The sequence below is a fragment of the Polypterus senegalus genome, chromosome 1 (assembly GCF_016835505.1).
Source record: "Polypterus senegalus isolate Bchr_013 chromosome 1, ASM1683550v1, whole genome shotgun sequence".
Classification (NCBI taxonomy): domain Eukaryota; kingdom Metazoa; phylum Chordata; class Cladistia; order Polypteriformes; family Polypteridae; genus Polypterus; species Polypterus senegalus.
This window is the reverse complement of record NC_053154.1, coordinates 275,880,802-276,024,980: the sequence shown is the minus strand read 5'-3', so window position 1 is coordinate 276,024,980 and position 144,179 is coordinate 275,880,802. Positions and strand designations below refer to the sequence as shown.

At 38.3% G+C, this 144,179-nt stretch overlaps 5 protein-coding genes across 14 annotated transcripts in view; 2 read left to right on the top strand and 3 right to left on the bottom strand.

Moving 5' to 3' along the window:
* hoga1 (4-hydroxy-2-oxoglutarate aldolase 1) overlaps positions 1-4,492 on the bottom strand; it is a 25,592-nt gene extending 21,100 nt beyond the window's left edge. The window contains exons 1-3 of one of the 3 annotated variants that reach the window (XM_039774921.1): positions 4,405-4,492; positions 3,646-3,856; positions 153-281 (exon numbers count right to left, since the gene is read on the bottom strand). In XM_039774921.1, coding sequence (XP_039630855.1) covers positions 153-281; positions 3,646-3,853 — 337 coding nt within the window. In that variant the 5' untranslated portion in view covers positions 3,854-3,856; positions 4,405-4,492. The other 2 variants (XM_039774929.1, XM_039774913.1) reach the window with 2 other exon arrangements.
* The window catches only part of morn4 (MORN repeat containing 4), a 121,453-nt gene extending 103,267 nt beyond the window's left edge, over positions 1-18,186 (top strand). Inside the window, exon 6 of the mRNA XM_039774951.1 lies at positions 17,839-18,186. The gene's annotated coding sequence lies outside the window, so the exon portion shown is untranslated. The remainder of the gene's footprint in view (positions 1-17,838) is intronic.
* Positions 18,187-31,466: 13,280 nt separating this feature from the next.
* On the bottom strand, positions 31,467-58,752 carry LOC120542409 (ankyrin repeat domain-containing protein 2). 4 transcript variants are annotated; one of them, XM_039774880.1, is made up of 9 exons: positions 58,436-58,749; positions 56,978-57,088; positions 47,127-47,282; positions 46,333-46,440; positions 44,707-44,805; positions 42,762-42,860; positions 42,377-42,475; positions 34,690-34,788; positions 31,467-33,684 (listed from the first exon to the last, which is right to left on the bottom strand). In XM_039774880.1, exons 1-9 carry the CDS (start codon positions 58,502-58,504, stop codon positions 33,568-33,570), a joined length of 957 nt encoding a protein of 318 aa, XP_039630814.1. In that variant the 5' UTR covers positions 58,505-58,749; the 3' UTR covers positions 31,467-33,567. The 4 variants fall into 4 exon arrangements, with proteins under 4 accessions (XP_039630814.1, XP_039630835.1, XP_039630820.1 ...); XM_039774886.1 differs by having other exon boundaries at positions 33,563-33,684; positions 34,629-34,788; positions 58,436-58,752; XM_039774894.1 differs by having other exon boundaries at positions 33,563-33,684; positions 34,685-34,788; positions 58,436-58,751.
* A 12,218-nt stretch (positions 58,753-70,970) lies between these two features.
* On the top strand, positions 70,971-97,199 carry st3gal7 (ST3 beta-galactoside alpha-2,3-sialyltransferase 7). Of its 4 annotated transcripts, XM_039774858.1 has the most exons (9): positions 70,971-71,099; positions 76,527-76,673; positions 78,533-78,669; positions 80,116-80,191; positions 83,196-83,322; positions 91,220-91,569; positions 92,947-93,133; positions 96,066-96,224; positions 96,874-97,199. In XM_039774858.1, the coding sequence occupies exons 4-9, from the start codon at positions 80,154-80,156 to the stop codon at positions 97,108-97,110; spliced, it is 1,098 nt and encodes a 365-aa protein (XP_039630792.1). In that variant the 5' UTR covers positions 70,971-71,099; positions 76,527-76,673; positions 78,533-78,669; positions 80,116-80,153; the 3' UTR covers positions 97,111-97,199. The 4 variants fall into 4 exon arrangements, with proteins under 4 accessions (XP_039630792.1, XP_039630782.1, XP_039630773.1 ...); XM_039774848.1 differs by lacking the exon at positions 78,533-78,669 and having other exon boundaries at positions 76,532-76,673; XM_039774839.1 differs by lacking the exon at positions 78,533-78,669.
* hps1 (HPS1 biogenesis of lysosomal organelles complex 3 subunit 1) lies at positions 94,569-139,025 on the bottom strand. Of its 2 annotated transcripts, XM_039774819.1 has the most exons (20): positions 138,846-139,025; positions 134,605-134,721; positions 129,107-129,241; positions 127,183-127,325; positions 122,524-122,632; positions 122,213-122,373; positions 121,550-121,652; positions 120,025-120,129; positions 119,550-119,619; positions 117,232-117,293; positions 115,363-115,530; positions 112,465-112,653; positions 106,397-106,464; positions 105,950-106,081; positions 104,177-104,242; positions 103,848-103,992; positions 99,111-99,224; positions 98,166-98,248; positions 97,662-97,869; positions 94,569-94,935 (listed from the first exon to the last, which is right to left on the bottom strand). In XM_039774819.1, the coding sequence occupies exons 2-19, from the start codon at positions 134,719-134,721 to the stop codon at positions 97,707-97,709; spliced, it is 2,133 nt and encodes a 710-aa protein (XP_039630753.1). In that variant the 5' UTR covers positions 138,846-139,025; the 3' UTR covers positions 94,569-94,935; positions 97,662-97,706. The 2 variants fall into 2 exon arrangements, with proteins under 2 accessions (XP_039630753.1, XP_039630761.1); XM_039774827.1 differs by lacking the exon at positions 120,025-120,129.
* Between the last annotated feature and the right edge of the window lie 5,154 nt (positions 139,026-144,179).

Sequence of the window (144,179 nt, the reverse complement as noted above, 5' to 3'; positions counted from 1 at the left end):
ATCTATAGAAATGCTTGGATATAAAGGAAAAAAACAATGAATACAAAATATATTTAAAAAAGGAAAATCGCCTGGACTGAGGTCAGGTCTTTGAATGTGTTGTATAGCAAGGCTTAAATCAAATTATTCTGTAAATAAAACATTATTCTTACACTCGCAGCCAGAACCAGCAATCACAAGCTTGTCTTTTGTAACAGACTTGGAAACACTCTTCACCACCTCAATTCGTTCTTCACTTGTCAGATACACATATTCACCATTGGAGCCCTGGACAACAAAGCCTATTACAGAAAAAAGGAAGAGATTATAAAAAGAATACATACAAATGACTTAAGTACAACATCTTTATATATATAACATAGCAGAGACATAGTTCTTGTAGTTTGGACCAAACACATTTTTCAAACGTATTTTCATTTTTTTGTGCATAGCAAATACAGGTGCCGATCATAAAATTAGAATATCATGACAAAGTTGATTTATTTCAGTAATTCCAATCAAAAAGTGAAACTTGTATATTAGATTCATTCATTTACACACAGACTGATGTATTTCAAATGTTTATTTCTTTTAATTTTGGTGATTATAACTGAAAACTAATGAAAGTCCCAAGTTCAGTATCTCAGAAAATTAGAATATCAATTAAGACCAATGCAAAAAATGGATTTTTTAGAAATGTTGGCCAACTGAAAGGTATGAACATGAAAAGTATGAGCATGTACAGCGCTCAATATTTAGTTGGGGCTCCTTTGGCCTGGATTACTGCAGCAATGCAGTGTGGCATGGAGTCGATCAGTCTGTGGCACTGCTCAGGTGTTATGAAAGCCCATGTTGCTCTGATAGTGGCCTTCAGCTCTTCTGAATTGTTGGGTCCGGCGTACTGCATCTTCCTCTTCACAATACCCCATAGATTTTCTATGGGGTTAAGGTCAGGCGAGTTTGCTGGCCAATCAAGAACAGGGATACCATGGTCCTTAAACCACGTACTGGTAGCTTTGGCACTGTGTGCAGGTGCCAGGTCCTGTTGGAAAATGAAATCTGCATCTCCATAAAGTTCGTCAGCAGCAGGAAGCATGAAGTGGCCTAAAACTTCCTGGTAGATGGCTGCGTTGACCTTGGACCTCAGAAAACACAATGGACAAACACCAGCAGATGACATGGCACCCCAAACCATCACTGATTGTGGAAACTTTACACTGGACCTCAAGCAACATGGATTCTGTGCCTCTCCTCTCTTCCTCCAAACTCTGGGACCTTGATTTCCAAAGGAAATGCAAAATTTACTTTCATCAGAGAACATAACTTTGGACCACTCAGCAGCAGTTTTGTCTTTAGCCCAGGCGAGACGCTTCTGACGCTGTCTCTTGTTCATGAGTGGCTTGACACAAGGAATGCGACAGCTGTAACCCATGTCTTGCATACGTCTGTGCGTGGTGGTTTTTAAAGCACTGACTCTAGCTGCAGTCCACTCTTTGTGAATCTCCCCCACAGTTTTGAATGGGTTTTGTTTCACAATCCTCTCCAGGGTGCGGGTATCCCTATTGCTTGTACACTTTTTTCTACCACATCATCTCCTTCCCTTCGCCTCTCTATTAATGTGCTTGGACACAGAATTCTGTGAACAGCCAGCCTCTTTAGCAATGACCTTTTGTGTCTTGCCCTCGTTGTGCAAGGTGTGAGTGGTCGTCTTTTGGACTGTCAAGTCAGCAGTCTTTCCCATGATTGTGTAGCCTACAGAACTAGACTGAGAGACCATTTAAAGGCTTTTGCAGGTGTTTGGAGTTAATTAGCTGATTAGAGTGTGGCACCAGGTGTCTTCAATATTGAACCTCTTCACGATATTCTAATTTTCCGAGATACTGAATTTGGGACTTTCATTAGTTGTCAGTTATAATCATCAAAATTAAAAGAAAAAAACATTTGAAATACATCAGTCTGTGTGTAATGAATGAATCTAAAATACAAGTTTCACTTTTTGAATGGAATTACTGAAATAAATGAACTTTGTCATGATATTCTAATTTTATGACCAGCACCCGTACATCCACCCATCCACTTTACAAGCCACTTACAGAATCATGAGAACCTGAAGCCTATTGCTGCAGCCAAAGAAAGACCCAGTTCTTAATGGACAGGAGTGTACACTTATAGGAGCTCACTAATGGGTTGGCACAAACACACGCATGGTGCAATTAACAGTGGCCAATCAAGCTAACATACAGGTCTCTATGATTCACTTTTTTATCATAACAGCAAACAACAGTGACATACATCCTTTGTTTAAAAATGACAAAAATGTTGTTTCTAACATACGGTTTATATCTATAACAATTAAACAAACAAATTTCCAATGGATGACATTCTTGAATTTGGTTTTATCTGGACTGAATAAACTATTGCCAAACTGCTCAGCAATATTTCTAAAACATGAAAGATAAAATATAGAACTATTTACTTTAATTTCACTCAGCATGGGAAAGCAGAAAAGCAATTCCATATGCTGATCAGTACAGTTTCAAGATAACTCTATTTCCCTTTACAGTGTTATGACATTTTACTAAGACATAATAAGAGTGGTTTGGATTTTATAACTTAGCAGACAATTAATTGGTAATAACAGGATTTGGAATTCATTACAAAGTACAGTTTGTCTTCCTTAATAAAGAACAAGTATGCCATGCTAAGTGTTTCAACTAATTGTTAAAATAATAACACCAAAAGTAAATAAACATTGTTAGAATCACCCAAAAAGAAAATATGGCAATCTGAATAATACGGCTCACCTACAATTACATTACAAACAATACAGCTGGCGTTTTTTCCACTAAATTATCACTATTCTCTGTGTCACATGCACATAAATCATACATTTTCTAAACCAGCATTTCCCTGTTAAAAAAATCCATCTCAGCTGGTTAGAATTAAAAAAAGAAATCCAAAATTGAAAAAAGCAGTGAAATCATCCAGATTTACTGCTGTAGTACTTACACGGCACTAGATGTTGTATATGACACCCGAATTACTTTGGTTTATCAAATTGCTCGATTCCTTTGCCCTCCACTGTCATGCATGCATTCTTCTGCCTTATGACCTCCTAAATATACCTTTTCAAGGCATTCACAACATTTTGCTGCCATATCCAAACACTGCCTTCACCCCTCTCTCTTGTAGTAAAACCCCACCTGACCGTTATCATCTTGCTCTTTGCATCTCTGCTTCACATTCCATCTTCATCAGACATTTCCCTCTCTTAAACAGCTTCCCACTCTGAGTGTCCTAATTAAGTGTGAATATAATTATAATTCAAATAAAGCTAAAACTAATCAGTGGCGTGACTCCTGTTAGTTTACTTATAGTGATAAAATTCTCATGAATAATTATTTTTTGAGCAACTATAACTTGGCTGTTTGGACAGCTGTGGGGGTATGAATTACTGCATCCTGTTACAGACTGTCCTCTGATTCCATCTTGGCTCTTGTTACTTTGTGCTGCTAGAAACGAACATTAAAAATTACAAATCAATCTTGGAAACTGAATGGATATTCTCAAAGTATTTTTTCAAACGCGGGGCTGAGTGCAGAACCCAGTTTCTATGAAAACTGCCTTAATTGCGATTCACTTCAGGGTACATACACAGGGACCTACCTCTGAAAGGTACCTTCGAGTACTTGTTCAGGTTTTCTTCCAGTTTATTATAATCCACCTGTTCATTTTGGTTGAAAGGGGTCGTAATCGGGGGATAAATGCCCCGAATATCAAGGTTTGCAGAGATTCCCGAAGTTCGGCTGCGCCTGGCCGTCTTCAAACACCCTGTAACCAAGCCGGGCACTCGAAGACGCCTCACAAGATGCATTATCTTAACAAATAAATAAAACCAGAATGAGAAGCCGTATATTATTAAATGCAAAGAAAGACAGGCAAGTATATACTACTGGACACACGCTCTCATCTACGTTTAACCTCTACCTTAGAATACTTTCATCAGACTCTATTAATATTTAACGAGATTTTTAAATATTGACATTTCGTAAGGCGCACTGATATCTGCCTAAACTGAAGAGTGTCTCTGCTAAATTACATAAATTAATAACGGCATTAGGTTGTGTCCCCTCTCGTTTACAGTTATGCATAGTACAATGCATCAAAGAAACACAGAGCTTGACAATATGAGTAGCCTGAATTGATTTTCGAATAGTTACTTAGTCAGCAGTGACTGCAAAAGTCGCCGTTTCACTTTGACCCAACTTTAGAAAGTGACACGACAACCTTTCTCATTTGCACCACAGCCATATCTTACCACATAAATGAATCAAGTGTTTTATACCACACACACTGTATAATAATCGAATACTTTCACGTTAAACTCCAGTTGCGGCTGCACTGGGCAGTGGCTTGTCATTTTACCTGTCCGCGAGGGCGCGTGCGTACAGAAGGACTCAGTCTCGCCTCGTCAGCCTACGCGCCAACCGCTCAGGGGGCGTCGCCAAACTCCGTCTCCTCTGCAATAGTGAAAGCGGGTGGTCTGAACCCACGTCGCCCTTATTTCGGTCATCTCAGCGGTTCCCAAACTCGGTCCTGGAGACACACTGTGGCTGCAGGTTTTTCACTGGACTCCTAGCCTAATTAAGTGAGCCACTATTTCCCAGTTTCTGTGTTTTGGAGTCAATGTAGAAATTACAGACATAGTTTGGTAGATTTTTATTAAAATGTAATAAGCAGTTATATCTGGAATATGTCGTTTTTTTAAGTCGTTAACAGTATTTTCAACCTAATTTTCATTCTGCTTTTCTAGGTTTTCTGTTTTTTTTAATTCATTATTTACTAATTAGCGAGTCTGACACTGAAGTCGTTGCAGCTTTCATCATCCCGGGTGTCTGCTGTGCTGGTTGCTAATTGTCACTATTAGGGTTAAATGAAGGGAGCAAACTACACAGGAAAAGGGGAGAATAATACGAAAACAAAAAAAAGAGAGTTAAGCATTTATAGCTTTAGAAAAAATATGATGTCTTATAATGTAAAAAAACATACTTTTGTGTTTTTCTGAATGCAGAATAAGAAAAGAGTAAAAAAGACCAGCTAATTAAACGAGATCAGTTGTTATTGATTATTATCACCGATTGTGAAACTGGTTGGAACAAAAACCTGCAGCCACAGTGGGCCCCCAAGACCGAGTTTGGGACCCTCTGGTTTAACTGCAGGCTGCAATACCTGTGACATAGGTCAGGTGATGCCCCCTAACGTCAGTCACAAAACGCCCTTTGAGTCAGATAACCCTCCCACAACCCGAATCTTAATTAATACGACGGGTGTTATGTGACTGACATTGAGGGCATTTTGTGATTTTTGGAGCATTACATGACTGACCTCATAGGTACTGCGGTCTGCAATTACAGTTTCCGATGATCACATTCAGAGGTTATTCAGCATCATCGGTAGTATTCAGTATCACTCGTGATGAGACAGAAACAAATCCTGATTTTTCACTCTAGAAATGGAGCAAGATTGCTTTCCTTTTTGGCTGAAATTGCATTTTTTCTGTAAAGTTCCTTAAAGCAGCCTTGGAATTTTATTGTACAGTTGACCACATCATTACAAAGAAAAAGTGAAGACTTACTGATTGTTCCTGGAGTTAGTGGAAATATGGCTATATACTAATACCAAACAAAGCAGTTAAAAGAGGGAACCAAAAGACTGAAAATTAACATAAATTATAAATAAATTAAGAAGTAGGAAAAACAATTAATCGAAACAAACTGAGCTATGTGTTTTTTTAAGCTGCCAATAATATAGTGATGGTAAAATGAAGTCTCTTGAAGCTTTGAGGTTTTCTTTCTATTTGTGCAGAAAACCTCAGCCCCAGTATGAGCAGCGACATCTGGTGGTTAACTGAGGTCAAGGCAAGCTCTCAAGAGCACAAGTGAAGCAACACTCACTGTTTCAGTCTCATGTCACCAGTAAAAGGTCAGAAAAGCCTATGTTTATCTCATTCTGCTAGGGTCCTTGTCCATTTATACTATTTAACTTTTGAACGCCGTACTCTGCTGTTAGTCACCATCTGTCACCAAAGCTCTCCAAATCTCTCTCTCCTCACAACCGAACATTGTTGAATGAGAATGATGCATTTTATATAGGCTACCAGTTAATTTAGCGCCAAAGCTGTCAAACCAATGAAATGTTGTCAAACCAATAACGCGTGCTGTGAAGCACTGATGATGTTCGAAGCTTCAAATGTCACAGGTCACATGATGGACTCAGAGTCCCTTCTGCACACACTTGAGCTCATGCTAATTACCGTCTTTAAAAGCCCTTTTCTTCTGGTTCAAAAGGCCTTTGATGTCACTTGTAATCCATGTCTTGTTGTTAGCATAGCAGCGTACTGTTCTTACTGGAACTACAATGTCCATACAGAAGTGATGTAATCAGTTGTGCATTCAACAGCGTCTTCAATGTTCTGACTATGTGACCCCAGCAGGATATCACAGTCTGTTGTTCCAAAGCAGTCTCTCAGAGCCTGCTCTGCCTCAGGGGACCACTTCCTGAATGAGCGTATAGTTGTAGGTAGCGCCATCACTCTTGATTTGTATTGAGGCTGAAGCAGAACCAGGTTATGATCTGCTTTTCCAAGCGCAGGCAGCAGGGTGGCGCTGTATGCGTCTTTAACGTTTGCATACAGTTATATATATATATTTGTGTACTTTTTAAAATGGCATTTATGGAGTAAATTACCGTGGTGATAATTATTCCTGTTTTCCTTTTTTATACTCTTTTATTTTACTTGGCACAGTTCTATACTATGCAAATTCTTATTTTTTTGCCAACTTCTTTCCCTCTTGCCTATATGTAGTACTTTTTTATGGACCGGTTTTCACACCATTCATAGTACAGATGCAGTACTAACTAGCATTATTGAGGATATTCCACTATCCTCTGATGAATGTAACTGTTCATATTTAAGCACAACTTTAACAAAATTGACCACTCTATTTTGTTACATAATGATGGAAAGTTGTGTTGGATTCTCGGGCACTGCCTTTGCATGGTTTAGTTCACATTTATCATATTGATTTCAATATGTACACAAATGTAGCTGACATTACAGTACACACCCTTCCATCTAATGAACTCTCTTAATTCAGTTCTGGTTCGAGGTAGCAAAGGCCTATTCTAGCAGCTGTGAAAGCTGGCCCGGACACAGACAGACGGACAGCATGTTTTGCACCCAACACACTTTATTTACACTATTTACAACACTACAAACAGTCACGTGCACTCACAAAACCCCAGTGCCTTCTGCACTGATTCCCCCAAGTCCAGGGCCCACAGTTCTGTGCCTTGCTTCCTGGCCGCCTCCTGTCCTCGCTCTCCAGCTCAGTCCTTCTGCCTCCCGACTTACACCAATGACTGGAGGGAGGCGGCCCCTTAAATAATGCCCCGGATGAGCCCCAGGTGTTTCCGTCCTTAGCCACGCCCAAGCGTGGCGGAAGTATCGGCCGTCTTCCTGGCAGCTCTCCGGGTGCCACACAAAGTCTTCCCCCCGGCACTTCCTGGTGTGGCGGAAGTGCCGGGCTCCCGGGATAATTAGGCACCGGGGCGCCGCCTGGCGGTGGCCACGGGTCCCTACAGGGCTGGGCTTCAAAGCCCTGTACCCGAGGCCCCTGCCTAACCAGGACGGACGCCCCACTCTGTCTGGAGGAGGCACTCCAAGGCACTCCAAGTCCTCCAAGGCGTCCCGGCCGGGCTCCCGCCCCGACCGGCAACCGCACGGGATAAACCGGCATCGGGTGCGCCTGGCGGTGACCACGGGCCCCTACAGGGAAGGGCTTCCATGCCCTCAACCTGTGGCCCCCAATAGAACCAGGACGGACGCCCCCTCGCGGTCTGGAGGAGGCACAAGCCCTCCTCACGTCCTCCTGGGCCCGGCGGGCTCCAGCCCGGCCGGGGCCACAGTGCCCCACCGCTAGCGAGGACACGTGGTCCGAGCGGCACAACCGAAAGGGCAGCACGTCCCCAGCGAGGGCCTACTATGTCCCCAGGGTCCAACACGGCACCCTGGGACATCTGTCTTCGGCACCCTCGCCCGGCGCAAACGTCCCCTGTGGTCTGCGCGCTCTCGCCCGCTGTTCCCCAGCGGGTCACTGTAGGCCTCCCGGCGTGGAGCACTCCAGCGAGCGCCCGTTCCAGGCGGGCAGGTCCCGCTGACGCCGGCCTCAGCGTTCGCCGGGCTTCGGGCCTGTAAAATAAAGGAACAGAGGGCCAGAAGCACAGCCAGGACACTCACCCGGCGCCCGTCGGTCTCCGTATCGACCGTGCTCCTGCCCCCTCCGACAGCCCCAACTTGCCTGCTGAAGTCCTCCGCCGCAGGTTCCATGCCCGTCCGCTCGCCGGCCTCGGCACCGCTCTCGCAGGCAGCTCGCCCAGCCGCCCAGTAGATCTCCTCTGTCCATCCAGAGGACGGCCCTTCTCCGGACGCGCGCACCCAGCGCCGCGTCCTCTCCTATCGGAGGAACCGGCATTCACCGCCGGTTCCTCCTTCTTTTCTTAGACGCTGACGGTCTGGGTCTGAGCACAGCAAAGCTCAAATCCAGCCCGTCTGCGTCCAGGCAGAGCGACAGGAGACAGCTGCAGGCTTGAAGCTCAGGGCGCTAGGACCCAGGGCACTCAGCAGCCCGATCCTACCAGCCCTTGCGTGTTCGAGCTCCTCGCCGCTAGCTGTCTGCACCGCCGCATCCGCTGTTGGGAGGTCGCCTACCGAGGCGGTCGTCCCGTAATCGGTCACGGCCATGTTGGCGAACCCCCACTTGCTCTACGGGAGCGGCAACACTCACCACTCCCGCCGTGTTCTGCCTGCCTCCGGTTCCAGCGCGCGCCGATCCTCCGTCTCACTCGGTGTCTTTTCGACGCGACCGCCATCTCCATCAGCTGCTCACACTGGCGGCGAGAACACGTAGCAGCTCCTCTAAGGACGGCTTGGCGGGCGAAGGACTCCTCCGACGCACGCCGAGCCGCTGGTGAGAGAGAGAGACAGGCGTCGGTGGGCTTACCTGTCCATCAGCTCCACGCGACGCCTGCCTCCTCGGGCCACTCCCTCTGGCCCAATCGGGTCTCGGTTTGGCACGAGACTGGCATTCCTTAGGCCCGCCTCTATCCAATCATCGGCGGGCACGCAAGACACACCGGCCAATCCCGTGCCTGTCAGCGGCGGGACATCCGCCCGCGGCCATCTTGCCTTCCCTGCTCGAGTGCGGAGGCGTGCCTCTTCGCGCGTTGTGGCTGCGGCGATTCCTTGAGCCGCAGCGGCCCCGTTTCCGCAGCCTTCTTTGCTGCCGCCCGTCGCAGCGCTGCCGACAGCCCGTGGCCCGGCGTGCTTCTGCCACGGACGCGGATCCGGTTCGTCCCTCCCTGTAAGGATAGAGGTAAGACCGACCCCGAAGGGCCGATGATTGCAGGGCAGGGCACTTACCTCCCGGATCCCGTCATGCCGAGGCCCCCGCCTCGGTGTGGCCTTCGGTGCTGCCACGCCGGCCTGGCTGTCCGTCTCGACAGCGCGACTGGAGCCCGCTGCGCTCCGGCGATGTCGGGTTCTCCTCCGCACTGGGAAAGCCATTCCGCTGTCGGGCGGTTTCTGGGGTAAACGCTCCGCTGGGTGCGGGCGCTCCCGCGGCCAGTGTGTGGGGTCCGCTGCTGCGCCGGGCCGTTCACAGAATATTTTTGTTTGAACTCAGGTCCCCGCCTTGAACCAGGCGGAGTATCCTGCCGGCTACGCCACTGTGAAAGCTGGCCCGGACACAGACAGACGGACAGCATGTTTTGCACCCAACACACTTTATTTACACTATTTACAACACTACAAACAGTCACGTGCACTCACAAAACCCCAGTGCCTTCTGCACTGATTCCCCCAAGTCCAGGGCCCACAGTTCTGTGCCTTGCTTCCTGGCCGCCTCCTGTCCTCGCTCTCCAGCTCAGTCCTTCTGCCTCCCGACTTCCACCAATGACTGGAGGGAGGCGGCCCCTTAAATAATGCCCCGGATGAGCCCCAGGTGTTTCCGTCCTTACCCGCCCAAGCGTGGCGGAAGTATCGGCCGTCTTCCTGGCAGCTCTCCGGGTGCCACACAAAGTCTTCCCCCCGGCACTTCCTGGTGTGGCGGAAGTGCCGGGCTCCCGGGATAATTAGGCACCGGGGCGCCGCCTGGCGGTGGCCACGGGTCCCTACAGGGCTGGGCTTCAAAGCCCTGTACCGAGGCCCCTGCCTAACCAGGACGGACGCCCCACTCTGTCTGGAGGAGGCACTCGCCCTCCTCCGGTCCTCCAGCGCCCCGGCGGGCTCCCGCCCGACCGGCAACCGCGACGGGATAAACCGGCATCGGGTGCCGCCTGGCGGTGACCACGGGCCCCTACAGGAAGGGCTTCCATGCCCTCAACCTGTGGCCCCCAATAGAACCAGGACGGACGCCTCGCGGTCTGGAGGAGGCACAAGCCCTCCTCACGTCCTCCTGGGCGTCCCGGCCGGGCTCCAGCCCGGGGGCCACACAGCATTAAGTGCAAAACAAGAGCCAGCTCTAGACTGAGCAATGATCCAGTTCATCGCAGCATGTGCAAACACACACACACATCTGTGGCATCTTTAATTAACTTAACCTAAAAGGGTTTCTAATTAATAAATCACCTTGTGTGATCACTTACATTTACAAAAGTATACACATATAACAATTTGGCAAGAAGTGATGTTTCCAGTGTGATCAATACAGTTGCAGCTATAATGCAGAAAACAATAATATCAGAGGAATAGGAAGCAAAAGAGGTTCTTATCTTGCAGGTTTGGAACTCTGAATGGGCTAGTGATATTCCAGGTGGCAGGAAAGTCTATGGTTTTCTGTCTATAGTAGTAGCAAAGACATAATACTTACTAAAGAATGCAGTCATACCAGCTGCACACAGGCTTTGAAGCTTACAGAAGCTTTGTTAGTGCATGCAAACGATAATCTTTCCTAATGGTAGAGGCTTCTCTTTTACAAACTAAACCAGTGTAACAGGGAAAGCATTGTTGAATATGTTGCAGCTTTTGAAGCAAATAGTACAAAAATGAAGTTTCAGAGGTAGTGGAAGCCCTATGATTTACTATAGGTTAGTAAGTTAAACATTTTGTTAAAGACTAATGTCTGAAATAGATTTAACTTTTCTGGTTCTAACAGTTCAGCTACTGTATAGACTCAAAAGAGGGAAGAAAACTGAACCAGAGTGAGAAATAATTGTAAGAAATGTTTTCATAAAATGTTACCAATCCTCATTTTTCCATCTGACCTCAGAGAGGGTGGAAAAACACCTATTCTTTTGGGCCTGTACAAGGTAGGGTCCTGCAACAACACAGCATTTTCATAAACAAATTACATTTTTTTTTCATCACAAAAAACTTTAAATAAATGCTTGCATATTTTACATACGTGGGATACACACTAGCACCTTGCAATCTTGAATTCAATTGAGCAGAGTCAGGAAATACACTTATCAAAAGTAAATGCTGAGTACACAAAGATAAATGAGAAATTTTTAGATATTAGTGGGAAAAGAGAGTTTTTTTATATAGATGATGCCTGCCCTTTTGAGTAGATGGGATGATATTTCATGTAAATATGCTTATCTCTTTAGTGCTCAAAAGAAGGGAGAGGTAGAGAGCATACACTGATACAGTGCATTGCTACACCCGCCACACAAGGAGCCACCTCATGATCCCAAATTAGTACCCAAGCACAACCATGCAATGGATGGCACCTCTGCACCACACTAGTTCAAATGGAATGGAACAGTGTGAGTTTTGTTTACAGTGGCTGGGATGCCAGTCCTGCCACCAACCCCCAGGTTTTCCCTGCAAGTTAGAAGACCTGCTTGCAGGGCTGGATGTAGGTTAATGACATACCCAGGACAGAGCAATTGCAGGTTTGTCAACGGTGTGGAATCATTTCTGGCATTTATGAGATTTGAAGCATTAACCTTACGATTTCCAGCACAGATCCCTTTCCTCAGAGACACTACTCACCACCTACTTTAGTGCTCAAGCTAAAGGAAAAAAGTAACAGTAAAAATCAGCAAAGTCTACCAGCCATTTATGTGGCAATGTCTTGGCAAGTCATTCTCCTTTGTCAGAGTATGCATTCAACCACCCTAGTGTGAAGAGGACATTACACTAGACTAAAGTTATTGTATCGTGGTGCAGAGGATTCTGAAAAAATGTTGTCTACTAGGGAAAGCAAAGAAAGAGGAGCCCTCCAGTTGTAATTGATTGCAACCTTGAGATTAATACATGAAGAAAAATAAAAGATTATTGGGAGTCTGTCATCCATGATTTATTCTAAATTCATTTTTTAAAATTTTCAGACTTTCTGTTGGAAGAAGATCTTTTAAGTATACATTGCTGGAATAATAAAGTAACACATCCACTTGCGGCAAAATCACAGTTTGAGAATAAAACTTACTATTACTGATAAACATACAGGTGAGGTGAGGTGAACTGTAACCTGGTTGGCAATACTTCCTTTTGAATGAGGACTTACCCCATGCTGTTCTCAAAGATTCTGCTATTTTTTTTAGGTAAGGAAGACTGAGGTTTCATTTCAAGATAACCAAACTCGCTGATCATGACACCATTGAGTGGCGACATGTATGTTTATCAGTAATAGTAAGTTTTATTCTCAAACTGTGATTTTGTTGCAAGTGGATGTGTTATGTTGATTTTGCAGTGAACTGTAACAAAACACCCACTGTTTATGTGTCATTACTTAAAATATCACTTAGTTAAAATGTGACATTCACCACATCAGTCAAGCATCATTAATCACTAATTACCGAAGTGTGTTCACTATGTATATGGAGAGACGTTTTTGAAGAGCAAAAATCCATGGTTGCACACAATCTATTAGAGGACATCACAAACAACATGTTACACAGAAAATGCATTTTCATAGATTCACAGATTGGCTTGACTTTTTTTCGCTCATTATCCATTTTCAGATATCAAGGGCCATTATAATGTACCTCTGCAAGCAGATGAATCCCATCCTCGACAGCTCCGCTACATGAAATCATGATATTCAAGAGGAAGTGCAAGTTCTCTCCACATATTGGCTCCTTGTAAGAGGGGTCTTTCAGAGTGCATGCAGACAGATTGGGAGTCCAGCTGCCTGCTGTTGTGAAGGCTTTCATTCCCATGTCTCAATTGTTTATCAGTTTCCTCTACAATGAAAGAGCTCAAGGTTAAAATTAAGAGCGGATCTGACCAGAAGGTGGAATTCTCAATCATTATCTGTGTAGCAGATTACCTCCATGTTGCCATACCAGCAGTTTCAGTGAATAAACATGTATATGTGAACAAGCAACACTAATATTCAATAAATGTTCAAATCATCTGCCATTTTACATGCCATTTTAATAAAGTCGGCCATGAATAGTTTCTTGCCATTTATATGATGTTAGATCTTTTTATATAAAGATATACTGTAAGGAGAGAGTGCTTTTTGGGTGAAGATAACTTGAACAAATGTGAGATGATTTTTGATTTATAAACAGACCCTGAGGTGGACGGATTTAGGAACATTTATTTGTGCATACTAAGTTAATATTTATAGTTCAAATTTAAGATCATTCTATGTATTTGTTTATAAAGAGGACCCATTTCATATTAGGTTTAATCAGGTTCAGTTTAATGGCTTCGAACCACTTTGCATTATTGTAAAAGCTACCACCTTATTTTTGTTTGAAAAGGCAATGCCCACTCAGCTTTAGCTCTGTTGTGTAGCAGCAGTGATCCACAAGGAATACATGTATACATGATGTGCTGGAAGAAATAGAAGCTGTTGATCCACTTGTGGAGGCTTAACAGCGGAAACATTGCCTTTCTAACATTTTGTTATTTTTTTGGGTAAAATGAACTTTGATGTATTATTTTCATTTAGTTGATGCTCACTAATGAGCCCTTTATGCAGTTTTTATAGACATAAATTGTGTATTATGAGAGCAGTAGGTGTCACCATTCTTGAAGCCTGACTACAATATATTGTGAATGAAGAACACACATTTTCATAATGCTGTCAATGGAGAACTGGTATCAAACCCATCCAAAAAATTCATTAATAAGCAACTGGGCAAGTTGACTGAGGATTGAGCAATTTAGAGACAGGTATAGTATAAAATTTAGGTGGCAGCACAAGTTCCTTTATACATCTATAGAGTAGGTTATGGGAAGAATAAGGGAGCCACAGATGTCACAGGTTAAAGTTTTGAACCACAATAGAAATTGGAAAGCTGGCATCAGGTTGGGCAGCATGGTGGAAAGGGTATAATACATTTAGACTGGATTTGTCCAATGGGTCTTGTACTGGACAGGCCAAGATGTGCATTGGCATTATGATGAGGACCACAAGAGTATGTGGAATGACCAGATAGGTATGAAAGGCACTATTAAATAGATATATGTGAAAGTCACTATATAATAGAGAAGTGCTGTTTCAGTTTACCCCCAAAAACTTCACCCCCACCCAAATATTTTTCACCAGCTGCCACTGAATACCTCATCACTACTATTGTATCTAATGTACACAAATCTGTCTCAATACCTAGTCCTTCAAATGATACATAAGAAATGTACACTGAAAGTTCCCACCTGACGAAGGAATGTAAGAATTCTGTTAATTGTAAACCCTCTGGAACCGCAGATCTAAATCGGGAATTCCCAGTCTCAGTGCTGAACCACCACAAGAGTTAATGGCATTCATTCTGACAAGATCTTAATTAATAATATTTTCAATGCTGCAATTGATATTTCTAATACTGTAGAAACTTTTACAAGTATAACAAAATAAACAAAAGTGATAAAACTGCTCAATATGTGCTAAAGATTTATGCTGTAGAACAAATATATGTTGTAGATATCTCATAACTCAGTTCTTAAAAAGTAAGTTGGATATTTTTCAAGTCAAAGTTATTTCTTCAAAGTCATGGTATATATTAATGTGCTACAAGGAATTGAATTCTAAACTGAAACATATCCATTTAAAAAAAATAGCTAGTCTGCTCTTGAATTTTATATTGAGCTTATGGGTTCTGGGGTCCCATTCTGAAAAAAAGCCTTAAAACATACTGAATACATCCACTGTGAGGAGGCAAAGGTTTTGATGTTAAAAAGTGCCTTCTATGTTTCTGAGGCATACATGCTTATGATAACAAAAGTAAACTAGAAATAATGCATTTTATCACATACTCTTTTACTTGATAAGGATACGTTTCTTGCTTGCCTGCTCACAGCTGTAAACCCCAATTTGCCAAGTAATATTCTGCTTATCCTACTTTTGCTTATGCAGTTTTGTTTCTTTAGCAATTGTGGTCTGACATAGCTTGTAATAAAAAAAGATATTTTTTCCTACGTGGCGCCCCCTTTTTGCCTATTACATTTGGTGTTATTTTAAAAGTCTGCAGTGAAGATGTGACAAGGGAGCGACTGACCACATGAACCTTCAGAAGCGGCCTGGCACTTGACATAATAGAAGACAAAATGTGGTCACACCACCTATTGATCTCATTTAGGTCGTATTCTGTTTATAGCACTATTATATTTTCTCATTAGTAACAACTATTCATGGCACTATTTTTGGAAGCGTTTGTTTGCAAATATGTAAGAATTTTTCACAGGATTTTAGATTTTTTTTCCCAAAGGTGCCCATATAAAATTTGGTATTTGGATGTAGGAGATGGGCACTGACTCCCCAGAGCTAGATACAGTTGGGTCCATAAATATTTGGACAGAGACAACTTTTTTCTAATTTTGGTTCTGTACATTACCACAATGAATTTTAAATGAAACAACTCAGATGCAGTTGAAGTGCAGACTTTCAGCTTTAATTCAGTGGGTTGAACAAAACGATTGCATAAAAATGTGAGGCAACTGAAGTTTTTTTTTTAACACAATCCCTTCATTTCAGGGGCTCAAAAGTATTTGGACAAATTAAATAACTGGAAATAAAATGTTCATTTCTAATGCTTGGTTGAAACCCCTTTGCTGGCAATGACAGCCTGAAGTCTTGAACTCATGGACATCACCAGATGCTGGGTTTCCTCCTTTTTAATGCTCTGCCAGGCCTTTACTGCAGCGGCTTTCAGTTGCTGTTTGTTTGTAGGCCTTTCTGTCTGAAGTTTAGTCTTCAACAAGTGAAATGCATGCTCAATTGGGTTAAGATCAGGTGACTGACTTGGCCATTCAAGAATTTTCCACTTCTTTGCTTTAATAAACTCCTGGGTTGCTTTGGCTGTATGTTTTGGGTCATTGTCCATCTGTATCATGAAACGCCACCCAATCAATTTGACTGCATTTAGCTGGATTTGAGCAGACAGTATGTCTCTGAACACCTCAGAATTCATTCGGCTGCTTCTGTCCTGTGTCACATCATCAATGAACACTAGTGTCCCAGTGCCACTGGCAGCCATGCACGCCCAAGCCATCACACTGCCTCCACCGTGTGTTACAGATGATGTGATATGCTTTGTATAATGAGCTGTTCCACGCCTTCTCTATACTTTTTTCTTGCCATCATTCTGGTAGAGGCTGATCTTGGTTTCATCTGTCCAAAAAATGTTTTTCCAGAACTGTGCTGGCTTTTTTAGATGTTCTTTAGCAAAGTCCAATCTAGCCTTTCTATTCTTGAGGCTTATGAGTGGCTTGCACATTGCAGTGCACCCTCTGTATTTACTTTCATGCAGTCTTCTCTTTATGGTGGACTTGGATATCGATACTCCTACCCCCTGGAGAGTGTTGTTCACTTGCTTGGCTGTTGTGAAGGGTTTCTCTTCACCTTGGAAATGATTCTCCGATCATCCACCACTGCTGTCTTCTGTGTGCGTCCAGGTCTTTCTGCGTTGCCGAGGTCACCAGTGCTTGCTTTCTTTCTAATGATGTATCAAACTGTAGATTTTGCCACTCGTAATATTGTAGCAATTTCTCGGATAGGTTTTTTCTGTTTTCGCAGCTTAAGGATGGCTTCTTTCACCTGCAAGGAGAGCTCCTTTGACCGCATGTCTGTTCACATCAAAATCTTCCACATGCAAGCAGCACACCTCAAATCAACTCCAGGACTTTTATCTGCTTAATTTATAATGACATAACGACAGACTTGAACACACCTGCCCATGAAACAGCCTTTGAGTCAATTGTCCAATTACTTTTGAGCCCCTGAAATGAAGGGATTGTGTTAAAAAATGCTTTAGTTGCCTCACATTTTTATGCAATCTTTTTGTTCAACCCACTGAATTAAAGCTGAAAGTCTGCACTTCAGCTGCATCTGAGTTGTTTCATTTAAAATTCATTGTGGTAATGTACAGAACCAAAATTAGAAAAAAGTTGTCTCTGTCCAAATATTTATGGACCTAACTGTATGCAAAGTGTTGCATTGAGATGAGAGCAGAGGGCTTGGCAAGTTAAAGTGAGCTGTGGATGGGCAGGGAATCCCTTCTTTAAACTCTAATATATGTTCTTGTTTTAAAGAGTCTCAAATACCTTTTGGTGAGAAAAAAAATCCAAAAATGTAAGTATTTTTCTATCCAGATACACCTTGTTGTCCAATGTTTTGACTCTTTTGTCTGGTGCAGTCTAAGCCTCATTTAATGATTAAAGCTTTTTATTCTGTTAACTGGAAGCTTGGAATCTTGACATTGTTGCACCGTTTAATTGTGTCATTCTACACACCTGGTGTCACACACGTGCACTTAGGAGGCAGTCAACAAGCCCAGAGGTGAGTGATACTGTAACAGATGGGGGGTTGAATTGTGGTAATGATGCGTTTCTCTCTGCCTTTATAGAAATAAAGAAGAAAAATAAACAGACCCACACAATATCAAACAAGATCACCGGTGAAAATGGCTCCTCTTCAATAATCCTTCTGTCCAGTTCTGATGACGTCACTTCCGGTTTGCTGGCATCCAGCCCTGATGACGTCACTTCCGCTCCACTGCCGCCCAGCCCTGATGATGTCACTTCCAGTCCATCGCTGATGATGTCACTTCCGTTATACACAACTTCCTGCCAGATCATTTCCTTCAGCTATTTTCTACAGTATAAAAACCACTCTCAACAAACCACTGTTGTCGATTGTATTGATTCATAATCAATTTTTTGACCAATTTTGCTACCAAGCAATATACGGTGCAATTCCCCAGCACTTTATTGTTTTTGTGTGGAAATTATTTCATCACACTGGACATAACTAACAATTAAGACCTAAACCGGATAATCCAAGTCTCAGAGCCAATTACACTGCATTGTACTTTTAGATAGCTTTAAATTTTTGAAATAGCTAAGTCACCTGCAGCAAAGTCATACTTTCAATGTTCTATGAAAAAGGTATTGTGCCATAGAGCAGATTGAAGTGCCACATCTCCAATGCATGATGAATCACTCTTGCTGAGGATATTTTGATAAAAGAACCAAGGACAATCTTTTTGACTGAACAAACTCACTGATATCAATCAATTCTTAAATACAAAGAGAGAACCTACAGACTCCATGTAGACTCTGGTATTGTGAGTCAGGAATGACAGCTCTGCACTACCACTCAGCCTATTCTAAAAAATCAATACTAAAGTTACTAGACTTTAAGCTGATTTAAGTTACATGAATTGGCATTGCTAAATTGGCCCTAGTGTATGTATGTGTGTGTTCACCTTGTGATGAACTGGTGCCCTGTTGAAGGATTATTATTGCCTTGTATCTGATGCTTGTTAGGCTAGGCTCCAGCTGTACCATGGCCCTGCCTTGGATAAGCGGGTTAGGAAGTATGTCAATAACGTCTGTTCATTTCTTGTCAATTGATTGTGCTCATTATTCTTTCTCACCTAAGTACACACATGCATTATTATTAGTACCATTAAGCACTATCCTTACAGCTTACATATAGTGAAAGAATATAAGTGACTGTGAGTTTTTTCAGTTATAATTTTCTTGTTGTCTACATAACGCAGGCAGCAATTCATATCTGCGCAGCAACATTCAATAATATCAATAACAGTGCTTCACAATGACTTTCCAAGGTGAATCCACGCCCCAGGGGCTGAAAGGGTACTGCAGAAGAAGACGAGCTGCAAAGTGAAGTGCACAGCCTTTTAAAATGTCTCAATCTTAAAACAATGGTTTGCTTTTTTTCCTTCTTAAAACATCATGGATATGCTGTTTTGCAATATGTGTGTAATCTGAAGATTCATATCAGTACTCAATGACATTATGAATTGAAAAATTGACATTTTCAGTAAGTTTAAAGGCTTTTTTTCACAATAGGACTCCACTACCCATAAGCTCCATTATAAAGCACAGAAGAGGGATAGCTATTTTTAAAATTTATAAAACACGCTTCACTTTAGAATGCAATTGCTTGTGACAAATGAATATATACAATGACTGAGAAGAAATAACTTTGACTTGAAAAATATCAAAGTTATCATTTAAAAACACTCAGCAATTGATCAGAACAATTATGACCACACTTTCCTGCTGTGTGACTTTATAAAGATGATTATTTTATCACTTCTAGGGGAGTGATTGTTCCATTATAGTAATAATCTATACATTCAGTTGATCATCTGGAACAAGGTGAATGCCAGATTTCTGCAGGGGGGCACGGTGGTGGACTGTTGTTACATAAGACCTTGAATACAACTGCAATAACACAGGAAGCTATAGCTGGAGAGGACAAGGCCATAGTTTAACAAATAAGGTAGACAAAGGTAACAAATGAAACAAGGCAGTGTTTTTTGTTCACAAGACATCAGCAAGAACCTTATTTGCTCAAGTCAGATTCCAAGGAAGTCACTTAAAGCTGATGTTCTACATTATGCACCAAACCCCCATTAGCAACAGCAAGTCATGTCAAAGTTCATTATGTTCTGATTAAAGATAATTAAAACAATTAAATGAATGCGTTTATGCGCATCTCCATCATATTGTACCTGTTTCATTTAAGATATTCAGTGTTATTTCCGACCGGCTTGTTCCACAGAGCTTGCTTACAAAAAGGACATGCAGTGCTGGAGGACAACACTACAAATGGTTCTGCAGATTTTCCACAAATAATTATATTTTGTTACATTTTTTATTGCATTTTTGAAAGGTATGGCTGGTTGTACAATAGTGTTGTTTTCACTTTCTCCAAGATATTTTTCATGCTTCTCCCACTTTGTACAAACACTAAGAAGGAAATAACATATGGAAAAGAGCTAAGATTGCTTTGGCTGTTAAAAAAAACACTTGTATCCATGAAATGCTTGCATATTTTAAATCTCAGGGTTAATCCCAATTGAGAAAATTTAACTGAAAAAGTGATTTTCTTTTCAAAAATAGCAAAACCAGGTAGAGAATCAGCAATCCTTCCTTATTTATCAGAATATCTGGATGGAAGTCAACATCATAGGTGGAGTAAGCTGGTTCTTTACAAATGGCATTGTTGGGTATACTGTACTTTCTTGAAGGTGTTTACAAATGTTTTCATTGCAAAACTAGCTGCAGTGTTATCTTGATTCTATCTTGAACCAAATTGTCCTGAATATTACTTCCTGCTATTATGTTGATGACCCTTTGAATGATGATTATAGCACAACTAACTGCACTTATTGTTATTAAAGGCAAGGAAAACAAAATTCTTGTGACTAACCTTGCCTGATAAATACGTACATTGGTTAAAAATAAAGCCACCAGTCACAGAAGTCATGTTGTAGAACTAATATCGTTGTAAGACAGAAACAGGAATACTTTTGACATGACAGTGTATCACAGTTTGGAACATATAGTGCTACAGGTGAATTTGTTTATTTGAATAGAAAACAAAGTAGCAGTTGACTAATGGACACACTAATCTCACATAAAGACTCCTCAAAGAATTTCCAATTAAATGATTTCTTCCTTAAGAGACATGTCTTCTCTTGGACTAAATCCAAAGTAAACTGAAGCATCCACTTTGAAGAAAAGATAAAAAATAACGTTATTTGTACTGCAACTAGTCTTAAATATTTTATTTTATTATTCATAATATTTAAATCTACAATAATAATAATAAATGAATAACTTATTCTTTGAAACATATATCAGATTTATAAAAATAACATGTAGCAAAGCAAACTAAGTTCTAATCATATTTTTCAGCTGTATATTAACAACAATAATTAAATTTGTTTTTTATATGTAATTCCAACAATCCACAATTAACTTTAGAAAATAGTGTCCTTTATATTTCTTGTCTATTTTATTAAAAATAAAAATTTACGCAGTTGCTTCTATTAAACATAACTACATTATACAGTTTAGCATACATTTAACTGAATTTAATTTAGTTAATGAAACTAAATTTAATTTGAGCCTTTATTGCTGAAAATTATGCTTTTAAATTCAAGAAGTCAAAAGAGTCAGATTTAATGCAGAGCAAACAGACAAAAGTTTTGTGAGTGACCGAAGACCATAAAATAATATATATTTTTTTTTAATGTGAAAAAGAAAACACTCCTGCCAAAGATTACCTAAATTAAAACTGGAATGTTGCACAAATATTTAAATATCCAGGTGGCAAATTGTATTTTTGTATATGATTGTTCATCATAAAGATCAATCTATTGATCTTTTATGTGATCATGTTCTAATTGATTGAATTTTAACAGAACAATTAACAAGCTGTCAGATTTTTGAAAATAGTCCAATTATCTGTCTACTGTTGTAAAACAAGCTCTCTATCTGTCTAAGACTATGATCACGTCTTTGAAATACCTATTGTAGGTTGCTTTACAAGTGACAAATAAAGAAATGAATTAATCTTACACAATACTTTGATAATATGTTCTTGGTTGACATGTCTTTTGACAACATGTAAGGAAAAGATTCACATGAATAACTGATATATCAAATGTCAACCTTATCTTTGTTGTTACTGTTAATCATTTCAATTGTCTTGCACTGATGGGTTTTATTTTCACAGCAGAAAACTATTTTTCCAAAAAGAAACAATCCACTGAAAATTGCTTGTGAAAAGCAGAAATTATAAAATAAAGTTGATCTCTTATTAAGTAGATATATTTTAATTTGTCTGTTGATAAACAAAAGACATTAGAATGAATGCATATTATGTAACAGAGCTGACAAAAAAAACCTATCAAACCAAGTGTGGCCCTACCACCTTGTCAACTGCAGAGCCATGCTGGATGCTCTGGCAGGGACTTTGCAGGATACATTTAAAACCTGTTAAAACCTTCGTCAAATATAATATAAAGGAAATCTGCTCTTCATGTAGAGAACCTTACAGCTGTAAAAGTATCCCAATTCTGTTGTGATATATTATCTTTTATTATCTAAATTTACACATTGCATCTTTTTAACGTATTTGTTTTCATAACTGCAGTTAATAAAGGAATCAACAAATTTGACAAATTCAATAGGACACAAACAAGAGCTGTTGTCATTAAAGATTACTCATCATAAATAGTTTAACATTAAAAATAAAAAGTTGAAATGTAAATCTTACAATATAATCTCTCTGTATATAAAGCGATATAACGTCTGGCCGTCCGGCACCCGAACCTAAATGTAATGTTGTCTGGCATCCAAAAGAGAGTGGGAATGTCCGATGAACAAAGGCAAGTGGCTGGCGTAAGATAATAAATCATGTGGTATGCGTCTGGGCGTCACGTTGTCAGGTGTCCATAATAGGGCTGGAATTTCCGACGAAGAAAGGCAACAAGAGGCACAAAGAAAGAGGGATGTTAGGGCAAGCATATCAGGTGAACAGAGGTTTGTAAATGCACAATGTGATTGAAACAGATTGTACCATTGTACAATTAAGCCAGTCTTACTAAACAGACATTTCACTATGCTAGTAATTATATATTTTTAGTAGAGTGTAGTGCTGTAAATATGATGTATGGATCTTTACAACTGATAATACTTAAAGTGTGTATAAGATTATATGCAGCTTTACATTAATTACTAATTAACCAGCACACATATCCATGACATGTTTCCTGTCTATAAAGGCAGTTACATAATGGTTATGTACTAGCTACAAATAAATAGTAATAAGTATGGTTTCTGTGGGAGCTGGACTCAAAATATGGCTTTGAATTTGGTAGTATTAGCACATCTCTCTTTTCCACTATATCATCCCTAATGTTTCATTATTTTAGGAGCTTGATATGTGAGGTGAGCTTTCATGACATCAAATGAAAAAAGGGCTAAAGAGTGGGCAGGATGGTGTCCACATTGAAAGGTTTTAAATAAAGACTAATAGATGATGTTTAGGTATACTAGGCACTAATAAAGGAATATGACTTAAATGTACAGCTGCCACACAAAACCTGAACAGTATAATATGTTCTTAATTAATGCCAATTTTTGATTTTAATTTGTATAACAGAGTGAGAAGTGAACTTAATCATGTACAACTGATGGGTTCTTAGCAGAGTGCCAAGGCTTTTGGCGTACTTGACCATCCCTTTTTCAGGATTTGACACACTACATAAACACAACTAAAACAAATACTGGTTGTCCCAGTGTTCATTTTCCTATCTCTGGGGAGATAGTCTCCTGAGCGTGAGAGTGCAGGTGGCCACTGTGAGCATATAAGAAATGACACTGAGCTGCACAGTTTCTTACGTAGCCTCATGCCAAGCAGATTCAGCAGCTCTTTAATCAAACAAAACTAAAGGTGACAATTACACAATTATCCACCCATCCATGAACCTCAGTTATCCATTTCTAGTGTTAAAGTACCAGTCCATCACAGGGAACACTGACAAAGAGGCAGATCTAGACACTCACTCAACAGGAAACCATTTGTAAGTGCTAATTAGCCTAACATACATGTTTTTAGAAATGAAAAGGTAAGATTGGACTTTGCGTGTAAAAATTCACACAGACATAGGGACAATGTTTTAAATGCCATACTTATAGTGACCAAATTGGAATTCAAACCTAGAACTAAGAAGATGGGAATCAGCAGCCTCTCAATTGTAACAAAAGGATTCAGTGAATATCAGCTGACTTACAATAAAAGCTAACAGATGACCAGAAGTGAAAAAACATGCAGCGGCCAAACAGATTTTTACGGGGCTCTCTAAAGCTTTTTATTGCCGATGTAAGCGTTTAATTCTCCCAGCAGGACGATAGAGTCCCAAAAAGCTGCGCCTCGCAGCCCCTCTTCCAGGGACTCCAAGAAGGCTGGGTACTCTGAACTGTCATTTGGCGCATAAGCACAAACATCAGTCAGAGTCCTTTCCCCAACTCGAAGGCATAGGGAAACAACCCTCTTGTCCAACAGGGAGAACCCCAACCTGCAGGCCTCAAGCCGGGAGGCCATAAGTAAGCCCACCCCTGCCCGATGCCTCTCAACCACAGCAACTCCAGAGTCTTAAGAGGAATGGTTCCAGAGCCCAGACTGTGCGTAGAGGTGAGCCCGACTATATCTAGCCGGTACTTCTCAACCTCTCGCACCAGTTCAGGCTCCTTCCCCGCCAGAGAGGTAACATTCCATGTCCCAAGAGCCAGTTTCGCCAACCGAGGCTCGGAATGCCAGAGTTCACGCCTTCGGCTACCACCCATATCGCATTGCACCCGACCCCTATGGCCTCTCTTGCAGGTGGTGCGCCCACAGGAGAGCGGAACCATGTTGCTCCTTCGGGCTGAGCGCGGCTGTGCCACGTGGTCGAAGGTCCAGCCACCAGGCGCTCACGAGCAAGCCCCTCCCCCGGGCCTGGCTCCAGGGTGGGGCCCCGATTACCCTTTCCCGGGCAAGGGAAACACCAATTCTTGGTTTAACTCCATATGGGGTCCAACTGTTTACAAACAGTTTATATAATTCACAACTTATCCTTCTCAGTGAAACCTGGAGTGAAACCTGGAGAGGTGTGATTGGGAGGAGCGGCCTCCCTGATCTAAACTCAAGTGGTGTTCAGTTGTTGGACTTCTGTGCTGGTCATGGATTGTCCATAACGAACACCATGTTCGAGCATAAGGGTGTCCATAAGTGGACTTGGTGCCAGGATGCCCAAGGTGGCAACTCGATGATCGACTTTGTAATCGTGTCATCGGATCTGCGACTTTATGTCTTGGACACTTGGGTGAAGAGAGGGGCTGAGCTGTCAACTGATCACCACCTGGTGGTAAGTTGGATTAGATGGTGGGAGAGGCTGCCGGACAGACCAGGCAGACCCAAATGTATAATGAGGGTCTGCTGGGAATGTCTGGTGGATGAACCGGTCAGAAAGATCTTTAACTGCCACCTCCAGCAGAACTTCAACCTCATTCCAAGGGAGGCGAAGGACATTGAGTCTGAATGTTCCGAGTCTCCATTGTCGAAGCAGCAGAACGGAGCTGTGGCCGCAAGTTTATCGGTGCCTTTCATGGCAGCAATCCATTAACCTGGTGGTGGAGACCTAAGGTTCGAGGGGTCGTCAAGCTGAAGAAAGAGTCCTATCAGGTCTGGTTGACCAGTGGGACTCCAGAGGAAGCTTAGGGGTACTGGTGGGCCAAGTGTGTGGCGGCATCGGCTGTTGCAGAGGCAAAAACTCGGGCATGGGAGGAGTTTGGGGAAGCCATTGAAAACAACTTTTGGTCGGCACCGAGAAGGTTCTGGCAAACCGTCAGGTGCCTCAGGAGGGGAAAGCGGTGCTCTACCAACACTGTGTACAGTGGAGATGGGGCCCTGCTGACTTCACCTGCAGACATTATTGACCGGTGGAAGGAATACTTCAAGGATCTTCTCAATCCCACCAGCTTGTCTTCCTTAGACGAAGGAGAGTTGGAGGACTCTGGGGGGGACTGTCCATAACAGGGGCCGAGGTCACCAAGGTAGTTAAAAAGCTCCAACGTGGCAGGGCCCCTGGGGTGGACGAGGTCTACCCTGGGTTCCTCAAGGCTCTGAAAGTTGTGGGGCTGTCCTGGTTGACATGTCTCTGCAACATCGCATGGACATTGGGAGAAGTGCCTCTAGATTGGCAAACCGGGGTGGTGGTCCCCCTTTTTAAGAAGGGTGACTGGAGGATGTGCTCCAACTATAGGGGGATCACACTCCTCAGCCTCCCCGGTAAGGTCTATTCAGGGGTGCTGGAGAAGAGAGTTCGGTCGATGGTCGAATCTCGGATTCAAGAGGAACAATGCGGATTCCGTCCTGGCCGTGGAACACTGGACCAGCTCTACACCCTGGCCAGGATCCTGGAGGGGGCATGGGAGTTTGCCATTCAGTCCACATGTGTTTTGTAGATTTGGAGAAGGCATTCGACCACGTCCCTCGAAGCATCCTGTGGTGTGTGCTCCAAGAGTACGGGGTACAAGGCTCATTGTTACGAGCCATTCAGTCCCTGTACAGGAGGAGCAGGAGCTTGGTCTGCATTGCCGGTAATAAGTCGGACTCATTTCTTGTTGAGGTTGGACACCGCCAGGGCTGCCCTTTGTCACTGATTCTGTTCATAAGTTATATGGACAGAATTTTTAGGCGCAGCCAAGGAGTGGAGGGGGTCTGGTTTGGTGAACTCAGAATCTCATCTCTGCTGTTTGCGGATGATGTGGTTCTGTTGGCTTCATCAGACAGTGACCTCCAGCTCTCACTGGAGTGGTTCGCAGCCGAGTATGAAGTGGCGGGATGAGAGTCAGCACCTCTAAATCCAAGGCCATGGTTCTCAGCCGGAATGCGTGGAATGCTCTCTCCAGGTTGGGAACACATTACTGCCTCATGTGGAGGAGTTCAAGGATCTCGGGGTCTTGTTCACGAGTGAGGGAAGAATGGAGCGGGAGGTTGACAGACGGATCGGTGCAGCATCCGCAGTAATGTGGGCTCTGCAATGGTCCATTGTGGTGAAGAGAGAGCTGAGCCAAAAGGCGAGGCTGTCGATTTACCAGTCGATCTACGTTCCTACCCTCACCTATGGCCACGAGCTTTGGGTAGTGACTGAAAGAGCCAGATCGCGAATATAAGCGGCTGAAATGAGTTTTCTCCGCAGGGTGGCTGGACTTTCCCTTAGAGATAGGGTGAGGAGTTCAGTTATCCGGTAGAGACTCGGAGTAGAGTTGCTGCTTCTCCGCATTGAGAGGAATCAGTTGAGGTGGTTTGGGCATCTGGTTAGGAAACCCCCTGGACGCCTCCCTGGGGGGTGTTCTGGGCATACCCCACTGGGAGAAGGCCACGGGGCAGACCCAGGACAGGCTGGAGGGATTATATCTCCTGGCTGGCCTTGGAATGCCTCAGGGTCCTCCCAGAGGAGCTGGAGGAGGTGGCCGAGGAGAGGGAGGTCTGGGCTTCCCTGCTTAGGCTGCTGCCCCTGCGACCCGACCTCGGATAAGCGGTGGATAATGGATGGATGGATGGATGTTTGTGAACTTTGCTCTAATAAAGTCCAATTAGGGCAATTGTGAAGGTGCAGCACTGGCTTAATTTCTCCTCTTAGACCTGCTTTGTGGTGAATTTATTTAATTATGTGGTAAAACCATTATTTATATTGTGTGAGTACTGGTGATCAGAATCCAAGCTGCTGCCTTAAGATGGCCATGTGATATTATGCATTCAGTACATCTAATAGTGATAGTAGGATTTTGCAAAGTGACTGCATCTAGTACATGTTTAATGTTTTATATTAAGAACAAGCTAATGATCCCCTGCTATAAATAAAAGTTATACCACTACTATTCACCCTGAACATGTGAGCAGTTTTGTGCCACAGGAAATTTATCTTAGTCACACCTGGCCTTACAGTATTGGCTTAGCTGAAAGTTCATTTCAAATTCTATTCTGTATGATCCCAAAGGGGTCTAGCCGGCAATTGTCCTCAGTCTCCTTTTTACTCACTGATGGCACTTGGAAAAAATGTGTCCCGAATCCCTAGAGTTGCAGCCTGATATCCTTTGTGTGTCACTAGTGTCACATCTGTGCAGAGGATTTCAGCAGAACAACCACACCCAGGTGTGAACAATGTTTAGGGCAGAGATTCGCATGCCTTATGTATTTTTGCTATGGGACACTCAATATCTCAAGAGGGAATTCTTGACTGTAAAATGATGAACACAGAATGGCAAAATAAATCAACTGCTGTCAAGGCCTTACCAGTCCAGGTTCATTTCATGTTCTGGCTGAGAACGACTTTGGTTCAAAATCTTGATGTTATACAATAAGATGAATTTGTAGTGATAAAAATACATTCCATAACTTGGAAGTATATTGTCTAATATAAAACCAGAGTATTATGTAATGCTCACCCACCACACTGGTGTCTGTTTCATGCTTAGTCTTTGCTGGGTAAGTCTCATATGTGACAAAATCTGGCTTAACTATAATAAAGTGGTAGCTTTTAATTCTTTGAGAGAGAAATGACATAAAAGTCACGGTCGCAAGTGATTATTTTGAGTTTGGATTTTATATGGTGTTAATGGTCAGTGACAGCATGAGAAAGATAAACCTCCTGGAATCAATTCTGAAGTTCCTTCAGAGTAATAAAATCCTTGACTGGGCGGTATTTAACATACTGTATTGTCTAACAAGTCTAATTTTAATTTATTTTAATCTTTTTTGGCCAGCTGTCATGAAATACTGTACATCTTTTTTGTTTGACGTCTTTAAAAGAAACTCTGACTGTTTAGAAATTGTATGTTTTGAAACTAGCATGACACAACTGTGTACTCTGTCAGAGTACCAATAGTATCAGCAAAATGGGAAGATACCTCCAGCTACATGACCAGCTGTCTAGACGAGCTTTGCTAGACTTATAAGCTATAAAGTTCATTATCATACTGACTGATCTCTTCCAATTGCTTCTTCCAGGAAAAGGACATATTTTGGCTCAGGCAACTGGGCTCATATTAGTGCAGTACAGATGGCGAATAAAGTATGATCACTTATCATACTTCTAAGGAAGGCAGGAATAATAATCTCAACACTGTATATACAGCACATATTTTGGAAGGTAAGCGCATATGGAAGTTATTTCTTTAAATATTTCATTGGCCAAAGATCCTTTGTGGCATCATCGGAGGGAGAGAATGTATATTTTTGCTTGGCTGGAGAATGGGGCAGCTGTAAAAAAAATCCATCCATCCATTTTCCAACCCGCTGAATCCGACCACAGGGTCATGGGGTAAAAAAAATAAAGTAGTTAAATACATACATTGTTAACCAATTTAAACAATTAATATTTTCTGAAAAATGAAATCATTTTTTGTTCTTATATATTATAAAAGTTTATAAAGGTTTTTGTGTGTATGTGTGCTTTGCACTTGGAACATATTATACATATTAAAGTACTCATTTTCACAGATTTCCTATAATCATCCTGAAACAAAATCAATGTTTTCAACTTTAATAGAACAGTTTATTTCACTTCTTAAAATTACGGAGACATTTACAAAAGTAATGCCACCTACATTCCCAGTACAAATTTACATGCTGTTTTACTGCAGATTATCTGTGAAAACTTCTCAATTCTATTTACAATCTCTCAACCGTGGATGATTGAATCCCATAGTAAAAGGTTTAGGATGCATTTATAGCAAACTGCTTAATTATGTTTCGTTCATTCTTTGCTCAGAAATGATTTCTGAAGTAAGAAAAGTACAAAGAAATTTGGGTGAGCTATTCCAGTTATTAGTAATTAGTGATTTGTCAGCATGTGCATTATTTCCACCTAAATCTGCCTTTTCTCTTTTTTGATTTCTTGCTAAGGTTATACTACACTGCTTACAACCTCTAGATTTACTTCCAGTGAAATAATTAAAAATTCATTTTCATTCATTTGTTTTTTAGAATTTCTACTTCAGTATGCCAGTATTGTATGCAAGTTAGGAACCAGTCCTGCATAGGGTGTACAGTATATCAGCAGGACACATTCCACATACCAAATGGATTTAGAGTTCATTCAGCTCTACTAGCAAAGATAATGGATTTGGCAAAACACCACAACATCACGAGAAAAACCCACACAAACACAGTAAGAACAAACAAACTTCACACAGACTTGTCAGGACTGAGATTTGAATCTCTAACTCAGAGGCTGCCAGTAACCACTGTGCTCTTCCAACTCCATTTCTCTTTTCTAAATTCAATTTATTCTAATTTACTTTTATTTGAGAAGACAAGCTCAGAGTCCTTATATGTATTTATAACTAGAAAACAGTAACAGAAATGTGCAAAACAAGGCCACATTTACAAGCATAAATTCTGATTAAGTTAAATGTTCAGGAAGTGAACACTTAACAAAAGGCGCATTTACTTTGTCTCAGTTTTGTTCAGATTATAAAACATTACACTTAAGAAAACAAAAACCTGAACTGAAGTCAAATTTAGAAAGATACCAGAAATTGTAATCAGTTAACATGCTTTGTTGATGTAGTGTATGCATGAAATAAGCTTTTCAAGGAAAAGTGATGCACACACCAATAAGGATAACATGGCGTTGACAAAAGTTGGCCAGAGACTCAACTTCTCTTGAATTGTTTGACAAAGAGAGCCACAATGTTGCTACATGTAGATCAAGAAGAACTTGACTCAAGTTGTACATCTTACTCAGCTGTGGGCTTAAGTTAACATTTATATTTAAATGAATTCCTTACAGCAACACAGCTCATCCTAATCAAAAAAAATGTATTGTTAAGATGACATTTGGTTTATTCAATTACAGATCTTGTTAAACATTTATAGCACTTCAGGAAATCCATCAATCCATTTTCCAACCCGCTGAATCCAAATACAGGGTCACGGGGGTCTGCTGGAGCCAATCCCAGCCAACACAGGGCGCAAGGCAGGAACCAATCCTGGGCAGGGTGCCAACCCACCGCAGGACACACACACAAACACACCCACACACCAAGCACACACTAGGGCCAATTTAGAATCGCCAATCCACCTAACCTGCATGTCTTTGGATTGTGGGAGGAAACCGGAGCACCAGGAGGAAACCCACGCAGACACGGGGAGAACATGCAAACTCCACGCAGGGAGGACCCGGGAAGTGAACCTGGGTCTCCTAACTGTGAGGCAGTAGCGCTATCACTGTGCCACTGTGCTGCCCTGCAGGAAATACATAAAGAAATTATTATTATACTCATTCCCTTACTTCAGTTCTCAGTCTTGTCACTGCATGGTAACGTTTCCATATTTTCCTAATAGTCATTTGGGGTTCTCAGAAAATGCCAAAAACACACCTATTAAATTTAGTGGTGACTCTAAACTGTTCAAGTAGGAATAACTGTAAATGAGATCATTGAAACATATTGTTGTCCTGTCCAATGTCGGTTTCCCTTTTTAACTCACCCACTGTTCAAAGTTGAATTGGTGATGCTAAATTAGCCCTAGTTTGTGTCTGGTGTCTGTGTGTGTGTTTGCTTTCGATGGACTGGGGCCTTGTCCAGGGTTTGTTCCTGCCTTGTACCCTTATGCTAGCTGGGACAGACCTCAGCACCACCTGTGACCCTGGTCTGGATCAAATGGGTTAGGAAATGACATGACATGAACCATGGGTAGCATATAGAGAATAAAGAAAAAAGATTTTATATGAAGTTATCACTCTAAGATCCTGAAATAGTTCAGCATGTTCAATTAATGGCAAAAGCCTGCTGGATACTTAAGAACTTTTGAATAGATGCTATCTTTCATAGGATAATCCTTAACCACACATGGTTGTCATTTTCTGGAAATACCCGAGTGATATCTGCCCCCATTTTCTAAGCATATACAATATCCTATAAGCCATTTTTCAGCTTCTTCTGGTAGAAGCTACTTTATATTAAAGAGCATGTCAAATTAGCAGTTCAATAGAAGACATCATATGTAGCAGGCAGACGTGACCATAGACTGCACAAAGCATTTGCATCCCCCACAGGGGAATGGGAGGTGGTGGGGGAATCTGGTACACCGAGATTGCTGTAGGACTTCCTACTGTATGACCAGAAGTGGTATACAGAAATGATATGAAGATAATTAAAATTCACTCAAAGATTTTAAATTGCTACAAATCACAAAGCTGTACTGGCATTAAAGCCAAAAAACAGAGTTTCTTTATCACATTATGGATTTAAATAATTACCCAAGAGCCAGAATTGCCTTACAGTATGCACTATAAAAAATAAATTAAAATTGGGTTGGTGGTGCTTTGTTTTGTTTCCTTTAGGCTTAGATATATTGCATTATGTGCGTTTTTTCATTTCCTAAGCATTTTCTTTATTGTGTGTGCACACTCCACACCACAGAAAATGCATAATGCTAATTGTAGATTGGTATTGCACACTTATTGGCCATATGCAAATTACCAATGTTGCTGTTGTTTTAAAAATGTAATGTTTTGATGTGACAAAAAAAATGCAATGCAGTGTAATCTGTTCAGTTCAAATTTATTGTCACGTGTACAGAGTACCATTAAATTCTCATTTGCACGTCTGACAAATACACAACATATGCCACGTTACTGAGCTGTAAATTTTGCTCCTTGGGTTATGTAAAATATTACAATGTACAAAACAATAGACTAAAAGTAACCCAAGCCTCCCCAATTCCAGAGGCCATGGACATAAGGATAAATTAAGCTGCTGATCAGACAAATTCTGAGCGTATTAACAGCATAACCCACAAATTATTAGTCAATTTGGGGCTGTAGATACATTCTTAAGTCATTTTCGTGCATAGTTTGTGTAATCATTAACCACAATATTATTGGATTTTGTCTTCAAACTATGAATTACAACTTGGCCAACATATATTAATTGTTATATTATTCTCCCAGACTGTACATCTGGTAAGTAACTGAATCAAAAAGTGTGGAATGCTGATGAAAATGTCATTTTGAGCCTCATTTTAATCTGTATAAAGATGGTGTTGTGAACTTTTTTGGCTATGAGACCCTGAGTAACAATTATGTTATACAATGAGCAGCAGTTTTTACATGCTATGCTTCTCAACAGAGGGACTTAAAGCTGCAATTTCATTTATTTAGTGGAAATGTGTGTGGGTGTGTGTGGGTGTGGGTGGGAGTCAGTTGTGGGACGGGAATTCATTTATGAGCACAAAGACAGTAACCCTTAGTTGTCTGGGAACAAGAATTCTAAATAGCAACACCACGTTTTGTGCATAATGTTGAATAGTCAATGATTTGAATTTTAAGTATTGAAACTTATGCACGGGGGGTCACACGAGGGGCAAACAATACTCATGTGAGGTCTGTTAGCTGTTCAGTCTGATCTTTTTCTAGTCACACTCCACTACCAGGAAAATAACAGATGGCAACAAAATTAAGTCAATTTGCTGCATTTTGTCTTTGAGGTTGGATTTCTATTTATAGAAATACGCACTTGAGAAGTTTTTTCTGATAATTAAGTCATTTTAATGAAAGCCCAGCAGTAGATGAAATGTAAAAGCATGTACAAGTAAACAGTATATGAGATGAAATTATAGTTAAATCACTGTGTTTCATTTGTTTTGGAAAACTTATAATTCCACCTAGGATAAACAGGGAGCGGCGTTTCCTTCTGCAGATGAAGAATTCCAAGAAATCTCACCCTTTCAATGAGATCTTTAGACTTTGCTGGCTTCTTCATAACTTTAAATCTTCTTTGTCATATGTACAACCGGTTCTCAGAAGCACTTTCTCCAGAATGTCTTTCATGTCCAACTGCCACTCCTTTACCAATTCACTGGGAGTTTTTCCTTCCTGAAGAAAACACATACAACTTAATAAGTCATTGCAAAATTGTAGTCAATCATTCTCTGCTATGTCTGGTACTTGTCTTATTGATTAATTTCTTAATAAACCCAACAAACCAATCAAGAGAACATAATACTCAAATAAAATAAATCTAACAAGGCCGTGAAACTTCATCCATGCATGCTTTTATTGCCTTGAGAAATGCAGAAAGAAACAGAGAGCAGATACGCATCCATTATTCCTATTACACTATCCTCAACATGAAAATTATTTTGACTGTAGACTTATTATACATTCAGATTACAAATAGTTCAAGACTTTTTAAACATCAATCTTTTAACATATATATTAGAACAGGTTCTTATATTCAAATAAAATTCTGCTCCTAACAACTCCTCCTGGAAGTAAACTGTAAACTGCTTTGGTATTTATTCATTGCATGTTTGTCCACTTTTCTTCTAATACATGATTAATTGGGATTGGATCCCACCTCAGCGACAATGAGTACAAGATGGGAAGTAACCGGGCACAGTCCATCGTAGGGCATGCTCATGCTCACACTTACATCAAGATATATAGAGCCAATTTAGAGTCACCAATTAGCCTAACTCTGACATGTTTTATATGAGGGTGGACACTATAGTACCCTGAGAAAAACCAATGCCAACAAAGTAAAACCATGCAAGCTGCGCACCAATAGTGACTACAACTGAAATGTGAATACAGGACCCTGAAACTATGAGGCAGCAGTTCTAATCACTTCACAGTTCTGCTGCCATTCTTTATTGTGCAGTGAAGGAATTCATTCATAGGATAAATGATATTTTTCCTGATTAACATGTTAGAAAGCCAACTCATGTCACACTGTAAACTATTTTTTTATTATTTACTGCTATTTTTCTGTTAATATCGAAATTCTACAGTACATATATTTATCTGCATAGGCTTCCCTTTAAACCTCTGGATTGTACAGGGTGCAGAGTTCCTGTTTTGGTAATGTAAAAGCCTCACAGCATTCTTGGCTTGCACATCAGCACCATGTTGAAGGAGCAGCTTGACAATTCGGTAGCGATTCAGACGAACAGCATCATGAAGAGCCATGTCACCTTCCTAATGGTGGAAGTAAACAGGGACACAGAGATGAGAAAAGGAATTGCTTCCAAAATAGGCAATATATTTTCGCTTGGATTTGATTTTTACCCAGATAAGATTAATATATCACCCCCACATAGGGTTGTCTTGCTTATTACTCACATGAAGGAGTGAAAGAAGCAACATATTGAAAATACCCAATAGCTCCACCAGTTCCTCCATTCAGATTTTCTGACAAGATTTACTGGTGAACATTGACAATATGGCCCAGACATGCGTTATTAATGTACCAATAAAAATGCACATTTCTTAGCTTCTTCTTGCATTTTGTAGGTGCTCTACAGTATCAACAAGTATATAAGGTACTATATAAAATAAAGACTAATTAAAATAAACACCATTTGTTAGAAAAAAAGCTTCAGCAAATCAAACTGACACCCTCTTGTGACAGAAAAGCTGCACTGCACTTTCAGTACCATTGAGGAAGAATTAACATAAAGTATCCATCTTCTTCTTTTGGCTGCTCCCGTTACGGGTTGCCACAGTGGATCATCTGTCCACATGGATGGATTTGGCAAAAGTTTACACCGGATGTCCTTCCTGACATAACCCTCCCCATTTATCCAGGCTTGGGACCAACATGAAGAAACACTCCTCCTGGTTTGTGCATCCTCTGTGGCTGGGCTTTGCTTCTCTTAAAAATAATTAGCATTGTCACCTTTGAATTCCCCACCAGATGTAAGACTGCAGCATAAACATATTCTTTAATCAGTTCTGAATATATAACTGGTGCTCTAGTTGCTCAGAATAAGTAAACAGTTGTAAAATGTAATAATCCTGTTCTTATTCATAAAAACAAAGCGTGCTCTTTTATTTAGTTGGTAATATTTACAGTATGTTAGATAATGAGTTAAATGACAGTAATCAATTCTGAACAACTGCATCTGCACCCACTGTTTCAAAAGGAGGAATACTTCATAATTCTAACCTAAGATGAAATGTGATTATTTTGCTTCTATGGAATTGTAATGCATAAATATTACATATGGGTTTTATAGAAATAAACACATGGATTGTAGGTATTGTTATATACTCACCAGTATATGGAAAATTTATTTCACGAACACTCCTAAAGCTGGCACTAGATCTTAACAATAATATATCTTTTTTCACTTTTAGACTAGTAGTGCAAAGTAAAATCTTTATTTTTTACATAGTGGCTTTACCATATAGTAGCAAACACCATACCAAGACACTTTATAAGAACTGACATTTTATAACTGTTTATATGTATTTTTGCAGTTGGACCACAGGCAGGTTAATTCACTTGGAGTCCAGTTCCATATCATTACACTACACCACCATTTGAAAAAAATGTGAATTATTTTTTAATATGTTTAATCACACATACTATTAGTCCTAATCAAGTTTCTTAAAAACAAACAAACAAACAAATAAATAAGATGAAAAAAGAAAAGGAGGGGGGTCTTTGAGGATCTCTGAACTAAAATCTCTGAAAATGAATGAAATTCATAAAATATAGTATGATCTGGTTCAATACACACCAAGCATGCCATCATTCAACCAAATTCATTGCCCACATATATCTTGTCTTCAGTTGTCTAAAATGCAAGATCCAAACTGAGAGGGATGTCACCAGCATCTGCATTGCTTGGTCACATGATTTGGGAATGTTTTACACTGTAGCCGTTTTGGGGGAAATGTTCTGCATACCTCTGGGAGTAACATTTTACTATGAAAAATCTTTTCTGATATCCTATACCACACTACCTGTACAAAGATTTACTTTGCTCAACTGGAGGAATCCAAATCAATCTTCTATAACTAAGCGGGAGGGCAATGTTCTATATTATACCAAAAATCACTATCCTTTCATGAAGATCCATTTAGAATTTTTCAGAATTTGACAACATTCATTACTAATTACATAATTTTAAGCTATGCATGTGTGACCTGTGTGTAATTTTCTGTTTTCTATAACTACTATAGATGGCGCTCTCTTGATGTATAAGCTCTCTAAGATGGATTTGAGAGTTGTATGAATTGTCCTTGGAACATATACATTTTTTTGGGATTTTATTTTATTCATCGTGTTTTGCCGTTTAAATAAAATAAAATGTATGTTGAAAAATCATGCTGTTAGTTTTATACAGTGGATAAAAGAGATGGACTGCTGATATGCAGTGTAAACTGTATACATGTAATATGAAGAACTGCCTTCAATTTAATATTTGCCCGTCCATCCATTAGATTTCTGAATCTACTTAATCCAAGTTAAAGATTTCCGGCTGGGTCTACTCCAGCATCACTGGGCACAATGGTGGAAATTAACGCAAAGTGCATGCTAAATAGTAGCCATGAAGAAATGCTTCACAAAAAGCGTTGTGGGCACCTGAAACAAAGTAGTGAGGCATGTGGCAGAAACTGAATGCTTGACAACTTTTAGAAGTACCTGGATGAGGAGACTAAGCTATTAAATAATAAAAAAGTCTGATGTACTGAGTGATCATTGTCAAGACTTTTACATTCTAACCTTTGTTGGGCCAAATGTAAAGTCTCCATATAATCTAATATAGTCTGATTAGCATGAAGCTGATGTAAATTATTTTAGTAAATTTGAATGCTGGGGTAGCATCAGCTGCAGCACTTAAGATGATAAGAAAGGTCCATCAAATCACTGCTCAAAAAACACAGTAGAATAGAACTGGTTGTGTGTGGACAAAGCCTGTTTCTCTCAAAGAATGGAAGTGAAGGCACTAATCAATATTGAGGTAGTTGTAAACAATTGATAGAGAATCAAGTAATTAGTAGTGTTTACAGAAACTCAGAGCCTAAGCAGAAATATTAGTAGTGGTATACTGTAGTATGTAAACAGATGAATTTGTTTTTTGTTTTGCTTTCTTTTTTTCTATTTTAAAATGTATCATCCTTAGAAATCTCTGACGCTTATCCATCCATTTTCTGGACAGAATTACATTTTGAAACATCTTGTCAGTCTGTTGCAGATAGCACCCGTACACACACACACACAGACAAATAAGCACATAGACTCGCAATTTTCTGTTCTTACATACACATGCAAGTACACCAAGCAATTTAGCATAGCAATTAGCTTGACAGCTTGTCGTTGAATTGTGGGAGGATAGCAGACTCCCAAGAGTAAACCTACGCAAACACAAAGAGAATGGGTGAACTATTGTCCTATTGTGCCTCCTCCAAAATTTCCAGAATGTCAAGCTTTAGAGCAGGAGTAGGCAACTCTGGTCCTGGGCCTGGGGCTATGGGCTTCTCTTCCAACCAGTTTATTAGCTAGATGCCAGTTCTTTCGACTTATGGGGCATTTAACTGAACACATTGAAATAATTTTTTTCTGCCAGTGTAATTTTAGTCTCCTGAAAAAATTACCAAAATGGTCTATGGAACAGAGTGGATCAGTAGTCCTAAATATTACAACAACTTCTTCATGACAAACACCAAGAGGTGCAAATAGTGCCAAGTAAGCTACAGCGATTAGCTATTGGCTACCATTTTATTTGAACCCCATTGTAAGGGCACTCCTTTTTGAGAAGGGTGGCACAGTTACTAGCATCTCTGCCTCCCAGCTCCAGAAAGGTGAGTTCAATTTCCTTGTGTCTGGAAGTTTTCTGCAGGTATTTAATTCTCCTCTCTCATTTGACTGATATGCACTGTACATTGATTGAATTGAATTTAAATTTGCCTCGTAAGGCTGATTCTTGCTTTGTTCCTGATGCTGTTGGGATGGGAATCTGCTGCCTGTTACCCTTTAATGGAAAAAGCAGACCTAGAAAATGAATGGTTAGAAAAACTCAAAATCTTAAAAAGGTAGTTAAAAGAAAATAAAAAATGTAGATATAGAATACTGTGGTCTAAAAAGACTGTAACAAATAATTATATTCTGGAATAAAAATAAAACTAACACTGTTTTTAATTTCTGAGGTTGCAGAATGAGCACGAAGGCAAGTTAAGTGAGAAGTTAATTTAATGCCAGTGATTGACCTCTAAAAAGGGCATTGTTTTGAAAAAACAGCATCTGTAGCACTAAACAACTGTTTTTTTATTAAACAAATACAGATATTAAAGGATAATAATAGTCAAAAATCAGGAGAACAGTAACAGGACCCAAATAAGAATCATGTGATGCCTTTCTAGGCCTTCCTAGAATGAGTCTGCTCACCCTGACTATTCACTGGGAGGCTTGTTCACTTGCCCATGGTTCCAAGCACCAAACAGGCCCTTTTATCCTCTGATATTCTGTTTTTTATAAAAGTGATGCAGACCTTAAAACCAAACTCTCTTATTGACGTTACAGAATTAATTCCAGATACAAGAGCAGCCCTATGTTTTTTAAGAGAGGGTCTGCTAGAACTCTCTTAAGTGGCCCGAGGTGTCCCTGCAACCCTGAGATTTTATATGCCCGAAAGTCAATGTCAACAGCCATTAAACCTGTTGAATTAAAGTTGTAGCGCAGTCACATATTCTAGCGAGGCTTTGTGCCACCTATTGGTCTGGAGGAGTTAACACATTACTTCCATTTATTATCTCTGTGTTTTCAATGCTTATACACCACTTACAACAGTGCTGGGGCAGTGGTGTTACGCTTAAGATACCCTTAGCAGCCCCGGCGGTGATTATGTTGTTGCTCAGGAATGTCAACTTTAACTGCCACTACCAGTCTTTTTTACATTACCAGTGCTTGTATGGCCCTGACTCTGTCTCATAGCTCTGTGTGCAGCCAGCAAAACAGTTTCCAGTAGGGATTCTCACTACACTTTCAATAACCACTGGAGTAGTTGTGTAAGCCAGACAGGGTGCCAAATAAGCCTTAAAATATAATGAATTAGTTTAATTAAAGTAAAGAATAAATCTGCAGCCTGGAATCCATCCATCCATCCATCCATCATCCAACCTGCATCTTTAAAACAGCCATGTGCCTTACAAGCCCTGACATGCTGTGCAATCTTCTAATACTGAAGGTCACTAAGAACGATATTTAATAATCCCATGGGTGCATTTCCACCGAAAATTTTCTGGTATCAATAAATTAAGTTCCAAATTTTAGAAAAGATGTATGAGACATACTGGACACAAATATGGGGTTTTGAGGAGCATTATCTGATGGTTTTTCAGCACCTTTGAGAATTTTAGCCACAGTAGTATCGTCACGTGAAATCCTTACTAGCAAATCTGACCAACAAGCAAAACATCATCATGATAAAACAAGATTATAATAAATTACTTTATTGTAATTAATAGAAAACACAACTCAGTTTATTTGATATACTGTATGCTCTTTCCTCCTAAAACTATTGAGACTATAACTAGGAGAAATATATCAATTGGGCTTTCATCAGAAGGGCAAGGCAAAGCATCCTCCTTAGTATACTTGGTTCTGGGAATATGTGAATTTACAAATTTAAAAATAATTGTTCTTTTAAGTGTTTTTAAATAAAATGAACCTTTGTATTTAATGAAATCACAAACAAAATAGCTGAGCCCTGAGTGTGGCTTCTCCTTTCTTAAACAGCCAAGGTTATAGCCGGTAATCGATGATTACCTAGATTACAGTTAAATTTAATTGAGGAAACCATCCATCCATCCATTTTCCAACCCGCTGAATCCGAACACAGGGTCACGGGGGTCAGCTGGAGCCAATCCCAGCCAACACAGGGCACAACGCAGGAACCAATCCTGGGCAGGGTGTCAACCCACCACAGGACACACACAAACACATCCACACACCAAGCACACACTAGAGCCAATTTAGAATCGCCAGTCCACCTAACCTGCATGTCTGTGGACTGTGGGAGGAAACATTGAGGAAACCTTTTAGGATAAAATGGCAAATAGCTGTAGATTGTGTGATGCCACCTACCTTTACCACCAAACCAGAGACATCTCCTAATGCTTAAGGTGAATGAACAGTTTGTACAACACAATAAAAGAGCCATCTCTAAGAAAAAACTCTCTTCTGCTGTAATGGTTCAGTAAAAAATGGTGATTCTTTTGTTTAAAGACAACTCCTGGTAAGATAGGCCATATGTCCTAATGGCAATGGACCACATGTCTGCTATCCTAGTCCCTCTGATACATTTGCTTCATTTGCAAAAGTACAGAGAAATATGTACACAGTTATGTTGTAACTCTTCTTGTTAAGCACCTTTCAATTGTGTACTCTGGAAGTCTCATTATAAAAAAATACAGCAATAAAAGCCTATATTTTAAGTGTCCACTGCAATCATTTCTAAAGCACATGAACATGCTTGACTGAGGATGTTTCAGGTTACTTCATACCTGTCTATGCCTATAAATAATCCCTCTATTGAAAGTACGTGTTTTTAAAAGATTTTTGGATTTAACACTAAATGTTCACTCTTTGAGCTAGCAAAAAGAATTTATTTCCCTGTAAATGACTTTCCATATGTGCAGATTTAGGAATAGATTTCCATATTTATGTATTTCTGAGACATTAAGACTCAGAAAACCTAAACATAAAAAAACTAGAAGGCATTCATATTTACAAGAAGCCATTTTATCTAGCTTTCATATCAAATTTAAAATATACATCGATTCATATCCTGTTTATGGTTGTGAAGAAGATGTACCTCAATCAGCAGAACCGGGTGCAAGATGTCAATCAGCCCTGGGTATGGCATTAGTCTATCACAGAGCACACTCATGCACACCATGCACACTCACACCAGGTCAAGTTAGAGTTATTAAATAACCAAACCTGCATGTTTGTGTAATGTGGGAAGAAAACACATTCAGGCGTGAAGAAAATATGCAGGCAGTTGATGCATAAGAATCAAACCTAGGATTCTGGAATTGTGAGGCAGCAGTTCTGAACCACTCTGCCAAAGCAGCACCCCAATTAAATATGTGCTTTACACATTTAATTTTGTGACTACTTCATGTTTACAACCATTCTTTGGCAGCTTTCAAATTAGAGTTAGGCCGTCGTTATTTTTAATAATGGTTTTACTCTTATCACTGTAACAATAGAAAGAGCTGTCCATCATTTCATATTTTATGAATTTAAATTAATTTGTGTGGTTATTTTTAGAACAGTTTATAAGTTTACTGCTGGTGCTAGTTTTAAATAGTTGAAGGGCTCTGAGAGTATATTCAGTGAAGTGCCTTTTACAAAAAGAAACTAAATGGAACTGACCCAAAAACAAACTCATTATTAACTTTGGTGGCAGATGGTGTTAAAAATTCTTTTACCAATAATTCTGTGCAGTCAAACAAAGTCAGTCTCACATATTGAGAACACGTACCATTAAAGCGTGTTTCTTTTCATTATTAAGTGAAAATAAGTTAAATGTAGCACCAACTGACACATCACAAAAATTTCTTATTCACCATTTCAAAACGACATATGCAACTTACTCTTTTATATTGAAAGTAACAGGGAAGTTGATTGATGTAAAGCAACAGAGAAGATGATGAATTAGAGTATAATACAAATGACACAGCATTTTAAGATAGCTACCATTTAGAAACTATTTATAGCCACTTAGGACATTGTACAACAAAATAAAATTTAATAAACAAAGTTGCCTACCCTGTCTTTAGCATTGATGTCCACTCCACTGGCAATAAGATATTCTACCAGATCAAAGCGGCCAGTCCTCGTTGCCACATGCAGAGGAGTGCTCATCAGCTGCAGACATGTGTGATAAAATACCCACATTATATGAATTCCTTTAGTTAACTCCACAGTTAATGTATTCTAATTAAGGCTTGGCTGGGATGCCTCTGTAATAATAATTTGATCAAGTCAAATGTTTCATGATCATTCTGAAAATAAGGCGCTGAACATCTGTAATTGTGTGGTCCATGTGAAATGTAAGATTCATATTTCTACTGCATGGCACAGATAACATGGTCTGTACACAACAGTAATGCAAGGAATATTTAAAGATAAATTTGAAATTGTCTGCACTTACTTTATCCTTCATGTTAAGGTCAGCACCACTCTTCTGCAGCACTTTGAGAACTTCCAGCTGTCCTCCCCGACACGCCCAATGCATCGCAGTGCTGTCCAACTGCAGAAGAGTCATTTATTGAGCTCTGTAACACTTATGTTTGCCAAAACAAATCTTTCTACATAATATAGTGAAGGTGGGTTTGCAGTATCGTTTAATAAAACAAAGGTGCACCATGATTTGGGCTATATAAAAATTAAATTAGTAGTATTAATATACTGCCATTCACTCCCTTTCCTTTTTTTTGCTTTGAAGTATTGTCGCACAAAATGCAAAACTAAAGATTTACAGTGCATCACTTTTTCCACATTTTGTTATGTTACAGCCTTATTCCAAAATGGATTCCATTCATTTTTTTCTCAGAATTCTACACACAACACCCCATAATGACAACGTGAAAAAAGTTTACTTGAGATTTTTGCAAATTTATTAAAAATAAAAAAACTGAGAAAGCACATATACATAAGTATTCACAGCCTTTGCCATGAAGCTCAAAACTGAGCTCAGGTGCATCCTGTTTCCCCTGATCGTCCTTGAGATGTTTCTGCAGCTTAATTGGAGTCCACCTGTGGTAAATTCAGATGATTGGACATGATTTGGAAAGGCACACACCTGTCTATATAAGGTCCCACAGTTGACAGTTCATGTCAGAGTACAAATCAAGCATGAAGTCAAAGGAATTGTCTGTAGACATCTGAGACAGGATTGTCTCGCGGCACAAATCTGGGGAAGGTTACAGAAAAATTTCTGCTGCTTTGAAAGTCCCAATGAGCACAGTGGCCTCCATCATCTGTAAGTGGAAGAAGTTCGAAACCACCAGGACTCTTCAAAGAGCTGGATGGCCATCTAAACTGAGCGATCATGGGGGAAGGGCCTTAGTCAGGGAGGTGACCAAGAACCAGATGGTCACTCTGTCAGAGCTCCAGAGGTCTTCTGTGGAGAGAGGAGAACCTTCCAGAAGGACAACCATCTCTGCAGCAATCCACCAATCAGGCCTTTATGGTAGAGTGGCCAGACAGAAGCCACTCCTTAGTAAAAGGCACATGGCAGCCCGCCTGGAGTTTGCAAAAAGGCACCTGAAGGACTCTCAGACCATGAGAAACAAAATTCTCTGGTCTGATGAGACAAAGATTGAACTCTTTGGTGTGAATGCCAGGCGTCACATTTGGAAGAAACCAGGCACCGCTCATCACCAGGCCAATACCATCCCTACAGTGAAGCATGGTGGTGGCAGCATCATGCTGTGGGGATGTTTTTCAGCGGCAGGAACTGGGAGACTAGTCAGGATAAAGGGAAAGATGACTGCAGCAATGTACAGAGACATACTGGATGAAAACCTGCTCCAGAGCGCCCTTGACCTCAGACTGGGGTGACGGTTCATCTTTTAGCAGGACAAAGACCCTAAGCACACAGCCAAGATATCAAAGGAGTGGCTTCAAGACAACTCTGTGAATGTCCTCGAGTGGCCCAGCCAGAGCCCAGACTTGAATCTGATTGAACATTTCTGGAGACTGAGAGATCTTAAAATGGCTGTGCACCGAAGCTTCCCACCCAACCTGATGGAGCTTGAGAGGTGCTACAATGAGGAAAGGGCGAAACTGGCCAAGGATAGGTGTGCCAAGCTTGTGGCATCATATTCAAAAAGACTTGAGGCTGTAATTGCTGCCAAAGGTGCATCGACAAAGTATTGAGCAAAGGCTGTGGATACTTATGTACATGTGATTTCTCAGTTTTTTTATTTTTAATAAATTTGCAAAAACCTCAAGTAAACTTTTTTCATGCTGTCATTATATTTAGAGCTTCATCCCTATGAATGTTGAGGAGTGTCTAATCCTGAATGGCTACCAAACATTTGGCCCAGTATAATATTGCAGTACGAAACACAACAATGCAGCGATTAGCTTACCCTGTCTTGGAAATTAACAGCTGCTCCACTGTCTAAGAGTTTTTGTACAATCTTAGTGTGTCCTTCGAGAGAGGCACGATGAAGAGCGGTCCTTTTGAACTGGATAAAAAAATATGGATTATAATAAAAATTATGTTGAAATATGCACACATTATAAAAAATATAAAGAGAATTTTTCATTAAGTAAAAAATTTCAAATATTCTGTAATGGTCATAATTATTCTTTTACTATACATTAAATGCCTTGACTACTTTTTCTTTTTTATCCTATTTGATGGATTATGTTCTAGTTTTTCAGTCAGGAAATAGGGCATATTAACAACAATGAATATTTTATATATATATATATATATATATATATATATATATATATATATATATATATATACTGTACATATATATACATACATATACATATATATATACATACACATACATATATACATATACATACTGTATATATATACATATATACATATATATACAGGTATATATATATATATATATATATATATATATATATATGTGTGTGTGTGTGTGTGTGTATGTGATACAGTGTCTGCCAAATATTACAGAGAGTATACGACACGTGTTTCGCCTTTAGTGGGCGACTGGCTCATTTATTGACAGGCCACAAGCGTTACCTGGTAGGTAACCACCCAAATAATCAGATTTCTACTCAGACCTAAGAATGTAATACTCCAGTCTTCACCCTGTCAAATAAGTGAACCAGCTGCCGTGGTAGAACATATCTATAATCTGCTTTTCACAACTGAGAGGACATGGCGAATGCTGGCCAACTGGCCGACCAACCAGAAGCGTTACCTGGTAGATAAGGATCCAAATACAGTAATCAGAATGTGACACAGAACTAAGAATGAATATATTTATATATAATTATAATATATATATATATATATTGAACATCTGAAGGTGTCCTCTGGTATCTGGCACCAAGACATTTGCAGCAGAATCCTTAAGTAAGCTATAAGGGACCTCCAATGATCAGACTTCTTTCTCCAGCACATTCCATAATATTTGATCGGATTGAGACCTGCTGAATTTAGAGGCTAAATTAACAACTTGAACTCTTTGTCATGTTCCACAATATGGTGTTTCACACTGGATCAAACATAAAGGCTTTTGAGCTTAGATTTGTGAGTAAGCTTGGATAGGGGTTTATACTACATCAGAAACAGAGGATAGGATATAAAATGAAAGAGAGAAGAGATCAGCAAAAAGGAAAGTTCTTTTTAGAAATTTAACACCTGCAAGTAGGTAAGCCAACCCATCTGATAGACATGAATCAGCACCACATTAGTTAGGCCTAGAAGGCTTGCAAGCTTGTTGTTTTTAGTTCTATTTAGTCCTTTTCTTCTCCCTTTGCTCAATGTCTCTTTGTGTTTATTTATTCAATAAATGTGCTTTTTTGTATATTTTGCTCTACTTGGTGACATTCCCACTTATAAAAAGATCCACTCCTTTTGAGGATGTGTACAATAATAATAGTAATAATAATAACAATAATAATATACTTGTCTGTTTGTAAATATGTAAGCAATAGCTCCCTATTATAAAAGTAGCATGTCAGTGACACCAGCCAAAAAGTATGCCATGGAAACTCACCTCATCACAAGTATCTGGATTCCCATTACCTTCAAGGAACTTCTCAATGACTTTCACCTTCCCTTCTACAGCTGCCCACAAGAAATGAGTACTGTTCACTGGTCCTGGCTAAAAAACATCTAGAGATGTTTCCAAATCCTTTACATTGGTAATACATAAACAAACAAAGTAGGATATTGAAGAAAATATAAAAATGATTTTGACAGATGCAACTACAGTTTATTCTGAGCAACTGCCTCTTAGCTTTGATGCTTTGGACATGAATTATCTTTAAATGCATTGCCTACTTTATGAGCATTACTATAAGGGTGGTGGTGTAATAGTGTATAGGTCTTGGGACAAGACTCTTGGCAACTGGCAAGTTAGACAAACCGAGCAAGAGTGTCAGAGTTTTGTTCTGCTGATTTGTAAGATATTATTTTGGCATATTGTGTTTTTAGTGTGATTATGACTGGGGAAGACATCTGTTGTGGACATCAAAGTATTAGATGAAGGCTTAATAACTTCAGTCAAGACTAATCAAGTAACAGAGCTGGGTGGCAGATGAAAAAGCTAGGGGAAGAAGTAGGAGAAGAGGCTTATGGAATGCTCTGACCTCATGTTACTATAAAATATGACTTGACCAGATATTACAAGGTATTCACATCCACATAGAAGCAATCAGATTTCAAACAGGAGAACAAATAAAATAAAACTGTCTGTCTGTGTACTAATGGGAGTGGCTAGTTTCACACTGACATCTATCTTATTGAGTCCAATTTGCCTATATTTGACAAATTTACCAGCACACTTACAACTTCTTGCTGCTCAGGCTCAGAATCAGCTGAAGAAGATGCTGTATTGTTTTTGTTCTTTCTCTTTTTACGCAGCTCTATAAGATTCTGGATGCTGCCGACATCAATGATCTCCCTACGCAGGTCCACTGAAGATTTTCGCACTTTGTCATCCACCTACACAAAAAAACTAAATTTCAACAAACTGATAGGGATCCCACTAAACATAAACAAACAGAGTAGACCATATTTTTATTTTGCTCTCTCAGTAGTTAAACAAATCATGTTTTTTATCATTTCAATATATTTCTCTTTTAGAATGTTTGCATGAGCGTCCTGTGTGAGCAATTCTTTTGTTTCATGTCAGTCAACATTCCAAAGTCCTGAGACATTTTGGCAGATGAATTGTCACAGCATCTGTGTTGTTTCAGAATTTATGTGCGACTACCTTTACTTTATTGTTGCTTGGTTAGACTGAAACAACATCTGACACCATCTACAGAGAGAGTTGTTTTAGGCCAGAAATGAGATGAATTTCCCAATAGTACATTCAAGCTAATGTAAATTTCCACAAAACAAAGCACTTTTTATAAGAATATTCAATGAACTGTCCCAGATGTATAAGGTATAGCACAGATTATATAAATCTGTGATAGTCAGGGCACATATCTAGACTCTGGCCTTCTGGGCTGGTAACATCACTTCAAGAGAGTCTAACCAATCCAACAAGCTGATTGAGAAGGCAGGCTCTGTTAATGGGACTCACTCTCAACCTGTTGGAGGTAGAAGTGAAGGAGAGAAAGAAGACAAAACTGATGGTCATTCTGAACGATGCTGCATACTGTAGCCTGTCTCTGACACATTAGCAGTGAGTGATTTTAGCCAACAAATTATTAAGCACAAGTGTGTAAAAACACTACAGGGGCTTCTTTATAACTACAGTAATAGGTATAATTACCTTTTTGTAATTATTTGTGTTTATTTGAGGAGACTTATTAATGTGTGCTTCTTATATTTCTTAAGTCAATTTGGAGAAAACATTCACTTATTCATCCATTTTTTAAAGGTGCTTATTCAATGTCAGAGTCACAAAGAGTCAGAAACTATCCTAATGGCACTGGAAGCAAGGCAGGCACTATTACTATACAGGGTGCTAGTCCATTACAAGGGCGACTCTCTCATACCTGATCAATTTAGAGTTTCCAATCAACTGAAAATGCACATTATTGGTATGTGGAAAGAAAACTGAATTCCCAGAGAAAATTTTACAGACTTAATGTCTGGGAGAGGTTCCAGTCAACAAAGATGAGCCACCATGAATGAGAAGTAAAATGCAACAACAGGATATAATAAAAACATATTTATACCACAGATACATGTAAATTAACTTTTTAAAAAACTCCATATGTATAATTAAGTTTTGTTTTTTGTACAGTGATTTACTGCATTTTTAAAAACAAAACATAGGACACTATTATAGATCATGTCTTTCTAAAATACAATATGCTTGAAATATGTAACAACAGACTGTGGCGGGCGACCAGGTCCCATGCCCAGTCGGGACGCACCTTCTGCATATGTTCCAGGGGAGCAGCCGTGGCCTCCTCAGTACCTCCCCTGGGACGCATGGTGGCAGCCTCCCTGGGTGACAAGGGTGCCTCAGTTTCCCACAGGGTTCCATGGGAGATGGAGTTCTCCACAACCCTGTGGGGATCTGGGGTGGCTGCCAGGGGGTGCTGCATGGATCCCGGAGCCTGTATGGACACCACTACAGCCCCGCCCGGAAGTGCAATTAGACATAGGTGATCAAGCACCTGAAGCACTTCCGGGTGGGCAATAAAAGGGCCAGCATCCACCACTCAGGGGCCAGAATCGGGAGGAAGAGGACGAGGTTGCCTGAGAGGAGTGGTGGTGCCAAAGGAAGGGTTGGTTGATTGCTGAATTGTGCTTTGGGACTGTGTTGGGCCGGTGAGACATGGGGAAGACGTGCCCCACAGCTGAAGAAAGAAATAAAAAGCCTGTTGATTTTACACGTGCTTCAGTGTGAATCTGTACCGGGTCAGGCGCCTATATAGCGCCTTTATCACAAGGCATACTTGCAGGCATATTAATCTCAAGACCTTTCACTCTGCATTGTCAAGAAACTGCAATAATCCTAAAACATTCGCCTTTCTACTATATTTAAACTGGCTCTAGACCATGAATAATATTGTAAACTGCCATGATGCCCAAGATGGGTTATTACTTTGTGCCCATGTCTCCCAGAGCAGGACTATATAAATGTGCTAGAGAAACTGGCTGGGTATACACAGAATAATGAATATGGCAGTGAATAAAAACAAATTAAATTGACTAAAGCAGGAGATATTTTTGTGAACATTTTAAAACATGTAGAAATTGTAGCTGAATGGAGATAACTGGCAAACTCTACCTGTTTATTTTGTAGCATTTCATAATGTCTTATTATTTTCAGTTGGCAATTAAATTTGTTGATATTTGTAATGTTAAAAAACATTTAGAATTTTACTTTACTTTCCCTGCTGTCAGGACTAAACTGCTTCAGCAAATCAGAAAGCTAATTCAATAAAGAAATACAAAAGAACACAAAAGCAAATGGCAAATAAAAAATTGAATTAATTTCATCATCAATCTACTATGAAAATTCTTTTCTAAAGTAGAAGATGTTGTCCATCTAATTACAACTCTGAAAGGTATCAAGGGATTTTAATGTAACATGTACAGATACTGTATGCCATACTGTCCAAACGCCCAAGGCCACCCAAGAAAATGAATTTTAGAGCTAGTTGTCTGGACATTAAGTGTTTATTTTCTTGTGAAAACGTTACATAATATTAGAATAAACACAAATAACCAATAAGGCAACATGGTGGTAGTACTGTTGGCTCATAGTTAAGAGATCAGGATTTTGTGTACTGGGTCCTCTCTACATGGAGTTTGCATGTTCTCACCATGTCTGCGTGAATTTCCTGCTCTGATTTCCTCCAACTGTCCAAAGACATGCAGGTTAGGTGACTTGGTGATGCAAAATTCTCCCTTGTGTGTTTGGTGTTTGGGCGTTTGTGTGTGTCTTCACTGCAATGGACTGGTGCCCTGTTCTGGGTTTCTTCATGCCTTGCGATCTATGCTAGCTGGGATAGTCTCCAGAATATGTGACCTCCCATTACCCTGCTCTCAATTAAACAGGTTAGAAAATGACATGTCAAATAAAAAGAATGACATAAAAATAAAAGGAATGGCTTCTGCTTTTAAAAAATGTTTTTTGTGTGATCTCCTTTGAAATGCAAAACTTGGTTGGGGGGAGAAAGAGAGCAATGCTATTTCTTATTTATGGTTTCTACCCTAATAACCGTGTCAACATAAAAATAGGCCTCACAGCCATAACACCTGGCAAAAATATGAAATCTAGGTCAAAACTATCATATGTAACAATGTACTACCGTAACGTAAGACTACAAAACATCAAAAAAAGTTCAGGAGCAATGTCTTTATGACCAAACAGTGAATTTTGTGAGCTGGAATGTCAAAGGGCTCAATTATGAATTAAAGAGAAAGAAAGTATTATCTCACTTAACAGGATTAAATGCCAAGATAGTATGTTTACAGGAGACTCACATAATAATTAAGGACCAGTTTCAGTTGCAAAGAGAGTGGATTGCCAAATGTTTCACCATAACTATAAGAAAGTTAGTGTTGTGGGAATTTTAATACACAGAACTATTCCATTTTTACTGTCAGATAATATCTGATCCTGAAGGGCAATATGTCATGGGGATGGGCAATTTATTTAATACTACAGCGATTCTGATAAATATCTATTAACCTAACGTGGATGACAGAGATTTCATGCAAAATGTATTTGCATCTATTCTTAAAATGAACACTCATAAAATTATAATGGTAGACTTTAATTGTGTTTTAAATGCAGACTTGGATAGGTCTTCAGCTACAGTGGCGATAACATCTAATACTGTAAAAATAATTATACAGTTTGTAATGGATCAGAACTTATCAGACCCATGTAAGTTTTTAAATCCTAACTTTAGAGCATATTCCTTCATCTCACAAGTTCATCATTGTTACTCAAAAATTGATTATTTATTCATATACAATAGTTTTTTTGCCGATTATCAAATCTTGTAAGTATGATACTATTGTTATTTTTGACGACACATTTAGAAACTACTATAAGTTCTTACATTCTACTCAGTCTAATTACTAGACAATATAAACTCACTTCAAAGTGGTAAACCAACCAGCCCTGATGGCCACCCAGTGGATTTTATAAACAAAATTCAAATAAGTTAGCTCCACTATTATTAGCAATATTTATAGAAGCCTAAGACAACAAAATTCTACCTCAAACTTTTTGCCAAACATTAATAACTGTCTTTCCTAAGAAAAATAAGGATTTACTGCAATGTGCATCATACAGACCAATCTCATTCCTGAATAATTACATTAAGATACTCTTCAAAGTTCTAGCCAGAAGAATTGAGAAAGTGCTTCCTTCTGTAATATTACGAGACCAAAATGGATTTATTAAAGGTAGACACTTAGCTTCTAATCTCCGATGTTTGTTTAATGTAATATATTTACCCATTAAATCAAAGACCCCAGAGATCTTACTAAAGCATTTTATTTGGTTGACTGGGACTACCTATTCACCACATGGCACAAATTTGGGTTCAACCCAAATATATGTGCATGGATGAAACTACTTTATACTAGTCCAGAAGCCTCAGTTTGAATTAACAACCTTATTTCAGACTACTTCAAACTAGAACATGGTACTCAAAAAGGATGACCCCTATCAGCACTGCTCTTCGCAATCGCAATTGAGCTATTGGTTGTCTACCTTCAAGATGTATCAGAGATAAAGGGGATTTTCAGAGAAGGACTTGAACAGAAAATATCACTATATGTAGTTGATGAGGTACTGTACATATCTGACCCACAAAATTCCGTCCAAAAAGTACTAGCTGATTTTCAAAAGATATCTGGAGTCAAAATTACTTTGAATAAAAGTTTGCTTTTTCCAGTGAACTCTCTAGCACACAATATTACATTGGACACCTTCCCATTTATCTTAGCAGATCAGTTTAAATATCCAGGGGTAAATATCACAAGTAAATATAAAACTCTTTTTCAAAAAAATGTTGCTGTCTGCATGAAAGAAATTAAACAAGATGTGCATAGATGGTCTACCATCCATCTCACATTAACAGGAAGAATCAACATTGTTTTTCTATTTCAAAGCATCCCCCATATACTGTACATGAACAAATCATTTTCTAAAAAATGAGATTCAATCATAACTTCATTTATTTGGAATTCAAAACATCCACGCATCTAAAGGGTGACTCTACAACAACCTAAAGCAGAAGGGGGCTTGGCACTACCTAACTTTAAATTTTATTACTTAACGGCAAATATGCAGACCTGGATATTGACACAGATTGATGAATATACAAAAGCCTGGTCTGCAATAGAATTCAAATCTTGCAGTACTTCTTTATATTCCCTGCTTTGTGCCCCAATAAATACAAGTTATCATCAATACACCAACAACAAACAATTGCCCTTCATTCGCTCAGAATATGGAACCAATGTAGGAAGCACTAAGACAGAGAAGCCCTTATCTGTTGCACTGCTACATGACAAACGCTTTTTTCGACCCTCTCAAACATACACAGTATTTGGTGTTTGAAAAATGTCTGAGATTAAAACATTTAGAGACTTCTATATAGACAACATCTTTGCATCCTATGAGCAATTAAGCTTTAAATTTAACTTCTCATCAACACAATTGTTCCACTACTTTTAAACAAGAAACTTTGCTAAACGAAACCTGCCCAATTTTCCATATCTTCCACCTATTTCTATTCCAGATTTCAGAAAAGGAGTGGAAGGCAGCCATGCACAGAATTCACTCAAGCTCCATACAGGCAAAGCACTCAATCACCTAACTTAACATCTTCAATCGAGTGCATTTATCTCATTTAAAATTATTCAAAATGTTTCCAGGGCAAGATTCAACCTGTGAACGTTGCAATTGAGCTCCTGCCTCACTGGGCAACATGTTTTTGACGTGCACCAAATTAACATAATTTTGGACAAAAATCTTTGAATGCCTATCAGACACCCTTGGCATCACAGTCACTCTTAAACAATTAGCAGCTCTGTTTCATGGACTCCCAGATGGGCTTAAAGTGGAGATGGACAAAAAAATTGTAATTGCCTTTACCCCACTACTAGCACACAGACTTATCTTGCTGAACTGGAAGAATGCCAGCCCAACACTTTTAAGTCAGTGGGTAACTGATGTCCCGTACTATTTGAAATTGGAAAAAATCTAATTCACATGTAAAGAATCTGTTCAAAACTTTTTAAAACTACTGTATGGCAGGATCTAATCAATAACATTTTAGAATAAACTTCTATTTCGAGGAAAAGGATACTCATCCATTCTTGCTGCTTTTAAAGAAAGACTTGCTTTGTTGGTTTGCTCTCCTCTCTTTCTTTTGGGAGGGGGTTGAGTTTTGGTTTGTTAAGTTTGATTTGATTGTATGGAATATTATTTGCTTTTAATTAAAATCAATAAAAAAAAAATGAAATGCAAAGCTGAAATAATTTACTGTGATACCCTGCTGCATACTTGTTTCAAGTAGACTTGTGATACAAACGTGGCTAATGGGGTGAATTTCCTTTTAGCTTTCCTTCCAAGGGATGTACTAATTACTGGGTAACAAAGATGTTTTAGAGCCTTTCAATTTTACATACTTATCAATTTACAGTGGTACTGAGCCAGAATCTAATCTGGTAACAATGGATGCAAGATAGGAATTTACAATGAATTAAATCCCACTCCATTCCACTTAATGATACCATTCATGCAACTATCAGTCTATTGTTCATACTGTTTGTGATCACTAATTGTAAGGACCTACTCAGAAACAATGTCAGTCCACAATGAATATCTATATTGAAAACTTGTAATATTCTTTAAGCAAAACATCCTAACAACCCATGTGACAAAGCACAAAAAATACACGCTTTTGCATAAAAGGCAAAAATTTTTAACTGGGAACTCATAAAATATAAAAATCAAAATCAAATACCTAGCCTAAATTATTGTCAAAAGCAATGAGAAAAATTGCAAACCAGAATTTACAAAATAATAAAGAACAAGCGCTAGAGAGTATCAATGTATCCACAATGTTGAACAAAGAACTTGACTTCACCCCGGCTTAAATGGTATTGCGCTAGTAGCATTATATAAAGTAACTTCTGGGGGGCATGGCATAGTTTTTATTACTCAAAATGACAGTGCTCATAGAAAAACAAAATGGTGTTCTAAAGTGTATAAAAAACATAACAATAATAAAACTGAACTTCCTCCCAGAGATGCATAATAACAGAAATAATCACAGAATCCAACATCAAAACTCCTTAAAAATCAATAGAAAAAAAATGATGTAAGAAGAAAACAGCCTCACAAATCACAATACCACTGAGGCATAAGTAGTATTGTCTGGGGTTATCTGACCTTATAGATCAGGGATGGAGATAAAAAGGGAAGAGGAACGCTTTTGGGAAACAGGAGTGATAGGGACAAGTGGGTTTAGGCACAATGTCATTAAGAACACATTTTGGCAAAGTTATAATTTTCTTTATTTTTGAACTCATCACTGTAAAACATTGGGGTATCCTGATAGCACCTAGGTCAGGGGTCCTCAATCACGGTCCTGGAGAGCCGCAGTGGCTGCAGGTTTTTGCTCCAACCCAGTTGCTTAATAAAAAGCACTTATTGCTAAAGTAACCCTTCTGCTTCACTTTAGTGATTTTGAGCCCTTATTGCTTAATTTTGTCTTAAACAGCTATTTTAATTGCTCCTTATTATCAATAACATGCAAATGACAAGAGAGAGCAGCATTTCTCCATTTAGCTTATTTACATTTACACCTGTGTGTATTTATCTGCACTATTGGGTTTAATTAAATACTTGGAAGAAAAATGAAGAGAAAAAAGTGAAGGACTGAGAATTACTCGTCCATTTTAGCCTTCAAATCATTTGCATGATAGAAAGGGAAAGAAAATCTAGGATATGAGAATGACCTGACATAGCAGAGTTAATTTAATTTCATAGCTTGTTAGTGCTTTATTGGCAAGAATTGCTTTCTAATTAAGCAACCAGGTCAGAACAAAAACCTGCAGCCACTGCGGCTCTCCAGGACTGGGATTGAGGACCCCTGCCCTATGTGCAAGGCAGGAGGAATAGCGTTTATAATAACTATACATACTGTAAGTGCAAAAAATGTTTTCAACCTTTATTTGAGATTTAGGAGCAAGTGGGTGCAAATTAGATAGGACACACAGATCTTGATTTTACACAATCATGATGTGCCAGTCTGCCCAACACACCCACGCGTACCTATACAGGACCAGTAAACCTATTAATATATCCTTGGACTGTATGAACAAATTGGAGTCGTAAAAACCCCACTGGAACCTAAGGGAGTGCATGTAAGCTCCACATCATAGGCTCATTAGCCACATCAACTGAACTCGGGTCCAAGTGCCTGATAATAAACATGGGTGGTACTATTTGCCATCTAGATACACATGATGACAATCAGCCTAATGCAATAAAAAATACAGTGAATATCCTTGTGTCCTGCCATAGTGTTAGGCCCCACAGCAGTTTTTCCACACATGTTGCTAGCAATGCATACCACTTTCACACACATACATGATTTTCTAAGTCTTTACCATTCTACAGTCAGTTGAACTGTTCTGAGATCACCAGATTAACACCTTTAGGTCATTTGAATGGCAAATACCACAAGTATTTTTATTGTCTGAGCTGTTAAGGCCACTCGCAGCAGTTAGCAGCGGCCACATTCCTCAAAATGCTGTACTAACCAGTTTCACTCGCAGTCACTTCTCTGAGTCTGAAGACACCTTAAGTCAGATGAATTAATTTACTTTAGAAGTTGTTTCGAAGTAAATCAGTTGTAACAGTGCGGATCTAACAGCTGATAAAATACATAATAGCGTAACATTGTGTAAACCTTGTCAGAGTTATTTGAGATTTAAGATCGAGTGCATGGAAGTTAGATGGGGCACAGAGTACTTGATTTTTCATAATCAATGAATCATTCTTGACTGTAAACGTCCTGCCGCTACAAAGCGGCTTAGGAGAATTCAGTCTATTCTACAGCTCAAAAATTAGGCACAACACAGTGCCTTAGTGTGAAATTTGAACAAATATAGCATTCATTAATAAAATATGCTAATAAATAAAGACATGTTCTTCTGTGTTCTCTGTGTGTGTTTTCTTGCATATTCATGCATGACAGGAAGACGGATTGTGACACTGGAAAATAAGTAGTCACTTTATCTGTCCTTTTTCTAAAATCACATCTTCCAATGCAAGGTCACAAGGTCATCTATTCTTTCTTCTGTAGTTGTCTTTAAATTATCCATAAATAAAATGAAAAACAGGACTGTTTGGGATCATGGTTGAATTTTGCAGTAATGGAGTCTGTGAGTTAAACAAGACCAGGAACCTACACGCCAAGTGAGAGTTTACCTTTGAAGGATAATTTAAATTGATTCATATATTTGTTTAGACATCTTCCTATTGTTACCTTTTATTTGTAAAAAGAAAAATATGAAAATTAAGTTCACTACAAAGATGACAGGTTCATGGAAATAACACAAAGTTCACTTTGGAAACCCCTGTGTGTTGTGCATTACAGAGATCTAAGAGTAGCCAAAGGAAGTGGGTTGAGTGGCTTGATTATGTTTGTAACATTTCATTACGCCCTTTATTGTCTTACGTCTCTTACCTGAGTAAACTGAAATGTTGGTGTTCTTGATGGTTTGTACTTTTCCCCTTCCAACTCTTTTGTAAATATCTTCACAATTTCCAGTTTCTGATCAATATCTTTTTTACGTTTCTGAAACACAATAAAAGTAAACTGTATTCACGCACACATATGTCACTTCTGGGATGTTCAGTCAGCTCTGCTTCTACTAAAACAACAAAACCTTTATGCTAATTAATTTCCTAGTGTTTCTTCATGTCAACACCATATTAAAAATGTTTAAACAGAATACAACAGGTTGATGATACGACTTAATTTTCTTTCGAAGTGCAAAGTGAGCAACTTCAGCCACATTTAGGGATACCCAGTTATCTTGCTGCCTTGTAACTTCAAGCAAACACAAATACACTTCATTGTTTATATTCTCTCTTTAGTGAAAACTGTCCCTTGGTGCTTCACTTGTTCAGAGATACAGAACAATTTACAAGCAGCTAAAGTAGCTTACTCAGAGCGACACTAAGAGAGTCAGTCACTAGAGACTACACTGGCGGTGTCGAGGTTTAGACTCTCCAGCGCTTTAGCTGATAAATGAGCCTGCCTGCACTTCCATAGTTATACTTACAATATTCCATCAAAGCTAAATGGTGCTCTTTATGTCTGTGTAAATCATTCAGAAACACAATTTTAACCAGTTCAATCAAATATTGCCACATTTACTGTCTTTATGTTTTATAAAATTTCAACTGACCATTCCATTTCTCTGGCTTAGCATTTATTTGCTTTAAAGAAAGGCTTGTAGTCTCAATCATTTGTTTAATTGGAAAAAAAATTCCACATATAGCCTCGGGCTGTATGACATGCCAGTTACAGTCCAGGAAGCTGAAGCTGCTGAAAGCTCTAGATTATTCATTTAATTGACTTTGTGTATAATGTGGCCCTCCATTCATTCTCCAAGTATGCTTCTTACACTAAAGGGTTGCAGGCCACCACAGGACACACTTTAAAGTAATAAATCTACCAAATGGTCATGTCTTTCTAAATTGGAGTGCAACTAGACTGAACTGGAAACCAACTTGGATACAGAGGGCACATGCAAACTGCATGCAGACACTGTTTAAGCTGGAGATCATGTAAATCTCCATAAATGTAGATCATTGCACCTAATGGGCAGTGCTGACTCACAAAAAAGTGGCATAAATGCAAAATCCAATTCAGAACACAATGTTAAAAAGTCAAAATATCACACTTCAAAAAACCTAACTCTGTGTAGTCAGTTTCTATGAGAATATGGAATGACGGTCCTAGAGTGGCATTCACATATATTATTAAAACACACTTTCAGGATATTAAAAATACTCTTTGAAAAGAAACAGTTTCATATGAAAAGATCTTTCATCAGCCATTCTCTTTCACCTCATTCCTTCAGTTTAATTTTACATCATGCATCACAAAGTACACCCCAGATAATAGGCAACTTACATTGTGTTTTTCATCTAGGTGCAGTTTGTGGTCAATCAGGTTAGCTGCCCAGCCAACTTCAGTATCCATCTTTGAGTACAAACCTTACGATAAACACTAGTACAAGGTTATAACCACCTAACTATACATTACGCAGCACTAAGAGAACAAAAGGCAGGTTGCTGCCTGTAGCTAAATATATAATGAACTTTCCTTGACTCTGATTCACTAGCCACTTTTATACTCCAGTGAAGTGTGAAGGTGGAAACATTGTGCCGGCTGTTACTCCAAACGAGAAGGACAACATAGTAATGATGAGCATGGTGGGTTTTATTTTATCCCCTGAGCACACCATGGATTGTGGATTTGTGTGTGTGTGAGGCTGAGAGTGACAGGTGTGCTCTGGGAGCAGCGCTCTGTACATCCACATGATCCACGGCTTGGCTGAGAGCTTGGTCAGCTGCAACTAACAGCACTCTGCTGTCATCCCTTACTAAATCTGAGTGACAACAATTTCAACCATTCACTGATTGATCTAAAAAAATATATTTTGCTTTTAATCATGACCTTATTTAATACTTGTATTGCATATTTTGCGTTATGCTATACATATAGAGTGTAAGATATTGAAATTTCAGCCTTTGTGGTTGCAAAGGCTGAGAACAAGACAAACTATGCAGGATATTTTTAATGGTAATAAGCACTGCTGTTCATCAAATCTTAAGTGAAAAATAAGCAGATCATTTTTAAAAGAAAAAAAAAACCTTCCAGTGCCTTGGTTGCAAACATGTACTGATTCATTCTCATCAACATTTTCAAAAGCATAAAAACACAACCATTCTTCTATATAGTGAATGAGCGTCACTTGTATCACCATTGGCACGTGTCACATGTGACCATTAGGATGTTCTCCGTGAATGCCCTGACCAAGAAAGTTGCTGGGTTAAGTTTTCGGAGATATTTGCCTCATTTGTGGACACATGCACTTGGCCGGGCAGTTTACAAGTAACTTCCTCAGTTAACCTGCATTTGTTAAAGGGGCTTTAGAGAAGAGTTGTCACAACTGAATGGGCCTATTTTGAAAAGATAAGAAATTCAGCACCTATACAATAATAACACAATAAACGTCTATAAACTCAGAGCAGAGATGCAAGCACAAATTAATGCCACTTACTGCCTATGGACAAATATTAGCGTTAACTTATTGACATTACTTTTTGATTTGAGATATGTAAGCACATAAAAGGCATAGCCAAAATATTCAATTTGCCTGTAACACCATAATGTGTAACAAGAGACTGCTTTTAAACTCTAGCTGAATGCAAAATAATATGTTAGCAAAGGTCAAAACAAGGCTGCAGTTCAAGAGGAACAGGAGGACTGACTTAACGCTGTGGGATGATTTGAATGGTAGCGTTAAGACTGGACTTGTTTCACTCAGATTCTTTCATAAACATGTGCTTCCATTGGCTTCACTTTCTTTTTTCTATCCCCCTAACGGATGGATTTATACCAGAAGGAGGAACTGATGGCCCTGGATGGTTGCTGAGTATCGATTTTACTTAGTGATCTATAATTATTGTAAAGAAGGAAGAAAATGTTCTACTTGGAGGGGAATCTAAGCAGTGAAGAAACTGACAGGGGAATAAGCCAGTTTGCATGTTTAATTTTTTTTTTTCATTTCCTTTATTTTTGGGATAGATAAAGCACATCCAAAGGTCTAAGACAAAGGCGTATCATGTACTAATTGTAATGTGACTGCTTTCATATGGCTAAAAATATTCTGAGCATCTTTATAAGAAACTGAGATTTTCCAAGTCTAATCTAACACATAATAGATAATATGTTACAACTGAGGTTTATTCCCTGGCTTGTGTTTATTTTCCTTTCAATTTTTGTTTTTGAAATATTTTTCATGTTTTGATATATTTTTAATATTGTTATGTTAGGCGGCACGGTGGCGCAGTGGTAGCGCTGCTGCCTCGCAGTTAGGAGACCCGGGTTCGCTTCCCGGGTCCTCCCTGCGTGGAGTTTGCATGTTCTCCCCGTGTCTGCGTGGGTTTCCTCCAGGCACTCCGGTTTCCTCCCACAATCCAAAGACATGCAGGTTAGGTGGATTGGAGATTCTACATTGGCCCTAGTGTGTGCTTGGTGTGTTTGTGTGTGTCCTGTGGTGGGTTGGCACCCTGCCCAGGATTGGTTCCTGCCTTGTGCCCTGTGTTGGCTGGGATTGGCTCCAGCAGACCCCTGTATTCGGATTCAGCGGGTTAGAAAATGGATGGATATTGTTATGTTTATTTATTGTTTGGTATTTATGTTCTATTTCTTTAGCTGCCCCTCCAATCCTTGTGCTTTGTCGGTGGAACTCCAGGAAGTGGGGCCACCCTGGCGTTACTGCTCCTGGGTCCTCCTTCTATTAAAGTTGTTTGTCTTGGATCGCCTTTTTAGGCAAATCCTGTTTGCTTTTATCTTTGCCTTGCCTATGTTTTGTACTGTTTTTGTTTTTTTTATTTAAACAAATTCTTCATATTTAAACATTCTTTATGTGTCTTGTCCCATTGTGCCAGGGAATCTATGGTTCCTCACTCTCATAAGGCATTTTTTTGCATTTTGAACTTTTAAAACCAACTCCCCATTTTTGGGCCTTTACGGCCTAACCCTGCTGTTGGTGGTTGGGGGCTGGCTGCCTGTGTTGAGGCCATACCTGGGCAGGCCAGGGAAGTTGGGATTCTTAAGAGTCCTCACACCCATTTCACATTGTTTGAGATTTTGTATCACAACCACAGGATTTGGACTTTCTTAAAAAGTATATAAAATGTTTTAATATACAAAGTACAATTTAAAAGTCTCAGAAGGATAGAATGGTCAATTAAAAAAATATAATTTTTCCATGAAAAACACATTCTTAAATTAACATGAGTAGTTCCACTCGTCATTAATCAATGACCAATAAATTTTACGTCAAATGAATGAACACAATATGCATGTAATAAACATATCTTACCACTAAACTACTGAAATAAAACTGCAGCAGTACTCATATTTGTGCTTCTAGTACTGTAGATTTACAGTGGAGTGGAAATATCCTAACATTTCATAAGAAGAATCATGAAGCCTTATTGCAATGCTAGTTAAAAATACCTGATTGCTTTTACATTAGCTGCACCCCCAGGTATTTTATATGCAGATATCCATACAACTCACACCAAAGTTATAATCCCAGTGTTAAAGAACTCTGATGGTGGAAAGGCTAAGAATTCTGATCAACACACACTCCTCTTCAGCTTACAATCAGAATGACTTGTGTGAAAGTTTGATTGCTGTCTGAAACTTTATGAATATACTGTACAGCATTTACTCCAAAAAATGATAAAGGTCAAGCAGTACTTTTACAGTTTTTCCCTTTGGAGAAGTTTATTTCCTTTTTTTCATCTGCACAGGAGTAAGGGCAAGTTGTGAATAGTGTATGTGCATCTCAGCACTGAATTCAGGGGAAGTGGCAGCAGGGGTAGCGAAACTAGGCATTAAGGAAGTAAGGTAATAATTAACTTGCTTTATCTCTGTTAAGCCAATATAAAATTATACAAGTTTATGTTGTAAGGCATGTTACTGCATGTCAAATTAACTGAACTGAAATTGCTGGGCATGTCTACTGTACTTATTGACTGAGTTACGACTTTCTACCACAGCCATGCTCACCCCTTTTTTGGTGCCAGCACTCTGAACGGTTAACAACTGCAGCAAGTTTAGCATCAATATCTCCCATTCTTTTTTATTTTTCCCATTCTGTCATAATACTTAAACCTCAAGACACTGTGATTCTGTCTGTGAGGTCCAAAGCCCTCATGCTGCCTGACAGAGCTGGTGCTGTGTGAAGGGTTAACAGCTGCAATAAGTTGAGCTGCAGTTTTAGCCCTTTTTTCATTCTGTTTTAATGCATAAAACACAAGAAATCAGAAAGACAAGCCTCTCTTCTGTGTTCTCAAAACACACGTTTCTTCTTCCTTGTCACCACCTTCTATGAATTGAATTACAGGATGAGCATTCATCAGTTCTCAGCTCTCCTGCATATACAGCCCACCCTTCAACTAAAGAAAAACTCAAACCTGTTTGATTTTATTGTAGCCAGTCACATACTAATTAGGCATAATACTCTAGGCAATTGACTTCATGGGAGTGTGAGTGTGCAGCCAATTGGCTAGGATTATGCAAATGTCGGGTATGACTTTGAAAATCGCAGGAAAATGTGACGTGGACTTAAACAAGTGAGCGACTTTCCCAATAAGGAAGGAAGGAAGGAAATGAAGAAATACAAGTGTGGTACTTTGTGTATAAATCAACAAGCACAGGCATTAGGAGAAAGGTGGAGACAAAAAAGGGGAGCAATTAAGCAATTATTATAATGATAGGTGCATCTGTCTAGAAACAAAGGAACAGAGACATCTTAGGAAACCAGAGAAATATAAAGAAAAGTTTAGTAGAGATAAAAATACATTCAGAAGGAAGCTTAAAATGCTTGAGCAGCAGTGAGAAAAAGGCATTTAGTAGTAGTATATCTTAAAACAGTACATTTAGGGGCCTTGAGAGGGAGGGTAGGTATTAAAATGTAGTTTGTTTCAACACAAATTTAATTTATACTTAATTTTAGAAAGGCTTAACTGTCACCCAAACAAATTTGGGTGCTGGCTTCAGTGAGGTCTAAGTCCAGGAGGCCTACTGAGGAGAAGTCAGCTGATCCAGCACTTCTGGCTCAGGGTTGCTGAATTTAAGGAAGAGGTGACTAGTGTATGTTGAACTAGCAGATGTTGCCGTAGTGTTCTTGTGGGAGATAGTGGGCATCCCAAAATAGTGCAGGATGACACTTCAGAACAGACATGTAAAAACAAATGACGTGTCATGGTCAGACATAAGAGTCAGGTATGAGGTGCACACTGTCCAGGGACATCAACAAAAGGTATCCAACGGTTTCCAGAACCTTACAAAGTTGGATAGTGACTGATAACTCTGAAGTGATAGGCAGAGGCAGGGAGCCCCAACAAGTCCCCAGAAAGAAAGAAGTAGTGATAATGGGTGACTGAGATATTAGGGTTACTGAGATGTAGGTTTGCTTCCTGAGACAGAGAATCTCATATGGTGTTACATTTGGCAGGAGCAGGTCTGGATCCTGTAGTCACTATAAACTGGGGCAAATGACCTATGTATGGGCAGGCTGTCAGCTCTGCAATACGAAATTTAAAAAGATAGGGGTCATGCTGAGGTGGAGAATTAATAAACTAGGGGCCATTGAAGTTCTGCCCATGTTATGCATGAGTCCAGGTAACACTGCAGAAATGAGAAGGTGGCTCAGATCTTAGTTTAGTATAGGAGGGCAGAGGTTTTTTGGAACATTGGGAGTCTTTCTGGAACAAATTGGAGCAGTCTATCCTTAATGGGTTATATTTAATTCAGAGGGGTACCAGTCTTGTGGAGAATTGTATGAGTAGGTTAGTTGGAGATTGTTTAAACTAGGGAATGTGAGAAGAATGTGAGAATAGTGCCAGGTTTAGAACTTCAAATAATGAGACAGACAGTTGGATAAGTACAAATATATAAGAAAATTTTAAAAGTTCTAATCTGGAAGATCCCAAGCTTTTTATAGTTGTACCATCGGGTCAGGGCTCCCCACTAATATAAACATAATGATGCAAAGTGGGGTGTAATCTTGGATTTTGGTTACTGCTAACATGATTTTGGATAATAGCTGACCTATTATTCAAAGCAAATTCTAACTACAGCGCACTATTGATGCATGTGTGATCAAATGTGGTGCTATATCTCTAAATCAGGGTCTCTCAGCCTTTTTAAAGGGCATATACCTGCAAGAATTGAAATGTTTTGCAGTGCCATCACTTTTTTTTGGTCTTTAATTAGGTACTAAACTGATATTTCTAGTATTTCATTTGGTGATATTAACAAAGGATTACAGATTTTTGGAAGTGGCTGCGCCTTCTCATTTTCTAATGTATGCCAATTGCCTTTTCAATGATTTTTGTAAAATTTAAGAACAGGTATGTGGCTTTGTATGGAATAAAAATAGAAAAACTAAATGTCTATACTTTAAATTACAAACATCATACATTTATGCACTCACTGAGAAAATTATTAGGAACACTTGTATAGGGTGGTCCAGATCTAATTATGCAGTTTTCATTACACTATAACTTATTAAGTTTATTACATAGAAAATCACTCGAAAAATCCCAGACCATCGAGAAGTGGGCGAAGTGACGACATAAAGAATCGTCTTTGCGCCGAACTGGAATCGTCCCCGCATAAATAAAAGTCATCCAGACAATCTGGATCTGCATAATTAGATCTGGACCACCCTGTACACTTATTTATCCATGAAATTATCTACTCATGGGGTTATAGTGCAATGCATAAAATCATGCAGATACAGGTCAGGACTTTCAATTAATGTTCAAATCAAACACCACAATTGGGAAAAAATGTGATCTCATTGATTTTGACCATGGCATGACTGTTGGTGCTAGATGGGCTAGTTTAAAATTAAGTGCCGATGTTCTGGGATTTTCATGTACAGCAGTCTGTAGAGTTTACTCAGAATGGTGTGAAAAACAAAAAAACACCCAGAGAGAGGCAATTCTGCAGATGGAAATGGTTTGTTAATGAGAGAGGTCAGAGGTGAATGACCAGGCTAGTTTGAGCTAACAGGAAGTCTAAGGTAACTCAGATAACAACTGCGGTGAGCAGAAAAGTACCTTAAAATGCATAACACATTGACAGATGGCTACAACAGCAGAGGACCACATCAGGTTCCACTCCTGCTAGCCCAGAACAGAACGTAGAACCTGCAGTTGGCACAGGCTTACCAAAAGTGGACAGCTAAAGACTGGAAAAATGTAGACTGCTCTGACAAATTTCAGTTGTTGGTTGCGACACACAGATGGTGGGTGCCAATAGCATCAACAGCAGTCCAGGCTGGTGGTGGTGGGCCTATTAATACCAATCATTTCTTAAATGTGACGGCCTATTTAAATATTGTTGCTGGCCATGTGCATCCTTTCATGGCCACAATTTACACATCTTCTAATGGCTGCTTCCAGCATGATAACATGCCATATCACAAAGTAAAAGTCATCTCAGTCTGGTTTCATGAACATGACATAGAGCTCAGTGTTCTTCAATGGCCCCAGTCACTGGATCTGAATCTAACAGACCTTTGGGATGTGGTAGAACAGGAGATTTCCAGCATAATTGTGCAGATGATAAATCTGCAGAAACTGTGTGATGCAATTATGACAACATGGAATCTCAAAGGAATGTTTCCAACATCTTGTGGAGTTCAAGCAATGAAAAATGGAGACACTGTTGAGAGCAAAACTAGACTCTACTCAGTATTAATATAGAGTTCTTAATAATTTGCACAGTGAGTGTATATACATACAGATCAAAAGAAGCATAAAAAAACTAAGTGACACAACATTTAAGGTTAAAAAAATGGAAAATAACATGAAGTCAATGTGAAGGCTGAACCTGCTTCATGACTGTACAGTTGTCCATCTATTCCAACTGTTCCTGTATTTGTTTTGTAAGAAATGATTAATATTGGCAAATATTGTATTGTTGATTAATATTAATGAACACTAAAATGGAACATTAGAAATATGTATTATTAATAATTGCTAATATTTATCTTTGTTCTTCAATGTATATTATTCTGCTATTTTTAAAACTGCTTTGCAAATGATGATACACATAACAAGTTCACCAAAAATATTCTAACATTGGCAGACAGACAAAGACACGTTACAATGAGGGGCTGAAAAAGACAGCACTCACCAATTATATGCTCTTTTACAAAAATCCATGCGGTCTTCGTGTGTGGTTTCCAGGTAATCTCAATCCTGTCATGGATCAGCTCACAAAGGTGGGGAGCAAGAGAAGCTGTTCTCTAGGAACAAAGACGTGCAGCAGGAGCGCATGGAACGGTGGAACTGAAATGCAGCCAGGCATGGCATCTTGGGCTCAGCTACTGTGTAACCAACAATCATTTTAGAGGCCATTTTTCCCCATTGATTTTATTTGTTTATCGGGTTGAAGGACTAGTGTTATGCAACAACAGAAAAAACATTTTGATTTTTGTTTATTCATAAACTACAAAAAGCAATTAAAAAGCCATTTAAAAATGGATTTTTTTAGGAACACCAGCCTCACCAAGTGTCCTGTAGCTTCAAAATGCAGGGGTTGTGGCACCCTCTTTGAAAAACCACTGTTGTGCTCCACTGTTAAAAAGACAAAATAAAGTAAGACATTAAAATTGTTTGCCTTGATGCTAGGAGTATTAGGAATAAAATAAGTGGGTTGTATTTATATGCAACTGCATATAATCTACTCTCTATATATAAAACTCTAAGCCTAAAAGTGCAACAATTTTGTGTGACTTTTTTTGTCATTTTTTTGTGACGCTTTAAATCGGCCTTATTTTAAAGCCTATATATATATATATATGTTTGGTATCATTCTTTTCAGAATTTATCAAACTTTAATGTGATGTTGTTAGATTTTCAGATTCTTATTCTGTTTTTAAATTATAAACTAAAAAATATCACGAACTCGCATCCCGTGAGATGAGACTTATTCAAGAGTGCCAATAAATTTAACAATGCCCAGGGCCGGAAATAAAAGACAAAGAGTAGGACAGCTGCTGTACAGGTTTTTAAATGTTTGAAGTGCCGCGTGAACTGCAGATCACACGGCACATCAGCAGCTGATCGAGCAAAGAGGAGGTAACAAATAAAGACTGTATTTATTTCCCATTGTATCACCGTTTAAGAGGGGATTTTCTGTGGCACCCCTGCAAAAGAACCACCTCTTTCAACCCTCACAAACATATGCAGTTTTTAATATCTGGAAAAAATTTGGACTTAACTTGTTAAGAGATCTTTATATAGACAACGTCTTTGCATCCTATGAACAATTACAGTCCAAATTTAACATTCCAGCTACAAATTTCTTTCACTATCTTCAAATCAGGAACTTTGTTAAACAGAACCTTCCAGATTTTCCTCATCTTGCACCCTCATCCACGCTGGAAAAAGTATTGCTCAATTTCAAGGAGTTAGACTCCATCTCTACAATATATAAAATCCTTTTACAATCCCTTCCTTTCAAAGATCCAAGAGGACACTGGGAAAATGACCTCTCAATTAATATATCAGAAAAGGAGTGGAAAGTAGCAATGCAGAGAATTCACTCAAGCTCCATATGCGCAAAGCATACAATTATACAACTCAAAATTATATATCGAGCACATCTGTCTCGACTAAAACTCTCCAAAATGTTTCCAGGGCATGATCCAACCTGCGAACGTTGCAACCAAGTTCCAGCCTCACTGGGTCACATGTTCTGGGCCTGCACCAAATTAACATTATTCTGGACAAAAATTTTTAATTACCTCTCAGACAGTCTTGGACTCACAATCCCTCCTAACCCATTAACAGCTGTGTTTGGGGTTCTTCCAGAGGGTCTTAAGGTGGAGAAAGACAAACAAATTGTGATTGCATTCACTACACTGTTGGCACGCAGACTTATTCTGATAAACTGGAAGAACCCAAACTCTCCTCTTTTAAGTCAGTGGGAAACCGATGTGTTATACTATTTGAAATTGGAAAAATCAAATACTCAGTTAGAGGATCTGTGCAGACTTTTTTCAAAACATGGCAGGATCTAATCAGTAATATTTTGAAATGAGTTTATAAAGCACAGAGAATTTGTTGATTTAGGTATTTTTTACAAGCCTTAAATTTTACACCATATGGCTTGCTCTCTCTCTCAAGGGTGGGGATCGATCTGTTCTTAGCATAATTCTTTTTTTTTTGTAAAACTTGATTACTATGTATTGATTATAATAAAATTAATAAATAAAAAAAAAAAAAAAAAAAGGGGATTTCAGAGGAGCAACCACGTCTCCTTGGGGTGTGTTCAGCCCCCCTCTTCACACTGCGAGCAGTAGAGAAGCGAAGTGGCAGGTGCGTAGCGCAGGCAAAGGGGGGTTGACGAGTGAAGCGAGCAGGGGGTGAACCCCTTAGTTATGATATACAGTAATAGTAATAAAAGACATCTGGCTAAGTAGTAGAGATGAGGATGAGTAGAACTTAAACAGTTACACCCATTATTTAGGAAAGATTGGCAAAACCAAAAAGGTGGGGAAGTCAACATTTATATAAAACAAAATCGGAATGCAAATCTTCTTTAATTAGACAATGAGCTGTGTCTTGGTGAAGATATCTTAAAAAGTGAACCAAGTGCCATTCATGATAAATTGGGGCCATGGACTGCCATGTAGAAGCCTGGAAGGAAAGTGCAGTCCACCTGCAACTCACCTCCAGCAATATGAACCCTAAATCTCGTCAGGCTAACTTTCTTTGTCATTTTGGTGCAAGAATTCTAGAGAAAAGAACAAAAGAACAAAACTCTTCTCACAATTGACAAGATTTTCCGATATTCAAATCATTACGGCCATAAAAACAAAACGGAAACATTGTGGTGTATTGTTTAGCCCTACTTCAGCACAGCTCCAGCATTTGAATCTTGGGCCGGTCGCTGTCTGTGTGGTCTTCTCCCTCCACTCAATACAGTCTGCACATTCAATTTTTAAGCCCTGCCACAAACCAAAGCTCCACCCAGGGCTGATTCTTGCCTTGTGCCTGATGCTGCTGGGATAACCTCCTCATGCCATTGCCCCTCAATCTTATAAGCAGGCTCAGAAGATGAATTGATCTTAAAAATTAATTTGTGTAAGAGGAAACTAATTCTTTTCTGTTTAAAACAGACTTTTGTTTATAGTGTGGTTGCATTTGCAAGTTTCTTGTTAAAGCTCATTGTGTTCTGATTATGCTGACATACATCTTCTCCATGTATTGTAAATGTGTGTCAGAATGGCTAAGGTTACTTAGGTTACTGCTCAAATCCTGTCCACTGATTTATTGTGTGATGATCAGGAAGCTACTTATCTCGCCGGCTCTCTTACTTTGGAGACACGCATGAAAACCACTGTGTTTGCGCACTTGGGATTTGTAAGTCTCGTTCAATTAATGCGGCTACTAAGGTAATAATGTTATACAATAAACTCTGAACTGCTAAGCCTTTGAAGTGATGATAGCTTCCATTACATGCACTGGAGTCACAGAAGCCGGAAATGTGAAATAAGTAAGGCCAGGTCTGAGCTATGAATCCTTAACAAACAGGGGAAAATAGAAAGAACAATGCAGCTGTCCCATTAGGGACTATAAGGCCGACATTCTGTGTTGACAATCTCTGTCATCACACAGAGGCCCAAATGACATTCAAAATCTTTAACCCTTAAACCAGCAGACTCAGTACATTGGTGGGGGGTTGGAGGGGCTCAGAATCAAGCCTGCTGTTAGACTGCCTTTATTAGGAAACATGACGGTAGTGCATTGTTGTACTACTTGAGCAAAAAAAGGCAGAAGTATTCCTTGTTGTGACAGATGACTCCCCTGAGAGGTTTGATACAACAAATGTGACAGGTCTGGCTAATCTGTGTTTACAAAATGAAACAAGAGAGAGCAATGCTGAGCAAAGAAGAAATGAATCTACGAGGCACACAAATGAATCTTGTATTTAGAACATGTGGTTTATTGCTGCCATATTCTTTAAAGAATATTGCTGAAACTGAGTCTCTCTTACAAAGACAGTAGTACTAGGGTGTTGTACAGTGTTAGCCATTATGAATGTAGAGAAAAGCCAAGCAAAATGACACTTTTTATTGGCTAACTAAAAAGATTACAAAAGATAGCCAATACAAGGTTTCATTTTGCTTGGCTTTACAAAGACAGTGAAAGTGTGACCACTGTGTCTCAACCCTAAATAAGAGAGCACTTCCCTAAAATACTGCCTACTTTGTAGTGAGATTCACCCATCGAGAGAAACAAATCAAAGACACAACATGCTTAATGCCTCATTTCTTTCTTAACTTATCATGGCGCCTTTCATAGCTCAGAAAACACAGCCCTGAAACACCTTACACACAGTACAGTGGTGGCTCTGAGGCTAAGGATCTGCACTGGTATTCCAAAGGTTGCCGGTTTGAATCCCCGTCACTTCCAAAAGAGATCCTACTCTGCTGGGCCCTTAACCTTCAATTGCTCCAGGGGTGCTGTACAATGGCTGACCCTGCGCTCTGACCCCCAAGGGGTATGCGAAAACTAACAAATTCCTAATGCAAGAAATTGTACAAGGTGAAATACAGAACAACAAAAAAAAGATGAAAAATGTGTGCACAGAATAACTCAAACCAAATAGTTTGTTTTAATTCTTAAATTCACAAAATGACTAAAATAAAACCCACAGGAATGTTAAAGTGAAATCTTGCCATTAATTTGTACTTTTCTCGTTTTTTTTTGCACAGACGCAGCACTGATTTAGTCACTCATCTGTAGATAACAATGCACCCTCGATGACTACCTCCATGTTTATTCTCTTTCTCACCAATGGTGCGTAAAGATCAAAGTCCTCCTAGTTGTCTTTCTCAGGTACACAAACGGCAACTATTAAGCAGCAGAGTCTGCAGCCATGACTTTACTCTGCCATCTACTATGAAGTTCATCTCTTCTTTGTCATCACGTTCCTTTTTTCTTCCTGATGTACTCTGGAAACTAAGGTAAGGAACTTTAGACAAAAAGTGTTGCAGATTGGTCAGACATGCAAATAGGAATATACTCCATACATTCGACAATAAAGCTTAACTAGAACCTGATCAGGGAGTAATACAGTTAGTTGAGCTTTAAGCATCAGCACATTAACAGATGTACTGCAAAACATTCCTCTTATAACACATAAAGCCTTACTGTTGTGAAAACACTAAATCATATATCAGAAATTTAGTTTTATCCATTTCTTTTTTTGTTAAGATCAAAGTCTTTAGGTAATGTAATTTGAGATTCATTCTTGGCAAGCAGGACACAACATAACGATAGGTTAGCCGAAGTTCTGCTCAAAATGTTCAACTAATGATTAAAATGTACAGCTTACTGACCCTGGCACATTCTGTAGATCATTTATGAACTGTGGAATATTGTTTTACTTCTGCATTTTCTCTTTATCCACTGGTTAATCTTTATATAGTGTCTCTCAAAGGTTTTACAAATCATGCTTAACATTGCCCTTTCTTAGCAAGTGACATCTTCTGTCAATGTACGGTTTACTTTTTGTAATAAGTGGCATAATGAGTACAATGCTAACTCTGTCTTGTTTCGTGCCTTTCTTAGTGAACGTTATTTTATCTCAGATAATCAGTCCATTTTTCATGCCACCTTTCAGATGATACCATCTCATAATATACAACTGACTATTTTTTAATATTAATGTTATCAAATATTAAAGCATCTCATAAAACATACTACTTTATCTCATATACTGTAATTGTTTTTTATTTTTATACCTTATACTGAAAACTCACTGGTATCTTATCAGATTAAATTCTTCTTTATTTTCCAATCACCCTTCAGAGTAAGCAAACTGCTATCAGCTAATTAATCCTTATTTAACACAAAGCCTTTCCAAATTAACAGCCTTTTATAATGTATATTCTTTTTAGCAGTGTTACTTTGGTCTAAACTAAAAATATAATTTCAAATCAATGTTTCTTTACATACCACATTTTAAATAACACATACAATTAATGACTACTTATTTTATATTACATACCATCTTCTTTTAATCTAGAAATCCTTGATTTTTTACAGTTTGTTTTATAGTGAATTTTTTTGTGCATTTGGCATATTAACATTTTCATAGCATCTTTCATAGAAGCCTTAGTACTGTATCCAAGCAGCAGTTATGTTAAATATTGCCAGTTATAATCAACATTCAATCTTCATTTCATATTTTGTAATTTATTATAAATGCAAAACTTATTGTATTTTAATCAATTAAACATCATTTGCTATAGTGTCTTCATAATGGCCCCCATATTACCTTTGTGGTGCTATTGAATAAAGGGACAATATCTTAAATAAAACTTAATTTTTTTCAGCCACAGCTAGGGTTGGTCCCTGCCTTATGCTTCATAAGCTCTATCACCCCTACAAATAAGATTACACAAATGAATTAATAGATGGATTATTCAAAATGGGCGGCACGTTGGTGCAGTGGGTAGTGATGCTGCCTCGCAGTTAGGAGACCTGGGTCCTCCCTGCGTGGAGTTTGCATGTTCTCCCCGTGTCTGCGTGGGTTTCTTCCCGGTACTCTGGTTTCCTCCCACAGTCCTAAGACATGCAGGTTAGGTGCATTGGCGATTCTAGATTGTCCCTAGTGTGTGTGCTTGGTGTGTGGGTGTGTGAGTATGCCCTGTGGTGGGTTGGCGCCCTGCCTGGGGTTTGTTTCCTGCCTTGCGCCCTGTGTTGGCTGGGATGTGTGAGCAGACCCCCGTGACCCTGTAGTTAGGATATAGCGGGTTGGATAATGCACTTGAAAATACATTTGCTATTTCAACAGAATCATTGTAAGAGAGCTGGGCTGTTCCATTTACATGTCTGCTTACCGGGTATAAGGTAGAACATTCCTCTATCTATTTATGTATTCTATGTACATATCCTTGAACCGCCACCTTATCGTGGTGGAGGGATTTGCGTGTCCCAATGATCCTAGGAGCTCTGTTGTCCGGGGCTTTATGTCCCTGGTGGGGCCACCCAAGGCAAACTGGTCCTCGGTGAGGGATGAGACAAAGAGCGGTTCAACAAAACCTCCTATGAAGAATAAAAAATTTGGACAGCGTTTCCCTTGCCTGGATGCAGGTCACTGGGGCCCCCCTCTGGAGCCAGGCCTGGAGGTGGGGCTCGATGGCGAGCACCTGGTGGTTGGGCCTGCACCCATGGGGCTCGGCCGGGCACAGCCTGAAGAGGCAACCACCTATAAGAGGGGCCAAGGAGGTCGGGTGCAGTGTGAGTTGGGTGGTGGCCGAAGGCGGGGACCTCGGCGGTTCGATCCTCGGCTACAGAAGCTGGCTATTGGGACCTGGAATGTCACCTCTCTGAAGGGGAAGGAGCCTGAGCTAGTGCATGAGGTCGAGAGGTTCCCGCTAGATATAGGCGGGCTCACCTTGAAGCACAGCTTGGACACTAGAACCAATCTCCTTGAGAGGGGCTGGACTCTCTACCACTCTGGAGTTGCCCCCAGTGAGAGGCGCCGAGCAGGTGTGGGCATATTTATTGCCCCCCAACTTGAGGCCTGTTCATTGGGGTTTACCGGGTGGGGGGACAGGTCCTAACTGTTGTTTGTGCGTATGCGGTGAACAGCATTTTGAAGTACCCACCCTTTTTGGAGTCCCTGGAGGGGGTGCTAGAGGGCATACCTTCTGGGGACTCCCTTGTACTGCTGGGAGACTTCAATGCTCACGTGGGCAATGACAGTGAGACCTGGAAGGGCGTGATGGGGAGGAATAGCCCCCCCCCGATCTGAACCTGAGCGGTGTTTTGTTATTGGACTTCTGTGCTCATCACGGATTGTCCATAATGAACACCATGTTCAAGCATAGGGTTGTTCATATGTGCACATGGCACCAGGACACCCTAGGCCTCAGTTCGATGATCGACTTTTTGGTCGTGTCATCGGACTTGCAGCCAAATGTCTTGGACACTTGGGTGAATAGAGGGGCGGAGCTGTCAACTGATCACCACCAGGTGGTGAGCAGGCTTCGGTGGTGGGGGAGGATGCCAGTCTGGCCTGGTAGGCCCAAACGAGCCCCCTGTCAGAAGTAGCTTCAACTCCCACCTCCGGCAGAACTTCGACCACGTCCCGAGGGAGATGGGGGACATTGAGTCCGAATGGGCCATATTCTGTACCTCTATTGTTGAGGTGGCTGACCAGATCTGTGGCTGTAAGGTGGTCAATGCCTGTCGTGGTGGCAATCCCCGAACCCGTTGGTGGACACCGTTGGATAGGGATGCTGTCAAGCTAAAGAAGGAGTCCTATAGGACCCTTTTGTCCTGTGGGACTCTGGAGGCAGCTAATAGGTACTGGCAGGCCAAGCTGAATGCGGCTTCGGTGGTTGCTGAGGCAAAAACTTGGGCATGGGAGGAGTATGGGGAGGCCATTGAGAACGACTTTCGGACAGCTTCAAGGAGATTCTGGTCCACCATCCGGTGTCTAAGGATGAGGAAGCAGTCCAGTGTCAACACTGTATATGGTGGAGATGGTGCGCTGCTGACCTCGACTCAGGACGTTGTGGGTCAGTGGGGGGAGTACTTCGAAGACCTCCTCAATCCCACTAACATGCCTTCCAATGAGGAAGCACAGCCTGGGGACTCAGAGGTGGGCTCCCCCATCTCTGGGACTTAGGTCACCGATGTGGTCAAAAAACTCCTTGGTGGCAGGGCCCCGGGGGTGGATGAGATACGCCCAGAGTTCCTCAAGGCTCTGGATGTTGTAGGACTGTCTTGGTTGACACGCCTCTGCAACATCGCAGAGAGGACTTTGGGGATAGTGCCTCTGGAATGGCAGTGTTCCAACTACAGAAGGATCACACTCCTCAGCCTTCCTGGAAAAGTCTATTTGGGGGTCCTGGAGAGGAGGGTCTGTCGAATAGTCGAACCTTGGATTCAGGAGGAACAGTTTGGTTTTGTCCTGGTCACGGAACAGCTCTACACCCTTAGCAGGATCCTGGAGGGTGCATAGGAGTTTGCCCAACCAGTCTACATGTGTTTTGTGGACTTGGAAAAGGCGTTCGACCGCGTCCCTCGGGGAATCCTGTGGGGGGTGCTCTGAGAGAATGGGGTACCGGACCCTCTGATAAGGGCAGTTCGGCCCCTGTGCAATCAGTGTCAGAGCTTGGTCCGCATTGTCGGCAGTAAGTCAAACCTGTTTCCAGTGAGAGTTGGAGTCCGCCAGGGCTACCCTTTGTCACCGATTCTGTTCATAAGTTTTATGGACAGAATTTCTAGGCGCAGCCAGGGCATTGAGGAGGTCCGGTTTGGTGGGCTCAGGATTGGGTCACTGCTTTTTGCAGATGATGTTGTCCTGTTTGCTTCATCAGGCCATGATCTTCAGCTCTCTCTGGATCGGTTCACAGCTGTGAAGTGGCTGGGATGGGAATCAGCACCTCCAAATCTGAGACCATGGTCCTCAGGTGGAAAAGGGTTGAGTGCCCTCTCAGGGTTGACCCAAGTGGAGGAGTTCAAGTATCTCGAGGTCTTGTTCACGAGTGAGGAAAGAAAGGAGCGCAAGATCGACAGGCAGATTAGTGCGGCGTCTGCAGTGATCCGGGCTCTGCATCGGTCTGTTGTGGTGAAAAATGAGCTAAGCCATAAGGCAAAGCTCTCAATTTACCAGTCGATCTACGTTCCTACCCTCAACTATGGTCATGAGCTATAGGTAGTGACTGAAAGAACGAGATCGCGAATACAAGTGGCTGAAATGAGTTTCCTCCGCAGGGTGTCTGGGCTTTCCCTTAAACATAGGGTGAGAAGCTCAGAGTAGAGCTGCTGCTCCTCCGCATCGAGAGGAGTCAGATGAGGTGGCTCAGGCATCTGATCAGGATGCCTCCAGGACGCCTCCCTGGTGAGGTGTTCCGGGCACGTCCAATCAGGAGGAGGCCCAGGGGAACACCTAGGACACGCTGAAGGGACTATGTCTCCTGGCTGGCCTGGGAACGCACTCAGGATTTCCCCGGAAGAGCTAGAAGAAGTGGCCGGGGAGAGGGAAGTCTGGGCATCTCTGCTCAAGCTGCTGCCCCCATGACCCGATCTCGGATAAGCGGAAGCGGATGGATGGATGGATGGATGGATGGCTATACATTTATCTTAACAAATACCACTTTGAAATAAAGGGGAAGTGCATGTAGTGGTGTAGCCAGGAAACACATCTTTACTCAAAGAATTGGGAAGAAGCTATCGAGGCATGTAGTTGCCTTGACAACCTTTAAGAAGTATCTGGATGAGATAGCTTAGCTACTGACTAAACAATCAAGCTTGACGGACTGAATGGTTGCCTCTCATTTGTCAAATTTCTTATTTCCTAATACAAATGTAACATTAACTCAGTAAGAACGACTCTTACACATACCTTTAACCGGACCTCTTATTTTCGGCAGCACAGAGCTTCAGAGAAGAAACCAACTTTGGATAGGATTGCAGTCCATGAAAAGTGCAAACTCACTGACCTAACTAGATGTTGTTGGCTTGTGGAAAGAAGACTTGGTCCTCAGTGGAAACCCATATAATAAAACAAAACTATAAAGGTATGCATCAGTACCAAAATAAACAGAAACAGCAGGGTAAAGCCAAAAAGATATAATATAGACAAAGAATAAGGTGAAAATCAAATAATGCTAAGTAAAATCCAACAGCAAATAGACTCTGCTTTGGTATGGACTTTTCTGGGGAAACTAACAGCTAATATTATTGTGTTGTAGTCATTTTAAAGACAAAAATAGACCAGTTTTCTAGTGTATAAGTAGTAAGTACAATTAAGGAAAATCAAGTTACTTTAATCTTAGCCAAGTTTCTAAGCATATTACCTTTTAATTTCCAAAGGTTTCTGCGTTGATACCAAAGCACCAACATAATGTTCTTTACAGTGTCTCAATATTTATAACACTTGGCTCACCACAAGATGCCCAATTCAGTGTTGCCCAAAGGTTGATTTTTTTTTCCCCCAATCTAGTGTGATGTAACCGGGGCGCAAGTGAGCTCGAAACCCCAAACACGACAATACAAACACAGTCCCGGGTTCAAATAAAGGTGTGTTTATTAAAGAAATACCTCCAAATGAAGCACAAAATGCACAGGTTATCCCTCCACAATTCACTTCTCCTCTCTTCACTGCACTGACCTCCAGACGAGTGTTGCCTTCCTTCCTTCCAGCTCTGACTCGCCTGTATAAGAGAGAGTGGTCCCTTTTATTGAGGATCAAGGAATACTTCCAGTGCCAGGGCTGCTGCCCATTGGAAGTAATCTCGGGTCATACGGAAGTCCAATGTAGCAGGGAGCACATCTTGCGGCACTCATGGACCCCAGCAGAGCTGTGCTGCTGGACTACCACTCCCTGAATTTTCTGCTGATTCCAAAATGGACGTCAAAATGGAAAGATGCTGTCATCTAGCACCTAGGGAGAATAAACATCCCTCAAAGACTGCCCTTCCCTGTCTTCTTTTATCCCGACCAGGGAAGGTATTATGCACAGGTCTGGTTGGGACGCCTGTCCATTTATGTGGGGCTTCCCTCCCGGGTAAGGGATCTTCTCTGCTCGGGATGTCCATCCATCTGTTAGAGCAGCCTTGGCGGGGATGCCTTTCTACTCACTCGGGGCCTCCTGTCTGGGTAGGGGATCTTACTGACTCCTTGCTGGGATTCCTGTCCATCCCATGTGCCACATACACAAGGTAAGCAACTTTTCAACCAGTTCAGCAATAATGCTTACGTTATAAAATAGTTTTGAAATTCTTTACACCTTTTTGAATTTTTTTAAAGCAAACATTCATTTTTTGTGGAAATGTTTGAATTTGCATAAATCGATATTCATTTTAATTATGATGGACATGAAGGAGATGTTCTGCTTATTTACATTTCCCAATTAACATGTGTCATAGCCCTTTCCATGACAAAATTCAGAAAAATGAAGAGTTTCCTCACCCTGCCAATAACAAAGTGAAAGACTGTGAACTCACTTCCTTCAGAGTTTCGGAATTTTGGGCATTTTTTGCTTTAGCAATCCTTATCCATTTCAGCATTTCTAAATCTTGGTTCCACTACTCTGTGATAAACTATTGCACGGTATAAGGTTGTTTCCAGGTTTATGTCCAATGCAGCCTTAAATTATGCATCTCTGACCCTTTTTTGATACAGGTGGGATTAAAAATGTATAAAGCACCACACCTGATGTAAAAATATTAAACATTGCAACTCAGATTTCAGGAAATTTAACTTAAAATATAGACAAACTCTAAAAAACCATATGCTTGTCTGAATGTATAAAAACAAACCTTGTTTTATACCTGTAACCTTGCATGTTCAGTTAAATATGTTAATTGTAAATGTGTGCCTTGCATGAATTGTTCTTAAAAGCCCTGAAACATTATGTGTCTGTTTATTTTGCTAGCTGATGCACACCAGAAATGGCATTTGGTTTGGGGATTGCTGATCCTTGAGTTTCCTCCTAGTGATTAAATCTTGGATTATATGGTTGTGAGACATGGACGCTATCCAGTGACCTGAGACGAAGACTGGACTCCATAGGTATGGTGTCTCTCCAGAAAATCCTTGGGTACCGTTTATTTGACTTTGTGTCGAATGAGTGGTTGCTCACGGAGTCCTGAATGAGGCACATTACCTGCATTGTGAGGGAGTGTCAGTTATGGCACTATGGGTGTGCGGCGTGTTTCCCCGAGGGTGATCCAGCTCATAAGATCCTCATTGTTGAGGGTCTGGGCGGATGGACTAGGCCAAGGGGTCACCCACGTAACACCTGGCTGCAGCAGCTAGACGGTCATTTTTTGGAGGGTGGGACTGGACCGCGGGTCTGTCTGGGGGGGTTACCAACTGGGATCCCGAGTTGTTTCGTCGTGTGGTGGGTGAGGCAATGCACTGTACCAGGGCATGCTCCTCAACTTGACTTGACATGATTAAATCTTGAAGAGCCTATCACATGACTTTTTCATTTTCGGACCTTGCATTTATGAGTTTCTCACTTAATAGTAAGACAGGGTTTGAGCTAATTTAGCCATGATATCCATTAGCTTGGCATTTCTTTTGCAACTCCGTGACTCATTCCCTGCTGCTGCAGAATAAACATAAAGGATTATTTTAAAGTATTGATGACTGCAAATGATTTAGTCAGAGTACATTCTAATTCTAATCAAAATACATGCAAACAATTCACTGTCTTACTATACGATACTATGACGATAGTTATCTATTTTTTTTAATTTCAATCTTAAAATGGTTGAAATTTTCCATATCCTATATATATGATGCCTTTTTATTTGAATGATCTCAACTAACACTAATGGGTGAACCATCTAGCAAACACAAATGAAGGTTATTCTGAAAGTACAATTTGGTGACATAATCAGAGCTTGTAGCATTTAGCCATAACACGCTTAAGAGGGTGTCTCAGTAATATAATTACTTTTTAGTACATTAATAAAAAATGTAAACATTAATTAATAATTCAAACTCTATAGAAATTTATGAAGTTAGTTATGTTGTCAAAGCAAACAACAGCACACTATTAGATATAAATTGTAAGATCTCACAAGTGATCATGTCAAACAAAGTGAAATCACTGAGCTCCCTTCTATTCGTGTCTTCATGCCTTTGAATTTCTGTGTAGAAGGAGAACCAGAGAGCCTGGGGAAAACATACATAGACATAAGAATAACGGGCAAACGCCACAGAAACAATGACTAGCGAGGAGTTGAACACTGACCTCTGGAGCAGTGAGGCGGCTGCATTTAACAGCATCGGCATACGGCCCTGACAGAACGATGATAAATCAAGTTTGCAGTAACTGATGTTAATTACTTTGCTTCTGCCTCGTTAACAACAACACATTCTTGGGCACTAAAAGCAACAGAATTATAGAGGCATTTACCAATATTCTATAGATAATGGCTTCTGAAAATGGCCGCATGGATAAATGAATGATTTTTTTTGATGAAGCAATTTTGTTTTCTTTTACAGGCTAAAAGACAGAAAGGCCATAGAATGAGAGCTGTGGAATGGAAGCTGTTGAGCAGAAAGATTTCTTTATTCACAGGTGGGTTTAACAGATACAGTGAACCGAATTAAAGAAGATAACATACAAAAATTAAATAAAGGGCACATAATGTTATAATTTGGCCATTTTCTTCTTTTACGTACTCCACTTTGTTACTAATTTTGTTTTAAGCAATATTTTTAATTTTTAAAGTTATTTTGTTTGTTTTCCTCTCCATTTCTGATCACATATACCTCCATTTTGTAACTTTTTTGGCAATGACTCTGTTACTGCCACGGGATTTTCAGATGTATAGAACATGACCCTTGTCCTAGTTTCTAGATATAAAAGCAAACCCCTCTCATGTGTCAGTTAATGTTCTGTAAGGTAGTTTGGGTATTGGAATTCTCCATAGCTTTTCTTTTCAGTTTCAGTGCTGTGTAGTCTCTTCAGCTACTTTCCAATCTAAAATTCTGTCCCATTGCTTCTCATAGAACATATACAGTGGAACCTCGGTTCATGAGCGTCCCGGTACACGTACAAATCGGTTTACGACCAAAAAGTTCGCCAAACTTTTGCATCTGTTCACGACCACACACTCGGTATACGAACAAGCCAGTCTCCCTTTCGGTTTGCGCGTGCCGATGATTTACGCACGTGTTCAGTCTCTCCATGTGCATTCCCTGATCAGCAAGCGAGAGAGAGACGCCTGCACGCGCGAGTGAGCGAGAGACACACACACATACACACACACGCCTGTGCGCGAGAGATGGCTGGACACATAAGGCTGAAAAGGCAGTTAAAGAATGCAGTGGGCTTGTTTTTAAAGAGACAGATCCAAGCATTGTTTTAACCTTGTTGTATTTAATGAAGACTTTTTTCAATTGGATTTTAACCTCCACTTCACTTCTGTTTACAGCGATCGGTTTGTAGCGTGCATTGTTGCAATGTTACTTTTCTTGGTGGTTTATTAAATTACGGATTTTTCAAATGTTCATTTTTTTCCCTGTGCTTAAAACTCATTAAAAAAAGTGTTTTTAGCCAGCTGTTCGTAGTGCTATAGCACAAACTCTTGCAGTGTTAGTTTTCTCTGTTGTTCAAGGTTTACTTAGTGTTATTCAATGTTTTTACATTTAGCTTACTATTACGCTGTGCATTCTATGGTATGATTAACTATATTTGTGCTTACAAATCTTTAAAAAAAATATATTTACATACAGCTTGTACGGTCTGGAACGGATTAATTGTATTTACATACAGTCCTATGGAGGAAATTAATTCGGTTCACGACCAAATCGGTTTACGACCAGAGTTCTGGAATGAATTATGGTCGTGAACTGAGGTTTCACTGTACAGAGTTCAAGACAAGAGTCTTCAAAATGTTGCAGTCACACGGTATATTTGGGAATGAGTCAAATTCTGTAGTATTAGGGTGCTGTGCTGTGTTAGCCATTGTGAATGTAGTGCGAAGTCAAGCAAAATGACACCTTTTATTGGCTAACTAAAAAGATTACAATATGCAAACTTTCGAGGCAACTCAGGCCCCTTCTTCAGGCAAGATGTAATACAGAAACTAGAGTTCCCTGTGCTTATATACACACTAGGACAAGAAACAACATTGGAAAACCTTTAATGGAGACATTTTAGATGTAAAAAATGAATAGACCTCTTCAGGCTAAGATGTCTCACTTAAATGTTGTCATTTGTCCTGGTGTGTATTGTATATAAACACAGGCTGAAGAAGGGGCCTGAGTTGCCTCGAAAGGTTGCTGTGGTGGACAGCGGGGCTCATGCCCGGCCGGGATGCCCCTTCTGTATATGGTCCGGGGGAACAGGCATGGAACAGGCATGAACTGGCAGAAGTCTACGTGACCATCATCATCATCAAGTCCTTCCGTGAGAATCCTAAATCCAAAGAGGACTGTTTCATTTATGTTAGGTAGAATGCCCAGAGGGGACTGGGCGGTCTCATGGTCTGGAATCCCTACAGATTTTATTTTTTCTCCAGCTGTCTGGAGTTTTTTTGTTTTTCTGTCCCCCCTGGCCATTGAACCTTACTCTTATTCGATGTTAATTAATGTTGATTTATTTTGTTTTCTTATTGTGTCTTTTATTTTTCTATTCTTTATTATGTAAAGCACTTTGAGCTACTGTTTGTATGAAAATGTGCTATATAAATAAATGTTGTTGTTGTTGTTGACTGCACAATACCTCCCCTGGGTCATGGGAGGGGAGCCCCTGGGTTGCAGCGGTGCCTCGGACTCCCGCAGGGCTTCATGGGAGTTGGAGTTGGTTACAGCCCTGTTGGGATCCAAGAGTGCCGCCAGGGAGTGCTGCAACAACTGCTGAGCCCTATTGGGCAGGTTTTCTGTCACCCCTGGAAGTGCTGCTGGAAGAAGGTCAACGACCATCTGTAGCACTTCCAGGGGTGTTATAAAAAGAGCCAGCACTGGTTACTCCAGGAGCCAGAGTTGTTAGGAGGGAGAAAAAGCTTGCCAGTGAGGAGGAGGAGTGGTGGTGGTGGTGAAGAAAAGGAGAATTTATTTGCGCTTTTTACTTTTGTGTTTGTGGGACTATGCTGTGCCTGCGGGACACGGGGAAGATATGCCCAACAGGTGAAGACAATAAAAGTTTATTTGTTTTTGTACATGTGCCTCCCGTGTCTGTCTGTGTTGGGTTGGCGCTCATAGGGCGCCTTATCCCATTGCATATTGTAATCTTTTTAGTTAGGCAATAAAAGGTGTCATTTTGCTTGACTTCTCATCAAATTCTGTAGAAATTAAAGGCATTTGAAGCTGCTCAGGTGGATGATGAAAATGAGAAGTGATTTTGTTTCCAAGAAACATCAACACAACTTTAAATAATTCAAAATATTCATTCTAGGCAAAATCCAGTGGACCGGGGTGGGTAAGATGAATACCTAAGAGTTGTCTTTGATTTATGACTAAATGATTTCCTGGCTTTATTTGGACCAGCTTTTCATTGACACACAATTTGCACATTTAATATCTTCAACTTTTCTAGCATGCATGATAAATTACATTATTGTGTATTTCTTTAATAGGAGGTACAATTTGACTTGGGCCTTTGTTCTTCTGATTGGATGTTACCTGGCTTTGCTGTATCCTGTTTATTTCCCAAGGCAGAAAATTATTTGGAGAAAATACATGAAAGAACACCAACACAATGAGGTACAACTTCTACTTCAGCACAGCAGCCTGCTTAGTACCCTGACATGGCCAGTCCTGTCCAATTGTACAGCGCAGTTACAAGGTAATAAGTGACGTACAGAGCAGCATCAGAAAACATATCACATAAACACAAGGTGGAAAGCTACAGAAAAGGGTACTGCAGTTAGCAACTTGTGGAAGCAGCTGGAAGGCGAGCAGAACATTTACACTTACGTTTACTTGTTTGGCTGACACCAACATTTGTTTTCTTTTGGTTTTCCAATTGGAGCCCAATTCAAAAATGAAGCCAGTGCAGTCCAAGGAATCGATCATGTCCTGTGGGCACAGATGGGCCAAAGTTATTGAAAGCAAGGGCCTCGACACTTCCAACAAGTTTAGAAAGCTGTAATCATCAAAAAGAGTGAAAAAGAGAATTAATTTGCAGGCTTCTTTTAAAATACAGTTGTAATCATTCCCTAATTTTGATCACTGTAGTTTTCCAATGAATGACTTTCTTTTTACCTTTGCTATTTTTTAAAACATTCTAGTTGAACAGTAATCATATCAACAACTACAATGACTTTACATTTTCAATAGTGACAGTCACCAATATTTCAAAGAAACAATTTTTCATAATTCTTTAAATTTTGATTGTTAGTGTACTGTTTACTACATTGGAAGATCATAAAATAATTCAAAGCTTAGTTTACCCCTGCATGAGAAGAAACATTACACACACATGGAGAGAAAACAGAAAACTTCAATAAAAGCGTGTCTAAGTGCAATGCCTTGCAGTCCTGTAAATGAAGTTTCTCCACAAGCAACTGTCCATTATGAAAAAAATCAGGCCACTGTCTAGGCTGCCAGGAAAACAGTTTTGCATGAATTCTGTCAAATATAATGCCTATAAAAAGTATTCACCCCCATTGGAAGTTTTCCCATTTAATTATATAACATTGAATCACATTTTATATTCGACACTACAGGTATGTGAAAACAGACCACTGCAAAGTGATTGAAACTAATTACAAATATAATTAATTACACTTGTAGTCATTATTTAGTAGATGCACCTTTGACATTTTCCCATGTTTATAATTTCCCATATTCTTTAAAAAAAATCTAATCTGGATTGAAATCTGGACTCGGACTTGACCTCTAATTCTCATTCTCATTGATAGAATATTAACAGAACATAATAGAACATCATAGAACATTATGGAATATTAATAATATTAGACAAACATAATAGGATATTATAGAACATTGACAGAATATTAATATACATAATAGAATATCATAGAACATTATGGAATATTAATAATATTAGACAAACATAATAGGATATTATAGAACATTGATAGAATATTAATATACATAATAGAATATCATAGAACATTATGGAATATTAATAATATTAGACAAACATAATAGAATATTATAGAACATTGATAGAATATTAATAATATTAGACATAAACATACTAGAATATTATAGAACATTGATAGAATAGTAATAGAATATAATAGAATATTGTGTTTTAAAGCCATTTCTGTGTAGTTTTGACTTTATGCCTAGGGTCCTATTCTTGCTGGTAAACAAATCTTTTGCCAAGGTGTAGGTTTCTTGCAGATGGCATCAGGTTTTCCTCCAGAAATTCCCTGTATTTCCTGCAATCATTTTTCCCGACTACCCTTAAAATCCTTCCAAATTCCTGCTGCAGATCAGCATCCCCACAGCATGAAGCTGCTATCGTCATGCTTCACATTGGGGATGGTGTGTTTTTGCTAAAGTGCATTGTTTGGCTTACTCCAAATATAGTGTGTGTTTCATGGCCAAAATGCTCAATTTTTCTCTCATCAGAACATAAACCTTCCATGTGCCTTCTTGCAAACTCTAGTTGAGATCTTGTGCATTTTGTTTTTTTTTTGTAAATCAGTGTTTTTTTTTGGTCACTGTCCCATAAAGCCATGACAGATGAAGTACTCGCCAACAGTTGCTGCCTGCACAGTTTCTTCAGTCTTATTCACTGTAGCTTGTAACTCTTTCAGAGTTCTCAGAGGTCCCTTGGTGGCCTGCCCCATTCATCTTCTTCTTGCACGATCACTGAGTTTTTGTGAACGGCCTGCCTATCCAGGTTTACAGCTGTGTCATTCTCTGCCCATTTCTTAATGACTGATTTAACTGTACTCCAACTCATATTCAGTGATTTGGATATGTCCTTGTCGACACCCTATGACTTGTGAGTTGCTGGCAGCGTTCTTTTATATGCATTTTGTAGGTTAAGCTGAAATACTGACTCACCACAAGGTGGACCTTCGACATACAGGTGGATTTAAACTACAATTCAAACCACTTAACAGACAGGTGATCTCCATTTAGTTAATTCTAGAATAACTAAAACCAGTTTTATATTCATAATTATTTAGATCCCTTTGCAGAGATCTGCTTTCTCTTCGACATGTTATTCAGGAGGGGGACATGGTGGTGCAGTGGTAACACTGCTACCTCACAGTAACACCAGATTCATGTCCCAGGTCCTCCCTGTGTGGCATTGGCACTCTCTTCCCATGTCTGCATGGGTTTCCTCCCACTTTAATCATGCCAGCCATAATCACAGTAGGGTAAATTGCTATCCAGGAACACCGTCACATTTTACATTGTTTGCCAAATAGTCATTTTTATTTAGTTTAAATGATGTAAATGTGAATTATGTATATTATACATACATATATATACTGTCAACGGCACCCGGGCACAGACAGGCAGACATCTTGTTTTGCACAACCACCACACGTTTATTTACACTATTTACAAATTATTGGTCACAAAGACCCAGTTCAGTGCACAAACCCCCAAATCACACAAAGTCCTGGCCACAATGCCTTTCTTCGGGCCGCCTCCACTCTCCTCTGCTTCGTCCTCCTTCCACCCGACTCCAGCTCTGAATGAAGGGAGACGGCCCCTTTTATAGCTGACCCGGATGAGCACCTGGTGTTCCCGGCATTCCTTCGTTGGCCACGCCCCAGCGTGGCGGAAGTGCCGGCTGTCCTCCCGGCTGCTCTCGGGCGGCGTTATAATCTTCCCCAGCACTTCCTGGTGTGGCAGGAGTGCTGGGGAAACAAGTCCCAAGGCATTGGGGCGCCTCCTGGCGGTGACCACGGGCTCCTACAGGGAAAGGCTTCCATGCCCTTGACCCGTGGTCCCCAAAGCAACCCGGAAGGCGAACCCCACGTGATCCAGGCAGGGCTCTGACCCTCTTCCGGTCCCTCCTGGCGTCCCGGCCGGGTCATGGCCCCTGGCATCCCTGACAGTACATACATACATACATACATACATACATACATACATATATATATATATATATTTGACCCCTACTTGCTTTGCTTGCCAACCCCTTCTCCCCCGCGCTGTTGTGAAGACAGGGTTTCTGAACACACCCGAAGGAGACGCGGCCGCTCTTCCGAAACCCCTTTTAAATGGTGATACAATGGGAAACAAATAACAAGTTGCTTTTTTTTAAACCTCCTCTTTGCTTGATCAGCTGCTGGCTTGCTGCTGCTGCCATGCTGCGTGATCTGCATTTCGGGCGGCGCTTCAAACATTTAAAAGCCTGTACAGCACCTGTCCTTTTGTCTCACTACCTTGTCTCTCTTCTCCCCCAGACATCCTCAAACACTATGTGATCTCTTTTCGCTGTTCCATTATTTCACCAAGTAATATTTTTTGTTTGTTTGCGCTAATGCAATCTTTACTCTCATTTTTTTAAAACTTTCAAATTTTCCTACTTCCATTATCTCTAACCTGCTCTGCACTTGTGTCACAGGACTTGCTTCCAAAGATGGTAAGCATGATGTGACTTGACTGTCTCGCAAGATGTGAAAGTGTCTCTCAGTCTCTCTTCAAAAGATCACGTCTCGTCATACGAAAAAATATATAATTGGAAGGTTGCCAGATAGAAACCGGTAAAAGCCAGAAGTGACTCTACTCCATTGGGCACTTGAGCAAGGCCCTTAACCTGCTATTGCTTCATCCTGGGTATGATGCTAACATGCACCCTGGTCCACCAACTTACAGGGAAAACTTGGGGGTTGGTGTCAGGATTGGCACTCTAGCCACCATAACTGTTTCAGTGTGGTGTCAAGGTGTCCCAATCCAGGTGGGTTGTCATATGATGGGTGCGGCAACATGCTATCAACATAGGATCCCAACCTCTCCTCTCATCTCTAGGGTTTACAGAGAATGGTCTGAAGAAGGGAAAGTAACCAGTGAGTGGCAGTTCTCTGGGTGAAAATGCTTTGTTGATGCCAGACGTGAAAGCAAAGGTAACAGTAACTCAAACAACCATTTGTTAAAACCGAGGTAAGCAGAAGAGCATCGAAACTTGAAGCAAATGGGCTACAGCAGCAAGAGACCACACCGGTGCCACTCCTGTTAGCTAAGAACAGGCAACTAAGGCTACAATTCACACGGGCTCACCAAAATCAGCCAATAGAAGATTGGAAAAACTTTGCCTGGTCTGATGAGTCTGAAATTCTGCTGCAACATTCAGATGGTTGGGTCCATCTCTTTATGACTGTGGTGTACCCATCTTCAGATGGCTACTTCTAGCAGGATAACAAGCCATGTCACAAAGCTCAAATCATCTCAGACTGGTTTGATGAACATAATGAGTTCACTGTACTCAAATGGCCTCCAAAGTCACCTGGGGCCTCATGTATAAACGGTGCGTACGCACAGAAATGTTGCGTAAGAACTTTTCCACGTTCAAATCGCGATGTATAAAACCTACACTTGGCGTAAAGCCACGCACTTTTCCACAGTACCTCATACCTTGTCATATGCAAGTTCTCTGCTCGGTTTTGCAAACTGGCGGCACCAAGCATCAAAGCAATGCTACTGTTCCTGTGTGGTTACTCCTTACTTTCCTGACGTGGCTTAATAAATACAATGAAACTAACCGCATATTGTTTATTAGTGCAATGCATATGATTGTAATTAACTTGTAACAATATTATGGTCCAGGGAATAGCTATAGTATTCCAAATACCATAACTGCTTTAGCATTGTTACTCTCACTGCACCTTCTTCTTCTTCTTTAAGCTGCTCCTGTTAGGAGTTGCCACAGCGGATCATCTTTTTCCATATTACTCTCACTGCACCACTCGGAGTATTTATATCACTGTATCTGAGTGTGAATCACAGCAGCAGCTGATCGGAAATAGAATTATCGGTATATACTATCAAACACACGCTGTCTCAGCCACTGCAAAATGTTTCTAAGCCTTTCCTGTACGGACCTCGAGGTTCAGAAACAGTTTCATCCCAAGAACTTTAAACAAACTTAATCAATTTCTCCGTGTAGAACTGTTTGTACTTATAAATACAATTACCTCACTGTAAACTTGCACTACAGTTATAATATTGCACAACCTGAGCCACTTTATAAAGCGCGTATTTACATATGATGACAATATCATTTTTAAGATGAAATGCAGCAAAATATGTTTATTATATTATACAGATAAAACTTTAACTTCATTTAAATAATCTATATTCTTCACTGGGACTGGCATGAAGGATAGAATGATTAAACATGTACTAAGAAGATATTTCAATGTTCCTTAAACGTTTTGAAGAATCGGCGCTCTAAGCTTACAGATGGCTTAATGTCTATTACAGAGCTGATTGTGTGGCGATCCACCGTGCATAAGATAACATATTGACATTGGACTTTCTCTATTGGACATAGAGCCGCCCATAAGTACTGCTGCAATAAATAATTTCATCGAAGGTCGCACACAATCACTGCGCCTTGAAACCCATGTTTAATAACGTGCTTTAACTATCATCATGAAAATGATATCACGTATACATCTCAGTATTTTAGTTACTCAGAGAGCTGTAATATCACAAATGTAATGGATTCTCTTTTCTGTTGGAGGAAGAGAGCCAGTTTAAGAAGCACGTAGTGATTCACACACATAGAGCACATAGAAGATCACATACAAAACAAAGCATTTAACGTGCTACTTTAATTACGATGTGATTTGAGAAACTGGTTAATTAAACGATTTTAAGATGAAGTTTATGATGTTCTACTTTAATGACAAACTAAACTACGTGATTAAAGTGGAAATTTTGAGAGTGAAGTTGACATTTCGTGCTTCTTCCCCACTGTGTGCCTTTTTTTTCTCTGTACCCTGATAAGCTTTCATATGACACTCAGACAGTGGGCTACAACTCACCTTTTCACGGCGACTTTGATATGTGACTTCTTTTTTATTTCCAGCACTGTGCAATTTTGTGAACGTGAGCTTTCAAGTTTCTCCAACACGCTATATCACTCGATCAACTTCATTTTGTTGATTATACCACGGTTTATTTGAACAAATACAGTAGTATGTTTTTCCTTTGCCTCCACTTGGTATTCGCTGAAATTCTTATATTTTCCCCCGTGATTTTCCCATTGTCTTTTCACAGAAGACTGCGCTTAAGGGAGATTATATTGACTTGCATATTCAAAGAGGCGTAATTCTGGGAGGAGTTGGGGCGTTACATAAAGCGCGTGCACGAGCGTTAGTTTTCACGCTGATCGGGTTTATGTAGCAGAAGAACGTGGAAGTTGGAGTACGCACAGATTCCTGCATCTGGATTTTTATGTGCGTAAGCACATTTCGGCTTTTGTGCTAACGCCATGTTACAGTGCGAGTTCTACGCACGGCCTTATACATGAGGCCCCAGGTCTCAATCCAATAGAGCACCTTTGGGATGTGGTGGGATGGGAGATTTGTAGAAACTACATGATGCTACCATAATGAGTATATGCTATGAAGACTTATGGTAGTTCTAAACGCAGAATGGGGTGTAACTGTACCCAGCAATGAAACATGGGTAACTAGAGTCAAACCCTTGATAGGATGCTACACCCAGTAACCACAAGGGGCCACCTCTGAGCCCCACATCTCAGGCACAGCAATGCCCAACATGTTTCTGAGTTTTAATTCAATGCATTATTTATATCAAGCACCCTTACAATAATCACCCATAAAAACATCAATAATTAAATACAATAATTCTGTCAAATCATCCTTTCTTTCTTGCTCCAAGAATGTTGCCCGCTGCCTCCCGACTCTGACTCCCTGATGTGAGGTTCCTTTTCAAGCCAGACCCGGGAATACTTCCGGTGCCACAGCAAGTCCTCTTGGAAGCACTTCCAGGTCATATGGAAAGCATGGAGTCTTCCCCCGACAGCACTCAGGGACCCCGACAGGGTCTGGCACTTGCAGACTCCAACCGCGAAGCATCACTGCGGCTGCCCAAACTAGGACACCACAAGAGGACCACTGCCACGGGCCAAGGGGGATGGAACTGGTCCTGGCTTCTGGCTTCCACTAGTCCAACAACTGCATTCATCCAGTCAGGAACAAAGTTGTTGCCTTGTCCAGCTGGCGAGTTTGTCTGTCCTTCCATCCTGGCTTACAGTCTAGGCAAGAAATCACGTTCCATCCCATCCTCTTAGGCACTTACAGCCATTACAATGAACAATTAAAATTACATCCTCTCTTTAGACTGTGTAAGGAAACCCAACTACTTCCAGTGCTAAACTGGGAAAATACTCAAAAGCCACAGAGAATGAAATCCATACTTTCATATTGCACAGAAACAAATCCATTTTTATTTCATATATCGCCCTTTACGGTAGTTACTATCTCAAAGTAAGTACTAAAGCAGTTAAATAAATTTCAATGAACGGTGAGTACAATGCTGCATTGCATGTTCAGAAGACTAGACAGAGATCAAAGTACAACTAACAACAAAGCATCCCCAAAAGAGAAAGGTTAAAAGTTCAGCTGATTTTCTAATTAAATAAGGAAACTTGCTGATTTGTGACTTTTTACTTACTTTCTCATTGCAGGTGTTGCTGAATCATTCAGCAGAGCTTCTAAACCAGCCCTGTCACCTAATGTGGAGCCAGGCAAGGCTGAGAGAATTGTATTCTGGAAAACTTGCTCCTGGAGTTCCAGTGTTCCTGCAAATGGGTGATGTTGGGAGTACTAAATCAGGTCTAGATAAGTTTCGGACTCCTTTTGGCCTCAAAGGCAATACAAAATTAGCTATTAAAGCCTTACAAGGACTGCCTCACACCAGTTTAACTCCTGAACTGGTCAGCAGAACCTGCAAACGCTGTGTAGTTGTTGGGAGTGGAGGAGTGTTACACGGAAGCCGACTTGGTAGCCATATTGACAGGCACAATATCATCATTAGGTGAGTAAGGCTGTCTTTACAGACTGCATGGCTTGTGACTGATTGGTGTGCAACTTTGGCTTTTACACGTGGTACAGAATCCTTTTTAAATAAATATGCATCCTCTTCTTGTTATGCTTTCCAGCATTAGTATGTGATGTTAGTGTCCTGAACTCAGTCAGTTCATGCGGAGAGTGAAGTGTGTATTGCTGGCGTTACCATAATTTGGGATCTGCCACAACCAGACAGTGCAAGTTAATGTCCTCCTTTTGCCAGAAATGCACAAGAATAAGGATGCATTTCTTCAGTATTTGCAAGTCTCCAGTATGATTTTTGAAGTTGGCACTAATCATTTTGATTTTCAGGAAACAGTTATTGAAGAGGAGCTTTTTATTTAGTGTGCATAAGAGCAAAGATGAAATGTCAGAATTTAATGTTGCCTAGCTACCTACCCAGATAATAGGAAAGTGACGTTCTTAAAATTGCTTAAGAAATCATAGTTCAACCACAAATTAAACTCAGATCTTCCGCCAAGGCTGAAGGAAAAAAAAGTTGTTAAATATCAAGGTTCAGACAATGCATCTTCCTTAGTAGTAGCAGTAGTTCTAGTAGTATTGTCACATTAACAAAGCCCTAACTACAGTCATTCTGTCTTTAACAGCAGTGGTCATTATTTTAAACTGTGCATGGAAAATGAAGTATATGAACAATGAAAAAAAGGTCATTTTATGCTGGTGTGAAAAAAATGTTGTTTTTTTTTATATGAAAAAAATAAACAAGCATATATCATTTTTATTTTTTCATGATGTTACTTTTTAAAATAAATATTTATTTTAATAAAGCTCTGCAGCTGTTAGAAATCTTTACAAAAATATTGTTTATTAAATATCTACTTATCCAGAAACAAAGCAGCTTTAGCCAATAACAACACAGAATTATGATGGGGCAATGATTAGCACTGCTGCTTTAAAGCTCCAAAAAAATGGGCTTGAATACTTGTCTGTTAACAATTTGCATTTGTCTGTGTGAATGTTTTGTGTAGGCCAATGTGAGGTTTTCTAAGAATAAAGTGGTTTTCTCAGATTTACATGTAAGGCAGGCAAGATGGCACTTGATTAGCTCAGTATAAACTTGTGTGCATGTGCCTTATAACTGCAGTGCCAGCTTTTGTTTATATGCATTGTGCCCGATGTTGACACAGTTACTTTTACAGAACTTTCCTTTTTACAGCTCAAATTAAAGCCACTCTCGATGGATACATCCCATGTACTCAAAAGAGATAATTGTGTGGCATCTCAAATGCTAGGTTGGACTGTGTGCCTTATTATGCAAGCACTATTTTAATTGGCCATGTGTTAAACAATGCCTGTGACTTAATTCAATCTATACTCATTTTAGACTAAATGATGCACCAGTGACTGACTTTGAGGAAGATGTTGGCTCACGAACAACTATTCGCCTGACCTATCCAGAAGGAGCCCCAAAGTCCCCTAAAGAGTACAGTAACAACACCCTCCTTGTCATAGCCATTTACAAAAGTGTGGACCTAGCCTGGATCTCCAGCATGGTAAATAAACAGACACTGGTAAGTAGTTGAATAACTGAATTTGACATTCGGTACAATTCAAATGCAAATGCAAATGCCACTGTGATGAAGTAACTTCAGATCCAGAGTCCACAAAGTGTTTTCTCAGTGAATATGCCGTGTTCACTGGTGACTTTGTTTGCCGAGTATTTTCCTGGAAATTCATCTTGCTGCTGGCTTAGGTGAATATTTTTTCTCAGTGCCCCATGATGTTTTGCGAGACCAGTGTGACATCATTGAACTGTAGCACCAATGAGCAGAACTTTCATACATGCCTAATGTAAGACCGTTGATGATATACATCCATTATATTACAACTCAATCTCTACTCAGATTTTCATCCTTTATGCGTTAGATAAAAAAATAAAAAAACAAACAAACCTTGCAGTATTTTCATTTGAGGGGCACACTCATGGACCGTAAGTTCTGCTACTGGATATATAACACTGATCCCTTTGCTCCAGCAGGATAGCACCGCACGGCGACATTCATGCATAATTAGCCACGCGACCAGATATGATCTGAAAACAAGCCTTATTGGCAGAATTCCCACATCAGAAAACAGAGAAAACCCTGCAAAATAATAATAGTGAAACACTTAGCACTATTTACAAGGCATTCCTTTCTTCTTGATGTAAGAAAAAAGTGAGAACCATTGTTTTGCCTTGGTAGAGTAATATATTGCTCTACTTTCCCCTTTTGTATTATTAATAAGTAGTGTTTGTCAGAATCTCAAATCTCACAGACTTACCACTGCAATTAGGTGTAGTAAAAGACAAACAGGAGTTAAGTTACACATAAAATAATGTATTATTGATAATATTCAGAAATAATAATATGCAAAGTACATTTGAATATTGGCAACCACACAACTGGATAAATGGTGATGTGTTGTTTCAGGCGGCACACAGACTTGTTAGTTATTTAAAATGTCTCTAGTTAACTCCTTGAGGGCTGAATATTTTTTCCCCAAAAACTCATTTTCTGAAAAGCACCCATTGCACTGGTTTCACACATAACTCAACATAAACCTTCTGTTGCTATGTGCTGTGGCTGCTGTTGGTGCCCATTTGGCATCTCTGGCAGCAATGGCTGTGCAGGGGGCGGCTTGATGGCCAGCAGGAATGCACGTCAGGCCGGCTACCTCTCTCTCTTCGCACAGCAGGTAGGCGACGGTAGCAGTCACAGAGTGACGCAACATGTTTTTACCTCTTTTCATCATAAGTGGCGGTCCTCCTAGGAGAACACTGCAGTAGGTGTATCCGCTACACAAACATGTTCGGCACCACAATTAGCTGGAGACTGATAGGCTGATGCTGGTACTTCACTTTCATTTTCAATCTCCAGATCACTTGCATCAAACTTGGAGTCCGAAAAGTCAGAGTCCAATTCAGCAATAATATGTAAAACGTCCATAGAGTATTTTGCTTTAGTCTTGCTAGATGTCGCTGCCATTTTACAGGCTGTTTGTTCTTCACTTCTCATGCATGTGCAGGGAATCGAGGTCAAATTAACAAAGCTACGTAATTTTCGTTCAACCAAAGAGAGTTGAACTAAAATGTAAGGGCGAGTTTTGTCACAGTTTAAAGCTGTCCTCTACCCCTGAATTTCCACAAAAGTCACCATCAGCCTTGAAAGAGTTAAGGCATCATTTGTGATCAGCTTTCTTCAGAATAGGCTCTATTGCCTGTCTCAATATAGCTGCTGAGCTGTGTTATTCATTGTGTTGTCCTTTTCAGTTCATGGTGTGAGATGGGTATTCAGCAGTTTGGTAAGACAGAGAGATGCTCCTTCATCAGATGCTAGTAAGAGAGAGAGAGTGAGATTAACCAAGTAAATTTTATAGATATTCTGTCCAACCCCTACAACCAATAGGGCGTTGTGGTACTTAAAGGCTTCTGATACAAGCCAATTCCAAACAGCCATACTTCAGACCAATGAGGAAATAGAACATCTTAACACCTGCCATCCTCCAATACCATTTGTTAAGGTAAGGCGTAGCAGTTAGGCAGCCTGGCTTTCTTGCGGGGATTGAAAGACTTTAGCAGAGAAACACTTGTTTCAAGCACATCCCCCAACTCTGTCATAAAATTCACTTTCCTGACTTAGTTTTACCCAAGTTACAAATAAAGACATAACAAAATATTTATCAAGTTATATGCAAAATCTCACATCACAACAACCATTTGCACATATAAAGAGGAAACAAAAAAGATGTTCCAGCTGCGTCCAGATCCATGACTTCAAACAATGGAACGCACCAGTCCCACTTGTACTCCAAGGTTGGAGCTCTGTGAGCGCAATTAATCTATATTTTATTTACTTATTGTTAGTTTATGGCCATTTGTTGTATTTTGATCACATTTTGGCTATATTAATCGATTCACCATAGTTGGCATACACTTCCCTAGCCTTCAGGGACACTTAAAAGATCATTGCACCATTATAATTCACTTAAAATAAGTTCAGTTTCCCCTTCTCCAGTGACTTCAGTACATTTTGTGGACTTTGGTGGAGTTCTGAACGTTTCTGTGATCTTGTTGAATTCACAGTGAAACGAACTCTGAAAGTGTCTGTTCATCACTAATCATAAATAAGACTGCATTTAATAACAGCATTATATTAAGAATCTAGAATTTGATTTGACTTCATTCCTCTATTGTTGTTTAGAATTACCATGCTGTATTCTAGTCGCTGTTAATACATCAAAATGGACTGCAAGTCAAACTGAAATAACACTACACCCAATAAAGCTAAATGGCCTTTGTGCTTGTTACTGAAACAGGCCTATTAACTGAATTTGATAAATATCCATAAATATTAAGTAAGAAAATGTTTTTTACAGTAACTGATACTGTTAAATACAAAGGCACAATGCAACTTGCTGGTCAACTGAATTTTTTAAAGACTTTCATCTGATGTTTCTTTCTAGGGATGGTGGACCAAACTTTGGTTTTGGAAATCAGTAGTTGAATCTGTTCCAATTAAAGCAGAGAATTTCCGAATCCTAAATCCCAAGATTATCCTTGAGACAGCTCAGGAACTTCTACAGTATCCAGAACCCCACAATACGATGACTGCATTTTCTCAGGTGAATAAGTTCTACTAGCAAATACTGAACTATGCTTTGCATTTAAATTTTATATTTTCAGAATTGTAGCTCACATTTATTTAATTGTGCCAAGGGTATGTTTTCTTAGGTTTTAATCTAGTTCTACCACTATGAACTAATACGAAAACAGAATTCTTATTAGCACTCTCAGAGCAATTTACAGTGTAAGTGCTGCATAATTTTGGTTAATTTAAATCAGTTACCTTTTTTAAAGTCAAGATACATTTGACATTCATACAGTACTTATATATATATTTTAATTCCACTCTGCTGCAACACTCAACTGTTTTTCCACAGGCAATTTAAACAACAACAAAATTCATGAGAAAAAAAAGATCATAAAGAAAATGGCAATAAAAAAACACTGGTTCTATGCACCAGTACTGTAAAAAGCTTGTCAAAGCCGCTGTGATAGACTTTAAAATGCAAACATAACTCTACAGTGTTAATCAAATCTAAAATCCATATTGTTATTGGATTAATTATATAAGGTATTTATTTTGTTTTTCTCTCTTTATTTCTTTAAGTCTAATTATCAGTGTAACTGCTATCAACAAAGGATAAATGAAAGTTTAACTATGTAACCTCTCTCTGGCAGAAGAAATAATGTACTTGTGCTTCATAACAGGTTCCTACTATAGGGATGACTGCCGTAATTGCAGCAATAAGACTGTGTGATGAGGTCAGTTTGGCTGGCTTTGGCTACAGTCTCGAGCAACCTGATATGCCTCTACGTTATTATGATACACTGCGCATGGATGCAATGAAGGTACAGCCAATACATGATGTGGAAACAGAAAAGATCTTCTTAAGAACTCTTGTTCATGCCAGGGTAATAAATGATCTGTCTGGTGGTATCAGCTAGTAAACATGTTGTTCCAGTTTGTACCAACTTTAGTATATAGTGTATATATACTGATATTTATGTTTAAAAAAAAAAAAAAATACAAAAATGAATCCATCAGGCTTTAAATGAACTATACTGAGAAAGGTTTGTGGGTCTGCACTGTCCAGTTTGTCGATCACCTTTTGGTCCACAGTAAAGGGAATTAAGAAACGTGTATTCATATAAATGTACAAAAAAATATTTTTTTACTGAAAGCATTGCACAAAAGCATATACATAAAATTCAAATGTTAATAATACTGCTCTTTCACCTTCAGCTCTATCAAAAAGAAAACATTCACTTATCAAGGACTTTGACATCAGAAAAAGACATTTTACAGTGAATTACACTTTAGTCTGCAGAACACATAAGGCAAATGAAATATAATTCACTGGAAAGTGTCATAAATGTTGTAAAAATAGCATGTTTAATACTTTATCACCTAAAGACAGAAAAATGTTGTATGAAAAAAGTAAACTTAATTTTATTTGTTTATAGCAATTTTATGTTGCTTCACATTATGTACCTACATTTCCTGTCCAATAAAATACAAGAGGCTCCTTTCTTTACAAGTTCTAGAGAAGTGGGATTCTGGAGGGCTCCCATAGCTTTCTTGCTAAATCACAACACTGTTGCAGAATGGAGTCTGGAGGGACAACTCCCAGATGAATTGTCATTAGTTCGTAACATTTAATAATTTCAGTTTGATGTGTTTTGCTGTAATATCTTAAAAGCTTCCTGAAAGAGGAGAAAATACCTTAAAATTAGAATCTGAAAAGCTAAACAATAAGACTAAGAATATAAAATCTGGGAGAAGCACATAAGAACTTGATATCATTATAGGTAATACTAATAATGAAAAAACGAAAACAAGTATATTTTACATAACTAAAAAGTTTGAAGCTTTTTTCTGAAGGCCAAATATATTAAAATACTTTTAAATAAACATTTAATGAGGATTAGCTTATTTTCATTTATTTTCCAAAAGGCTGCTGTGTGTCTGTGGTATGTAATTTCAATATTAAACCACTTGCCTGTAATAGTCCCCAGCCAGCATTCCTATAGGGGCTGAATCATCAGACAAAACTGGCAACTCAATAACTTCTAATTTATATCCCTGAAAATGAAATATGAAGCCATTTGGTAATAGTATAGGGTCTTGGTTTTACTTAAAACATGCTAGAAGGCTTATTATTAAATCCTATAAACATGCCATCTTTTCAAGTCTAATTAGACTTAGTGTTCTTGTATTCCACAAAAGGAATTGAAAAGAGAAACGTTAGGCAGTTTGAGTCCAGTTTGAAGCACTGTGTGGCAAGACAAAAATAAAGAATTAATTTATAAAGCTTTCCTCAGATTTTCCAACAGTGGTATCACATTAGCATCCTATGAAGAGCAAAATTGTCTTTTTAAAAATATATCTAACAATACACTGCAACATAATAGATCTTATAATATGATGTTTATCATTCTATTTGTTAAAAAGTAAATAAGGCTTGAAATACAGCTAGAAAGAAAACCTAACAATGTAACTAAATAGAACAATTGTGAATGTAAAGCAACTAAAGTGATATACCAGATAATTACTGGCAAATGTACACATTTTTGAGAACAATGTTATTTGCATAAACTGATTCAAAATGTATTCTGTATAAAACACTGAAATCATTTTTTTTTTAAATTATTTATAAGAAATAAAAATATGCACTAAAGTAACAACATTTAGTCTAGATTTGGAAAATAATTATTCAGATCAGACATTCAATGACCCCTGAACTGAAATGAACAAGATATGGCAACATTAATGCCTACTTTGAAAATCAGATCTTGGTCATATTTCCTCCAGAAGGTAGACATCAAATTTCTAAATTAAATGTGTACTGACAGTGCTGGGCTTTACTTTAGCAGCAATCAAGATAAGCCAATGTTTAAAGTGGAAATAGGGATATGTTAAATTAAAACTGTTAACACAATATTACCGTTTCATTTTCAAACCACAAAAAGTAGCTGAAGTAATAATCCCCATCTCGTAGGGTCACTGTTGTGTAACCTTTTTGCAGGTAGCGGCGTGAAGTTCTTACCAGAGACCACACCTTTTCAAAGAAAGATGATTAGGGTTAGAATCCATTACAGTAAACTTTTTCATGACTTGTACTTAGGAAATGACAAAGATAAGGTGGCACAGGAAAGGCATTTGACATTTTAACAAAACCAAAAATACTAAATAGCTTAAAGATATTATTCTCTTAAAATTTGAGTGCCTTCCTCTATTAGTATAAATAATTTATTTAAAATAAAAAAAAATGTAAAACATTCATTAAAAGGATAATAATTATAATAAACAAAACAATATCATTTACCATTTAGTTAATATGCAAGGGAAAATATATTCATTACAGCATTACAAATCACAATATATATAGAAATTAACCAGATTCCTGTGTTATAGTGGTTCTAATATCAGAGAATAACAATCCTAAGAAGTGTTCAGTTATTTATCAGACTGATTTGTTGCAACTCTCTATTAGATTTCATGTACAGTACATGTTGGTTAACAAAATACAAAACCCGAAAAAAGGCACATATAAAGAAAAATTAGGCAAATATTTAAAAACTAGACATTAAGCCCGTTACAATAACGGGCGCTAGAATAGTAGTGCATAAACATTTGTATGAACAGTCTATATTAAATGGTAAGGGACATTGTATGTGGCTGTAATATGCGTCACTGTATTGTGTGCCTTTAATTTTCTCTCTCAGTAATACTGGTTAGTATTTCTGTAAAATGCCTGTAATTTTGTATGACAGTAATACAGTGGAACCTCGGGTCACGACCATAATTCGTTCCAAAACTCTGGTTGTAACCCGATTTGGTCGTGAAACAAAGTAATTTCCCCCATAGGATTGTATGTAAATACAATTAATCCATTCCAGACAGTATGAACTGTATGTAAATATATATTTTTTTAAGTTTTTAAGCACAAATATAGTTAACTATACCATAGAAAGCACAGCGTAATAGCAAACTAAATGTAAAAACATTGAATAACACTAAGAAAACCTTGAACAACAGAGAAAACTAACATTGCAAGAGTTCGCGCTATAGCCTTACGACCCGCTCGCTAAAAACACTTTTTTTAAATGAGTTTTAAGTACAGGGAAAAAAATTAACATTTCAAAATTTAATAAACAACCAAGAAAAGTAACATTGCAACAATGCACGCGCGTGCCTGTGTGCACTTTGAGCTACTTTTTGTATGAAAATGTGCTATATAAATAAATGTTGTTGTTGCGCGTGTGTGTGTCTGTCTCTGTCACAGGCCTGCATGTATGTGTGTCTGTCTCTCTTAAGCGCACACCTGTGTCTGTCTCGCCTGTGTGTGTGTGTGTCTGTTTGTCGCACGCGCCTGTGTCTGTCTGTGTGTGTGTGTCTGTCGCGTGCGCGCTTCTGTGTGTGTCTGTCTGTCTGTCTGTCGCTCGTGCGCCTGTGTGTGTCTGTGTGTGTGTGTGTGTGTGTGTGTGTGTTTGTCACACAGGGAATGCACAGAAAGAGACTGAACACGTGCCATGTGGCCCCACTCATGCGCACTTCACCAGAAGACACACACACACACACACGGACACCTGGATGCACACAGGGGTTTTATTAAAGAGGATAAGGTAATTTATGAATTTAAGTTTGAGTCTTCAAAGAAATTTATAATGCAAAAACCTCATTACCTAAAAACTACATATGCAACGAACAATAATGATAAAATATTTTTTGATGCGTTTCCCTCTAGGACACTAGGGTTACCAATCTTTAGACAACCAACAATAACTACTAATTTAGTTAGGGATTATTTACAAGTTACATTCGTGTAAGGAAAAAGACTGACATTGTTGGATAATTTAATATTTAGACCTTAACTGAGAAATAAAAGTATTTCCTTTAAAATTGAGAATCAATTAAAATGTGCATTCTTCAATAGCCATATGTAATTGGTAATAATATGTAAATACTAGAGCATTAGTATAAAAAAAATCTGTGATTTGAATTTTAAATGGAAATGACATACAGTATATGCTCCAATAATAAATTTAGATTTAGTCTGCATTTATACACACATATAAAATAATTTACTTACTAGACAAGTTTTTTAATTATAATTTAGCCATTATTTTATTTATTTAAGACATAAGAACAACCCTTATCAAGCACAGGCATCCATGAACATATTTTTGAGGTTTAGGCACAGAAACCGATTTCTAGCCAGAATGTTCCAGAATGCCCGAGTGACAGAGAAAAGGATAAAGAATGTGTGCTTAATCATTTACTGGAGTCATTTTTGAAAAGGGGAATTCTGAGTAACATTATAAAAAGAGCATCTGCCACACCTTGCTGCTGCTGGAAGTATATCAGGATCATTTGACATCTTAATGCTGTCCAGCCTTTGTACCTTTTCTCAGTCACCTGCACACAGCTAAGTCAAGCACTCTGCAGAAATTCACCCAAGTTTCTGTTGTGAATGCTGAAACAGGTGTTCCTTTTCAGATGATGTACCATGTTTATGCCTTCCTTAACAGCTGTTTATTTCAAGTTAATGTGGTATTAAAAGTTCTCTTTTCTCACGAACAACTGAGTGTTTAGTCTTTCCTTTTCCTATTTTGAGGTGTAAAGACCTGGCAGTCAGGCAGGGATGTAAAATAAAGGGACTACTAATGTATTGATGAATCAGCTAGTAAGAAGCATTAGGCAGTTTTTGGTCTTGAAATATGATCAGAAATGTTCTTATGTGTGGAAGCAAATGGAAGCATCTCTCAAAACACAGTGTGCTTACTGTTAGTTTCATTTTAGTAGATTAGCTTCTGCAATGACATTGTTTGCCCAGCAAATTCAGTGCAGTTGATATAAATTTAAATTCCCAGAACATCTTCAAAGCACCAGACTCTTCCAATATGGACCATTTGACTTTTACATTTTTTAGTACAAATAAAAATAATGCAGCGGAGTAGGTGGCCTTTAAATTCCTTTCAAACATGGTTACAGCAGCCTCACTCTTGCAGGGCTCTTTGTTGTAGCTGTTCATTTGTCTTCACAGTTACTATAGTCAGACTGTCAGCTGCCTTCTGGTCTGAAGCAGTCCTCACATGTCCACTGCTGATCTTCTCTATCTGCAGATTTTGTCTAAGAGCCTCTGCCAGAAATTAACCCTTCCTTCAATCTTTTTTAGTTCTTTTAAAACACAAGTAACTCAATTTACATACAATTAAGTCACTGTTAACACTGGCCTGGGGATGGGGAACAGATTTGAAATTCCTCACACAAGACAAATTAAAGAAAAAATACAATACCTTGGCTCACAGAACCATCTATCATAATAACGACAATAATAATAATAATAATAAAGATAGCATCAATGAACACTGAAGGCAAGAGAGCCTGTAACAGATGTATTTTAAAGAACACATCTTTTTTTTTTTTTTTTGAAGAGGAGTTATTATGTTTATGAATTATGAATTAGTACGGGAGATATAAATTTGCTGAAAATATATACTTGGACAGTGCATCTGTACAAGGACATGTACTTATTTAATTTTTTACAATGGAAGGACATCTGCATTACTATTAACATGGAGTGCATATTTTAATAAGTAAAAGCTTCACATATACTGATTTTTGGAAATGGGGTAAAGGTAAAGCTTAGGGAGGTCATATTTTCTTGTTGTTGAACATTTCACACATTACGCGAGATAATTTAGGTTTAAAAATGTTGCAGTTTTGAAGAAAAAACACACACGCGCAAACTGCTGGATTAAAGCTGTGGATCTTTCAGCTTTTCATCTGAGGAGTGAAAATTCAGTTTCCAAACACAGCTGAAGCCAAAATTCAGGAAAGGAGATGCTTAAATGTTTCAACCGTGTAATAGATAAACTGGGTTCAAATAATAATTTAGTGCTTATGTGAAATTCTGTCAACTTCTATTACATTAACAAGGCTAAAGCACCAAATTCCACCAGGATCATTTCCTTCACCCCTTGGTCATCAGTTGGACTAATTAGGTAAGAAAATGGATTACTAGATGTGTGGAAAATGTTGTTTTTAACTTAATTTATTTTTGTGAAAAAGTTTCAGATGTTTTAAGCAATGCATAAAATGCTTACTTTTAGTATTATTCTGATCTAAAATGCCCATGTGACACTATCAACCTGCAGGGCCATCCTCACTTTCCTTTCTTTCCAAAATTTATTTGAGTTTTTATGCAAAAATACAAAGAAAAAAGTGTAAAATTTTAAGATGGTAGATAATACAAGTAGAATCATCTACCCTGCTACTGTCCCAAGAATTGCATAGTGGGTAAAACACACTTGAATAAAAAGCAAAGGTGTGTTTGAACAGTAGCAAGCAAAATATGAATTAAATACTGCATATATTCATATATAAGGGGATTTCAGTACAAGTTTAAGGTGTTCTGCAGTTCTACATCGATTAAATAAGCATAAAACTTTTTTGGCTACTTTTGTACATCCCTTGTTTATAAAGATTTCCATTATCACTTGATTTCACTTTTTTTTTCTTCTTCAGAAAACCTTCTACATCCAAAGTTTAACGTTACTTTTTAAGGAAAGGGAATTATTCTAGACAACTAAAATAATGACCTTGAGTAACAAACGGAGTTAAAAACTCTGTAACCCACTAGTAACTTGTGACTTGGCGTACCACCTTTAGAACTTACCTTGCTTTTGATAAAGTGAGCAAGTGGACCTTTGCCAAGCTCAGATGTAGAGTCATCGGATACATTTAGAGAGGGGGAGATCATTTGTCCTGCTGTTCTATCCACATAGATAAAATGAATTAGACCTGGAAACTCCTCTAAATAGGTAAGGCAGTTGATTAAGGAAATAAATCTTTAGTAACAAACTGAGAAATAGAAAAAGGCAAATGTGTGTTTGGTTCACAGAAGAATGGAGTTCTTTTTGCAGCTGAAGTTCTGCAAGATAACTGGCACTAAAATGGTTTACTGGCTTATTGCTTTAGAAAACCATTAATACATAATAAGGATATGACACCATTGTGATATTCCTTTTGCTCTTCACCAGCAAAAAATCTTTCCAATCTGTCAGCTTTTCCCTGCAAAAACATGTGAAAAATTTAATAATTTTAATGGCAGGGAAGGATTTCATTGTAGGGACACACTTTCAAATTTAATGAAGTGTCTACAAGTAGGAGTGTAACATTATTATTAAAAAAAATTAAAACCAATAAAAAAAACTGTCTATTCACAGCTTATATTTAGCAGATATTTAGTTGAACAGCTTTCAGCTGCAATAACAGCTTTGCATCTTTTGAGGTAGGTTTTCACTGCATTCCTCTTGTCATATTTGTTCCAGCTTATTTAATTTTGTTGTACATTGCCTTCAGACGAACATTTTCAGATTCTATTTGGGACTATGGGTGGGAACGTAAATAGCCCATTCAAGGACCATGATTTCACTCCTGGTTACTCCAGTATTGCTGTATTTTTATATGAAAAATATTAAAACATGTTAAATGGTGCACAGGCTGATGTCAAAAATGAAGGCTATATTAATCTAATTAGGATAATTAGGAGTTGCTAGAGTGCAGAGGTAGGTTTACTTTAACAAGGAGCACATTTCGTTTTTCGACTTTAAGAAAGTTGCTAGAAGCAAAAAAGTTTAGCAAGCATGTGAGTTTGCATTAGAAATATGAACTGGAACAAAATGTTTAAATATCATTCAATTGTCAGGAATATTTGAAAATGTTTAACTATTGCTAAATACTTCTAAATGGCATGGTACTTGCTTTAATAAATTATTCCTGCTTATTTAATTATAGATTTTAAATTTCTAACCTTAAATTTAAATAAATGAATCATTTATTTTTTGAGGTTTATTGTAAAGGTTTAACAAGAGACTTTCCAACGCAGAACACTTAGTAGACTCAAAAATAATATTATTCTGGCAAGCTAACAAATGCTAGTTTGTTAGAAAATTACAATAAACTGTCACAATAACATAAGTTATTTAAGTTATCGTTACTTAAATACTATTCATATTGTGCTTTTGCTTGAATATAACAGGTAAGTAAAAATGATGATCAAGGTTTTTATGGAAGAAAAATATGACTCTAAGATTTAAAGCACCATCAAAAATTCTGTATTCAGCAGTTTTGAAAAACTTATCTACAGTATCTTGGAAACAAAGTCTAGGTAAACCATGAAATGGCTTTAAGTTGTACATGCAAGACAATAATATGTTGCAAGTTTACTAAACTGAATGTATTTGAGTAGATTTTTATCCAATGATTAGAGCTTTCTTGGACTTACAATAAAGCTACCAAAAACTAGGATTTTTTAAATTATATTATATGCAATACAACAGTTAGCTTAACATGTAAATAATAAATAAAATGCCAATTAATTACGTTGAAAGGAACTACTTGCCTCTCCATAGCTTCTTATTACTTTGCACATATGGCTTCTATGATAAATATAATGGGAGTTGCAAAATAACTTTTATAGATTAATCATTATTTATTTGCATATAAATCATTACTTTGTGGAGTTAACATGACAAATTCTTGCCATACAGAACATAAGGTATAATACGGTAAACCATATAGATGTGTTTCTGTGTGGGACACCACAATGTGACAGTGTGGCAAATAGACCCGTTTACTTTTCTTTCAAGACAGTGATAAATGTAAACACTTCTACCTCACTACAAAGACTATATTTTATATAGCACCTTTCAATTACGAAAATGTACAAAATTTCAAAAAATACCAAATGTTGCAGTTTAAAGACAGACACTTAACTGCATCATAGTGAAAGCCTTCTTCTGCAGATTTTCTGATAATCGTTGATGGGACCCTTGACCTTCTGTCACAAAGTACTGCCTGTATATAGCACACAGCTGACTTCTAAGAGAGCGGCAGAGGGGGAGTAACCTAGGAACAAAGTCATATAACCATTAACTACAGTTGATATAACACCTACCCTTTATGTACATTTCCTTGTTTAACAACAGTCAGTTTAAATTACTATACATAAATCCTTAAGTATGTAATATCAGATTAAAATATACAACAGCACTAAAAAGGTATTGAATCTTTCCAATTGCAAATTTAATAAAAATTGCATTTGACAGTGGTTATTCTTGGTTCCAATAGTTTCATACACCATATTTATTGCAGGGCAACTTGCTCCAGCTGTAGTGATTAATCAAATGGGAGTTAAAATGAAAGCAAAGAATTGCTACTTACTCCCGAGCATTTCCCTGCCCTGTTCTTAAAAATGCTTTGTTCTTAAAGTCGGTCCATGTGTTCTGCAGCTGGAAAAAATTTACAAAAGTATTACCTAATAAAACATGCAACACATTAGACTTCTAGCACACACTCAGATATGGGAGCCATTTAACCACTGGTGAGGCACATTCTACAATGAAACTCACCTACTGTCAACAAAATTGTGGGAAAATGGAAAAAAGTATATTATTATCTCACTATTATAAAAAAATATCTTGGGACGAGATGACGAGACTTTTTTTTCTACAACAAGACGTGATCTTTTGAAGAGTGACATTTTCATAACCCGCGAGACATTCAAGTCATGACATACTTACAACCTTTGGAAGCAAGTTTGTGAAATGGTGACTTTTGCAAGTAATGTCCTACTTACAACCATTTTCAAACAAGACCTCTCAGTTGTTGGAATGCTTTTGGCAGAGACACTTCCTGTGCTCTCAGCTCTTATGCGAGACTAGACTTTATGCCGGGAGATTTAACCTTTCCCAGGACCGGAAAAAGACAAAGTAAGACATCGTAAAGAATTCAAAAACGTTGGCGTGATACACATGCAGGGAGGTTACAGATAATGGAAGTAGGAAAATTCAAAAGTCTCAAAAAAATGAGAGTAAAGATCGCATTAGCGCAAACAAATGGAAAATATTACTTGGTGAAATAACAGAACAGCGAGAAGAGATCAAATAGTGTTTGAGGATGTCTGGAGGAGAAGAGAGACAAGGCAGTGAGAGAAAAGGACAGGTGCTGTACAGGCTTTGAAACGTTCAAAGCACCGCACGAGATGCAGATCACGCAGCATGGCAGCAGCAGCAGCAAGCAAGCAGCTGATCAAGTAAAGAGGAGGTAAAAAAAAACACAAAACAATTGGTTTCCTATCATATCACCATTTAAGAGGGGTTTCAGAGGAGCGACCGTGTCTCCTTGGGGTGTGTTCAGCCCCCCTCTTCACAATGGCGTGCAGTGCTGACATGGGGGGGGTAATTGTGGGAAGGGGCAAAGCCCCCTAGTTATATAAAAATTAGTTAATTTTAATGTGCACCTATCATATCACATAACACAGCCAGTAAAACTACACCAATTAAAGAACACTGTTAAATCTTTATTTCAGCAATATTATTGATTGCGCTCTAGATATTTCTAGATTACAAGCTGTGTTGAAAGAAGAATTGAGATCGATAGAGAGCTTAAAGAAACAGAAAAAATGTAAAATCTCACATGAAAATATGGAACTTAGAGCTGGGTGAAGTTAACCAAAAAAGACATGACCAACGGTGAGGTCATAGGCTGATCAATGTTGTTATGAACATAAAAAATGGAAATAAATTTGCAGTATTTTTAATGGAGAAATAAACAATACATAAGATATAACTTCTTTTTTTTAATTTCCATGATCATCCAATTAAAGACAGAATTTTGACTAGATTTTGTTTTGACTAATGTTAAAAACTGTAACAAAGTAATGGAGTTAATACACAAATGAGCATTTGTGCAGCGAGTCCTGTTGCATATGACAGAAAAGTAAACCATCAAAATCAAACTTCTGCATCACAGCGTAATTGACCTAGGTCTGTTCCTGTATCAGATACCATTTGGTGATTGCACTATAAACTCCAAAAACCTCGTATCCAAGTGGATTCTGACTAGATACTCAGATTTCCTCCCTCATATGAAAGACGTGCAAGTTTACTCTGAAAAACTGTTGTTCCATTCATGGTTGGTTCTCATCTTCCAACAACTGCTGCAAGGATTCAATACCCACAAATGGAAAAAGTAAGCGTAGAAAATAAATACATCAATTATACATAGCCTGAATTCATTAACTCACTCTTTTAGTCAGAGAAGGCTAGACCTTGAACTGTTCACATTTATCTTGGATTTTCAGAGATCCTTTTAAAAAGCATACATAAAGAAGTGAATAGATGAAAATATGAATGGTCTATACAGATAAAATGCTATTAATATTTATCATGTAACAAAAGCAGTTATAACAGAAGATTATATACAGCAAAGTAACATGATTTTTGAACACAGGAATTCAAGTTTTGTTGCAGTTTCTCTTTTATCATCATCTATTAAAAAGCAGTGGTATGTGTGGAGGTGGGCAACTGACTGCCAGTGACATACCTCTATCTCAATTAAATCATAGGGACACTAACTATTTTGGTAGCATCGGGAGCAAGGTCAATAATAACACTGGATAGGGCACTAATCCATTGTATGGAACACTTGAAGTTGACCACTAACATTACAAGTTTTTGATGTGAGAGAAAACTAGAACAGATACTGTTACTACGATTTTATTAAAATATTGCTAATTTGACATTTTAGGCAGCCACTCATTTAAATTCTATATTAAGAATATGATTATCCCTACAACGTTTTAAGCTTCTCTTTAATAAAGCAACGTGTTTCTATTTATACTGTATTATAAACACCCCCAATACTTACTGTAAGTACATTCAAATTTCTGTAAGTGCTATGATGTTTCATATATGTCCTGTTACACATAACTCAGTTTCACTTGTTCTATTTTGAATTCTACGGTTAATAACTTAAGACAAAGTTTTGGTTAATCCTGCCCTACAACCTCCATTTCCTACATCAAGATCTGAATCATTCTTGAAGATAGATAGATAGATAGATAGATAGATAGATAGATAGATAGATAGATAGATAGATAGATAGATAGATAGATAGATAGATAGATAGATAGACAGATAGACAGACAATGATAGAGATCCCCTTTTAGGTAGACCATCTCATCAAATTTGCTCCTAAGTATATCACTTAAATCTTCAAATGTGTTTCTCAGAACTGGCAATCTAACATCATCTACTGTAAGTAATTGATTTCAGTCTTAACAATGACAGCTCGATCCAGACGATATTTGTTAGGAACTATTAAGGACTGTTTAAGAGCAAAAAAAAAGCATTTATCAGTTACATTCTAAGAAGAGTCAACATGGAGAAATACTTACAAGGTAGTAAAGTGTAAGTTTTGATGCATTTTTTATTGCCATCTATTAAAATGTATTGATATGAACATGAAGACATTAAACAATATTTAAATTTATTTAAGTTTACCTGTAATGCACAGTAACTATTAAACTAACTAGTAAGTAAATTATGAACTAACTAGTAAATCTACTATATAATAAAAAACAAAGGTCTGTGTGTATGTCCAGTTCTTCAGGCCAACCCGATTGGTTATTTCAGCTTCGGTGATGTGATCTAAAGAGGGCATGCAAATGTGACATGCAAGAGGAGGAGAAAAGGCATAGAAGGCACAATGTCAGAGTCGTGTTCAATGTCTGGAAGTATAAAATCAGACAAGAGGTAAGAAGGGTACCTTGAAAACAATGACAAAGGGAGTGACAGTCAAGAGAGGTAAAGATACACAAGGCATTGAAGGTACAAGTCGGGCAAGGGATATTAAATATTTTTGCATTACTCTATTACATGTCTTAAACAGTTAGCATGGCTTAAGTATGGCAATACTGGTTGTTTACAATTGTCCTTATTTAAACTATGACCCCTAAATTTTATTAGCTGTGACATGCTTGCTGAACGACATCAGAAAGAAAATACAGGGGATGGTAACTGTCTGATTAAACTGAAAACTATTCACCTGTCTTGAAAAATGGCAAAGGTTTACATAGCTTTTTTTTCCCCAGGGTTATTTATCAAAGAATACAGTGCATCCGGAAAGTATTGACAGCACACCACTTTTTCCACATTTTTTTATGTTACAGCCTTATTCCAAAATGGATTCAATTCATTTTTTTCCTCAGAATTCTACACACAACACCCCATAATGACAATGTGAAAAAAGTTTACTTGAGATTTTTGCAAAATAATTAAAAATAAAAAAACAGAAATCACATAAGTACATAAGTATTCACAGCCTTTGCTCAATACTTTGTCAATGCACCTTTGGCAGCAATTACAGCCTCAAGTCTTTTTGAATATGATGCCACAAACTTGGCACACCTATCTTTGGGCAATTTTCGCCCATTCCTCTTTGCATCACCTCTCAAGCTCCATCAGGTTGGATGGAAAGCGTCAGTGCACAGCCATTTTAAGATCTCTCCAGAGATGTTCAATCGGATTCAAGTCTGGGCTCTGGCTGGGCCACTCAAGGACATTCAGAGTTGTCCTGAAGCCACTCCTTTGATATCTTGGCTGTGTGCTTAGTATGTTGTTGTCCTGCTGAAAGTTGAACCGTCGCCCCAGTCCGAGGTCAAGAGCGCTCTGAAGCAGGTTTTCATTCAGGATGTCTCTGTACATTGCTGCAGTCATCTTTCCATTTATCCTGACTAGTCTCCCAGTTCCTGCCACTGAAAAACATCCCCACAGCATGATGCTGCCACCACCATGCTTCACTGTAGGGATGGCATTGGCCTGGTGATGAGCGGTGCCCGGTTTCCTCCAAACGTGACGCCTGGCATTCACACCAAAGAGTTCAATCTTTGTCTCATCAGAAAAGAGAATTTTGTTTCTCATGGTCTGAGAGTCCTTCAGGTGCCTTTTGGCAAACTCCAGGTGGGCTGCCATGTGCCTTTTACTAAGGAGTGGCTTCCGTCTGGCCACTCTACCATACAGGTCTGATTGGTGGATTGCTGCAGAGATGGTTGTCCTTCTGGAAGGTTCTTTTCTCTCCACAGAGGACCTCTGGAGCTCTGACAGAGTGACCATCGGGTTCTTGGTCACCTCCCTGACTAAGGCCCTTCTCCCCCGATCGCTCAGTTTAGATGGCCGTCCAGCTCTTGGAAGAGTCCTGGTGGTTTCGAACTTCTTCCACTTACAGATGATTGAGGGCACTGTGTTCATTGGGACCTTCAAAGCAGCAGAAATTTTTCTGTAACCTACCCCAGATTTGTGCATCGAGACAATCCTGTCTCAGAGGTCTACAGACAATTCCTTTGACTTCATGCTTGGTTTGTGCTCTGACATGAACTGTCAACTGTGGGACCTTAAATAGACAGGTGTGTGCCTTTCCAAATCATGTCCAATCAACTGAATTTACCACAGGTGGACTCCAATTAAGCTGCAGAAACATCTCAAGGATGATCAGGGGAAACGTGATGCACCTGAGCTCAATTTTGAGCTTCATGGCAAAGGCTGTGAATACTTATGTATATGTGCTTTCTCAATTTTTTTATTGTTAATAAATTTGCAAAAATCTCAAGTAAACTTTTTTCATGATGTCATTATGGGGTGTTGTGTGTAGAATTCTGAGGAAAAAATGAACTTAATCCATTTTGGAATAAGGCTGTAACATAACAAAATGTGGAAAAAGTGATGCGCTGTGAATACTTTCCAGATGCACTGTATATGCAATGCTAGGAAGCACAGTTCTTTGTCAAATCAGAATTTAGAAGAACAAGCCCATGTCTGAAACTATCTTGTTACTTATTATTATGTTATTGTCTATTTTAAAAATACCATACAATTTTCTAAGCATGCTTAATCAGTGTCGTGTGGGGCTGGAGCCTATCCCAGCAAGCATAAGGCGTAAGGCAGGGATAATTTCAGGACAGGGTGCCAGTCCACCACAGGGCAAACAAACTCACAGTCATGCACACACACTAGGGTCAGTTTAATGACACAATCCACTGAACGTGCGTTTCTCTGGACTGTAGGAGGAAACCCCACGCAGACATAAGGAGAACATGCTAACTCCATGCAATCCGGGATGCAAACTGTAGTCTCCTTACTGCAAGGCCACTGTGCAACTGTAAAGCCCGTATTTTAAAAACGTGACTTGAAAACATTACTCCAAAGGCTGGATGTATAATTTACATATTTAAAAAAAATGCTTATAAAGTAACTTTTATGATGTTTAATTTTTGTTTTTTTCATTCATAAAACTTTAGCAGTTAGTTTGAGGAAACATGCCAATATACAGTATACATATCTTTCTATGCCAGCTTTATCACATATGAGGCTAACATGAGCATGAAATAACAGTAGTAGCAATAGTAGTTAATATTTTTATGTATATTAACTATAACACAGTGTAATAAATACCTGTTGATCTATGTTGCCAAGAGCACGGATGAACTTGTCGAGCTTTGTACGAAGATCTGCAAGGGATGGAAGAGACGACTGCAAACGGGAATGTGGTATGCCCTCCTGGACTTCATTTAATTTTTTCTCTAACAAGGAGAATGCCTCCAAGAAATTGTACAGTGACACTGCAATCTGACTGTTAGGAATCTGTGGAAAATATTATTAATTTAGCTGAGACGTGTACTTGTTCAACTTTCCCAAAACAAATAACTGTTAATCTACCAAAGATAATCACAGGAGCTTACTACTGTAATCTGCTTCCTGTAGTTTTACATTAAAAATGGATATTTCTGTACAGTATAGTAGTACTTTACCCCAATTCACAAAATCCAACACAATCATATTTTAAACAATAGCTTTAAAAATAGTATAATTATGCATGAGATCAATTATCCATGCCCGATATCTAAGACAAATAAAACAAAACATAAGTAGTAGTGCAAAACATGTCAAAAAACAGAAAAAATAATTCTAATGGTATATGGGTAATGTTAAATATGCTCTTCTTACTATATCTGCCTTATGGTGTACACCATAAACTTAAAACAGTAACACATATTTAAGATATTTATTATAATAGCACCTACAGGAACTGGACAAAGCATTTACAAATAATGAGCAATTGTACTTTGTACTCACTAAGATGAAGCACAAATATAGATTTTTTTCTTTTTTATTTAGTAATGAGTCATCTCACTTTTATTATGGCCATAAACAAAAAAATATACTATTTAGGGAACATAATAATATGAAGAGCGAGATAAAAGTAATATATAATTTTAAAAATTGAGTAAAACAGACATCTGATTACATTAGTAAAGATTATCATGCATGTTGTGGTCCAATTTATATCACAATTTTTTTTACGTAGTTACCCTAAACACTGTAAGAGCATAAAGCACTGCACATATGAAGAGTGCATTATGTAGAGAAAGCAAATTTCTGAAAGCTATTTTTAATAAAGTTTATGAATTGTTCCATTGTGCTTTTGACATTAAAAAGACTTTCAGCATATTAGCTAATGTAAGGCCGGAGTTATACTTCACGCGATGAGTTGTAGTGTTCATACTTGCTTACTTTACGTAAATCTGGAGGAATCCACCAGGTGGCAGTGCGAGATATCACGGTGAGAACATGTTCAGCTTCTCTGTGTTGTGAATTGCCTAAAACACCTATTAAAAATTCTGATGACACCTTACCGCAATATCTCTGAAAAGGATGTTTATTGATTAAATCCATCAATCCAGGGATGTATGTGTCCATTCCAGGAAGCATTGGACACGAGTGAGAAACAGTCCCTTGACGAGGCCTCAGCTCATCGCAAGGTGAATACAAGCACACACATACACTAGCGTCATTTTAGCGGCACCAATCCCCAAATCTGCATATCTTTGGAAGGAAACTGGAGCACAGTGTGGAATACAAGCAGGAAATACCAGCAACATAACTCCCTGTGAGACAGCAGTGCTATCGCTCCACCACCGTGACACTGCCATGTGTGTAATTATTCCCTCATGTGTGTAATTAACAGTATTCATTATTTAAACGAAATTATATGTAAAATATAATATACACACTTTAATGCATTTCATCATGAAAGTGATATCAAGTATAAATCTAAAGATTCTAAATGTGCAGAGAGTTGGAATATCATACATTTAATTTGTTCTGTGTGGAGATCTATTGCTGCTTTCCGCTGCTGTCAGGTCCAAGAAGCTCGCAGCGATTAAAAACTGGGATGACATTTACAATGGTCTGCTTTAATGATAAAGTAAACTACGAGGTTAAAGTGGACATTTCGAGATTAAAGCCGAAATTTCCACTTTAATCACAAAATACACGTTTTCACCCTTTTATTTTTTTCTCATTGGCTCAAATACAGCGCTATACATTATGTTACCGATGTGAAGTTGAAAAAAAAAAATAGACGGCACAAAAGATGGTATGTGAGACTTTTAAAATGTATCGTGTCATTACGATCGGGAATATGCGACGCTTGAATATAAAAGCACCATTAATGCATCTGTATGTCGGCATTTTGCTTCACCACTTTGAACCATTCATCAAACAGCAAAGCATGCACATTGATCCCCGAAGGATGTCCAGAGAGGCTTGCTGTCACATGTAGATAGTAAACAGAGACTCTGACGTCATGTTCTGACTTTTAGCACACTGTTCCCCCGACTTTTTGCTGGTACTGCAACTCGCGCACGCGTCGCGTTAATTTCTGAGGACCTGCTTAGAGGACGCGTGAAATGAATGCTGGGAACGCGTGGCAGCCATGATGCGAGCGTGTACGCGTTCTGAAAGTGAAGTATAAATCGTCCCTTAGTCAATATAATGTACTCATTTCAATGCAATGCAATGTATTAAAACCAATCTGTACTCTACAAGTCAGTTTCACACACACCCAAGCTGTAATGATTGAACAAATTAGGTCAGTAGATTACCATGCATTTAATTCAAAATTATTTTTTGAGGTTAGATAGATGTTTTTAAATATAACTGGCTTAACATTTATTCATAATTTTTAGCATGTAGTAGCTAATGAAATATTTATAAAACAATGAATACATCTTTATAAATTAGTTCTCATACCTTGGTAATTTGTCCAGGAATATTCAGAATATTGCTAAGTGTTTTGTGTTATTTACAATATCTAAAACTGATTTTACGACAGTTAAATATTGATATTCTAACACTATTTAGACTTAGTTGTTATAAACACAAATGTATTATTGAACACAGAAACTATTTAAAATATTACCAAATATACAGTACATATTGGGAAACGATGTAAGATGGACACCGTAAGATCTCACTAATCAACAAAATTTCCTTGACAATTTTTCATACCTTAGTGAGAAGCACCAATGAGATGCCTGGCCAGAGTGGCAGACAGTACATAGAATGAGGCATCATTGGACAGTAGCCATCCTTAAATGTTGCCTCCAGAAACACTCTCCTGGGGAATGCAGGGTCACGGTGCTCAGACTCCAAAATATTCAAGCTGTCCTCTGCCATCTAAAGAGCAAAATGGAAACAAATTACATGAGAATATTTGATCTTACATAAGTTTAAACTGCAGCGCATGATGTAATGTTAGAAATTTTAAAAAATCACCAATCTATAACAATACTTCCATCCACATTTCAAATAAAATGGTGTACAATTGTATGTACCCTGTCCCCTTCAAAGGAAAATTTTCATCAAGCTGACATAAACTTAATAAAATTCTAATAACAGTAATGCTAGTTCCTGAACAATCACTCTTTCACAAAAAATATTAAAACAACAATTTTCATTTCCAAACTTTAAACAATGTGCATCTTGATTAGAGCCAATAGATTGCCTTGTTCTGTTGTATGATTTTTCATTGCTCTGTGTTTCTGAGGATTTATATCTTTAATACTCATTCTCCATAAACTAAACCGAAACGTTTTCATTATGGTAAAACATTATCTTAGTTTTAGTGGGCGGTTGTTATAAATAATAAACCATTGTATGATTAATAATTGCTTTTACGAACACAACCAATGTGATGCATTTCATTGCTCACAATCAATTACAACAGTAAATATGCACGACTTTGGTGTTTACGGTTTTGCTCCAAGGAGTCCCCAATGTTCAGAACTGTGAAAAAAAAAAAAAAAACCTTGCCTGCATGAGGCTAATGATACCTATAAACATACGTTTATTATCTTTGGAGAATATGCATTTCAAAAACAACTATTTTATAGTCAATGCAATTTTAACAGAATTAACATTCAAATGAATTTTATATACTTTTCATAATTCTCATTACTATAATCATATTACAAACCCATTTAATATAACTTTAGTCAAAAATGAAAATAATGGAATTGGATGACTTAATGTCCATGGCCAAGCATTTTTTTTTTTAAATAATAATAAAAGTTAATTCAGAAGAAGTTACAGAAACAGGTGAAAAGTTTGCTAATTCTAGCCCAAAAACAAAGTAATTCCAAACTGAAATGCTAGTATTCCTCAATGCTATGAATCATTTTTAAGATTTTACCCCTTAATTGCTTTTGAGAATTAAACAACACACAAGAATAAAACTAGCTGTCCTTCAGAGGTGCAGTTAATTAACATGCATTCACATCTGAGCACTCTTCATCAAGTGGATGCTTGAAAAATTGTTATTTTGAATCAAAAGATTATAAAATCCTAATAAACATACTTTGTAAAATTAATCACTTATAGATAATAAATAACAAAGTGAAGTAACACAAACTCATATGAAATTTCTGTACTTTCACATTACACAAACTAAAGAACAAAACAATATTATTTTAATTAAACTACTGCCAACTAGCTGACATGAAAGCATAAATGGTGCAGTGGTACTATAGGGGAGAGTTTGGAAAAAACTTATTCAAGGAAATATATTTCCATCTCTATTTAGCATAAGCCCCATTTTACACATAAAATGTTCAGGTCAAGTGTACACGCATTTGTTAATTATTCTGAAAGTCTAAAGACAAATGCTGTTTCCATTAAACAAATTGAAGGACCTTTTAATGCAATTTTGTATTATTAGCATAAAACCTTTGGATAAAGAGGGCTAGTGTCACAAAGGCAAAACATTTGACAATATGTTTAAGTAATTAAACACCAGGCATAACTTTTAAATGATATTAAGTACTACATTTTATTAAGTGGTCAAAAAGCAAAAGCAAAGTTTTCCTCAAGTGCTATTACCTGGATATCTGGTTCAACAAACTGAAAAACTGGGGTACACTCTTCTTCAGTTCCCATCAATTCTGAAAATAAATAAAAAGGTTTACCTAATGATGTAACACATTAAAGCATTTTCATATATGTTTCAGTTTTCAATATGGTTTATAATAAGTTATGTAAACAAAAACCTGTTTATGCTAAAAATAGTAATATATACTGTGCATATATTTTATTGTGTAATATGGTGACACAGTACTTTGCTCTGTCATAATTCCAGAGGTCTGGGATCAAATCCTGGCTAAAGCCCTGTCTCTGTGGAGGTTGCACCTCCATATGGATATTAACCATTAGGCAGATGTGTGAAGCCTTACTTGTCCCAGCCTGCATGTTCCCTTCAGAAGACATGTGCCTTGCCCAGTTTCAGTTTTGGACCTGATGCTGTCAGGACATCTGTGACCGTGCATCATCTCTCTGACAGATTAGAGTGGTTCAGAAAACATAAGAACATCCATTACAGTACAGACTGCTGCATGGACAGGGCATTATTATAGCAAATGTCTTATTTTGATCAAAGGAAACAATGCCAAAATAACTGATTAAACTTTACATGTATTAGCTATCAGTGAGCAAGAAGCCAAACTATAAGATAGACTAGGAATGCCTGCAGGTTTGCTGGGACAAACTAAACAGGCTGCTGACCACAGTCAATTAAATGACATGTACTTCCTCTACCTGCTCTTACTCTTCTGTAACATCAAGGTGCTCAGCTCCCTAGATAGCTTTACTTGCTCATCTTTAAACTCAATAATGAATTGCAGCAATGTCCTATCTAAAATCAAGCCATAAAGCTGCAATCTCACATGAGGAAAACTAAGTCTCTGTACATGGTGTGCACTGGAGATTCAGCAGCATCTTTGTCAGATGAGGCCTTGCTTCAAGTTGGCTTCTTTTATTGCAAGCCTACAACTTCAGACTGGGACCTCCTTTCAGGTAGCATCACTGGATAACTATAATAAGAGGTGAGTAAAATTATAAAAAATAAAAAAAATAAAAAATCTTATTTTCTGGGAGGAAAACACAGACAAAGCTAAGTGGAAAAAGTGGCTGCCCCAGGAAAACTACACTAGCTAGCATCCATACAGCATTCAGGGCCAACTGAGCCTCCCCACAATCCCTTTACCAGAAGTACATCTTTGGAATGTTAGAATTAAAGCAAAATACCAAGAGAAAATTAGAAACAGCAGCCAGGCCGACATTCTTGTAAGACCATACTGCTGACTACACACTACCATGCCATCATACCACACAAAGAAATATTACACATGTATAGGCATACACACATGAAAGTAAACAGTTTCAGTATGCACATCAGAGAACGCCATGCTACGCAGCATAACACTGTACATATAATGACACAATTTATTGTGACTGTTTAAATTTACATTGAATTCAGAAAGTATTCAGATTTCTTCACTTTCTGCACACAGTGTGTCGTAGATTTCATTTTAAATGGACAAATTTGCTATTTTTGCTCACCAGTCTCCACTCAATAACCCATAATGACAAAATGGAAACATGTTTTCAGAAAGGTTTGTAAATTTATCAAAAAGTCAAAAACTGAAATCTGTCATTCATCTAAAAATTCGGACTCTTTAATTCAGTACTTTGCAGAATCCAGTGTGCCAGCAATTATAGTTTCGAGTTACATTATGTGATATTGAGAGAAGAATGATGGACAAAAATGGCAAATGTATACATTTAAAATTAAACTTACAACACAATAAAATGTACAGAAAACGAAAGGGTCTGAATACTTTGTGAATCCACTGTATATGCCAAAGAAAGAAGAAAACTTTTATAGTGATCATCAATCACCTCATGACATTTTATATTTTTCCAAGTCAAAAGTTCAAATACTTTTTTTCAAATTGGGACCATGGTATCCATCCAAAGCACAAGAGCGGGCTCATTATTATTTTTATATAAAAAATATGCTTCATAAATTTCATGTGGCAAATTAATAAATGCCATGATAGTTAAGAAATAAATTTGACTTGAAAAATACCAAACTTATCCTTTAAAAGTACTGTACAAACTTTAGTATACTTGTTAACCTAAATTATTTTTCCAATTGTAGCACAGACAATTAAACAAGGTCAAAGGTTAGTGATAGAGTGTGAACTGGCAAATTTAACATGCAATACTTTTAACTGCTAGGATCATTCCATTATTAATATTTACAACACAGAAAGCTAAATTATAGGTCTGAAACAAGAACAATGGTAACAACATGAATGTTAACTGATTAAGTAGAGAGGAATACAAAGTGATAATAAGACCTGTTTTCTTTCCAGTCGGTGAAGGCTGTGGAGTATAGTAAACTTCAGGTGTTGAACCAACATCAAAATCCTAAAAAAAGGTTAAAAAATACCCCCTGCTATTATTACATTAAGACAAATTTATCTGCTGCACTTCACCAGACACAAACAGAAAGTACAATACAATACAAAAAGTGCCGCAATGGGCTTTAACAGGCCCTGCCTCTTGGCAGCCCCCCAGCCTTGACTCTCTAAGAAGACAAGGAAGACCTTCCAAAAAAACCCTTGTAGGGAAAAAATGGAAGAAACCTTGGAAAAGGAAATTCAAAAAGAGACCCCTTTCCAGGTAGGTTGGTAAAAGTGTAAGTAAACATACTGTATCCCTTTTTCCACTCTTTTCCTGTCATATTAAACTGCATTTACACTGTACGTTGGTCATCACTAATGCTTTTGGAGCTGGGGATAAGAATGATAGGTCAAGGTGCATGAAAATTACCTCTTGGGATGTGTTAGATGGAGTGGAAATGTTAGTAGCTAACAGGTCTCTTCTCCCCTTTTCCTGAATGACAATACCGCTACTGTAAGTATGAAGTGATGGTGGCTAAAAGTTGGAGATAACAGAAAGAGAAATTAGTAGCACCTCTTACGTGATATAAATATGGGAACTGTTCTTTCTGGCAGATAGAATTGTCTTTGCCAACACTGTACTGGAAAGAGTGATGGGAAAAAGAAAATCTTGTTTGATTGAAATAAAATTGTTTATTAGCACAAATTATGTCCCAGAATTACTGAAGGGATGTGCAAATGGTAAATTATACTGCAACTTAAACTCGTTTGTAAACAAATTGTGTACTGCTTTTCCAAGTGGGAACAATGTTACCCAATGTTATTATTGCAGCCTATCAATGTTATTTACTCAAAATATTAATTCTATACCTCCCCAAGATTTTTTTGAACAAAGCTTTTAACAGTATAATTATATGATTTGCACTGTTAGTGATTAGCTTATTGCTTAGGATGATTCATTATAAAAGCAAGGGCTGCTCTCGTTCCCAGTTTGAAACTGGACATAGTATATACTCTTAATATACCTGTATATGTCAGGTTTCATTTGCTTAAAATATCATGATGATACTTTACTGTTTAAAGGCTTTCAGCCGAGAATATCCTGCTGGTATTTTAAACAAAAGAAAATCCTTTCACTTTTTGTCCTCCCTTTTTAGCATTTTTATTCTCGCTCTTAAGTTACAGTGTAACTATTTCTTTAATGGTTTGAAATTTTTTTTTTTTTTAGAATGATCATTGGTCAGGATTGAGCACACAATTTTAAATGATATACAACAATTTACTTCTAGTACAGAGTTTAGAAAAAGAAAAAAAAAAATGACAACAAAAGAAAAATCCTAATAAGTTTCTACACTATACTTAAAGAGACTTGAAACTTCAGGGAATTTTAATGGAGGAATTAAACAAAATAGTATAATCAGAAGAAAAGCAATTTTGGCTTTGAAGGCAACAGCATCACACAATTTGGGTTCAAGAACTTTCTAAAACAGAATAATGAGAAGTCAAGCAAAATGAGACATTTATTGGCTAACTAAAAAGATTACAATATGCAAGCTTTTGAGGCCCCTTCTTCAGGCAAGACTTGCAAATTGTAATCTTTTTAGTGTGCCCAAAAATGTCTCATTTTCCTTGACTTTTCATTACATCCATAATGGCCAACACGGTACAACACCTTAGTACTAAAACAGAATAAAAAAGTAAGAAATACAAAATAGTTTAGACTAAGAGATAATAATATTAAAATCATAAGCACACAGAATAAACAGGCTTCCCGTATAGTCTGGAAGAATTTTAGGCAGAGAAGGTTGCATATCAAGCAGTAAAGGCATGCTAAACAATGAAAAAATAATATTACTCTCAAAATGGCATATTATCAGGTATCTTTCACCCCAAAGATGTCATATTTTAGAAATGTACAATACAAGGTAAAACAGAGGTGTACCTAAATACTTTACCTCTGCAGCAGTGTCTCCATGGTCACTGATGTCAGGGTGCATATTCTGAATGATCAGAATCAAGGCAAGGAGGTCTGATGGTTTCACTGAACTGGCACTTCGGCTAGAGAGAAATAGCACTAGACATTACTTACTTTGTTTATGGAAAGGAGAGAAAAAAATATGAAAAATAGTTAATCTACATAAAAAAAACCCCACAAAAATCTGAATTTACACGTTTCCCTGTGTTGTGATGGAAAAAGTACAGCCCACAAACAAAAAAAATGTTACAATAAAGTGTATATTCTTACCACAAAATAGCTGTAATATTGCCTACATCTTTCCTTCAGCCTTAGTCATGTACCATGCTATTACACCCGTGTGTGAACAATCAATATTGCTACTTTCTTTCTTTGATTTCCAGAGCCCACCATTCACCATTGTAATATTTAGATTGCTTTATTTTAAAAAGAAAAGGCAACATCACTTGCGGCAAGCATATTAAATAGGCTTTCAATGTTTAAAAAATGAAAATCAATCTAAAAAATATTGGCTCTTATATATGTATACTATATATACTGGAAAAATTTTTCTAAAGAATTAAAAGAAATAACTAAACATGAACTAAAATTGTGTCTATGACTAAGCACTTCAAAAATGCTAGAGTGAACACTAAAAATGTACCTTGAATAAAAAGCAAGAAGTTTGGTATGTACTAGAATGAAGGCATGTAGTACTTCCTCTCCAGCACGTTCGGGACTTCCATTAATCTGCTGTACAACTCGACGCTCTAGAAATTCAATGCACTGTTCACACAATGTTGGATGGATCAGACGCTCTACAGCCTGATGCAGTATAAAAAAAATGATTGGCGGTGGGATACAAAATAGATTTTATTCATTCAAGTTGTTTAAGGAAACTAGTTATTGAGTTAGAATATTAATTTGAAAACTATGTTCATAGTATCCACTTAAAAGAGATTTTTGTCCCTGTACCTCTACCATAAAGCTTTGCTCCTGGTTTCTCAAAAGGTCGTAAGTGTCAAGAAGACCCTGCAACATTTTCCACAATCGACCGCGCTTCCCTGTATCATTAGGACGAAGTCTGGTGGTGGAGGAGAAAAAGAAGAGAAAGATGTTTGATCCTGAAAATTTGATAAGGTCTCCTGCATTAAAACTTAACAGTTCAGCTTGTACAATACATGTTTTTAATACTGCTCTGTTAATACAAGGGCAAAAATATAAAACACTACCCTTGAATGTAGTACTGTATCGGTGCAATAAAAATATATAAATAATACATCAATTTAAGGACAGGAAAGAAAAGAACTGCACATTAAGCTTCATTATTCAAATTTAGCATTACTAAAAAATGTAAAAACACATGGGATTGTTTTCAAGTAATCCTTTTAAGTTTGCAAAAATGTTAGCAATTACATACGAATGTTAAAAGTGTGTATCACAATTCCAAAATAATAGCTACAAATCCATTTTCATGAAAAACATCAATAAAAAAATAACCTGGAAATAGAGAAGCTGGAAGACTGTTGCTAGTCTGCTCAGGAATGTACATCCCACCAAATTTTGTCCAGTATCTGACCGCATTATAATGAAAGAAGCCCTAAAACATCTCAAGGTTACACACAAATCTGCAGGCCTCAGAATATACTGTATGAGCCAAAAAAAGCTGAATGAGAATGAGAATTACTTTCTGCTGTGCTCTTTTTGTGTGAAATTAGGATTTAGTGGGCACAAAAGCTTGGAGTGAGTGCAGGAACAAATGAGCTGGTAGTGTCATTGTTTCTGAGTGAATTGGGCAATACAACTTGTCTTGGTATATATGAAGTAATATAATGTGTGATATGAGATATGTGAATACATTTTTAAAGGCAATGAAATACATTTCTGCTACATGTGCTTACATGTCTTCAGCAATGTTTATCCTAGTGGGAACACATGGGATAGATTTTCTATCTGGAGTTGGATTTACAATAACAGTCCTGTTTGACACAATTGATGAAAATTACACCGGAGTGTCATCAGAATTTCAATGAAATTTGACGGGTCTCTTAATGGTAGACAGTGTTGTTAATTATGATCTGAGATTTTTCAGGTAAGGGAGATAGTAATTTCAATGTAATGTTTCTATATTCACTAATCATAGAGTCAGAGAGTGATAACATATTGTTTGTTGATTAATACATGTAAGTAAGAATTTCACTATACTCTGTATATGTGACAAAAATGACAGTTGTGATTTGGCAAGCCTTTCAGAACACACCCGATTTTGTGGAAAGGTGAAACATTTCATCACTCACTTTCCATTTCCATCCATGGAATGGAGGAAAACAAGGAGGAGGAACCCCAACATCATTTCCACCCCCATTTTTGATTCTGCCTCTTCTGCCAACAAGGTCAGCTGAACAGAAGACAGGACAGAGAATACAAACTCCTGCAGCAGTATTTCCAGTTCCTGGCACTAGAGGGCGCCAATTCCCAAAATTATTTTAGGACTGCTGTTTGAGTAAAAAATGTAATCATGATTATTTGCATGACTGAAATTTTTAATCAAAATGAATTGCATTTTAATTGCAATTTATTGCATTTGTTTCAAGCATATTAATGTTTTTCTATAAAGCAGAAATAACTCTGATTAATTTCTGAATACAGTACAAAACAGCTTTAATAATCACTACCTATGCATATTAAGATTCTCCTGTTAGTTTACTGAGCAGTTCTGCGTGACACAAACAACACCCAGTGACTACCAACCCCTTCTTTCAACTACCAGGTCTTGCTATAATATTTGGGAAAACGAGTATGTATGGAGTGAACTGCTTTGTTGCAAGAAAAAATAACAAAAGCGCTAACAATTACACAATCAAATATTAAGAAACAGAAAGATAAAATCATGGCTAAGCTTTGTGCACAATCAGCACTGCTATAGACCAGGTTGTGCTTAACTGTTTGATATACACAATTCAACTCTACTGCTGTTACCTAGAGAGGAGGACTCATTAATTAGATTGAAAATGTCCATAGATTAGGTTTTTAAATAGCAAAGGACAGACTGAAAAAAAACTTTTAAATATGTATCATGATTATGGATCATACAGGATAGACTGATAGTTATTTACTTAAATGTTTTAAACTGCACATTTTTATTTTATAATAATTAATTATAAAATAAATATAACTATCTTATCCATTAGCACAATATGCACTGATTATAGCCTTGTTTTATTGATTACAATAGGCTATGTAGGTTATAATGATAGGCTACAGTAGGCAATATAAAGTTAATTAAACAGCAACAACAACACACCATGTCTGCTTTGGAGGAAATCTGAGGTGTAAGGAATTGAGCAATTTCACTCATCTGCTCTTTAGCTGTTTGGACATGGCTAGCACCTGCAATGTGTTGTTTCAGAGTAGATATATAGCCATGAGTGACTGGTGCCAAACAAATTCGTTGTCGGGTACACAGCTGACCCCCTGACATTCTGTCTCCCATTCAGACCTATACCTCAACAGCTTTTTTTACAAGCAGACTTGAAGTAGCAGACATCACCATAGCAATATTTACACTACATGTACTGTACTGGATTTAATACTATACTATGCAATTTGACTTTTTTTTTCCCTTTCTTTTTTACCGTCAATGTGTGAATCCTGAATAATGGCAATGATGCTCATCACAATCTCATAGATTGTCCATCTGTAATGTTAGTGCACTATGGAAATGAAACTCGTTCACTCCGCTACTGACATTATGTGACCATAATAAGCATGTCACGTAACCTGCTTGTTCTCCAGTTACAAAAGAAAGGTAACCAATTGTATCTCAAACATTGCAGGTTGCCTTGGATAAAAGTGTCAACCAAATAAGTAAAAAATATTATTACTGATACTATTAATAGTTGGATTCATTAACAAAGTGTGAAGTGTGGTCAAATTAACTGGATTAAATCAATGCATTTAGGAATTGCGTTCGAAAAAAATGAATCACAGAAATGTGTTAATTGCACGTGTTAAGTTAATATTAATCAGCAGCTCTACTTTATTTTCTAGCTTTTCTTGGCTGTGACAGCTTGCCATTTAAATTGGTCCTCCTGGCTTTTTATACCCCATTTCCCAAAATTATTTTAGGACTGCTGTTTGAGTAAAAAATGTAATCATGATTATTTGCATGACTGAAATTTTTAATCAAAATGAATTGCATTTTAATTGCAATTTATTGCATTTGTTTCAAGCATATTAATGTTTTTCTATAAAGCAGAAATAACTCTGATTAATTTCTGAATACAGTACAAAACAGCTTTAATAATCACTACCTATGCATATTAAGATTCTCCTGTTAGTTTACTGAGCAGTTCTGCGTAACACAAACAACAACCAGTGACTACCAACCCCTTCTTTCAACTACCAGGTCTTGCTATAATATTTGGGAAAACGAGTATGTATGGAGTGAACTGCTTTGTTGCAAGAAAAAATAACAAAAGCGCTAACAATTACACAATCAAATATTAAGAAACAGAAAGATAAAATCATGGCTAAGCTTTGTGCACAATCAGCACTGCTATAGACCAGGTTGTGCTTAACTGTTTGATATACACAATTCAACTCTACTGCTGTTACCTAGAGAGGAGGACTCATTAATTAGATTGAAAATGTCCATAGATTAGGTTTTTAAATAGCAAAGGACAGACTGAAAAAAAACTTTTAAATATGTATCATGATTATGGATCATACAGGATAAACTGATTAACTGGATTAAATCAATGCATTTAGGAATTGCGTTCAAAAAATGAATCACAGAAATGTGTTAATTGCACGTGTTAAGTTAATATTAATCAGCAGCTCTACTTTATTTTCTAGCTTTTCTTGGCTGTGACAGCTTGCCATTTAAATTGGTCCTCCTGGCTTTTTATACCCCATAAACCTATGACAAGAACAATAAACAAAGTCTTAATAACAACAGCAAATTTAGTAACAATTCCTAACAGTCAGTATTCTTTATTCAGAAAACTACAATTTAACTAATGCTTCATATACAAGTTAAACAATTTTACAGATAATATAAATGATGTCTCAGCTCAGGAATTTGCTCAGAGCAAACACCTCCCTCTCAGCTGCTTGTCCTCCTTGAGCCAGCAGCAGCACTTCCAACTCCTAGTCTTTGCATTACGCAATAGCCCTTTCAGCCAATGGAGCTAATGCAGAACATCCTTTGATAAGGTAGCATATCGAGCTTCGACTTATGGGGGTGCCTCTTATGCTGGAGGTAGCAGGTTTGGTCTCCCACAGCCTTGCTCCACATGCTACGACCTTCATATTCTGGCCACCATTTGTCACTGCTCAGGAATTCATCAAGTACCCACCTTTCCCACCCAGTCACACAACCCTACCTGAAATGGGAACAATGGGACTTAAACTCAGGGTCTTGGGATTATGGAACAGACCTTTTAACCACTAAAGCTAAAGAGGAACTCATTCAGCCCAATGGCCAAGTAGGATTCTATCTGCGAAGGTTTCTCTCCGGCAACAGCAGGCTTGCTTGTTCTCTTTCTGCCCTATTCTGTTTTCCATTCCCATTGCAACTTATATTAAAACATGAATAAAACAACACATTTTTATAAGCTTGAAAACTCATACTCCTTTTTTAAAAGGGTGCTGTTAAGGGTCACCATCCCAAACTGCACTTCCATGAGTTTCTTCAACACAAATATCTTTCTCCTCAGGTCATCCTCACTTTCTGATCCATCCCCATTTACAGCAATGTACAAGCATTCTCCAAACTGAAAAAAATAACAAAAATACAATTAGTTCATGCTATTTCATATATAAGTTACATCTTAAAGCGTGGTTCTATTCACTGTGCATACTGCTATTAACCTATGGATATTTATTTTATGTGTGGTGTCACCAAGAAAGAACCACCCTAATTTATACCTTAAAATACTGAATTCAGCCCTATCAAAAGGAAACAAGACGCTAAATAAGCTTGATAAATACTTAACAGTTAGGTCCACAAATATTTGGACAGAGACAACTTTTTTCTAATTTTGGTTCTGTACATTACCACAATGAATTTTAAATTAAACAACTCAGATGCAGTTGAAGTGCAGACTTTCAGCTTTAATTCAGTGGGTTGAACAAAAAGGTTGCATAAAAATGTGAGGCAACTAAAGCATTTTTTTAACACAATCCCTTCATTTCAGGGGCTCAAAAGTAATTGGACAATTGACTCAAAGGCTATTTCATAGGCAGGTGTGGCCAAGTCTAACGTTATTTCATTATCAATTAAGCAGATAAAAGGCCTGGAGTTGATTTGAGGTGTGGTGCTTGCATGTGGAAGATTTTGCTGTGAACAGACAACATGCGGTCAAAGGAACTCTCCATGCAGGTGAAAGAAGCCATCCTTAAGCTGCGAAAACAGAAAAAACCCATCCGAGAAACTGCTACAATATTACGAGTGGCAAAATCTACAGTTTGGTACATCCTGAGGAAGAAAGCAAGCACTGGTGAACTCAGCAATGCAAAAAGACCTGGACGTCTATGGAAGACAACAGTGGTGGATGAACGCAGAATCATTTCCATGGTGAAGAGAAACCCCTTCACAACAGCCAAGCAAGTGAACAACACTCTCCAGGGGGTAGGCGGATCAATATCCAAGTCTACCATAAAGAGAAGACTGCATGAAAGTAAATACAGAGGGTGCACTGCAAGGTGCAAGCCACTCATAAGCCTCAAGAATAGAAAGGCTAAATTGGACTTTGCTAAAGAACATCTAAAAAAGCCAACACAGTTCTGGAAAAACATTCTTTGGACAGATGAAACCAAGATCAGCCTCTACCAGAATGATGGCAAGAAAAAAGTATGGAGAAGGCGTGGAACAGCTCATTATCCAAAGCATAGCACATCATCTGTAACACACGGTGGAGGCAGTGTAATGGCTTGGGCGTGCATGGCTGCCAGTGGCACTGGGACACTAGTGTTCATTGATGATGTGAAAAGTCTGCACTTTAACTGCATCCGAGTTGTTTCATTTAAAATGAATTGTGGTAATGTACAGAACCAAAATTAGAAAAAAGTTGTCTCTGTCCAAATATTTATGGACCTAACTGTATGTGACAAGTTGAAATAGTGACAAGGAAATCATATTGCTGATTTGCTACAAAAAACTAGTTTGACCAATTTAGAATCAGAAAAATCCCAGTCAGTGCATTTCTAGCATTTCTAGATTTGAAGAAACATGATTACATGTTTTTGTTTAAAAACATTGAGTTGGTTATTTTTGATTACCTTTATTTATATATGATAAAGCAAATAAATGTAAGTGTGTTTTCATCCAGATTTCATAAGGAGGTAAGGCAAATACTATAAATAATTTCTGAGGCTGAAGAAAACCACTGACCATAACAAAAATTGCCAGAAGCTCAGACACATTTGAATATCTGATAACCAAAACATAGAAACAGAATCTTCAGTTTGACAAATTTGTAGAGAACATTTCACACTTTTTACAGCTAATAAGATTCACATTTATAATTTAAAAAGAGCCACAAGCTTTGCCTACCTGATGTAAGATGTAATGGTGCCCATTTTCTGTGACAAAGGAAGTGTAAATATCATTTATTTTCTCAATTAAAGTGCTGCAGGAGATAATTAAAGGTGCAAAGAGGGTATTGATGCTATCTTCTACAGCTGGCAACTGCAGGAAAGTAAGGAAAGAGGAACAAAACATCAGAGTTTGCATATTACATTCAAATGGATCATATACAATTTTCCATATATTTATGACAAGTTAAGCCTTTTAATAATGTATACTTATTGGTCATCTTATTGTATGGGTTAAAATACCTAAAATAATGTAATGCACAAAAACAGATAAAAATATACAAAGTAATACAATAAAATATTTTAAACACTTTGTGTATGGTAAAGAAAACCATAGAGAAATAAAAAAGTTAACATCCAAGTATTTTACCACTTCCTTTTGGAGTAGTGGAAAAATGGTAACAAAATACATTAAAAAAATGTCACTGAAGTTTAACTCAATATTTGAAAGGAAGCAGATGTTTTTTTCAACAGAAAAAGCAAGAGTTCATTAGATGTTGCAGTTAAAACAAAAGGCAAATTTTCCTAGAGTAAACAAAATCTTCACAAGCGATAGTCTTTGTATAACAGGGCTGCCATGAGTATTTGATATAATAGACTAATGAAAGGCAAAAAAAGGAATTCAATTGTTTTTTTCTTAATTGACTGATTATCCCTGATCCTCCTCCAAATTGCCTGCTGGCATGTGAGAGTTCTCTGTATAATTTTTGAGTAGGTAATCATGATGGCAGCTGCAATGGGAGATCTCTCCAAATATCATCCAAAAGTCTCCTCTTTGTGGGAATATATCAATAGAAACACTGAAAAAACAGCTACATATTTGTTCACTATGTAAAACATAGTTGGTCTTCCACAATAGTACTAGTTCCTCCACAAGCACCTTAAGACTAAAAGGCTCTGGAAATATAAATCAAGACAAGACAATAATAATTACGGTATTTCATCGAAGGGATAAATAAATAGTCAGTCAGTGTGCTAAATATCTTTGGCAGTTGTCGTTTTTATTACAAGATGGAATGAAGTAAAATAATGTTTCATTACACAGGCTAGCCAAATATGATCAACTAGTCTGTCAAATGCAGTTGTTAGCTTTGTTTCAAACACAGCTGAATATTCACCTTATGATGGATATATACGCCAGGGTTTGGGTGGTGGTTGAACTCTGATTTTTTGCTTGCACACACAGTATATATATAAAGAACAAATAAGACTGGGCTGAAAAATTTTGATTCTTTGTCAACTTGTGGATCCAAAAGAATACTACTTATCAGTGTAAAAATCTTAAAGCTGTCATATGTTTATGCAAGATATTTAGGCATTTTTCCAGAGATTAAATTATAACTAAACCACATTCAATAAACAATCAGGCTGACTTGAGAAGATGTATTTTTAAATCCAGTACAGTTGTCTCAGCTATTTGAAACTGAAAGAAATTTCGCGAAGAGCAACACATACCTCTCTAACCATAGTTGAGCTGCTGCTGGGAAGCTGGCATTTTTTTCAAGAAACACACTTTTTATGGCAATTCAGATTGCATCAACGAGGCAGACTACACAGCTCCATCACGTAAAAAAAAAAAACCTGGACAAGGCCGAAGATTATCCTGCTGCAGCTCTCCAACCGAAAAGGAGCGTTATGAAAGAGCAATGTGTAGAATTGTACTGAATGCCTTCAATGCCTCTCACGTCATCCCTTCCCTTCCTAAGTCTGAGGCAAAATGTGTATTTTTTAGAAGAATAACTGTTCTGAGTGAAGACATCTGTGTGTAATACAGAACCTCTGTTTGTGAAAGTACTAAATAATACAGGACTTTTGGTGGTTTAACAATGTGCATGTTAAAATAATGTAGTAATTTACTTATTAAGATACCTAGCAGTCATCAAGAATTTAAAAGATGAATGATCCGATTTACGCACACACTGTCAACCCTTCTTGTGTCTGTTTTTGATGCGACAAGAAATTGTCTAGCAGTAAAAAATCAATCATCAAGAACAGCTCTGCAAAGAAATAATACATAGAAATTGCATTGAAACAGCTGGCCTAAATAAATACAGCACATAAATATTTAATTGTAATTATGGCAATAACAAATGAAGGGATTTAAAAAAAAACTCTTTCTGTGCATTGGAGCAAAGTGCAAAATTGTACCAGAGTCATCAGTGCCAAATTAACAGTTACAGAAATGTTTAGCTTATATAATTAATGTATTTATTACATTTTGGATGCAAAGGTACAGCACACTGGGTTTACCTTAGTTTTCGCTTCAAGAAATATGAGTTGCCGTCTCCTCCAGTATGCTTTTCACTTGGTGTAATTTATACTTTACATAGCTTAATAAGCATACACCTTAATTTACAAAGAATTATAAAAAAAAAATTGTACTTAGCAGACATCATTTTAACTGCAAACACATTTTTTTTTTTTAATTAATTAACTGTTTTACTTCGGAACACAATTCCCCGTGGCAAGTTAATATACACCATGATAGTGAGAAAATTACTTTGACTTGAAAAGTATCAGACTTATCCTTTAAATTGTACAGTGTTATCAGGTATTTAATCAAGATAACCAGACTTACTAGGATGTACTTTCAAACCAGATGCTTACAATTGACCAGTGAGTGAGAAAATATTGTCATTAGGCAATTACTACCATTTCACTAGCCTTGACAGAAGTCGGACTCCTTACGAAACCTACATTTTGGATAAAGCAGTTTTGTACATTGATAGAAGGTCAGCAGTCTGAAGGGTGTCACCCAAAAAAGATACATCATTGCTCGCATTTTATTTTGATTAAAGTGGCTTTAACATGCTGCTCTCATTCCCTGCTCATTATGCACATTTTCTGAAAAATGAATTTTGCTCATTCATAAAGAAAAACATTTTTAATAAGTCAAATTAGGGAAAGAATTGAATACATCATCAAGAATAGAAAATGCTTTTAAATTATAATCTAAATAAAAACAAAAAAATGTAAAAATGTGTTACTTAATCCTTGGCATAAATTAAACGATGCCTGCTTATTACCTCATCTGAAACAATGGCATCTACACACTTCATTCACATGTCAGTTTTTGCTGGTAGTTTAACTATGATGAATGGTACCATACAAAAATGTGTAGATTTAAAAATACTGTGATGATATGCCAATTTACAATACAAAAATCAGATTAAGATCAAATTGTAACAGTGGGATGGAATCTGGACAGTATCAAAGCATAAATCTCTGCCATATGAATCAAAGGGCTTCTTTCTCAGGAGATATAGATTCACATCAGCTGATGCAGTAGATCATCTCTCACCTCATATATATTATGAGGCATATTATATGTGTATGTGTGTGTTTTACCTTTTCTTGAGGTCCTATTAAAATAATGCACCAGAATGCACATTCCTTCAATTAGTTGATCCAATTATTATGAAATATAACGTCATTATTTTACTAATATTACAGATTTTATTTTTAAAATGGACTCATTTTTAAAGATGATTTCAATTTCACAATACAACTTTTGCTGAACTGCACATTTCCAAACAGCTAGTTTAGAATGCCTGGCACAAATCATATTCCAATGGAAAATTTACATTTTTTGCATTATACAGGAATAGTGGTAATAAAGGGGACAAAATATTTTCATTTATATTATGCTCATGTTTGGAGGTAGAACTTTTTAAACTGTAATATGCATGGACAAGTCAAATGTTACCAATAAATCTTATACATGTTGTACTACACTAACACAGACAAGACCACTGCTAGTAACACCACTTAATATTAACACCACTTAATATAGACTACATATGCTTTAAAATCTGTAGAACTCCCACTTTATAGGTTATTATGTCCTAAACCAAGAGTTCCCAAACTTTTTTCGGCCACAGACCCCTTTACCAAAAACTTTTAAAACCGTCGACCCCCTAGTCATTTACTTTACTTACTCGAAATTAATACATTTGTACAGTACTCGATATTAAATATTTCACTAGATATCAAACTTTTCATTTTAATCACTTGTAATTAATGATTGAAAAAGATGAAAGGACTACAGAATATGGCATTATTTTGTGCAACATTTAATATCGAAACAAAAATTAAAGCAAAAAAATATGAGTTTTTTTACATTTTTGACATTTATGAAATAAATATGTAAATTCAAAATAAGTACAAATAGTCCAAGCTATACTGTCTGCATTTCTTTTTTGGTTCAGTCATATTATCTGAAGAAATAAAAACTTTTATTAACAAACAATTTTGACAGCCCCTGTGATAAAAAAAAAAACCAAAGTATGTACTTACTTGAAACAGAACATTTTTGTTCAAACTCGAATAAATAAACTGTCCTCTGATTTTCTTTTTCATAGTACTGCTCCTCAATAAATAATTATATACAAAGTTCAAATCACAAATAAGTACATGTCACATCAAACAAACAATTTATAGTGTTTTATGAAATCATGACCGTACAAGACTGATAGATTCTGCTCATATCGAATATCTGTCGTCTCGTCCCACCGTGAGCAAGTGCGGACATGCAACAGTTTTTCATGTCCGCACTTGCTTTGATACGTTCGATAAGACAATCCACAGACGTGTTTGTGCTACGTGTATTTTCATGCATTCTTACGTGGGACTCTTTTAATGACACATTTTACCTTTTCGTTTGCAAGTTTGGTATGTAATGTGTTTTTATCAAAAAAGTGTTTTTTGAATTTTTTTACTTCTTAATTAGGTATCTATTGGATTCAAAAATATTTTGAAGTAACAAACAAATAGCAGTAGTAAGGGGGTCTAGTTTTGCTGTCGTCGATCCCCAAATTGTTTTACTGAAACTATCGACCCCTAGAAAGTTCAAATTGACCCCAGGAGGTCGATATCGACCACTTTGGGAACTCTTGTCCTAGACTATATTCTATGCAGGAATTTATGATAACTGAGAAAAACTCACTAAAGAAAACGTCACTTTATCTTAGCATAGCTTGTCAGATGTAACTTAACATGAAAATATTGCAAAACAAACACCAAACAAAGTATGTTTTTTACAGCTACACTGCTAAGGTTTTCATTAGGATGTTATTGAGAATTATCTAGCAACAGATCCATGTTCTGAAATAAAAACACAATCATATAATTACAAATATTTTAGATATAAGGTTTACTGTTGATGTAAAACCCACAAAATAAATATATTTTTATCTGCAGAACAAACAAACATTGTAACCTTTTTTTATATAAAACAGTGGAAAATATTATATAACAAACAACCATAGCTTCAAAAAATGTCAAGGTCTGATGACAACTGTTCCACAGAGTGTACTGCAACAGGAAGCCATTGTAAAGGTTTCACAAATACTACTTCAGGCAGAGAAGACATTATCCATCTGATTAAAAGTGACCCATTATGTAATATTCAAACATAGTCACATACAGAATAATACATTTCTCTTTAGATGAACTCACTTTATCTTCATTATTTTCCACCGCTCCATACTGCTCTCGTAAGTTCTTTTCAAAGGCTGCATCAGTCCAATAGAACAGTATCTCAGCACTTTCAGTGACCACCAGCAAGCACTTCATCTGTCGAGAAGGAAGGAACTTCAGATTAGCCAAATTATTATCTATACACTAGTTAGTATTTTTCTACAGGCATGAAAAAATGTGCTAGTGCACTTCAGCCATTTCCACTGGAGCTTGCAAATTCATAACCGATTTTCAGATATAGCAGAATGCTTATTCCATTCATTTCAAACCCACTTAATTCAATTTTAGGGACCTGGAAGTATTACAGTACAGGTATTACAGGTATTACTTACAAGGCTGGAATTAATATTCCTCAATGGGGCACATGACAGCTCAATTTAGATTAACCTTCCATTTTGAATAATCAAATAAAAATTGGAAATTTTAAATCTCTCCACTCAGTTTCACTCCGGATCATGCAATGTGATATTGTGGGATTTTTTTTTTAATCACATCATCTAATGATTTACAGGAGTAGCCTATATTTTTTAGTATGAACAGCTTACATTATCATCAATAGAATTGTCTTTTTTAATGAAGAAGAGCAATAAGATGTAAGGAGTATCTGTGATGCGTGATCTGCAAAAACAGTGAGCAGTTTTGGTTGAGCTAGACTAATTCCAAGAATTCCACATAAGTTATAAGGAAATGTTTAAGTTAATCCAAGATTTACACATAAGTTATAAGGAAATTTTTAAGTTACTAAATGTTTCACTTTAAGCAAAAGGAAATTGAGAGGTAACAGGATAGAAGAGTTTACAGGTATGAATGGAGTTAGTTGGGTAGATGACAGCTAATGACATTGGAAAATAAAACATTTTTTTCCAAACAGAATAATATATTCATGGAATGCGTTTCCAAGCCATGACTTGGCAACATTCAGATCTTGACTTGGAAATTTTGGTTGAACTGGGAATAACAAGCAGGTGAAAAAAAAAAACCCTTCCTACTTCCTTCTTTTATTACAAATGTCTGACAGATTATCAGATATTAAATAAAAACTGAACATTAGATAATGGGAGCCTAAGTGATTATGTTATAAATGGAATGAATATCCAGTTAGGCACTACATGAAAAATGAATGCCTCCTGTAAAGGTAATTGAAATCGGGGCCTGTATCAGAAGGTGCTGGAACACTACCCAGGCAGGAGGCCAGTCTTAACCTACTCAGATGGGATGCTTGAAGGAGATGCAGGCAGACATTGCCATGACTTATTCAGTGGATGTAAGGATAATGAAAGGACAGTGGGGGATATGTACAATAAAAAAACTAGGCATTCCCTGCCTATGTAAGTGCTGGCCGCAACAGACTGCTATTGAGCCCCTGAAAGGTTGTCTGGTCCTCTTGTGAAAGATGAACCACCAGTCTGGCAGAGATACCTGGGAGATCTGGGCAGATGACCGTAGACGTTTTGTAGGGTAGGTTTGGCCCATAAATGCTTCACAGAAGATGGGAAGTGATCTTGTAAGTACTTCAATGATCTGACTTAAAAGAGGCCCATGCCAATTGCTCCAGTGAATTTATCATTGGCAGAAAATTGGATAAAAGTTCAACTGGCAGGAAGAAGAAGAAGAGGAGGAGAGGTGCAAGAAGTTAGAGACACAAAGTCTAGACGGAGGGGAGGTGTGAAATGTCTGATTATTTTGCCTTAGTGTCACATTTGTTGTATCCTTTTTGTTATTGCTTTAAGTTGTAATTAAAACCTTAGCTTCTTTGACATTTTGTGGGTTTGAGGACCACAAGGACGGCCCCTCCTAAAGCCTCACTCCTTACCTTTTATAACTGCTTGTGCCTTATGCCACCTTTAGTGACGATTAATGCAACAAAACCATCTTGTAAATTAATATCTATCTTTTACGATGTTGTGGAGCAGTTTTAGTCCTCTTTCTTGTTGACCTGCTTTAAATCAGAAACACTGCTAGGTTTTTGAGGAAGAACTACTCATTTCAGGCCGTGCTACAATATCTCTATTATAATGGCTAAAGTGTAGGCTTTGTTTGACAAGGCCTATCCAAAACTTGAATCTTCCCTCCGTTCAGCTACTGTGTTGTGGACTTGCTTTTGTATCATTATTTATATCTGCTTCAGCTGATGGTCAGATGACCAGACATTCTCCTTAAGAATTGTCTGCTGTACAGCAGAATGTGTGAGTATTTCATTTACAGTTCAATGGTTCAGGTCTTGTGCCAGCAATGCATTCCCAAACCACCATACTAACACCTTCACATTTAATTAACGGTCTTTATAATGTTCTGATGATGCCTGTCATCTGGAAAGTTCCATTTTGTCTCATCTGCCCCCTAGCATATTCTCACAAACGATTTGAAGGTCATTCAGGTGCTTATTGGCCAGAAGGAACCTGAATGATCTTCAAGCATTTTGCGAAAATGTACTATGGCCAGATGAAACAAACGTGGGACCTCTTGGTCATTAGTGATTACCACCTTGCTCAATGAAGTCTGCCCAGTGTCTTTTCTGATAATCGAGCCATGAACTGTGACTTTGCTGTGGAAACAAAATCGTGTAATTCTTTGGATTTTTAAGGACCCCTTGCAATTTTCTTTAAATTGTATGTTGTGCTGTTGAGAGTAATTTTAGCACGCTGGCTGCTCTTGGGAAGATTCATTACTGTTCCAAGTGTTTTCTGTTTGGCAATTATGGTTCTCTATGGGGTTTAGTGGCATATCAGAGCTCCATAAATGGCTTGGTAGTCCTTTGTAGACTGATAGATATCAAGAACTTTTTTGTAATTTCACAGCTTGTTGAATCCTTGTACTGTACTGGTAATTTGACTCTGATGGTAAGGGTCAAAATAAGTGAAGGTTATATTGAATATGGCGGACTGTAAATCAGGTTATACTCAAACCTGGCTATATTCAACCAACTGACTAGAATTATCTCTTTAATTCAATTGGCTTAACTAGAGGAAACTTTTTTCACACAGTGGTAGCTTGCATTAGATAACTTTGCTCATTAAATAAAGTAAAAAAAAGATTTTTTTTCCCCTTAGTAAGTTGCCCTTTTCCAAACAGTGTATTGTGGTTGAAGATCTGAAAGCATTTGCTGGAAAATCTTTGCAAAGCTAGTGATCTCAGGAAGGGCTCAAATACTTCTCACAGAACTAGGACACCAATGCCTAATTCCGAGCCAAGTTGCTTTGACTTCTACTTGCAAATTTATTTTTTGACAAAGCAAGAATGATATTGCAAAAGAACCCCGCGTAAGATATCAGTGTAGCTCCAATGTGGGTGACAAGTTATTTTATGTTTTTTAGTTTATTTTTTAATAATTGAAATATATTTTACAAAAAAATGTAAGAAAATATAAAACCAGCAAAGAGTAAATGTAAACAAAATAATTTTACGCACGTGCTTGTATCAAAAGTTAATTTTCTGCATAAACTACAAATCAGCCTTTGGCCTGAATAAGGCTCTTCCAGCTAAAAGGAAAATGTTTGAAACAGTGGATTAAAAAACAGGGTATGCATTACAATTTAGTGTTTTCGATAAGTTTAAGAGAATCCACATTTATATGAAGATATTATTATGTTCAGGTGTTACAAAATCCCACGTTATTGTCATTTTACAATTAACAAATCAACAAATAAATAACGTAAAGAAAACCACATCAGAAGGCCAGCTATTAATTTTGTTATTTTAAAAGTTATGAATTAATTTCCGTCGTAAAGAATTAATCAATATTTTGAAAGAAATTCTTCGCATTGTGATTGCATGTGAAACTTTCAGTTTAGCAGCACACTTGTCATGCTCCCATATTCCTAGTACTGATCTAACTGTGATACTTGACTGGCAATCTAAAATGTTATTCGCGATGGGTCACTTTTAAACTCTCAATTTGCTGACAAGAGGAATCACGATATGAAACCGCAGCGGAGTTCTGCCCAACCCAAAATTGGTAAACCTGTCAGGTTCACTGGCAAACCTGGCACGCTCCCAATATATACAGCACTGGCTATGAGACAACGAAGATGATGGGTGTACAATTCACATATTATGAAAACGCGGAATATGTTCTTTCCGAAGTATTGGTCAAGCTGAAAAATAAGTAACTTTGGCATCATAAACACTGTAGCGAATTTAAAACATTTGAAAATCCTTTGGTCCAAATTATCTGCATCAGGAAACTGACACGACAACAAGGATAAAAAGATGCCTCTTACCTTTGCCACTTCACAGATCTCTCAGGGAATACAGTCTGACCCAGTCACAACCGAATGCTGGTAGAGAGATTACAAATAATACTCGACACACACTACATATCAGCGTCACTACCCCAACTACACTTTTCAGCACAACTTGTGTTCGTTTTTCGTCGCTCTGTTTACGAAGCCAGCATGTGACAGGACACGTGACAGCTCCAGCTACCCGGATTACTCGCAGTGCAGCGGCGCAGCTGGATTTTAAAAAATCAGCTAAGGATGTCTAGTGGTGCGGCCGTGAATGTCGCGGTTCTGCGTACATCTACCGAAAGATATCCTCACACATACACACGCCAACACCGTAGCAGATTTATTGTCGCCTGAATACGCAAGTTTTTAAGTCGTGGAAACAAAAAGGGCGAAGACGTGTAAGGTCTGCTCGGACGGTGCTTGCGCCGTAATTTGAACAGTGCGAGTCATTTCGACCCCGTTGTGAGAGGCAGTGTGCTGAATTTAGTACCCGCTGACAGCCGTATTATGCTGTAATGATGCAGTGTGATGTGCTTATTTATTCATTCTGTTTACCGCTCCCTTCATTAAAAGTGTCAAATAAACCTAATAGCAGCGAACCAGTGCATTTGTAAGGGTTTTCTTTATGTAGACAGATCAATATTAATAGTATATTGTAAATATTAATCACAGACGAAACTACATTCATTTTCCAAATAACTTTAGAAATACATTTCACAATCGATCATCAATTCCTATTCATTTTTGGAGTCGAGATTTAAGGATATATTTGCGCCATTCAAAGCCTAGAATAAGGCAATTATCACATTAAAAGTCATTTTGGGAATAAAACAAGTCTCAAAATAACACTGGCGTGACAATTCTGAGGCCCTGTGAATTTCAAGATTCTCTGTCATAATTCTGGAAGTTTATTAAACACTACAGTACTGTTCTGTTGTTTTGGAATATTTGACAGCTTTATTCAAAGTGGCCAAGGAGTCATTTCTGCAGACTATAAATATTTCATTGCATCTGCAGTATGGATAAGTCACAGGTTAAGCAACCTGAATACAGTCAGAACAGGGGTGTCAAACTCCAGGCCCTGAGGGCCGTAGTGGCTGCAGGTTTTCATTCTAACCCTTTTCCTAATCAACAAGCAGTTTTCACTGCTAATTATCTTCTTTTCCTTTCATTTTAATTGCCCTGTTTTTAAGGATTCAGTGTTTGGAACTGATTTGTTTCTTCATTAAATGGCAGCCAAACAGAATTGAGTTGAGAAATGAGCCAACCGATGACCAGCTAAATTGGAATGTCAAAGTCCAGCCAATTTCACTCCAACTAGTTTCTTAATGAGAAGCCAGTTCATGCTATTAAACTCTTTATTTAATTCCATGGCTCATAGCTGCTCTCATTCTGCCACAGCAGACATTTCCAAAACTGTTGATTTTTGGTTTTCCATCAATATGTTTTGGTAACTTGAGAGATCAACCATACTGAGAACTTCACCTTTCTTTATTTTCAGATATTGTGTGATGGGCACCAGTGAGCTGGTCATGTGGCAGCTTATTTTGTGTTTCATTATTGTTTGGCTGCTCATTAAGGAAAAAAAAAAACTAAGGGGCCCAAGTCAAGTTAATAAAAATTAAGGCAAAAAAGGTTAATTAGCAGCAAAACTGGTTATTAATTAAGAAGGTGGTCAAAATGAAAACCTGCAGCCACTGTGGCACTCCAGGACTAGAGTTTGACACCCGTGAGTTAGAAGATTTAAGTAGGTAGGACTGAATCATAAAGCTTCATAACAAATTTGATGTCTTTTTTTAACACCTTTGTTCAAAATAAGTTATATGTGAGTGTAAGTGTACATAAGTGCAATGTGACTTTACCTTTTAAGAGATTTTGCATGTGTCATTCTAATAGGAGTTTATGTGCCACCCCAATCAAATAGCTCTATTGTAACGTAGCTTTTAGCCGATTAAGTTTTGGCTGCTGAGAATAAATTCCCAGATTTCAGTTAATATCTTGGGTAACAGTTTGGTTATGTGAGAGAATAATTTAGATGTAACAGCAATTAAAGATTTTGGTTCATAGTCCAAGTTGAATATATAAACATTTGTTTTTAATGTTATAAAGAGAATACTGAAATGGTCAAGTAAAGAAGCAGAATGATCCAAGTGAATGGTTCAATAAACTGGCAGATTTAATGTTCTTTCATCAAATATTGAAGAACAAGGATACTGTAAAATGAAGAAAGACTTTTATTTTAGGCTGGTTGTGCTGTATGCCCAAACACCTCATGTCTTTTAACCAATCAAGAGTATGATATGTAAGCATTAATTCAGGTTTTATCAAGCGTGTCCCGGTAGAGGATAAGTTTCTTTTTTTAATTAATATGTTGATTTCTACCAGAGTTTTGGCACCTGAACAAGGGACGGTTCAAATCCTTCTGAGAACGCAACCATCGAACCTGTGACAGGCAGGAGAAAATTTGTTGTTCTGGGTTTGACACCAAGCCATTAGAATAGGAATGTTTTGTGCCCAGAGGTAGTGTAGTTAGGTTAGGGATTGGAGGATGTGGCTTGATTAGTTTGCCAGTGGTGTTAGAACAGGTAAGGCCAAAGGAAGAGGTCTCCTCTGTTTCGGGTTCAAGTCCTGGCAGAGTCAATTTTAAACGCTCGGAGGCAGCTGAAGGCAGCCTGGGTGTTTGGCCAACACCTGGGAGAAGTAGTGGTTGTGGTCGCTCCCGTAGATTTTGTTTTGCAGGGCGGGAATGACCGGAAGGTGTAGGACTCTCCGCAGAAGGTAGCGGGAGTCGGGACTTGGGACGTGGTGTCCCCAACGTGAGAGCCTTGGCCGTTAGGGGATTCCCAAGTCACTGTCAGGGGGAGCTGACCGGAGCCAAGGATCGGAAAGGTGACTGACAGTAGCAGCAGAAGTAGGCACTAAGAAGGTCAGCTGCATTGAGAGCGTCTCACCTGTTGCAAAGCCCAACCGGGAGAAGCAGGTGAGACGCCAACGCTAAATGCATTATAAAAGAAGCACCGGGCTTGTTGTTTTTATAGACTGTTTCCTGATGATCATTTTAACCTCGTTTTAAAGGATTGTTTTTTTGTAGTGTTTTTACCTCCACTTTTTTTTATTGGATTATTTATTTAAAAAAGATTATGAAATCACTGTACTATTTATTTGAACACTTTTTGTTTGACTGTTTTAATAAAAGCACTTTTTCACTTTTTACCATCCCCTTGCTCAATTGTTGCCTTCACTGACTAGCTCATCGGTGACATTACCGACGGTGTTGGGTTCAAGGGCTCCCAAGCAGCAATGGGAGTATGGAGCCAAACCCACATCATCACAATATCCTATTCCCAGTTGTACCTCACTTTTAAAACAGCTGTTCAAGCAAAAGAGGAAGACATGGCAATGCCTCAGGCTATCAATTACTTTATAACCTGAGAAAGGATGGACATCTGGGGCAACAAGTAGTTAAATTTGTGTATAGCCTGGGAAAGGAAGACATGCCAGTGGGTTTTAAGCAACATCAAAAAAGTTTTATTGTTTGGGAAAAAGGACAATGAATTCATTCATCATATTGACAGCCAGCCAATCAGAATATCTAATAATCACATCCTGCAAAATTCCCTGTTAGAATTTTATAATAAATATGCCTCGTCTGAAGAGCGCCATAGGAGGGAGGAAGAAGAAGGGATGAAGACGTCAGGAGAAGGAAACAGAGCGACGTCAGAAGAGAGCGCCGACAACGTGCGGCCGTTTCCATCTGATCATCAGAAAAGCATCTAATGAACAACCATGAATAATGAACGATCACAAGCCGCCTGCAACATTTATTCTTGTTATCTTTACTTTTTTGCAAGCTTTTTCAAAAGACTATATATATGTATATCCAGATTTCACTATCGGTCCTATTTTCTATTATTCTTTGTTCTACTGGTATTATTATTCCTGTAATAAATATCATGCTGCTTTTATCTTTCTATGCTTTGTCTTAATGGCTAGAGTGATTGAAGTAATAAGGTAGATTTCTTTGAGCACCTGGTGCAGCCGGACGTTTGTCATTACCTCTGTGTTGCGAGGTTTATTAAGGGTTGAGGGTGAGAGCTCCACTCAATAGTAGGGAACAGTACGTAAAGTAAAGCATTCTTGGCTGATAATTGGCCTATAGTCAAGGATGCTGAGCCTTTGTATGTTTAAATGTATTCTTGGAGACCAAAAGTAATATTTAGGTCTGAGATATCTTTAAAACATTTTATGTTGTTTGTGCCAATAAGAAGTAAGACTCTTGAAGTGTTGAGAGAATGACAGGCTGTTTTATTCCTAAGGCACTTGTGTGGTTTAAAGTGCTAGAGGTTAACCAGCATGTGTGTCATTCACGAGGCACTGTTGTGGTTAGTGTCTGTGTGTATGTGTACAGTATATGATGTGTGTGTGTGATAATCTTAAGGTGCAACAGTAGACCAACCCATTAACGAATTTGACGAGTACACTTACCCTTGAAGAAAATAGGGTGAATGGAGGGAAATACTATGATAATACACACCTTTAGATTTTCTTTGACTGTTAAAACAAATAGGCCAAGATACAAGCAAAGACTGGAAAAAATGAATCTTTTTTGCTACTAGAATTAATGATGATCAGGGTTACTCTCAACGAAACAGGCCTAACACCTCATAAGACATTGTTTTTGGGATCCATAAGTATGTTTTAGCAATTACAAATGAGGTATTGCAATACTGACTAACATTGAGCAAAACTCTCAAGTTTTTTACACTTGTAGGTAAAACCTGCTTTTCCTAGAACATTGTAGATAAGTTTCTTTCTTTAATTAAAATCTTTATTTCTACCATACTTACTATTTCAACGATCAGTTAAGGATGCAGTGAACATTTGTCTCCACTACATCTTGCTGCATTTATATTCTCCAACTACTTAAGCCAAGGATCCTATTTATGGATTTAATTTCTGCATTAAACACAGTCATATCAGAGCTCCTCATAGCAGACTTGTCGGTATGAATGTGGAGTATGCCATGAGTCTCTGGATTTCTGACTTTCTAAGGAATAAACATCAGACAGTGAAGATGGCAGAACATTAGTCACAGCAGTGACCCTGAGCACAGGGCAATATTCTGTCTCTTCTCCTTTTTATTTGTACACCAATGACTGGACCTCCAGTGACCCATGTGTTAAACTGCTTAAGTTTGCCGAGGACACCACCCTGACTGGCTTGGTCACAGACGAGGACGAGGTTCCACATCTGAGGGAAGTGAATTGGCTTGTCAGTTGGTACACCCTCAACAATCTGAACTTAAATTCCCTGAAAACATTAGAA

Coding starts and splice junctions, on each gene's coding strand:
- LOC120542409 (XM_039774880.1), bottom strand. CDS start 58,504: ATGGATACTGAAGTTGGCTGGGCAGCTAACCTGATTGACCACAAACTG. Junction 47,283..56,977: donor CAACATTTCAGTTTACTCAG/GTAAGAGACGTA, acceptor TTTTTTGTGTAG/GTGGATGACAAAGTGCGAAA. Junction 44,806..46,332: donor ATCCAGATACTTGTGATGAG/GTGAGTTTCCAT, acceptor TTTTTTATCCAG/TTCAAAAGGACCGCTCTTCA.
- st3gal7 (XM_039774868.1), top strand. CDS start 80,154: ATGGAAGCTGTTGAGCAGAAAGATTTCTTTATTCACAG. Junction 91,570..92,946: donor AGGCACAATATCATCATTAG/GTGAGTAAGGCT, acceptor TACTCATTTTAG/ACTAAATGATGCACCAGTGA. Junction 93,134..96,065: donor TGGTAAATAAACAGACACTG/GTAAGTAGTTGA, acceptor GTTTCTTTCTAG/GGATGGTGGACCAAACTTTG.
- hps1 (XM_039774819.1), bottom strand. CDS start 134,721: ATGAAGTGCTTGCTGGTGGTCACTGAAAGTGCTGAGATACTGTTCTAT. Junction 122,633..127,182: donor AGCACCCTTTTAAAAAAGGA/GTATGAGTTTTC, acceptor CTCCACCACCAG/ACTTCGTCCTAATGATACAG. Junction 97,870..98,165: donor CTGGCTGGGGACTATTACAG/GCAAGTGGTTTA, acceptor CTCCTCTTTCAG/GAAGCTTTTAAGATATTACA.